At 37.4% G+C, this 144,179-nt stretch overlaps 2 protein-coding genes across 5 annotated transcripts in view; one reads left to right on the plus strand and one right to left on the minus strand.

The window, feature by feature from the left end:
• Positions 1–32,027: 32,027 nt before the first annotated feature.
• On the plus strand, positions 32,028–117,930 carry Cdk13 (cyclin dependent kinase 13). Of its 4 annotated transcripts, none has more exons than XM_051194675.1 (15): positions 32,028–33,241; positions 65,345–66,001; positions 71,165–71,335; positions 72,672–72,811; positions 75,011–75,181; positions 88,518–88,707; positions 89,423–89,479; positions 100,126–100,227; positions 100,323–100,400; positions 104,364–104,480; positions 105,385–105,516; positions 110,501–110,548; positions 112,410–112,615; positions 114,149–114,598; positions 115,025–117,930. In XM_051194675.1, the coding sequence occupies exons 1-15, from the start codon at positions 32,028–32,030 to the stop codon at positions 115,852–115,854; spliced, it is 4,563 nt and encodes a 1,520-aa protein (XP_051050632.1). In that variant the 3' UTR covers positions 115,855–117,930. The 4 variants fall into 4 exon arrangements, with proteins under 4 accessions (XP_051050632.1, XP_051050634.1, XP_051050633.1 ...); XM_051194677.1 differs by having other exon boundaries at positions 114,329–114,598; XM_051194676.1 differs by lacking the exon at positions 110,501–110,548.
• A 24,473-nt stretch (positions 117,931–142,403) lies between these two features.
• Mplkip (M-phase specific PLK1 interacting protein) overlaps positions 142,404–144,179 on the minus strand; it is a 2,097-nt gene continuing 321 nt past the window's right edge. The window contains exons 1-2 of the mRNA XM_051194680.1: positions 143,934–144,179; positions 142,404–142,836 (exon numbers count right to left, since the gene is read on the minus strand). The exon at positions 143,934–144,179 is cut by the window's right edge and continues 321 nt beyond it. Coding sequence (XP_051050637.1) covers positions 142,636–142,836; positions 143,934–144,179 — 447 coding nt within the window. The 3' untranslated portion in view covers positions 142,404–142,635. The remainder of the gene's footprint in view (positions 142,837–143,933) is intronic.

Genomic DNA, 144,179 nt, shown 5'->3' on the forward strand with positions numbered 1-144,179 from the left:
CTTGCCTGGGCAACATAATAGAGCTGGTCCTGAAGGTGTAGGTGTGGGAGAATGAGAAAGCCAGAGAAATTGCCCTGCCCGTTGCTCATCGCTGCAGAGAGTGAAGTAGCCAGAACAATGCTGGAGAGCCCATCTTCCCTTCCAAGTAGTGAAGACTAGGGAGAACTAGCGGGCTGACCAACACTGCAACTACCCAGGTCCAGAATTATGGTGATGTGTTGGTCTGCCCCAACATCCAACCCATCTGTGATCTGCTGGAGCATGGGGAAAATGGAGAAGGAGGAACAGTCCTTTGGACCCAGAGCTGCAGGATCTCCACTACACTGACAATGGGATATCCAAGAAGACTCCCAGTGAGGTCCCAGTGTCAATGATGCAGCAGAGACCAGGGGCCTCAAACTAGACTAGTGATTCTTTGTGACAAACGCCTGCATGTAAAAAATGTATGTACAAAGGGGTTTACTGCATAATTCACTGTGTCATACTGTAGCTTCCATGACGAGATTTTCCCCTTCTTCCTTTTTTCTTTCTTTTTTCCACGTTTTCTCTTAAACTTTATTTTATTTTGGGTTGAGGAGGGAGACGGGTGGGATTGGGAGGCATGATGTGAAAGACACAAGAATAATAGATATAGATAATAGATGATAGATAGGTAGATGCTGCATGTTCGTTATGGCAGTAATCAACTGCTCTCTGGTTGGATTTGAGGTCACCCCACAGGAAGGATTCCATGCCTGGTACTTAAAACCCACTCAAAAGCCAATGGTGGAAAAAGTTGTAAAACCAAGGTGGGGAAACATAATTCTGTTGTTTAGCTAAACTAACTAGCATCAAACTGAGTTCTAAAATTTTTTTTTTTCATGCTGTAATTAAACACCATGGCCAAAGCAACTTTGAAAAGAAGCAGTTTGGTTTTACAGTTCCAGAGAGGTAAGAGTCTGTCATGGCAGGAAAGCATGGCCACAAGCAACAAGCATGGCAGCTGGAGCAGGATGCTGACAGTTCACATCCTTTGCTATAAGCACAAAACTGAAAGAGCAAACTCAACTATGATAAGGGTTTAACTCTCAAAGCCTTCCTCCAGTGTTGTACTACCTCCAGCAAGCCCATACTTCCTAAGCCTTCCCTAACCATTTGGTCAGGTATTCAAATACATTAGCCTAAAGGGTTTTGGGGGGACATTCTCATTCAAACTCAACATCCATAGACACTCTCAGCCCTAATCAGAGAAACCTCTTTTTGCATCAAATGATGGTAATACAAAGACTCATTGCTGCCCACAATGCTGAGGGTAAGTGAAGGTTGAGTGCCCAACACTAAATAAGACATTTTTAACATCCTCTTCAAGTTTCAGGGGACATTATGAAAAAAAAAAAATGGTGGGAAAATTGTAATAGCTAGAAGGCAGGGAGAAGGGCTACAAAATCCCATCTTTGAGGCAGTACACAGTCATTGAGTCATTATAATTACAAAATCCCCCAAGCTTTGGAAGTTTGCACTGGATCTGCACAAGAAAGGACCCATCAACTTCCAGGCAAAGACAGAAAAGGGACTCAGGAGGTCCTTCTTTTCACTGAAGAAGTATTTCCTATAGATAGATTCTGGGAAGGGGAAGTCAACGCCTGTAGTTGTGTACCTGTATACATAGCTGTATAGACACTAGTGCCCCCATCAGGCTGCAGTGAATAGTCCCAACCCACAGTCACACAGATGGCTCTGGTTAAACTAAATGAGTTCAACACATCAGAAAAGGAACAGAGAGAAGGAGCTGAGAGAGCTGAGAGGGAAAGGACAGTGACAGTCCAATCAGAATTTATTATAAATGTATAAAATTATCAATGAACTAACCTAATAAAACATACACTGCTTTAAAAAATAATGTTTCTAAATACTATCAAAGAACTGAATATATTTATTTTTGCTTAATTAACATTCTTTCATTTATTTTACATACCAACCTTCTTTCCTCCCACTTCCTCCCAACTCCCATCTACCCTACTTCCCATCCACTCCTCCTCCATCTCCATTCATAAATGGATTGAACAACCATGAAACATCAAGTTGAGGTAGGACCAACTTCCTCCCTCTGCATCATAGCTGGACAAGGTAATCCAGCATGGGGAATAGGTACCCAAAAGCCAGCTAACACTCTAGGGACAGGTCCTGATCTCAATGCTAGAAGCCTTACACAGAGACCAATCTATACTACTGTCACATACATGCAGAGGCTCCCTAGCTCTTGGTCCAGAGTCCATGAGCTCCCAAGAGCTCAGGTCAGCTGTCTTTGTGGATTTCCCTATCATAACCTTGATCCCTCTTGCTTTAACCCTCCTCCCTTTCTTCAGGAGCACTCCCAGAGCTTGGCCCAGTGCTTGGCTCTGGATCTTTGCATCTGCTTCCATCAGTTATTAGACAAAGGCTCTGTGATGACAATTAGGGTAGTTACGAATCTGATTAGAGTAGATGATCAGTTCAGGCAGCCTCTTCATTATTGCCAAGAGTCTTAGCTGGGGTCATTCTTATGGATTACTGGGAATTTCCCTGGTGCCATGTTTCTCCCTAAGTCCAAAATAGCCTCCCCCATCAAGACTTCTTTCTTGTTACTCTCCTCCATCCTGCCCAAGCTGCTCCCTCAAGTTCCCATTCCCCCATTCCCACTACCCTTGCCCCCATTTTACCTAGGAGATCTATCTCTTCTGTTTCCCTTTCCCAGGTAAGAATTGCATCTTACACCTTTTAAAATGGCTAAGATTAAAAAACAAACAAACAAACAAAAACACAGATGTTGGAGAGGATGTGAAGTATGTGAAGTAAGGGAAATACTCCCTAACTGTTGGTGGAAGTGCAAACTTGTACAGCCACTTTGGAAATCAATATGGCAGTTTCTCAGAAAAATATGAATTAACCTACCTCAAGACCAATTTATACCAATCTTGTTCACACACCCAAATGATGCTCAATCATACCACAAGGACACTCTCTCAGCTATGTTCATAGCAGCATTATTTGTAATATCCAGAACTTGGAGACAACCTAGATGCCCCTTAACCAAAAATTGGATAAGGAAAGTGTGGTTCATTTACATAATATAGTATTATTCAGCTATAAGAAACAAACAAAAAACCAAAACAAGCCGGGTGGTGCATGCCTTTAGTTCGAGCACTCAGGAGGCAGAGGCAGGTGGTTCTCTGTGTGTTTGAGGTCAGCCTGGTCTACAGAGTGAGCTCCAGAACAGGCTCCAAAGCCACCTTGTCTTGAAAAACCAAACCAAAACAAAACAAACAAACCAACCAACCAAATAACAACAACAACAACAAAACCAATGACCTCATGAAAATTGCAGGCAAATGGATGAAACTAGAAAAAAATCATTCTGAGTGAGGTAACCCAAGCCTAGAAGAAAAAACATGGTATATACTCAGTCATAAGTGGATATTAGGAATAAAATACAGAATAACTATCTTACAATCCACAGCCTCAAAGAGGTTAAATAACAAAGAGATCCCAAAGAAGGATGCACAGATTTTCATGAAAATAAAATAAAGTAATTTTGACACACCTTTCAAAAAGTTCAATAAATATGTATTCTATACCTGCATCTAAAGTAAAATGCTGGAAAACTGTCAGTAAAAACACAGGAGAAAGTCCTGTATAAATTTAGTGACAGAGGTCTTTTAGTTTTTAAAAAATCTTCTTCTAGATTTATTTTTTATATTAGCATGAGGGTTTTGCCCGCATCTATGTATGTATGTATGTTCACCATGTGTGCCTGGTACCTGCAAAGGACAGAAGAGGACATTAGATCCCTTAAAGCATTGTTGTGAGCCATTATGTGGGTGCTAAAAAACGAAATACAATCCTCTGCAAGAACAAGTGCTCTTAAAAACAGGGACATTTCTCCAACCCACTAGGGATGTATTTTAAATATATCAAAACATGGTTCAAGAAAGAAAAGCATTGAGTTGTTACTTTGTGAAGATGTAAATTTCTGTTCTACAAAAAGTCATCAAAATATACAACTAGGAGAAACTACTTGTGAGCTGCCATGTGGGTGCTGAGAATTGAACTCAGGTCCTCTGGAAGAACAGCCAGTGCTCTTAACCTCTGAGCCATCTCTCCAGCCCTAAAACTACTTGTAAAAACATATAACCAATAAAAGTCTTATATCTGAAATATTCAAAACCTTAAAATCCATATGAAAAATCATACCACATAGTCCCAGCTACTCTGGAGGTAGAGGCAAGAACATCACTTGAGCCCAGAAGCCCAAGACTAATCTAGACAACGTAATGAGAACCCAAGTTAAAAATATCCAGTTTGGAGCTATCTCTACTAAGCTTGAAGACCTGAGTTAAGTCTCTTGAGCCCACACAGTAGAAGGAAAGAAACAACTCTCAAAAGCTGTTCTCTTACATCTCTACATGTATGTGTCCCACTGTAAAGAAATAATGAGATTAATGATTCAGCTTTCAAAATGGCAACCTGTTTTAAAAGCACTTTTGAAGGCAAAGATCTGAAAACATTTTTTAAACACCAAAGAAGATACTTTAGTTATCAAACTAATTAAATGCTCAGTGCATTCGTCATGAGGGAACTTCAAATGAAAATAATAAGATACTATTCCACATTGACTCAAATTACTAACGTTTAAAATAATAGTGATGAAGCAAACATCGATGGTAGGAATAAAAGATGGTGCAGCTTTCTGGAAGGTTCTTTTAAGTTACCAGATAGTCTAAATCGTCTCAGCACGTGATCTAGCAGTTGTGGTCCTATTTTTCCACCTGATTTGAAAATTATATGTACACAGAAACTTATATACAAATAACTGAAGTAATAATTCACAATTACCCCAAAATGAAAGCAAACAAGATGCCCTTCAAATAGTGAATAGATGAACAAAGCAGGCACATTCATAAAAAGAACTTACTCAGAAATGAAAAGAAACATATTAGGTATGATAGTAGAGGTCAGTGGTCCCAGCTACTGAAAAGGCTAAGACAGGAAGATGGAAAAAAAATAATGCCTGGGCACCTTGGTGGGGTCCTGTTTCTAAATAAGAGAATAACAAAAGAGTTTTTTTTATATAGCTCAGTGGCAGAGTGCTTGCCCAGCATATGTGAGACCCTCGGTTCAATTCTCAGTTGCTCCCCCAATACACACACACACACACACACACACACACACACACACACACACACACACACACACACACAAAGGAATTCATTATAAAGTCACATGGAGGCTGGGTGTTGGTGGCACACACCTTTAGTCCCAGCACCCGGGCAGGCAGATCTCTGTGAGTTCAAGGCCAGCCTGGTCTTCAAGAACTAGTTCCAGGACAGCCTCCAAAGCCATAGAGACACCCTGTCTTGATAAACAAAACAAAGGCCACATGGAGGAACTTTGTGTGTGTGTTAATTTGGGCTGGCGTGGCGGTGGGACCAGTGGGACCAGACGGCAAGGAAAAACCTTACTCCTAACTTATGGCGCCACAACGTGGCTAGTAAGAACTGCCACTTAAAGTTTAACAAAAGCTTAAAAATAAAGGTTTTAGAAACAAAACAACAAAGACAAGCAAGGCTTCTTGCTAACAGCATTTTGCTGGGTTGGACTCTGTTTTGCATGAGACAACCAAGATTTGCGTGGCTCTTTTAAGGGAGGTTTCCTGACTCAGCATAAGCGGCAAAAAACTGCAAGGCTTTAAAAAAAAAAAAACTCTACTAGCAACTAAATGGTGTGTACAAGAGCTGGCAATGGCAGTGACCACATCTCCAAGCAGGCAACACGCTGCTGGGTGCAGCGTAGATCAAGGCAGTGAGCACAGCTCTCAGTTCTGGCGGTAAAAGTACAAAGAAACGCATTATGAAGTTTACTTCCAATATGGTAAGACTAACCATTTAGACAAGATACTGCTCTTGTCTGGACTGTTTGACTTCATGCTGTATAAACTGAACATTCAGGACCCACAGGAAAGTGACTGCTGATACAAGATGAACAGTGTTGTCAGGGTCCTGCTTCATGGAAGAGTCTGCCAGACATTCTGCAGGACACAGAGAAAAGTGACTGACAAACTGCCAATACAAGAAGACAGTTTAAACTTTGCTGCTTTGCTGAGGAATCTGCCTGACACATTATGGCCTATAGGCTGAAGATGGAACATTATAGAATAAGGTTGGGTGCCTGACCAGGGTAGTTGTCTCTGTCATTCTAGAGTTATGTATTATCTTTTTGTGGCTTTTGAGGGAGTTGAAGACAAAGAGTTATGGTTATACTTTTCCTTAGGACTTTAGACACACAAAGTTAGGATACATGATGGAATATTTTCTTCAAATCTTGCTAAATGTTAATAGACTAAATATTGTTAACTGTGATTCTTACTTGATAAGTGTTATGTTATATATTTTGCTTTGTTAAGGTTAAAACCCTTCTTTTTATTTAGACAAAAAAGAGGAGATGATGGGAAATGTCATTCTGTAAATATGTCTCTCTTATTGGTTAATGAATAAAGCACTGATGGCCAATAGGAAATCAAGATAGGTGGGACTAGGAGACTAGGAGGATTCGAGGAAGTAGTATGGAGGAGTCAGAATGTAGAGATTGGAGAGAACAGGGGTCCGGGCCCACTCTCCGGTAAGATGAGACCACGTGGAAATACTTAGATGAATAGAAATGGGTTAATATTTAAGACAGAGCTAGCTGGTAAGAAACTAGTAACTGGCCAACAGCATTATATCTAACACAGAGTCTCTGTGTGTTATTTGGGGCAGGCATGGGTGTGGGACCAGACAGACCAGCCCGAAAACCTTACTCCTAACATACATGTATATTGCTAAGTGAAAAAGACCCGTCTGAAAGAACTAAATGCTATCTAATTGCAATCTTAAAAAAAAAAAAAAAAAAACCAAAAAACTAAAGAACAGGGTTTGACTGGAACTGGGGAATCATAAAGAGCTGATTATGAAAATAATATAATAGTGAAAACTATTATGTAATGGTAGATAATAGCAGTTTTACTCATAACTCCAACATGAAAACAACTCAAGTGTCTAATCATGGATCAATGGATAAACAAATTGCAGCCTATCTCTACCATGAGAAACTACTCAGCAAAATAATAGTAGCAACAACAAAACCCCCAATGACACAAGAAATACATAATATTCTCAAAACATTATGCCCTGAATAGCTGCTATACCCCCCCACCCCTATCTATAACCATTGCTGCCTATAAGCTGGTGCTTATCCAGCATGGTCAGAGTACCTGAAAGCTGAAGAACCACTTCCACAGTAGGAGCCTATAAAAGCCCCAAGGGCCTGGCATTCAAGACAAGTATTTTGAGATGCTGGCTATGAATTTGATAACTGCTTCATGACATGCGGCAAAGAGCAATCCTGACCCTCTGGACAGTGCTGCCAGTAGCAAGTACCTGGTCTCAATGAGTGGCACTATTGTGCTCTGACAGGATTTGATGAAACAGAACCTGCTGCAAAGCATGGGAAAGCATAGGTGACAATCTGGAGATGCTTCTGTGACATCCCACCCCTTCCATAACGTCAGTATGGAAGCAGTAAGGCCACTGTTATGGAATGCGTAAGAAAGAAGTAGAAAAGCCCTGATTGTGGCTCATGACAACAGCTTCTTTGGAATCACTATGTGTGTGGAGAATGTCTCTGAAGGCCTTCTAACCCTGACAACTGGTATTGCTGCCACTATCTATTAATTGGACAAGAACTTCAAGTGCATTAAGTGCATGTAGCTCCTGGGGATGAAAGGACCTCGTAAAGCCTGGAAGCTGTGATGTCCAGGGCAAAGCCAAATAAACACTCCAAAAGAGGTAACAAAGCAGGCTATGACTTCAAGGAACATCCCTTCCCAATCCTCTAAACTCCCTGCATCTCTCTCTTTCCCTAGTATCTGTCAGAATATGTAGGATCTTAAGCAATTGCCGCTGATAGAGACATTTTTGCTTTAGCATTTTGGTCCCTGTTCTCTTCCCTTTATAAAATCTGTCTTCAACCTCTGCCAAACAGGCCCTTAGCTCAAGCTCACAGGAGAGATGATACTTGCAGTACTTTGTGACTAAAAACCCACCTCAGAAGGGGCCAGGGTCATGATCAGTGAAGGGAACTCAGAGTCCATTTTGTCTCCAGAGCCTGTCCCGTGCTCTTGGGCACTCAGGTCACTGGGGCTGTAGTCATCCAGGGAAGATGACTTTAACCTGCATAGTAGTTATATATATATTCCTCCCTGATTCCAAAGGCACTGGCTCCAGAAGGTGGGTGTTATGAGCACTACTTTCCCGCCAGCCTGGTTCCACAGCCTCATCAGCCCAGAAATAACACGCAGAGACTCTATTAGTTATAAAGCTGTTGGCCAATGGCTAGAGCTTCTTATTGGCTAGCTCTGTCTTAAATATTAACTCATTTCTATCAATCTAAGTTTTTCTACATGTTTTTACCAGAGAGAGAGTCCGGACCTCTTATTCCTCTCACAGCCTACACCTTGACTCCTCTCTACTACAGGTGGGGATCAATCCTGATTAAATTTATATGTACATTTATTTTTGAATATATGTGTGTATTATACATGATACATAGTATATATTTGTAATATATACACATGGTATGCATTATATTTAACAATATATTATAATAATATGTATATATATATATATGTGTGTGTGTGTGTGTTTGTGTGTGTGTGTGTGTGTGTGTGTGTACATATATCCAAAAACCTTCTGGGATTTCTAGTTGTGGTTGAAATAGTTCAATGTGTAGTCAACAGAGAAAATAAGCCATTTCTCTGGCTGTATATCTTAGAATCCATTCTCTAGTAATAGAAAGTTAAAATGCTCAAATACATCATATACATGTATGAAATTGTCAAAGAATAAAAAAATAAAGAATCTGTCCTCTGCCTTGTTTTACGGAAGTCAAACGTCCCTTGGTCATTTATGAGTGTGACTCTCATTGTGCCTAATTTATGAATTGTCTTTCAGTTGTTTTTACTTATACTGGATTTGGGACTCAATTTGAAAGTATTTTTATATGAATATAATAGAGGTATAATACACAATAAAACAGATATTACATATAAGTTAAGCATAAATTGTTTTGTTTTGCTTTAAATACAGGTAATGAACCTCCCTTGAGAAAATAAGTCAGTTTCATGTTGGAAACTGTGGTGTTTGTGGCCCTCTGAAGCTCTCCTGATTCTCACTAACAGCTCTGTGGCAGGAATTCTGCAGCTACACATTGAGTGTTGTGTCTCTCCTCAGGCACTGTTCAGTCTGTATACTGAAAGCGTAAGCTCCAAGGTGAAGATGGTATTAGGGTGTTGGGCCTTTGGGAATGATCCAGTGATGCACACAAGAATGGGATACCTGCTCTTTAACAGAGACAGACTTGTCCTTTTCACCACCTCAGGCTACAACAGAAGGCTGTTTTCTGTTAACCAGGAAGTGGGTCCTCACCAGAAACATTTTCTGGTTCCGTGATATCAACTTTGACTCCAGAATTGCAAGAAATTCGTGTCTGTTACTTCTCAGTCATCTAAGCCGAGCCCCTTTGTTACAACTGCCAGAATGAATTAAGATGTTTGCTTTCCCTGATCTTTGACACTATTTACCTCCTCGTCATAATCATCTGGTTGCCACTATTCTTTTTTTTTGGTTTTTGGTATTCTTTTATTTATTTAAAAATTATTTTTTATTTTACATACCAACCCCAGTTTCCCTCTCCTCCTGCCCCCTTCCCATCCCCATCAACTCCTCAGAGGGGGTAAGGCCTTTCTTGGGGAGATCACAAGGTCTGTGGTTGACACTATTCTATGTTTGAGTATGAATGAGAATTACTCTGTTCTCTAGACTGTCTTAAACTAGTTTATCCTTCTTTTCTTTGTAATACTTCCTAAATCTAAGTCCAGAACCCCTCTAGGATTCTGTGAATCTAGTTGTAAATTTGTTGCTTGGGTGCTTATGTCTTGGTGTACATTGTTAATGTCATATCATTTCAAGGGCAGTATATTATGTATCTACTGTTATACAATAAATAATCCCAAAATTGGGAGTTAAAGCAACAATAAAAAGATGGAGGTTATTGAGAGCTGGTTTAAGATGATTACTTTCTAAGTATTTATGGTTTTACATCATGATTTCCCAGCAAGCTTTCCACTTGTAACTTGTGGGAAAAAAAAAAAACACCAACGAAAATTAGTATAATAGATATTATTATTAAATAACTGAAATCATCCTAAACCAGTTCCCAATTTGAAATTATATTTGTGTCTACTTTACTTTTAATTAACAATTAAATTATATTCAGCATTTTTATTTAGACAGGAAATTTAAGTAGTAAGTATGTGTTCCTGCTGACCTCTTCTTCCCAATGCCCCTTCTCAAATTAGTATCTTATATCAGTGTGCTATGCTTGTTAAAACTAGTGAGGCAATATCAACACATTATTATTAATCAAAGTCCATAATTTGCATGAAGATTCAGTGCTTACACTGAGCATTCTATGGGTTTTGACAAATATATGGTGGCATTTATCTGCATTACAGTGTCTTACATTGTTAAGCAAACCCTTGCACTACTTATCTACTAGTCTTCCTTCCTTCCTCTCTGATCCCCTAACAACCTCAGATCTTTTCATTGTCACCACAGTTTTACCTTGTCCAGAAAATTATATACCTGGAATCATACAGTTTGAAACATTTTCAAATAGACTTATTCCACCTAGTAATATGGACTTATGGTTTCTCCATGGCTTCTTTTGGCTTAACTCAATTCCTTTAATTCTGAATAATTTTCCTTTGAATGTATACAAGGTGGGATGCATTTACTAAAAGACATACTTAATGGTTTTAGATTTGGGCACTTATAAATAAAATCACTTAAACATCCATGCTGGCTTTTTATTTTGGTGTGCTTGTTTACTTGTATTGGTAAGGAACCCAATCTAGAGCTTTGTTCACACTGGGAAAAGCATTCCACTGTGGAGCTGGGCTTTCATTCCTTTTCCATCTCTTAGGAAAAAATAACTTTGATCTTGATTTTTGTCAGCTTGCATTCTTATTACATTGACATTAAATATTAATCGTAGCAAAGTTTCCTCAAAATTGATAGATATTTTACAATTTGTTTGTGACTTTCAAAGTCTCTTACATTTCTAAGATCAAGGTCACTTCCACAGAGGAATAGAATTTGTGCTATAATTGAGTCTGGAGCACTAAAGAAGTCTCCCACAATGCAATCAAAAGTGTCTGAAGTTCCTTTTATTTGATGTTTTAAATGTGCACTTGTAATTTCTCTCTTGACTCTTAACTGAACACTTCATTAAGTAAAACTTCCAGCATAAGAATGTCTCAATTCTGCATATTCCTTTGAGAACAGAATGAAAATTATGATCCCTTAAGGGCAACTCTACAAATGTCACATTCAATTCATGTCTTTTGCGCCATTTTGAAGTCCCTAAATATACACACTACAACAAAGCAAGCTGCTCTTTGTGAAACACATATTTTGCTTTTGCTCTAGATAGCTGGAATGGACAGCTGTACTTTATTGGCTACCAACTTTGTCCAACTCCCTCTGTTTGAGGAAATCCCCCACTGTTTTGCATCCTCCTTCCCTCTGTGGAAGCATTAAGGGCCGACTTCCGGTGCTTTACAGCTTGTACATTCAGTTATTACTGAAAAAAATCTCTGTCACAACTGAAGGTCATCCTGGGACTTGACCTATTCTGCCTCTACTTTACCCAGGTCTTCAAAACATGGCCCTTAACCCATTCTCTGACTGGTATACACTAATTGCCCCTGTCTAAATCCATCTTCTATTTTGATTCTTTCCCACCTCATAGAGGCTTCCTCCAATCTCCAATTCTGTGCACATGGTAAAACCATCCTTGCCCTTCCTATTTTTCTGTAATGGGTGAAACTTTTTTTTCAGGCCAGGACTGCTTTTCTGCTTTCTTCCTTTCATTGCCAATTCTCTAATCATTATTTAGACAGATACTATAAGATTCCTATCTTGGAGTTTCCTTCAATAGCTAATCAAGTTTCCTTCTTTCAAAATTCACCAGATTCAACTTCGAATGGTTATAAACTTGCTCAAGTTGATCTAAGTCAGTGCCCCACTCAAAACCTGTTCATCTGGGTTCAAATTTAATATTTTTACAGGGACAATCATGTTCTCCAATGACAGTATCAAAAACAGTCTACAGTTTAATCTTTCCTTTGCTGCATGTTTAAATCCTGAGAGCTTACATACTTTATCTGCAGGAGAGGAGGTTACTTCTGTCTCCCAGTCAACTTGACAGGAGCATGTACATTGGCATTCATCCTTCTATAAATCGCATTTAATCAAGACTACATATGCCTACAATTATATACCACTTTAGCCCAAACTGGAAGAACAGCATGCATATTTCATTGTTAGTAGCCCGTCATTTCACCCTCATCCAAGGTACAGGAACAGAGGGGCTTATTAACTCCTTTTTTAGTGCCCAGAGGCAATCCATAGGACTCATAAATCAAACCGACTGTCCTATCTAAGAACTTTCAGGGATGATTAAATTCACTTATGACAGTTGTACTTCAAAACTACTAGGTTTTGATTTGCTGACCACTACTGAAGGTGAATCCTATGCTATGTTAAAGAAAGAATGATTCTTTTTAGCTCAACAAATCTGTAAAACCACATTAGACCCTCCAAAGGTTCCAATGGCATCAAACATATCAGCAATTTTCAGGAGCAAGGAACAACTGCTTTCTACTATTACTCAATGTAGTTCTGAAATTCTCAGCTAAAGCAATAGGAAAAAAGAAATGAAAGAGATACAAAAGCAATTTACATATCAGATGCAATCCCAACTAAATGCCAATTCAATTCTTCACAGCAATAGAAAAATAATATTAAGATTTATGTGGCAGACCAAAAGACCTATCAGGAGAGCCAAGGCAATAATAAGTAAAAAGAAAACTAATGTGGGTAGCACCATAGTTGCTTTCAAATTATACTACAGAGCAGTAGCAATAAAAATAGTATGATGTCAGCACAAAAATAAACACACAAATCAACAGAATATAGAAGACCATGCAACCACAGCCACATAATCTTTGACAAAGATGCCACACACACATTGAAGAAAAGACAGCATCTTCAACAAATGGTAATATGAAAACTAGCTATCTTCATGTAGAATAATGGAAACTAATTCCTTATCTTTCACCCTGAACAAAACTCATTTCCAAATGGACCAGGAACCTGAACTCAAGATCGACATTCTGAACATATTAGAGGAAAAGGTAGAAAGTATCCCTTAAGGTACAGGCATGGGTCAAGGACTGGAGAAATGGTGCAGTGGTTAAGAGCACTGGTTGCCTTTCCAGAAGACCCAAATTTGATTACCAGCACTCACACAACAGCTAACAATCATTAGTAACTCTAGCTCTTAGGGGGATCTGATGCTCTCTTCCGGCCTCTGCATACAATATATGTATGTGGTGCATAGCCATACATAAAAACACCCACACACATAAAAATAAAATAAATAAATTTTTAAAAAAATAATTAGATATAAGTAAAGACTTTCTGAATAGGATTCGTATCACTCAGGAAATAATGTCAATAATCAACAAAGGGGACCTTATGAAATTAAAAAGCTCTCTACAGCAAACTGTTAACTGATAGGAGAGTAGATTGGTGCAGCCACAATGGAAATTACTCAAAAAACTAACATTAGAATTACCACCCAACCTAGCTATTCCATTACTAAGCATGTACCATATCCTACTACAGAGATACTTGCTCATCCATGTTCATTGCTGCTCTGTTCACAATAGTTAGGAAATGGGACCAGCTTAGATGCCTATTAGGTAATGAATACATAACAAAATTGTGGTACATATACTCAATGAAATTTTTTGAGAGCTTGGATAACTGTAGTTTTTATAACTATTATTCTTTCAAGAAGGAATTGTAGTCAATTGTTTAATAAAAACAACGTTTTATGAGCAATGGCTTGAATGTGGCTTACCTTCAAAGAATTATATGTTAACAATGTGTTTTCTAGTGTGGCCATGTCAAGAGCGAGTAGGGCTTTTAAAACACAAGGCCTAGTGGGAGGTCACTGGAGACATCGTTCTTAAAAGGAAATAATGCAGTTCTTCTGGGGCACTGGTTAATACTTTCAAGACTGTTATCATGAAAGAGCAAGTTTGGCTCCTCCCTCATCTTCCCAGCTTCTTACCCAAACATGTTATTTCTTCATGCAAATGTTTCAATCAGTGTGTCACACAGCAGAAGTTTAATAACAATTTACTTAATATTAGCATGCACATATAATGTTTTTGGATGAAATCTACCTCATCCCCCCCAATTCCTACCCTATTCCCCCATCACTTTCCTTTCCCACATTCATGTACCCTGTCTCTTGTTCACTGAATCTGTATGGTGCTGCAAAGAAAGATAAAATTACAAAATTTACAGGCAGTTAGTGGAACTAGAAAATATTACACTGAGATAACCCAGGCCTGAAAAGATAAATGCCACATTTTCTTTCTCATATATGACACTTTGATCCAAATTTTTAGATGTATATGTTAAATTTCGCATGTCTGTAGAGGAAGCCAGAAAAGGCCCATAGTCAGGGGCAGATGGGGTAGAGAAGAAGAGACCCAAATGCCGATAAACACATGCGATATTAGTGTAGAAAGGGAAGAAATCCTGGTGGTTAAAGGTTTGGGCAGTGTATTGGATAGTTTTATGTAAGTTGACACAAGCTCAAGACATCTGATAGAAAGGACCTTCGATTAAAAAAACACTTCCATAAGATTGGGTTGTAGGCAAGCCTATAGGGCATTTTCTTAATTAGTGACTGATGTGGAAGGGCCCAGTCTATTGTGAGTGGTGCCATCCCTGGGATGGTGGTCCTGGGTTCTATAATAAATCAGGCTGGGTAAGTAAGCCACGAGGAGCAAGCCAGTAAGCAACATGCCTCCTTGACCTCTGCATCATCTCCTATCTCTAGAACTGTTTGGGTTCTTTTCCTGATTTCCTTCATGGATTAATGTAATTGGCTCCCATAAGCTCATAGGGAATAGCACTATTAGGAGGTGTGGCTTTGTTGGAGTAGGTATGGCCTTGTTGAAGGAAATGTGACACTGTGGGGGCAGGCTTGAAGTTTCATAGGTGCTCAAGCCTTGTCCAGTGTCTCAGGACATTTCCTGTTGCCTGCAAATCAAGATGTAGGATTCTCAGTCCAGCACTATGCCACCATGATGGCAATGGGCTGAATCTCTGAGCACTATAAGTCACTCAATTAAATGTTTTCCATTTATAGGAGTTGCCATGTCATGTGTTTTTTCACAGCTATAGAAAACTTAATTAAGAAAGAAGTTGGTACCAGGGTCTGGGATATTTTTGTGATGGCACAAACCATGTTTTTGTTTAGAATAAAATGGACTTTGGGAATTTGGGTTAGGAAAGCAGTGGAATGTGTTAAGCACTCCTTAATGATCCACGCCAGTAGGATCATAGAAGATAGTAGTGCTAAGAGTTATTTGAACTGTGGATGCCTGACTCAAGAGGTTTCAGAGGAGAATATTAATATGTGACCTTGATATCACTCTTGTAATATTTTGGTGAAGAATGTTGCTGCATTTTGCACTTGTCCAAAGAGTCTGCCTGAGGCTAAAGTGAAGAATTTTGGATTAATTCTGTTGGCGGAGGATATCTCAAAATAGCCTAGTATAGACTCTGTCCTGTGGTTATTTGTGGTAACTCTAATGAAGATTTATAATGAAGTGAAACAAGCTGAGCAGGGTAAATTATGAAATGTAAAATTTAAAAAGAAAGGGAGCACCAGAAATTGGAATGGAGTGAACTCCCATGTTCAAGGAGATAAACAGATTAAGGGAGTGGTGACCTCAGGGGCAAGATCCCACCCAGCTAAATTAAAGAAAAGCTTAGAGCTGGGTGTTTTGGTACACTCCTTTAATTCCAACACTTCAGAGGTAGAGGCTGGTGGATCTCTGAGTTTGAGGCCAGCCTGGTCTACAGAGCAAGTTTCAGGTAATCCAAGTTCTGCCTATGAAGAAAACCATCAAAAACAGGAAGCTGGTAAAGCTGTAATTGAATGAAGGGGCCATGTTCCAGCCCCAGCAAGTAGCAGAACTTGGCAGCTTTGGCCATATGGTTCTGGCTTTAGAGTCAGCGACAGAAGAAAGAGTTCTAGAATATTCCTCTGTGACTAAGGAAAGCCACCAAGGTCAGGCATGTGTCAGGGGTGTTCCTGAATGGAGGCCTAGAGAGGTCATTGTGTGAAGCTTTGAAGGAGAAGCCTGGATTGCCTTTGAGACCCAAAGATATTAGAGATGACAGAGTCATGGGATACTTGATGAAGAAAGCTGCTAGCAGGGAGTGGAGCCAGTCTGGCTTCGTTAGGGTTGCTATTGCTATGAAAAGTCACCATGATCAAAGTAATTCTTATAAAGGAAAACATGCAATTGAAGTGACAGCTTTATAGTTCAGAGATTCAGTCCATTATCATCATGGTGGAGAGCACGACAGAATGCAGGCACACATGGTATTGGAGAAGTAGCCAAGAGTCCTACATCTTGAAGGCAACAGGAAATAGTCTGAGGGTCACACCGAGCAAAGTTTGAGCAAAAGAGACCTCAGAACCCACCCCCACAGTGACACACTTCCTCCAACAAGGCCATAGCTACTCCAATAAAGCCACACCTCCTAGTAATGTTACTCCTTATGAGCTTGTGGGGGTCAATTACATTCAAACTATCTCATTCCACTTCCTGGCCCCCATAAGCTTGTAATCATATCATAACACAAAATGCATTTAATCCAACTTCAAAAATTCACATAGTTTATCAGTCTTGACAATGTTTCAAAGCCCAATGTTTAAAGTCTCTCTGATATTCTTGAAATATTTGTAATCCCTTATGAAATTAAAATAAAAAAGCAGATTGCATACTTCCAACACATAATGTCACAGGATATGCATTACTATTCCAAAATGGAAGAAAAGGAACATAGTGAAGAAAAAGCAAGAGCAAAACCCAGCTGGGCAAACTCTCAACTCTCCAGATCTCCAACTCTGTTCAGCTCTGTTGACTGCAACACACTTCTTTCTCTTGGGCTGGTTCTACTCCTGGCTAACAGCTTTCTTCAGGTGGGTATCCCATGACTCTGGCATCTCTAACATCGTGGGTTCTCCAGTGTAATCCAGGGTCAACTTCAGAACTTCATGCAATGGCCCCTCTAAGCCTCCATTCAGGGGTACCCCTTGATGCATGCCTGGCTTCAGTGGCTTTCCTTAGTCTTGAGGGCAAATTCAATAACCTGTTTTTTTTTTTTTTTTTTTTCCTCTCCTTGACTCTACAGTAAGAACCATGGCCTGAAGCTGCCAAGTTGTGCTCTTTGCTGGGGCTGGAACATGGTCCCCTCATTCAGTTACAGCTCCACCAGCTTTCAGTCTTTCACTGCCTGAGCCTGGCTGTCCTGAAACTTGCTCTGTAGACCAGGCTGGCCTCAAACTCAGAGATCTGTCAGCCTCTGGCTTTGGCGTGCTGGCATTAAAAGTGTGTACCACCCCATCAAGCTCTAAGCTTTTTTTAAATTCCTTTTCACTAGTTGGAAACTTAGCTGGTTAGGATCTTGCCCTGTGGCCACCACTTCCTGTATTCTGTTTCTTAATCTGTTTAGCGCCTTAAACACAGAAATTAGTTTCAGTCCATTTCTTGTTGTTCCTTTTCTTAAGTTTTACATTATGTATGTATGAGCAGATTTATTCTGCTCAGCTTGCTCCTTTTCATGATATATCTTTATTAGACTTACCACTAATAACCACATAACAAAGTCAACACTAGGCTGTTTTGAAATTTCCTCTGCCAACAGAATTAATCCAAACTCTTCACTTTAGCCTCAGGTAGACTCTTTGGACAAGGGCAAAAGGCAGCCAATTCTTCACCAAAATATCACAAGAACATTCTTTAGGCAACATATTAACTCTTGTCTTCTGTAACCTTTTGAGCAGGACCCCCACAGTTCATCAAATCACATTCAACACCACTGTCGTACATGCTCCTACTAGTGTGGCCCATTAAGCAGCATTTAAAGCATTCAATTTCTTTTCTAATCCACAGTCCCAAGGTCCATATTTCTTTAAACAAAAACATGGTCAGGGCCATCATAGCAATACCCTAGTCCTTGATACTAACTTCTGCCTTAGGGTTTTTATTGCTGTGAAAAGACACCATGACCATGGCAAACTCTTATAAAGGAAAACATTTAATTGAGGTGGTAGCTTATAGTTCAAAGGTTCAGTTCATTATTATAGTGGGGAGCATGGCAACATGCAGGCAGGCACAGTGCTGGAAAAGTAGCTGAGATTCCTAAAATTTGCAGGCAACAGGAAATGGTCTGAGGCTTCACACTGAACAAAGCTGGAGCAAAAGAGACCTCAAAGCCCACTCCTACAGTGGCACACTTCTTCCAACAAGGCCATACTTCCTAATAATGCCATTCCTTATGAGCTTGTGGAGGCCAATTACATTAAAACTACCACACAGTGATGGGAGATGTCATTCTGTAAATATGTTTTTCTTATTGGCTAATGAATAAAGCCCTGTTGGCCAATATGAAAGCAAGATAGGCGGAACTAGGAGACAAGGAGGATTATGGGAGATGTAGTAGAGAGGAGTCAATATGTTGTAGACCATGAGAGAATAAGAGGTCTGGACTCTCTGGTAACACCATGTGGAAACATTTAGATTGATAGAAATGGGTTAATATTTAAGACAGAGCTAGCCAATAAGAAACGCTAGTAATAGGCCAATAGCTTTATATCTAAAATAGTGTCTCTGTGTGTTATTTGGGGCTGACGTGGCACTGGTCCCAGGCTGGTGGGAAAGTGCACGTAACAACACAGTCCAATAGAAAGAAGTGTGTTGCAGTCAACAAACTGAAAGGAGTTGGAGATCTGAAAAGCATTTTGATATCAGACAAGGAGATGCAGAGTTTGGTTTTTGCTCTTGCTTTGGTCCAGTGTTTCCTCATTGTTTCCCATGTTTTAGAATAGTCATGTATATCCTGTGCCATTATGTTGAAAGTATGTGATCTGCCTTTTCATTTTAATTTCATAGGGAATTACAGTTAAGAGATTGCAAGAATATCAGAAGGGACTTTAAACATTGGACTTTGGAACATTGTCGAGACTGTGATAGATTATGGGAACTTCTGAAGTTGGACTAAATACATTTTGCATTATGATATGGTTACAAGTTTATGGGGACTAGAGAGTGAAATGTAGTCTCAATGTAACTGGCCCCCATAATCTCCCAGGCAGTGGCACTATAAGGAGGTATGACCTTGTTGGACGAAGTCTATCACTGTGGGGGCAGGCTTGAGGTCTCATATATGTTCAAGCCATGCCCAGTGTCTCAGGATACTTCCTGTTGCCTGCAGATAAAAATGTAGGACTCTCAGCCCCAGCACTATGTCTGCTTGCATGTTGCCACATGCCACCATGATGATAATGGACTGAACTTCTGAACACTGTAAGCGAGCAACCCCAATTAAATGTTTTCCTTTATAAGAGTTGCTATGTCATGTGTCTCTTCACAGCAATAGAAACTCTAAGACAGATATGGAAGTGTAAGCCAAACAAACATTTTCCTCCCAAGTTGATTTGGTCATTGCAGCAAAGCAATACTAACACTAAGACAGGGTGAAGGTAGAGAATCAAGGTAAGAAAAGTGTTGGAGGGTAGAATAAGCAAAATTAAGGACATATGAAAAACCTTATGGAAACCCATAACTCTAACTTCAATACACACTTAAAAATTTTTTTATTATTTACCTATTTATTTTACATCCTGGCTACAGCCTCCCTCCCATCCTCCCCTCCCAGGCTCTCTTCCCTATTCCCCTACCCCACTCCCCAATCCCCTCCTCTTCCATCTCCATCCAGGAAAGGACAGGTCTCTGATGACTATCAATAAAACATGGCATATCAAGCTGCAGTAAGGCTAAGCACCTCCCCATGTATTAAGGCTGGACAAGGTGACCCAGTATGAGAAGTAGGGTCCCAAAAATCAGTAAAAGAGTCAGAGACATCCCCTGTCCCTGCTGTTAGGCGTCCCATAAGAGGACGAAGCTATACAATTGTAACATGTATGCAGAGTGCCTAGGTCATCTCATGCAGGCTCCCTGGCTGTTGGTTCAGTCACAGTGAGCACCAATGAGCTCAGGTTAGTTGATTGTGTGAGGTTCCAATGGTGTCCTTAACCTCTCAGGCTCTTAACACTGCTTCTACCCCTCTTCAGGAGTCATGAACTCCTCCTAATGTTTGGCTGTAGGTCTCTATATCAGCCTCCATCATTGCTAGGTGACTTCTCTCTAATAACAGTTGGACAAGCACTGATATGGTCACAGGAGTTGGCCAGTTCAAGCTACTTATCTACTATTGATAGGAGTCTAAACTGGGGTCCTCTCCATAGAATCCTGGGAGAGTCCTCTGTGTTAGCCTTTCCCCACATCCTAAAATGCCCCCAGCAGTCTCCTTCAGGACTCTCCCTGCCCATGCCTCTCAAACCGATTTTTCATGTTCTCATTCCCACCTGCCCCCAGTTCACTCACAAAATTTCTCCTATTTCTCCTTCCTAGGGAGATCTGGGTGTCCCCCATGAACTTTTCTTGTTACCTAGTCTCTCTGGGGCTGAGGATTGTAACATGGTTACACTTATTTTATAGCTAATATCCTGTTATTGGTGAATTCATATAATTTTTGTCTTTCTCGGTCTGAGTATAATTTTTTTTCTAGTTCCATCCATTTGCCTTCAAATTTCTTGATGCCATTGCTTTTAACAGCTGAGTAATACTCCATTGTGTAAGTGTACATATTTTCTTTACCCATTCCTCCCTTGAGGGGCATCTATGTTATTTCTAGGTTTTGGCTATTAAAATAAAGCTGCTATGAACATATTTGAGGAAGTATCCTTGTGGTATGATTGAGCATCCTTTGGGTGTATGCCCATGAGTAATATTACTGGGTTTTGTGGTACATTGATTCTCAGTTTTCTGAGAAACCACCACACTGACTTCCAAAGTGGCTGTACAAGTTTGTACTTCCACCAGCAATGACTCCCCCTGCTCTACATCCTCTCCATCATGAGCTGTCACTGGTGTTTTTTATCTTAGCTGTTCTGACAGGTGTAAGACGGAATCTCAGAGTAATTTTGATTTGTTTTTCCCTGCTGGCTTACAATGTTGAACATCTCCTTGAGTGTTTCTCAGCCATTTGAGATGTTTCTGTTAGGAATTCTCCATTTTTAAGTTGGGTTATTTGGTTTGTTGATGTCTAGTTTCTTGGGTTCTTTATATATTTTTGAAATCAGTTCTCTATTGGATGTGGGGCTGGTGAGGATCTTTTCCCACTTTGTAGGATTCCATTTTGTCCCATTGATAGTGTTCTTTGCCTTACAGAAGCTTTCCAGTTTTATGAGGTCCCATTTATTAATTGTCAACCATAGTGCCTTTGCTACTGGTGTTCTTCCTCTTGTGTAAATGTGTTCAATATTATTTCCCACTTTCTCTTCTATGATGTTCAGTTTATCTAGATTTATGTTGAGGTCTTTGATCCAGTTAGACTTGAGTTTTTTTGCAGGGAGATAAATATGGATCAATTTGCATTCTTCTACATGCTAATATCCAGTGAGACCAGCACTATTTGTTGAAGATACTTTCATTTTTCCATTGTATAATTTTGGCTTTTTCATTGAAAATCAGGTGTCCATAGGTGTGTGGGTTTACATCTGGGTCTTTGATTCAATTCCATTGATCCACATGTCTGTTAAGAAAAAAAAGGGGGAGGGGAGTTTTAATGGAGGTATTTTGCATGAATGGACAATGATTCTTCAAGAAGGCACTAATTATTAATTAAAAATCTCAGTAACAGTCATGGGATACCACCCTATCATTTAGTGGTTGAGGGACCTCAGAGGCTGGGAATGTGGTTGCTGGCTAATTTCATATCAGCTTGACACAAACTAGAGTCATTTGAAAGGAAGAATCCTCAATTGAGAAAATGCCTATATAAGATCTGCCTGCAGGGCATTTTTTAAATTAGTAATTGATGGGGGAGGCACAGCACACTTTGTGTGTTGCCATTCCTGGACTGGTGGCCCTAGGTTCTATAAGGAAGGAGGCTGAACAAGCCAGTAAGCAGCTCCCCTCCATGGCCTCTTCAGCACGTCTCATGCAATGTTCCTGCCCTGTTCAATGTTTTGATGCTGAACTGCTATATGAAACTGTGCGTGAAGTAAACCTTTTCAACCCTAGGTTTCTATTGGTCATGGTGTTTTGTCACAGCAATTTTAAACTTAACTAAGACAATCCAATGTACCAGGCATTTTCTTTTGGAACACCACACAGGTCGCAAGTCATGACATAGAGTCTTATCATTAGTAAAGAATGCTCAGCCTAGCTTAGGCTCATTTCTGGTTAGCTCTTTTCACTAAATTAACCTGTTTCTATTTACCTCATTTTTGCCTCATGGCGTTTTTACTTATCTTTCCTTTTTTACATCTTACTTTTACTGCTTCTAGTGTCTGTCTGTCTGACTGTTTTTTGCCCTGGCAGTGTCCCTCTTTCTCCCCTATTCTCCTCTCTTTTTTCTCTCCTCTTTCTCCCAAGCCTAGATTGTTCCTCCTATTTATTCTACCTCCAGCTCTGTGTGTTTCTCTTCTGCCTATCTACTGGCTGTTCAGTTCTTTATTAGACCAATGAAGTACCTCAGGCAGGCAAGGTGAAGCAAATGCAACATATCTTTACATAATTAAACAAATACAGCATAAACAAAAGTAACATTCTTTTATACCGTTAAAGTAATATTCTGCAACATAAACACATGCTTTATATTTGATTATATCTTTGTCTAGTTAAAATAATATCCCACAACATTCCATTAACCTGGAAACTCAGAATTACCCCTGACTATTTTGGCTTCTGATAGTTTGCTGTTTCCTATCAGGATTTCTCCTCCTCTGGAACCAAAAATCTATATTAATCAGGGTTCTCTAGAGGAACAGAAATTATAAAATACACACATACATGAGATTTATTGGGATGACTTACAGGATATGGTCTACCAATATAAAGTTCAAGAATCCAGTAGTTCAGTTCATGAGGCTGGATATCTCAGCTGGTCTTCAGTTTACACCAGAATCCCAAAGAAGAAGGCTCTAATGCTAGTGAAGGAAATTCATTCTTTACATTTTGTTCCTCTACAATACTCTAACTAATATAAATAGTGTGACATACAAGAGGGTAACTGTTTTAGTTTCCTCTCTGTTGTGAAAAATACCATAACCAAAAGCAACTCATGGGGAAGAAGGAGTTCATATCAGCTTTCAAGTTATATCCCATCACTGAGGAAAGTTGGGGCAGGAACTCAACCAGGAACTCGAAGCATAAACCATTTTGGGACACTGCTGGCTTGCTAAAAAGGCTCATGCTTAGCTAGCTCCTTTATAGCCCAGGACCTTGGGATGGTGCACACAACTCATCTTCCTCCTGCATTATTTACTAGTCAAGATAACATCCCTCCCTCCCCTAAGACATGCTCACAGGACAACCTTACTTAGGCAGTTCTTCAACTAAGCCTTCTTCTCTCAGACAACTCTAGGGTGCTGTGTTAAGATGACAATTAATAATAACCAGGACAGTAACCAACCTCCTTATATTGGATTTGGATTTGGATACTGGATTTCTAATTGGATTTGAGCTTACTCCAAGAGGGAATTCATGGCAGGTATTGTACATCTGGTTTTTGTTTTTTCTTTGTTTCTTTAAAATAAAATAAAAATGTCATGGTTAGAAAAGTCAAGGGCCTTAAGGGTGACCCTAACACTGCTGTTCTGCTAAATGATGTCAAACTATTTTTTTATTATGATTCTTTTTTATTTATTTATTTTTATTTAATTTTATATAACAAAGTCCAATTAAATGAAAACAAACATTTATACACAATATTTGGGAATTTGGGCGTCGTTCTTTCCAAACTACTTCCTGCTGGTAAGGGGCGCTGTCTTGGGGGATTCGAAGAAGATTCAGATATCCTAGCTGTAGTCTGTAGGGCTGTTTTGTCCAGCTGTTTGGAATGTAGGATCAGCTTGTACTCTGTTTCAGGCGGTCTGGTGTGATCAAACCACATTAGTCTGTAAGGAATCCACATCTTTTCATTTTCTGTGGAAACAAAAATAGAAATACTTTTCCCCAGTAACTTGTTCTTCAACTTAAATTTTGGAGTCAAAGCGTTTTTTTTTTTTTTTTTTATTATTTTACATGTCGATCCCAGTTCCCTCTCCCTCCCTCCCCTCCAGCCCTCCCTCCCTCCTTCCCTCCCTTTTGCCCTCTCTGCCCTCTCCCATGTACTCTAAACACCCTCCCCTCCCAACCCCCCACCATAATACCATATGTAGGGGAATGCCATCCAGTTGGGGTCATGTAGATCTGACAGGTCCTGTGAAGTAGGGACTAGGGCTTCTCTCCTATCTCTAGAATAAGGCAGTTATCCCTCCATGGGGGATATGTTTGCAAAGTCCTTTTGTGCACCAGGGATACATCCTGGCTCCACTGTCTGAGGTCTCTTAGACTGCTCAGACCTTCTGGCTGAGACCCATATTCAGGGGGGGTCCGAGTCAGTCCCCTGTTGGCTTCCCAGCTATCAGTCTAGTGGCCCTTAGCTCCTCCTTGTTCAGGTAAGCTGTCTCTATGTACTTCTACCGCATGGTCTTGTCCTCTCCATCTGCTTCTGGGTTCTAGTTCGGCTCAGTGTTTATGTATGGGTGTTTGCTCCTGTTTTCAACAGGCATTAGTTGAGGACTCCATGGAGAAGTTAGTTGTTGATCTCACTCTCCAGGAAGGGCATTTATGATAGCCTTTCCACGGAAGCTGAGATTGTTAGTTGGGAGCAGTCTTTTTTTTTTTTAAAGATTTATTTATCATGAATGCATTGTTCTGCCTGTACACCAGAAGAGGGCACCAGATCTCATAATAGATGGTTGGGAGTCACCATGTGATTGTTGGGAATTGAACTCAAGACTTCTGGAAGAGCAGCCAGTGCTCTTAACCTTTAAGCCATCTCTCCAGCCCCATCAAACTATTTTCTAAATATCTGTGTTGATTGCCAAAGATTAGTACAGCTCTCAACTGTGGTCAAAGCTTATTTTTGTATTGGATGGTGGTTAATAAAGAGAGCTGAGAATAACTGACTATTGAGTGCTCAGCACTAAGGGAACTATCACAGACTCACTCCACCCAAGGGTACATTATGGAAGAGGAGGCAGAAAGATGAAAGAGCCACAGAGATGGGGAAGGATGCTGTGAAGTGCTCTCTTCTGCACATGACACGATGGCTGTACTCACGAATTGGAAGCAGCTATGGTTATTTGCACACAAGTATCCATAGATTAAGATCAAGCTAGTCAATGTTCCAGTACGAATGGGGGAGGAACTTCCAAGCCTCCTCACCCCACAGCTAAGGAGCTACTCCAATTGAATTTTCTTTAGGGTTTGTGATTCGTGGTAGGTTTACATGCTCAAGTGAATGACAGTCCAACTCCCTTGCACATTTGGGCAGCACTAATTGAAATTGATCAATTAAAAGAAAGGAATAAAAGTAGGAAGTGTATGTGTTGGGGAGAAAATGGGGAAGATAGAGGGGAAAATGGATGTCTTTGATCAAAATATATTTTATACATGTGTAAAATTGTGAAAGAATAAATTAAAAATATTAAAGAACAAAAATTTTCAGTTTCACGTTGTTTATCAGCAACTCCATTTTTTAAAGCCTTTTTTGTTATTGCTAAGCAGGAGTAATAACAGTTCCTTTGTACCTTAGGTGATGATTAACAGGCTTTCCCCTCACCTTAGTATAGGGTTTTTGAGGTTCATCTAAGTTGCATTTTTTGTTTTGCAGAAATATTTACAGATTTTTTTTTGCAGAAGTATTTTTTTTTTAATGGCTGAACATTCTACTCTACGGATATGTCATACTTCATATCTGCTCATGAACTGACAGATGTTTGGGCAGTTCCCACTCTTTGTCTATACTGGATTGTGCTGCTCTAAATACCTGTGTGCATATTTTATGGACATATGTATTGTGGGTTTGTAGCCCTAGCAGGGGAATTGCTGAGACATATGGTAACTCGAGGGCTGGTGTTTTCAGAAATTACCAAACTGTTTTCCAAAGTGGCTGTACCATTTTATCTTACCAGTAGCAATATATAAAGATTACAATTTCTCTACCTCCACCACAGAGTTTGTTTATTGTCTATAGGCAACATTATTTGAAATAGTATCTTACTGTGGCTTGAAGTGAATTTTACTAGTGGGTGAAGGGGAAAGATACAGATTGGCTGAATTAACTTAGTTTCTTTTCCTCTTGCTGTGACAAAATATCTTGACAAAAGCATCTTTCATTGTGAAGAAGTCCAAGCTGCAGTAGCTTCAAGCATTGATACACAGCTCACCCACAACCAGGAAGTAGAGAACAGTGAATGCCTATGCTCTATTCACTTTCTCATTTTCTGTAGTTTAAGATCCCAGCCCAATGAATCATCCTATCCAGTTAAGATGGGTCTCCCCACATCAGTTAACCTAATCAAATAACCCTACACAGTTGCTCTGAGAAATGACCATTCAGGCCTTATCCCTCAAAGTATTCTTAATTTGTTAGGACAGTTTCCCTTTACCAGTGGAACAATAAATAACCCAGTCATCAGTGTTAGCAGCCACTTTGACAATACTTCACATATTTTATACACACATTTTATACTTCACATTTGTTATACAAATATCCCAGTAAGCCAATTTCAGGTGGAAGTGCTGAGAAGGGTTTTGTTTGCTTTACTGAAAACATTAACTTATCCATAATGGTAGTAGGTCAAGTGGTAGCAGCTGATCCTGTGGCCCCTCCTCCACAATCACCCCATCCCCTATGACAGAATCTCACTATGTAGCATATCCTGGAACTTGCAATCCTCCTACTTCAGTTCCGAATGCTGAGATTAGGTGTATTTTCCACACGGGTACAATCCATATTCTAAATGAGATTTTATTAGATGAATGCAGAATATTCTAGATCTTTGTCATAGATGGCCTATTATGACATTAAGGTGCCATGTCCACCTTTTAAAAAATGGATCCAGTGTGTGAGTTCATGAAGTTCTTGAAACTATTGTTACAGGGACATTTAAGGAAATTCTCAGGCATGTTGGCAAATGTACCACATGTATATGTTAGTAAATTTTACTTTTAAAAAGTATTCATAATGAAACATTCCACTATTGCATAATGCTCAGCTTTTCAAATATAGTTCATTGTATTTTGTGTTTCTATAGGTATTTCACTTTGTTTTTCACAATGAAACCATTGTAACTTGAAAAATCACTGCACTCTTTAAATAGTGCAGTAATACCATGTATTTAATTTGCTTAAGATTTAGTACAGTTCATAACTCTTGAACTCTTAAGAAAAGAAGCCCTAAAATAAAGAAAAACAAAACAAACAAAACAAAACAAAAACACATACACACACACACAAAAAAAAAAAAAAAAAAAAAAAGAAAGAAAGAAAGAAAGAAAGAAAGAAAGAAAAAAGAAAAAAGAAGCCCTAGAAGCCCTAGCTGGGTGGTGGTGACCTACACCTTTAATCCTAGCACTCAGGAGGCAGAGGCAGAGGCAGGTTGATCTGTGAGTTCAAGGTCAGCCTGGTCTACAAAGCTATACAGAGAAACCCTGTCTCAAAAAACAAAACAAATGAACAAAGCCCTTAGAGTCCAACTTTTCTTTAGACACTCTCACAGGTGTACCAGGGGTCTGTATCTTAGATGGCTCTAGATTTTCTTCCATTAAAAAAATATTTGCAAGAGTTATACTCCACAACTTTCACTTACATTTCATTTGCAGGAACCAATAGCTACTTTCTTCATCTGCAAGGAATGCTGGGTGGTACAGTTTTTATCTAAGCACATTTAAAATCATAACAAAATCAACAATTTTTTTAGGGCTTCTGTTTGTTTGATTTGCTTTCTTTGGTGGGGGTAGTGTCTCATACAGCCTGCTTTGGCCTCAAACGTGCCTCCACATTTCAAGTGCTCTGATTACAGGTATATACAGGCCACTATGCCCAGCCTAAATCAGGATATTGTTATTTATAATCAAACTATTATTGATATAAGAAGTTGTGATTGTTACAGTTGTTACATTGGTGAGATGTAGAAAAGGGGCCTCTGGGCATTTCTATGGGGGATTATTTTTCTAGGTCAATTGTGATGGAAAGATCTGCCTGCTGTGTGAAGGGGAGTCACCATTTCATGGCTTAGGATCCTGTAATTTAGAAAAAGGAGTAGCTAGGCAGTGGTGGCACATTCCTTTGATCTCAGCACTTTGGAGGCAGAGTCAGGCTGATCCTTGTGAGGCCAGCCTGGTCTACCAAGTGAGTTCCCGGACAGCCAGGACTGTTAAACAAAAGCAGGGATGGGGAATGAGGAGGAGGAAGTGTGTGTGTGTGTGTGGGGGAAGAGTGGTGTGGGTATATTATTTATGATTTATTAAAGCTTGTCTGAAGATTCAGTAAGCAAAGTATGCCACAAGCCATAGAAACCAGGCACACACCTTTACTTCCGGCAGCCAAAAACTAGGAGGTGGTAGTACACACCTTTAATCCTAGGACTCAGGATTAAGAGGTAGACGGATCTCTCTGAGTTCAAGGACACCCAGGGATACATGAGATCGAGTAACAGATCACATGTCTTTAATCCCAACACTAGTATCTTCACTATTCTGGAGGAGGCCTTCATTTTCCAACCGCACTGAAGTTCTTGAGCCATGCTGAGGAAAGGTTACAGTCTGAGGCTTGGTGAGAGTTCCTGGAGACAGGATCAGTCCCTTCAGCTTGAGGTAGAAGTAAGAAGCTAATGGCCAGCTGCTTTGCTTTTCTAATATTCAGCTTGAAGTTTGAACCCCAATAACAGTCTCTGGGTCCTTTTATTAATTCGTGTTACAAAAGAGATGTGAGCCAAGTTTTTATTCCTCTATGCTTCTTTACTGTGGATCTGTGGATGCAAGGTGCCTAGCCTCCTCAAGTTCCTGTGATTTCTTTGTCACAACAGACTGTACCCTAGAAATGAGAGCCAAAATAAACCCTTTCTACCATAAACTGCTTCTGCCAGTGTATTATTTATTCATTTATTTTGAGACTTGGTCTTGTTATGCAGTCTTGGCTGGTGCACATACATAAACACACATACACAACTAAAATACAATGAAAAAAAATGCTCTTTAACTGCGGAATCATCCATCTCTCCAGTGTCAAATTGCATTCTTTTATCTGACTTTTTATGCAATCCGTTTTAATATTTTGTTTGGGTAAAATATGTAAATCAGATATATTACTGAAAGGAGGGTATTTTAATAGCCTTTCGAGATTAACTGTGGATGTTCTTTAACACTACACCAAAGTGGCATGATAGTTTCCTACCTACCTACCATGCAGGTGTCCACTACCATGTTTTCTTTGTGTGGCTGGGGCGCAAACCCAGGGCTTAGTGCATACCAGACAAGCTCTCTAACAACAGAGATACCCTCTTCCCTCCACCAGGCCCAAACTTTAACAATGACCTTTCAGATAAAGAAAAATATTTTTAAAATCACAGGGGCAATAAAGACATATAACTACACAAAAAGCACACAAACAGCAAATTTTGAAAAAAAATAGTTCTAAGTGACAATTTAAAATCTTCCTATACAAGTAGCAGATATTCTTATAGAAGCATCTAATTTTAAAGATTGTTCTGGAGGTGGAATCCTATGAAAAGCATTTTCCAATCTGGTTGGGAAACTGCCTCTGGGGAACTTAAAATGCCCCATTTACCCATTTTTCAAAGTCAAAACTATTGAAACATGGATGGTAGAAGCCCTCTAAAATATCTTCCTGAAGCCTGTAGTACTATCCATTTACTACAGATCAAGCTTTCCTTGTGGGGACAAGATAGATGGCATTCTCAAGTGGAGCAGCTTATGCTAGAACTACTGTACAAACCTCATTTTACCTACTCTGTTCTTTTTATAGGGGTGGGTCATTATGTAGAGCCTCTCTTGTTAGAAACAGACATGTGCCTTCCCACCAGGCTTAAAAAAAAAAAAAAAAAAAAAAAAAAGCATGATGGGGCAGGCTGATCTCTTACTGTTCTGAAAAAGTACTCTCTGAAGCTACATGCCAGAGTGTCAGTTAAGAGTACTGTCAAGAAATTTGTTTTAGGCAACATACTTTTAAAATTTAATTTCCTGGTACCTTTGCCAGCCCCACCCCCTGGCCCCCAAGGTCCCACTGGAGATCCACTCAGGCCTGTCATTATCAGAAATAGTTCGATTTCAGATCTATTCCTTTATCTTTTAGTATGTACATTTGGTATTGTGAAGTCTGAGCTTCCATCAGTTTGTGATACACTGACCTCAACCTGATTAAATTACTGTTTAAGAATTACGAACCAGCAGATGCTCTGAACTAACAATTTTGTTAAGAAGTAACTATAAGTAACCACTGAGCAGACTGTTTAGCCTCTTTCCAACCCTACTAAAAGCCAATAAGCCATTTAGATTTTAATCTAATTACCCTGAATGCCTAGCCTCTAGCTGAAGGGCAATCCCAAAAGAGATGCATGCATGCGAAGGTATTATGTAGCTGACAGCCTCATTGGTGAAAGTACAAAGAGGGCAGTCCCTGGAATTTTCAATACTCTTTTGACATCCGACTTATTCTCCAGACTGATTTAAGGCGTTTAAAAAGGAAGCTTCAGTATTGGGGAAGCTCGAAGCTATGATCACCAAGTATATTTCTAGGTTACGACGGGTCCTTGAACTTGGGCGTACGTGAGTCTGGTCAGGCTAACGTCATCTCCGCCCTCTGCAGGGAGTCTCGTCTCGCCCCTCAGCTGTTCCACTCCCGAGGCTGGGAGACGGGTAGTTGTCAAGGCTCGCTCGGGTCCTGCCGTGACCTTTCCCTGGAGGCGACCAACTAGCACCGCGGCAGGCGCCTACAGGAGCGCCTCCAGCGACGGCACAGCGCAGCCCACGCCTCCTCTCCTTTCTTTAACCCCGCTGCTCTGTCCCACCCCTTCCGGAAGCGGAGCGGCTCCTCTACGTTACTTCCGGCGACGGCCTGGGTCCCGGCGGGAGCGAGCACGCTGCTGCGCAACGCTCACGTTCCCACCGCCCTCGACGGCACCACCACTCCCAGTCTGCGTTCCTGAACGTGACGAGCGTGCTCGACCCCGGCCTAGCGTCGGGCTTAGGGGAAAGGCCGGAGGACGAGGGGGTGGTGCGGGTGAGGCCCCGCCAGCCAGTCGCGTCGCCCTCCCGCAGGGAGAACGCGGAGTGAAGGGAGGGGCGAGCGGCGCGCGCGGGGCCCGCGTGGAGGGGCGGAGGACGGCGAGCCGCGCCCCCGCTCCGGAAACTGCGCGCAGTGCCCTCGGGGCGAGAGGCCCAGGCCCGTCCGAGCGCCGCGGGGTGTCGCCGCCGCCACAGGACGACGTGGACGCGCAGCGGCGGGCGACGGAGGCGTGCTGCGGTCGCGCCCACCGCCCTCCCGCGAGCTCGCTCGCCCCCGACGTCAGGACGATGGAGTGAAGCGCGGCCCGCGGTGGCACTTCCGCGTTGCGCCGCCGGAGCCCGAGGCCGTCGCCGCCCGGCTCGGCCGGTGTTCTGCTGCCGAGGACAGGATCCCCCCCGCGCCAGGCCCGGAGGCCGCTGCGCACACACCGCGACTGGACCCGGGGACGCGCGTCCCGACCCGGATTATCGTGGCGCGGCTCCCGGCCGGCCCTGCTGCTCGCTGCCCCCTCCGCCGCTGCCGCCGTCCCCCTTCCCGGCGGGGGACATGGCCAGGGTCTGACCCCGGAGGAGGCCGCACCCGCGCCGCACTCTGCGGCGGGCTCTAGGCGATGCCGAGCAGCTCGGACACGGCGCTGGGGGGAGGCGGGGGCCTGAGCTGGGCCGAGAAGAAGTTGGAGGAGCGCCGCAAGCGGAGGCGATTCCTGTCCCCTCAGCAGCCGCCGCTGCTGTTGCCGCTCCTGCAGCCGCAGCTCCTGCAACCGCCGCCGCCCCCGCCGCCTCTGCTCTTCCTGGCTGCCCCCGGCGCGGCCGCCGCCGCAGCCGCCGCCGCCGCGGCCTCCTCCTCTTGCTTCAGCCCGGGCCCCCCTCTGGAGGTCAAGCGGCTGGCGAGAGGCAAGAGGCGCCCGGGAGGGCGGCAGAAGCGGCGCCGCGGGCCCCGCGCCGGGCAGGAGGCGGAGAAGCGTCGGGTCTTCTCGCTGCCCCAGCCGCAGCAGGACGGCGGTGGCGGTGCCAGTAGCGGCGGGGGTGTGACCCCGCTGGTGGAGTACGAGGATGTGAGCTCCCAGTCCGAGCAGGGGCTGCTGCTGGGGGGCGCCAGCGCGGCAACGGCGGCGACGGCTGCCGGGGGAACGGGGGGCAACGGCGGGAGTCCGGCCTCCTCCTCCGGCACGCAGCGGCGCGCGGAGGGGTCGGAGCGCAGGCCGCGCCGGGACCGCCGCAGCAGCAGTGGTCGCAGTAAGGAGCGCCACCGCGAGCACCGGCGGCGGGACGGGACGCGCAGCGGCAGCGAGGCCTCCAAGGCCCGCGGCCGCCACGGACACAGCGGCGAGGAGCGGGCCGAGGCCGCCAAGAGCGGCAGTAGCAGCAGCAGCGGCGGCCGCCGCAAAAGCGCATCGGCTACGTCTAGCAGCAGTAGCAGCCGCAAGGACCGGGACCTCAAGGCCCACCGCAGCCGGACTAAGTCGTCCAAGGAGCCTCCCTCGGCCTACAAGGAGCCGCCCAAGGCCTACCGGGAGGACAAGAGCGAGCCCAAGGCCTACAGGCGGCGACAGCGGTCCTTGAGCCCGTTGGGAGGCCGGGACGACAGCCCGGTGTCCCACAGGGCATCGCAGAGCCTCCGGAGCCGCAAGTCTCCCAGCCCGGTGGGAGGTGGCAGCAGTCCTTACTCTAGGAGGCTGCCGCGCTCCCCGAGTCCCTACAGCCGGCGCCGATCGCCCAGCTACAGCCGCCACAGCTCTTACGAGCGGGGCGGCGACGTGTCCCCGAGTCCGTACAGCAGCAGCAGCTGGCGGCGCTCGCGCAGCCCTTACAGCCCAGTGCTCAGGTGAGTCCTGCTCCGTATCCCTAAGAGACCGAGAGTGGGGTTAGGCCTGTCTGTCCACTTCTACCAGAGGAGGGGTTTCTTGCTGGGAGGGGTGCTGTGCGAACCTGTGGGGGTTGGAGGGACAAAGCGACCTGCTGCAGCAGGGACGATTTCTATGAGTTTAAAGTTTTAAACTTGTTGCTTTGACTACTAGCAGGTTTCTGCAAACTGCTCTGGTCATCCAGCATTGCTAGTTTGGATAAACCCTAGGAATAGCTTAATTTGTCTTAACACTTTTGAAACCTGTTTATGGAGAAAGGGTTACGTTGTTGGTCACTTATTAATGGATTGCAGCACAGGGGACTTGTAAAGAGCAATCAGAATTAGGTGGTGATGTCAGAGTTAGATAAGGGTTGCAGGTATTTCATGTAGTTATACAGGAATGGGAAAAGCAGCTTTTGTAAAGTTTAATACTCGAAATTCGTGTAAGTAGACGTTGATAATAATAGATAATAATAGTTTGAAGAGAAGGAATTACAGTTGAGATATTTTTGTGGCGAGTAGCTTTTTACCTGTTCTTTCAAACACATGGTTTTATAAAGGAGAAAAAAATGCCTTATGTTCAGTACCCAGTTGCCAATAATATAAATGGAATAGTGGTGCAGTAACCGAGTGAATGGCTTATGAGTACATTCTCAGACCACTGTAAACCTGAGCACACTGTAAGTTAGGCCTTTTAAGTAATAGCAGTTTTTGCAGAGATAATTTAATATGGTGAAGTTGGAGTAAAGTTTTTATGTGCCTGTTAAGTCTTGTTTGTTACACAACAAGTCTTAAATTTGTATATTGGTACATGTATATTATGTAGAGTGAATTAAAAGTGGCTTTTGAGTACTTTGTAGGTTCTTATATTAATGTATCTGGCCCTTCTAAGCTTTATGACTTGGGGTATTGTAAGCTAGCTTTAGGATTGGGGTTATTTTTCTGTTTGTCTTATTTTTTGGTAATGAATGCCAAATTGATAAATACCTGTAAGGACTGTTTATGCTGGTGCTCAGTGCAGTGTATGTATCTGTGAAATTTGCAAATCTCTTTTTACTAACTAAAGTTACTTGTAGAACATCTGAGTGTCTTTAAACCATACGATCTGTATACATTTCTTCATACTATGTTCAAGTACACACAAAATGCCAGTTTTAAGAGTTTTGCAACTGACAACTCTTGCAGCAAGTTTGTCTTGTGCTTTTTATATAAAAGTTTTTACTTGTAATATTTTACCTTTGCCAAATAGTTTTTATTTTCTGCTATTCATTTTGCCAGACTGACTAGGTTAAGTTTGATAGCTTTATATACCGCTGTAAATGTGTAATGTCAGTTTGAACAGTGGGTTTGTGTTTCCAGTGAGGTCTTTTTGTTACACATTGGTATACTATAAAGTAGAGTTTGTGTGATTAGCACTCTGCATGCTTAGTAAGTATGTAAGAGCACATATTATATGCCAGTGCTAATTCAGGCACTGCAATGAAGCAATGAAGAAGACAGTTACTCTCCTCATGGAGCTAGCATGTAGAAAGACCACTCACTAGGGAGTCTTTTCATGGTGTGTTCATTCATTGACCACCTTTATTTCCAAAGGGTTGGTTTGAGAAGAAGCTTTTCAATAATACTGGTTATCATTTCTGACAGCTGGCCTTGTGGCTCATGCCTGAATTTATCAGTAGCTAGGAACACATTATGTTTGGGCAGTCTGGGTTGAACTTGAATTCAGGAATTCAAGCACTGTTTGCTAAGTTTCTTTCTTGTATGATTTGTTCAGTTTCTTCTTCTTCTTCTTCTTCTTCTTCTTCTTCTTCTTCTTCTTCTTCTTCTTCTTCTTTTTTTTCTTCTTCTGTTTGGTTTTTTGAGATAGGGTTTCTCTGTAGTGCTTTGGAGCCTGTCCTGGAACTAGATCTGTAGACCAGGCTGGCCTTGAACTCAAAGACATCTGCCTCTGTCTGCCGAGTGCTGGGACCAAAGGTGTGCACCATGAACGCCTGGCTGATCAGTTTCTTAAAAAAAAAAAAAAAAAAAAAAAAAAAAAAAAAAATGACAACTAACTAGTTTGCTAAACTGTAATACCTAAATACTTGTCTTTTTTTTTTTTTTAATTATTTCAAGGGACAAATGAAATTTTGCCGTTTAAAAGTACATCCCCACAGAAATCTAAAGTGGTTGAATTGCGAATTCTTTGAATTGTTAAAAATCTTATTGAAACAGAAATTCACATCCATGTATTTTCCAAATATAATGCTTTGGAATGTACAAAGAACATTTGTGTACTAGTTCTTTAAACCATGGAAGATAATTGTCTTCTTTCCAAGTGTTCTCTGAATCAAAAGCTTGCCCCACCCCCTTTTTTAAATGAGGTATGGTCTTAAATTAAGGTTTTTGTTGTTATTGTTGTTTGTTGGTTTGTTTGTTTTGCATTGTCTTGCTTGTCAAATGTTCTGCTTAAAATTTGGGGACCAGAATTAATGTCTAGTTTTATTTGAAAAACAAGAAAAATAGCAAATGTACATACTGGTGAGGAACATGAATTCACTTGTCTAATTTAGTGCAGACAGTTTATTTACTTCTAGGTTTAGTACTAGAGCCAGATCACTGGCTCTTTAACGAGTAGACAAGATTGTAAGCGCCACAGTGGTATCTGGCCTTCCTTGCCCACCATTGATTCCAAATACAGTGCTCAACACTGTATTTGGGTACTTATAGACACCTAATAATCATTGAATAGCTAAATGAAGTTGATTTGATTGAACATAGAAACTGTTACTGTTTCTGGATTACCTGTTTCATTTGAATAAATAACAAATATGGACCTTGTGCTATGCAGTAATAAACATCAAAATGACATTTTCCAAGCCCACATACTAATGAATTACCAGTGTAAGTTTTTAAAGGAAATGTGTCCATACTTATTGAAATCATTCTAGAGGCAACCTGTCCTTTGTCTGCATTTGTGTCTCCAGTTCTCAGCTAATGCATTTCATTTCATCAGCTTTCTTCGTTTAATTTCTGTTGATAAGCTGTTTAATGAATTTTTCTTTACTATATTTGATTGTTGAGATGAGTGGATTCTTATCATCTTCCTGATATAATAAATGTGAGATGTGTTGATAGAAAAAAAAAAGCAAGAGAGAGAGAGAGAGAGAGAGAGAGAGAGAGAGAGAGAGAGAAAGGTCCTGAGTGTAGGTACCAATACATGGCCTAACTTATTCTCACAAGCAAGTACTTGTGATAGTTCCCAATGATGGATTAGGAAATAAATACTCGTCAAATTTCAGTAATTTGCTGATAGAATAGGAAACAAATGCTTCAAAAATTTAAATGATTTGAATCAAGGTCTGTTTGGAATCAAACCCTGAACTGATTTGAAAGTCTTTAATATTGTGGTGTACTCAACCTCTGTTGATATTCATGGTACCTCTCATACTGACATGATTTGTTAAGAACAAAACACTAACCTTTTAAAGTGTATTACACTTTAAAGTGTTAGTTTTGTTTCCCTTGCTTCCCCCCTCTATTTTAAGAGATTAAAAAAAACTTAAAATATTTTCTTTTATGAGCATTTTGCTGTATATATATGTCTGTGCACCATATGCTGGCCTGATGCCTGCCGAGGTCAGATGATCAGAAGATTGTGTCAGGTCAGATGATCAGAAGATTGTGTCAGATGCTCCGGGATTGGAGTTGACTGACACTTGTGAGCTGCCATGTGGGTGCTGGGAATCGAACCTGAGCCCTCTGTAGAGACCAAAAAGTGCTTTTAATCACTGAGCTGACTCCCCCTCAAGATTTTGTTTTTGTAAAAGACGTTTTCTAGGTAGACTGTGATTTGGCCTCATAGTCAGTACTCAGGATGTTGAGACAGGAGTTGGTCAAGGTTAGCACAATCTACATTGAGACCATGTCTGAAAACACAAGAACCATAATCAGTATTTCTGATTATGCATTCAGCTTGATTATAGTTTTTGTTTTTTTGTTAATATATTTTTGTAGTGCTTGGAATGTTCCCAGGTCCTCCAGCTTGCTAAGCAAGCATTCCATCACTGTTTCCTTTCTGTCTTTTTGGTTTTAAAGAACAAGGAGGAAGTTTAAGTCTTTAAATGTTTTTGTTTGTTTGCTTTTACAATATAGATCAAATTTATTTCTTGGAGATAGTAATTGTTAGTTATTGATGACTAATTGGCTGCAGGTGGTTTTGATCTGCAGTTATTGAGGTCAAGTTAATTACCATCAGTAGGATGAACAATATATAGCTAGTTTTGTCTCCATCTGTGTAGGCTTGATTGCATCAGGGTTCAGCAGAAGGCTGAATAATACCAAGATCCTGTGAATCCAACCATTGAACTTCAGATAGAGATAATCTGGCACCTGGTTAAGGTTATTTTGTTTTCAGAACTGCTATTCAAAATAATGTGAAATTAGGATACTTTTAAGATCCTGTTACAAAATGCTTCTGGTTTGATAGAAAAGTATCAGAAATGTAAGAGAATTAGTGCAGAAACAGAAGAGAATAGAACTTTGGGTGAACTGTTCAAAGTTTCCAAAAGTTGTGGTCCTACCTTTCATTCTAAGAGTCTTCTTCTTTTCTCTCGTCTTTACCTCATATTTTCATGTGTTCTGTCCTCATTAAATTTCTTTCCTCTTAACATTAATATTTATATCTGCCTTTCCATTCTTTTTAAAATTTAATTATTATTACCACCACTACTACTATTGTTATACTACTTACTATTGCTATTTTAACTTCTTTTTTTTTCTAGACAGAATTTCTCTGTGTAACATCTCCTGGGTGTACTGGAACTTGCTTTTTAGACCAGGATGGCCTTATACTCACTGAGATATGTCTGCCTCTGCCTCCCCAGTGCTGGAATTAAAAGCAGTCACTGTTAATTTCTGTTACGAAGTGTTCTAGGCTGTGAACTATTAATGGGTTAGATTTTCCATTAGTATCCTCTTCAGTTCCTTGAAACAGGATCTCACTTAGCCCATTTTGGCCTTGAATTGGGGCAATCCTTCCTCAGTCTCTGGAACACTAGTATTAAAGAAGTCAGATACTGTAACTGTCTCCTCCCAACCCTTTCTGGTCCATGCTTCATTATTTCTTACTATGTGGTTAAATAGTGTCTTTTCTTGTAGAATTGGGTATAAACATTGTGATACATTGTGACTTAATACCTTTAATAATGCTATGACCCTCTTCTATCTTGACTTTTTTTTTCAGACACTTTTATTTTTCTGTATTTCCTATTAACTTTTCTCTGAGCTTGAAATGGTAGAAGAGACCCTGACAACCTTTTCCTCATCTTTGCCATTTATCTTACATTTAGAATTCTATCTCAGAACTTAGCATCTTGATTACTTACTCGTCTAGATGTTTATTTCTTTCTCTATGCTCCTTACAGCACTTTGTAGTTTTTTTTGTTTGTTTGTTTGTTTTTGTTTTTTCCTGTAGAGCTGTTAAAAGTTCTAATAGTCTACCTTAATTAATTGGCTGACAGCATTTGTTTGTCCCTACTAGATTGTAAATTAAAAGGACACATTTCCAAAATGTATTTGGTAGTAGTGGTTTAATTCTTTAACCCCTCCCTTTTCCTTTCACAGAATAAAGCAAACCAACTTTTATAGTTGCCACCTTGAAACTTGCTAGCCATTTTGGTTCATATATTTTGTAGGATTGGGGAAGTAATTGTGATTTATAGGAAGAGACTTTAGTGGATAAAAATATTTACTGTACAGGTCTAGAATTTGGTTCAGAAGAGAACTGATTCTGGAAAATTGTCCCCTGACCTTTATTATGCCCATGGCCTGAGTGACCACACTTAAACAATAGCAACTATATGATATAGGGGAGGCTTTAAAAAACATCTTCATGCCAGATGTGAGTGGTGGCACACACCTGTAATTCTATCTCTTGGGAGGCAGAGGCAGGTGAATCTATCTCTACATTGAAGTCAGCTAGGGCTGCATCCCCATCTCAAAAGAAAAGAAAACCTTAATTTACTGGAAAATGAATAGAATGTTTGTAAGGAGTAAGGTTTTTTTTCTCCCGCCGCCGCACCAGCCCCAAATAACACACGGAGACTCTGTATTAGATACAATTCTGTTGGCCAGTTAATTGTTATTGGCTAGCTCTGTCTTAATTATTAACCCATTTCTATGTATTTCCACGTGGTCTTATCAGGGAGAGGCGGCTGGCGGTTCTGCCTTCTCCATACTCTCCATCTTGACTCCTCCTTACTACTTCCTCTTTCCTCCTTGTCTCCTAGTCCCTCCTATCTTCCTTTCCTATTGGCCAACAGTGCTTTATTCATTAACCAGTATGAGAAACATATATACATAATGGCATCTCCCATCAAATGTTCATTCACTTTAATGTAAATAAAATAAATCCAGACCTACTGTGTATAGTTGTTTTATCTTCTACTGACCAGTATAACTCATTTTTTTTCTTGATGAATTTAAATCATTTTGGTAGAAAGTTTTTGAACAGACTATCATATTTTATTTGAAACCTTAGAATATAGTTATTTTTGAAAAAAAAATCAGTTAAAAATAAATGTTCCTTAATATTTTTATATAAGGTAGGCCCAGCCTCTTTCCCTATTTGGTATTAACCCCTCTCCCTGTGGATATCACTTTCTTTTTCTTTTCTTTTTGGGTTGTGTTGGTGGTTTTTGTTTTGGGTTGCCATTGTCTCACATAGGGAAATTTATAAGCTTTGAAGTGGATGTTGGAAGCAAAAGTACCAAGTTGAAATCATAAATATTCTTTACAGAGATGGAATTAAAACCTAAATTGTGGGAGTATCAATGCTGTAGATGTGTATTAGAGGATAAAATGTTAGTAAGGTAGGGAGTTTATATGAAAAGGGTGTTGAAAGGAAAGTTGTAATTGGGTGAGTTTCTTCCCTACTCTCTATTGCTCTGTTTTTAGTTACAGGACACTTTTGCTGGATTAAAGTGACACTTTACAATGCATCTAAGAGTAAATTATTTTACCTCTTTTGGAGTAATATTCTCTCTCTCTCTGGTTTTTCTCTGTATGGTATAATTTTCTCTTTATAAAGACAATAGAAGCTCATAGTAAAATTTTCACTTAGAACAGGAAACTATATTGAAATTGAAGTGTTCTTTGTTATATTTTTAAAGATGTGTGTATGTGTTGTGTCTGCCTGTATATATGGGTACCCATGAATGCCTGTTACCTGAGGAGCCAGAAAAGGGCATTAGACCCCCTGGAATTGAAGGTACAGATAGTTCTGTGGGTGCTGGAAACCTAACTTGATTCTTCTGTAAAAAAAGTTAGTTAGTGGTCTTAACTGAGCCATCTCTTTCAGCCCTTTTTAAGTATTCTTAAATCTGATTACCTCAAGGGTAGGCATGTGACTCATTAGTACAGCCCTTAGCTAAATATAGATACATAGATTGTTCCTTGTTGAGATTTTGATGAATATTCTTTTTGTTGTTAAATATATTTTTATTTATTTTCTCTCTCTCTCTGTGTGTGTGACTGTGTGTGTGTGTGTGTCTGTGTGTCTGTTCATGTGCTATTGTGTGCTTGTGGAGAACAGAGAACACCTTGGATGAGTTGGTTTTTCTTTTACTCTGGGGGTCCAGAGAATTGAACTCAGGTAGTCTGGTTTGATGGCAATTTCACCCTAGTGGTTGCTTTTCTTTTTTTCTTTTCAAATGGCATTGCTGTGTTCACTAGCTGTTCTAGTACTAGCTGTGTAGCATAGTCTAGGCTTCCAACCCATGGTAGTCCACCAGCTTTAGCCTCCCAAATTGCTGGGATTAATAGATATTCATTATATTTGGCTACATTTTATTTTCAATTGATAAGTAGTGATTGTGTTTTTGTAAGGCACATGTGATTGAGCTCAAATAATTTAACAATCTATTGCCTCATGCCTTTGTGTGCTTGTGTGTGTGGGTGTATGCCTCTGTCTGTCTGTCTGTCTGTCTGTCTGTCTGTCTGTCTGTCTGTCTCTATAAACACCCAGTTCTCCATCCTCCCGAGTGCTTTCTTTACTTTTTGATTCCCTGGGATTCCATACTAGTATCTCATCACCACTCCTATATGAAATCTCTTAGAAATTTTGGAATATCTACTGCAGTACTATAGCCATTATTTTGTGTAATCATTACATCTTGATTTTCTTAACTGAAATGTTGTATACTTTTGATTAATGTTTTTTCCTCTTCCTATCTGTCCTTCCCCAAACCTCTGTTAGACTATTATCCCATTGCCAACATCTATAGAAGTTCTTAAAAGCTTGATAAAATAGACCCAGACTTGATGCTTCAATTTTACATAACAGTGAAGTCATAGGGCATTTGGTTTTCTGTGCACAACTTATTTCACTTTAATCTTTTCCAGGTTAACCCACATTATTGTAGATGACAGCATTTCCTTATCTCTGTCTCTGTCTCTCTCTTTTTGTGCGTGTGTGTATAAATTTGAGAGTGTGTGCCTGTATGCATGTGGAAGTCCAAAAGAGGGAACTAGATTCCCTGGAGCTAGAGTTGGGAGCAGGATCTGGATTTGGGTCCTCAACAAGAGCAGCAAGCACTTTTAACTGCTCTGTCACATCTCCAGTTCCCCAGAGTACATCATCATCATCATTACTCCTTTAAATATGTATCTGTGTGTGGGTTGGTACAGTGTACATGTAAGCCAAAAGGTATTGGATCCCCTGGAGTTAGAATTAGAGGGCTTTGTGGGCTGCCCAATGAAGAGAAGTACATGCTCTGAACCACTGAGCCAGCTCTTTAGTCTGGATTTTCTTTTTCTTTTTTTTTTTTTTTTATAAGACTAATATTTCATTCAGTATTTGTGTACCATATTTTCTTTATCTGATCATTCGTTAATGGATGCCTGTGTTACTTGCTAAATTGGCTATTGTAAGTAATAAGCATGGGAGTATAACATTTTAGTTCACTAATTCCAGTTCTTTGGGATTTATATGGAAAAGTCAGATTACTGAATCATGAGACAATTCTATTTCTAAAGTTTTGAGGAAGGAATCATACTGTTTCCCATAATGACTTTGTTAATTTACATTAGCACCAACAATGCTTTAAAACCATTTCCTTTTCTCCAGTATCCCACCAGCCCATTTTGGTTATATATTCAGTTTTCTTATAATACTAATCTTCCCAAATGCTTATTTGCCCTTCACATCTTTGTTTCATTTTTTTTTTCATATTTTGGAATTGGATTGTTTTAAACTTCTGTACATATTTTGGATACAAATAATTTCTGTAAATGTCTTGGTCTTTGGCATTTTAACTTTTATGATTTATAGACTTGAGCTAAAAGAAAACCTTTTCTAACCCTGCAGTGAGAAAGATTTTCTTCTTGTTTCCAGTGTTCATCTTTATCATGTTATTTACACAAGCATTCGTACATTTCCTCCTTCTTTGCATATTCTTGTTAATAGATTTGTTTTTTACACATGTATGGCATATATGTATTATACACTGTATCTTAAAAATATGGAATCACATTTACTTATATATGTTTTCAAATGCTTTTCCATTACTTTGTATAGGACCAACTTTGGATGTTGGATTTCCTCCATCCAGTGTGATAGATTTCTTATAATGTAGTTTGCTGATGTGTTTTTGGAAGTCTATTTTGAAAGATATTTCTCCTGATTGGAATCCCAAGTCAGTATTCTTTCTTTATTTTGAGTTTTGAGTTGTCCACACCTGGCTTCTATAAGTTTGAGAATTTTTTCATTTTTTTTTTCTTTAGTCACTTGATTTTACACCTAGTGATTTTTTTTTTTTAATTTTTTTAAGTTAGTATCTCTTAACATCTAGCACAGTATGAGACAGTTAAGTACCTAGCAAGTGATATTAACCTGATTTAGATGAGAACACGTTCAACACCAACCACCATTTCTTTAAATGCGTTAATGTTAACAAGGTCTAAACTTATGAGAGAATTTAATCCATGTGGGCACCTTTATACCTTTATTCAAATTAGGCACAGTGTCCCCTGCTACTCTGATTGCCTTTCCTTTTTAGCTTTAAAAATAAATCTCAGGTCATGGCTCAGTGAAATATGAAGATAGTTTAAGCTCAGTAGAGTAGAACTTGTTAGAGCAGATGTGTAAAACGTTGTCCTTTTTTTTTTTTTTTTTAATGTATTTAAGGAACCTTCAAAGGAAACACATTTTTAGACTAAGTACAAAATGCTTGTTTTGTTATTTTCTAATTTTTAAAATAATACCCTTACTGTGTTTTACATTCCACACAGTTTACTCTTTATTTTTATTTCTTTGCAAGTTTTTTTGAGATAGGGTCTTACTACTCTTGCCCATGCTGATCTTGAATTCATGAACTTCAGTTTTCTGCCAGTTTTATCCTTTATCTGAAGAGAGTGGAGCACAACTCTCCCTGGCTGTGGATTTACTGTGTTAAATTGTATAGTTTCTCAGTCTTCTGCTTTCTTAAGAGTTTTACATCCATCACCATTAAATCTAGAACATTTTCATTATTCCTGGAAGAAACCCATGGTCATTAGCACTGACATCACTCTGCATTTCCCCTTTCCTGCCTGTGGCATCACTAGTCTTATGTATATAGATGTAATTTTGACTGTTCATTTATTGGAATACTGTATTAACATGGTCTTTTAGACTGGTTTTCAAGATTCATCTGTGTTGTGTAATATCAATACTTTATTCCATTTTATGTTCATACTCTATGGAGAAAACTACATTTTTCTGTTAATGAACATCATCTGGGTTGTTAACTTTTTTATGTTCCTATTAACCTTTAGTATATAAGGTTTCACTTGTGTATTTACTTTTAGATATTTAACTTAAGATTTGTTGGGCCTATATATATATCATTTTGAGGAACTACCTACCAAACTATTTTTCAAAGTAGCTGTGTCATTTTTACATTGGCAGTGAATGGGGGCTGTATTTTTTCTACATCAAACTCATAGAGTACAAAGTGTGTTTGATTATCTCCCTCTCTTGAATGGAATCAGTGTGGTTTTATTTACATTTTTTTTGAGGTATTGTGAAGTTTGACATATTTTCATATGTTCTTGGACATTTGATTATCTTTTTCTTCATTTAGAAATGTCTTAAGTTCTCTTTGTCATTTTAAAATTTGGAATTTGATTTTGATTTGTTTGAGACTGGCTCTCTCTCACTGGGTACCCCAAGCTAGACTGAGACTCAATCTTCTGCCTCGGCCTCCTGAATTTGGACTTATAAGTTTGTTCCATGATACCTGGCTTTGTTCTTTAGTCTTTTATATTTACTCACAAACATGTAACTTGTATGCTTTAATTTTTATCACTTGTTATAATAGTGCCCTTTTGTTTGATTGTCCCTTTCTCTTTAAAGAAAGGTCTTAACGTATAGCTCTCAGGCCTGCCTCAAACTTGGCAGTAGTCTTATTTCAGTGCTGAGGTTAGAAGCATGATCCAGATCCACCAGTGCCAATTTTGTTGTTTATTTTACTTAAGTATATACATTTAGTTTTTTTTTTTCTTTTGGTTTTATCTTGCTGAGCCCTTGGTTACAAAGACTTAATCCTGTATTTCCTTCTAAAAGTTTTATAGTTTTAGTAGTTTTGATTTAGCTTTTGATGTGTGATGGGTTTTATAAAGAGGTCTATTTTTGTTTTGCAACTAGCTGCCTGCTTATTTTAGGGCCATTTGCTGAAAAGACTTTTTTCCATTAAATTGTAGAATGAATTCTCTTTGATCTTAATAATAAAATCTTAGAGTCAGCTACCAGAAGGTGAAAGTTGAAGGATCAGAGAAGCAGAGAGGTCAGCCATTAGAGTTCTTACCTCTACCAGTGCTGAGACCAAAGGGGTGATCCTGTCCCCAGACTGCATCCATCTTTATGAATCCTCAGACTGACTGGCCTGCCGTATATTCCACTCTTTGTCCAGCCAAGTCCCTTCCTATCTCCACCTCCTTAGTGCTGGGATTAAAGGCATATGACTCCCAAGTACTAAGATTAAAGGTGTGAGTCACCACCCCTTGGCTCTTTTTCTCTTTAGACTGCATCACTTTTGTGTAGCCTAGGGTGGTGGCCTTGAACTATCATATCTGTCTGCCTGTCTCCTGAGTGCTAAGATGGAAGATGTGTGTGTGCCACCACCGCCTGGCCTTTCGCTAACTAGTGTGGTTAGCTCTGATCTTCAGACAACCTTTATTCATTAGATCATCAACAAAATATCACCACAATTGTCTTGACATCCTTGATGGAAATCAGCTGATTATATATGTGAGAGTTTATTTCTGAACTTTCAATCCGTTATATTTTCATATGTTCATCCCCATGCCGATACTTCCATCTTGCATATTCTAACTTAAATTTGTTTTCTTAATACTTTGCTTATTTTTGCCTCCCCCCTGAGTGGTGTTGGGCTTACTTTCCCCACAAATGGTCCCTCTTCTGCATTTGTACTTTATATATGTATGCAACTATGTAAAATGAGTGGAAAATGCAATACTTGTCCTTCCTTCCTCCGTTACCCTCTCATTCTTCCTTCTCTTTCCATTTGGCCTTTTCTCCCACATAGTCTCTCCTTTCTGCTTGCATGTCATTTTTTTTTTTAATCTAATAGAAAACATAAGTATTTGTCTTTGAGTCTGGTTTATGTTGCTTAGTGTGATTATCTCCAGGTTTATCTATTTCCCAAATATTGACATACTTTTGTGTGGCTCTTTGTATGTATGTACTTCATTTTCTTTACCCTTTATCTGTTTATGGGCACAAAGTCTGTTTGCATATTTGTTTATATTTCTACCACTTTTGCTAGATTCTCTTCCATATTTGCTGTCATATGTTGATGGTACGTACATATTTTGACTGAGATGAGATGGAATCCTAAGGTAATTTTAATTTGCTTGTATTTCACTAAGGCTGTTGAATACTTTAAAATATTTGTTGGTGTTAGGCATGGTGGTGCAGTGCATGCCCTTCATTCCAGTGCTCAGGAAGCAGAGGCAGGTGGAATCCTGTCTTTAAAAAAAAGAAAGAAAAGAAAAAGGAAAAAAGAAGATACCAAATAGAAAACCAATTAAAACCCCCTCTGAAATATTTGTTGTGTGTGTGCGCGCGCGGACGCATGTGCTAGTAAGCACTCTTAATTGCCCAGCCATCTTTTCCACCCTTGTATTTCTTTTGAGAACTGTCTCTTCGTTTGCTCACTTACTGGATTAAGTTATTTTGTGTTTAAATTTTTGAAGTCTTTTTTTTTTAAATGAATTTTAAGTAGCAGTTTCCTGTCAGATGTATATGTGGCAAAGATTTTCTTACATTCTGCCAGCTATTTTTCATTAGATTAACTGGTTCTTGTGCAGAACCTTTTTCATTTCATAAGGTCACATTTGTCAATTATTGGCATTGTCTTTCTTTAGTTTAATATCTTTAAAGTTTTCATGGTAGGGGTTCCTCCTCCTTGCTTCCCAACAAGGCCACACCTACTCCAACAAGGCCACATCTACTACAACAAGGCCACACTTACTTCAACAAGGTCACACCTCCCAATAGTACTGCTAGTCCTATGGGTCAAGCATTCAAACACACGAGTGTATGTGGGGGGGTGTTGTCTTAGTTAGGGTTTCTATTACTATGAAGAGACACCATGACTATGGCAATTCTTATAAAGGAAAACATTTATTTGGTGTGGCTTACAGTTCAGAGGACTAGTCCATTATCATCATGGCAGGACAGGGTGTTGTGCAGGTAGACATGGTGCTGGAGGAGGAGCTAAGAGTACTACACCTGGATCTGCAGGCACAGGAAGTGATTGAGACACTGGCCGTGGCTTGAGCATATATTAGACTTCAAAGCCCATCCATACAGTGACACATTTCCTCCAACATGGGCATACCTACTCCAACAAAGTCAAATCTCCTAATAGTGCCACTTTTGTATGAGCTTATGGATGCCATTTACAAACAAACAACCACAGGGCCATGCCTATTCAAACCATCACAGCTGCTGTGAACATACTTGAACAAGTGTCCGTGTAGTAGGTTGGAGCATCCTTTGGGTATGTGCTCATGAGTGGTATAGATTAGGTTTTGAGGTAGATTGATTCCCAATTTTCTGAGACACCACCACATTGATTTCCAAAGTGGCTATACAAGTTTGCATTCCTACCAGCAGTGTAAGAGTGTTCCCCTTGCTTAACATCCTCTCCAACAGCTTTTTTGTTTGTTTGCCATTCAGACAGGTGTAAGGTGGAATCTCACAATCATTTTGATTTGGATTTCCCTGATGGCTAAAGATGTGGAACATTTCAAGTGCTTCTTGGCCATTTGATATTCCTCTTTTGAGAATTCTGTTTAGATCTGCTGATATCTAATTTCATGAGTTCTTTATATATTTTGGATATTAGCTCTCTGTCAGATAATGAATTGGTGAAAAATCTTTTTTCCCATTCTATAAGCTGTCACCTTTCCCAAATGACTGTGTCCGTTGCCTTACAGAAGCTTTTCAGCTTCATGGGGTCCCATTTACTAATTTATGAATAGTGCTTGTGCTATTGCTGTTTTCTGTTCAGGAAGCTGTCTCCTTTGCCAGTGCATTCAAGGCTGTCCCCACTTTCTGTCCGTTTCCATGTTCTGGTTTTATATTGAGGTTTTTTATTCACTTGGACTTGAGTTTTGTGCTGGGTGATAGATATGGATCTATTTGCATTCTTCTACATACTGCCATCCTGTTAGACCAGTACAGTTATTTGAAGGTGCTTTCTTTTTTCCATTGTATATTTCTGGCTTCTTTACCAAAAACCAGGTGTCCATTCGGTGTGCAGATTTGTGTCCTGGTCTTCAGTTGGATTCCATTAATTGACATGTCTGTTTATATGCCAATACCATGAGCTTTTTATTACTATAACTTTGTAGTATAGCTTGAAATCAGAGGTGGTGATACCTCCAGAAGTTCTTTTATTGTACAAGGTTGATTTTAACTATTCTAGGTTTTTTGTTTTTCCATATGAAGTTGAGCATTATTACTTTTAAGATCTGTAAAGAATTGTATAGGAATTTTGATGGGGGTTTGTTAATCTGTAGATTAATATAGCTGTTTTTACTGTGTTGATCCTACTGATCCATAAGCTTGGGGAATCTTCATCTTCTGGTATATTTTCCATTTTCTTTCTTTAAAGACTTGAAGTTCTTGTCATACAGGTCTTTCACCTGCTTTGTTACAGTCACTCCCTCGCCCCCTTGTTTGCCATTTGTATGTAGGAGGACTACTGGCTTCATTTATTTATTTGAGTTAAAATTGTATCTAGACATCTTACTGAAGGTGTTATCAACTGCAGGAATTCTCTGGTAGAATTTTGGGGTCGCTTATGTGCACTATCATATCATCTGTGAATAGCAATACTTTGATTTCTTCCTTTTCATTTTTGCATTCCCTTGATTTCCTTTAGTTCTCTGTTGCTCTAGCTAGAATTTTAAGTACCACATTGAACAGATACAGAGAGAGGGGAGAGCCTTGTCCCTTCTAGTTTTGGTGGAGTTGCTTTGATTTCTCTCTAATTTGATATTTATTATTATTTAGGCATGTCTCTTGTATCCTGATCTTTCCAAGACCTTTATTATGTGGGGCTTTTTCCTTCCAGTTTGTATGATGAATTACAGTGACAAATTTTCGTAGGTTGAACCATCCCTGCATCTCGGGATGAAGCCATGGTGGATGATCTTTTTGATGTATTCTTGGATTCAGTTTGTCAGCATTTTATTAGTTTTGCATCAGTGTTTGTGAGTGAAATTGATCTGTAAATTCTCATTCTTTGTTGAGTCTTTGTGTGGTTTGGGTTTCAAGGTAGTCTCCTAAAATGAATTTGGCACTGCTCCTTCTTTTTCTATTTTGTAGAATAATTTGAATAATATTGGTACTAGCTCTTTAAAAGTTTGGTGAATTCTGTGCTAAAATCATCTGGCACTGGGCTTTTTGTGTTTTCAAGACAGGGTTTCTTTGTAGCCTTGGTTGTCCTGGAACTAACTCTGTAGACCATGATGGCCTCAAATTCACAGAGATCCACCTGCCTCTGCCTCTGGAATTCAAGGCTTGCACCACCACCACCTGGCAGATTGGAAGATTTTCAGTGACTGATTTTATTTGCTTAGGAGTTATAGGTCTAATTGTTTATCTGATCTTGATTTAACTGTGGTAAATAGTAGCTATCAAGAAAATTTACCACTTCTTTTAGATTTTCCAATTGTGTAGAGTACAGATTTTTCAAGTATAACCTAATGATTCTTTGGATTTTCTTAGTGTCTTTTGTTATGTCCTCTTGTTTTTCATACTTTATTGGACATTTTCACTTTGCCTTTTAGTTAATTTGGGTAAGGGTTTGTCTATCTTGTTGATTTTCTTACAGAAACAACTTACTCCATTGATTCTTTGTATTGTTCTTTTGTTTCTATTTTATTGATTTCATCCCCCAATTTGACTATTTCCTGCCATCTACTCCTATTTGTGTCTGCTTTTTGTTCTAGAGTTTTTAGGTGTGCTGTTAAGTAGCTAGTAAAATAGATCTCTCCAAATTCTTCATTAAGTACCTTAGTGCTATGAACTTTCATCTTAGCACTGCTTTCATTGTATCCCATGACTGTTGCCTATGTTGTGCTTTCATTTAATTGAATTGTAGGAAGTCTTTAATGTCTTAATTTGTTTCTTGACCAGTGGTAACTCAGTAGAGAGTTGTTCAGTTTCCATGACTTTGTAGGCTTTCTGTTGTTTCTGTTGTTGATCCAGTGGTCTGAGAAGATACAGGGGGTTATTTTAATTCTGCTGTATCTGTTGAGACTTGCTTTGTGATGGGGATACGGTAAATTTTGGAGAAGGTTCCATGTGGTTCCCGAGAAGAAGGTACATTCTTTTGTGCTTGGGTGAACTGTTCTGTAGATATGAGATTAGGTCCATTTAAGTCCTAATGTCTGTTAGTTCCATTATTTTTCTGTTTAGTTTTTGCATGGAGGACCTGTCGGCGAGAGTGGGATGTTAAAGTCTCCCACTATTAATGTGTGGGGTTCTATGTGTGATTTCAGCTTTAGTAATGTTTCTTTTGTAAATGTGGGTGCCCTTATATTTGGGGCATAGGTATTCAGAACTGAGACATCACCTGGTGGATTTTTCCTTTGATGAATATGAAATGCCCTTCTCTTGATTAATTTTGGTTGGAAGTATATTTTGTTAGATAGTAGTATAAGTATACCAGCTTACTTCTTAGGTCCATTTGGTTGGAAATCCTTTTCTAACCCTTTACTCTGAGGTAAAGGTTATCTTTGATATTGAGGTGTTTTTGTCACCTCAATAATTAAGCAAAATGATGGATCCTGTTTTCATATCCATTCTGTTAGCTTGTGTCTTTTTATTGGAGAATTGAGTTCATTGATATTGAGGGATATTAATGGTCAATGACTGTTAATTCCTGTTATTTAGTTATTGCTGCTGCTATTTTTAGTAGTAGTAGTAGTAGTAGTAGTAGTGGGTTTCCCTTCTTTGGGTTTTGGTGGTGTGATATTATCTATTGCCCGTGTTTTTATGGGTATAGTTAACTTGCTGGAGTTGGAGATTTTCTTTTAGTACCATCTGTAGGGCTGGGTTTGTGGATAGATACTGTTTAAATTTGAATAGGTTATAAAGTGTCTTGTTTTCTCCATATATGGTGATTGAAATTTTTCCTGATGTATAGTAGTCTGAGCTGGCATTCATGGTCTGTTAGAGTCTGAAAGACCCTTCTGGATTTTAGGGTCTCCATTGAGTTGGGTGCGATTCTGATAGGTCTGCCTTTATATGTTACTTGTTTTTTCCCCATGCACCTTTTAATATTCCCATGCAACTTTTAATATTCTTTTGTATGCTTAGTGTTTTGATCATGTGTCAAGGGGACTTTCTTTTCTGGTACATTATATTTGGTGTTCTGTGTGCTTCTTGTACCTTTATAGGTACCTTCTTTAGGTCAGGATACATTCTATTATTTTGTTGAAAATATTTCTGGGCCTTTGAGCTGGGATTCCTCTATTCCTATTATTCTTTGGTTGGTCTTTTCATAGTGTTCATAGTGTTTCAGATTTCCTGGATGTTTTATGTCAGTAATTTTTTAGACTTAACCTTTTTAAATTCTCTAAAAATTTTATTTATTTATTGACTGATTTATCCATTTTGGCTAATCTTCTCTTCAGTGCCTGAGATTCTTTCTTCTTTCTTTTGTATTCTGTTGCTTGCTTCCATAGTTTCTGTTTGCATCCCTAAGTTTTCCGTTTCTAGAATTCTCCTTTTGTTTTCTCATTGCATTTTCAGCTCTTGAAAGGTCTTGTTTCCTTCAGCTGTTTGTTTTTTTCCTTGGCTTTCTTGAAGGAGTTTATTCATTTCTTCTTTAAGGACCTCCATCATCTTCACAAAGCTTATTTTAAGATTATTTTCTTGTGCTTTAGCCATGTTGGAATATTTAGGGATTGCTGTAGTAGGATAGTTGGGCTGTGGTGGTGACATATTGCCCTGGCTGCTGTTGATTGGGTTCTTACACTGGCGTCTAGGCATCTGGGTTTGGGGTGATTACAGGTCTTGGTGCCAATTTTTGAGTTTGTCTTTGTAAATGTGTGTTTGTTCCTTGGTTTCTATTACCTCTTTGGTCTTCAGGCCTTGTGTTCCTTATTTCTGTTCCAGCAGGGTTAGGTCTTGTTGCAGGATGTTTGATCACACTGTGAACACTAATAATTCATTTTTTTTTTTTTTTTTTAAATTGGAAAAACCTGTTTCTAGTTGTGGTGTGGCTCAGCCCTAACACACATCTTTAAGAGCTTTCTGCTTGAACATTGTAAAGAGGATTAGATAAAGTCAACTGTAGGTTAAGAGATGGAGCAAGCAACCATATTACAGAAAAAACAACCAACCAACCAACCCCCCCCCCCCCAAAACAAAGAAAATAAGAGGAACAAGGAGGATGGATAGAAAGACACACAGGAAGTAGAAGGGAAGGGACATTGAGTTTGAGGAGTTTTGTTTCTAATAGGAGAAAACTTTTTGGGGATGATACTGGAAGAGGAAGCAGCTGGGTGCTTTCTCTGCCTCACTGACTAGCAGTTTAATTCTGACCCCGACGTTTAATTTTTTAATCTTTATTGGTAAAAGAGAATGATAGAGACTTAGTTTAAAAACAGTGGGAACTTCTGGCAGCTAGCTGCAATTTCATTTTTATAACTGAACAAAATTCTGTTTTGTGTTTATACCACATTTTTGTCATTCATCTATCGATAGAAACTCAAAATAGTTTTAATTTGCATTTCTCTGATGGCTAATATTATTGAGCATCCTTGAGATACAGTCTGCATTTTTCTTGAATGCTTTTCTGTTTCTTAGCCCATTTTTTGATGTTGTTCATTTATTAAGGATATTAATTTTTTCAGATGACAATCCCCCCCCATTCTGTAGGTTTCTCTTCACTCGATTAGCTGTTTCATTTCCTGTAATTTCATGTGGTCCCACTTTTCAGTTGTTGGCTTGAGTCCTATTGAGAAAGTCTGCCTGTGACTTTATTTTCAAATGTTATACCTTTCCCTCTATAACCATTTTATAGTTTCAGGCCTTTTGTTAATGTCTTTGATTCATTTGGAGTTTGTTTGTATTTATTTGCAAGGTGTGAGATAATGACCTGGTTTCATTTCTCCCTCCTATAGTCACCAACTTTCCCCAGCATTGCCTCCCTCCGTCCCTCCCTCCCTCCTTCCCTCCCTCCCTCCGGATGTCTTCTCTTCAGTGTGCAGTTTTGGCCTGTTGTCAAAAATTAGGTGGTCATACATGTGTGGACTTTCACATCCTCATTCTATACCATTTGGTTAATGTGTTTTTGGGCCAGTACCATGTTTTTGTTGCTATAGCTCTGTAATATAATTCAACATTAGGGATGAAGATAACATCAGCATTTGGCTTTTTTCAAGATTGTTTGGGCTTTCCTGTTTTTATTTGTTTTTTTCCCTCCCCTGTGTGTGTGTGTTCCCATATGAAATTTTAAGATTATTTTTCAGTTTCTGAGAAGGATAGTATTGGCGTTTGATGGGAATTGTGGTGCATCTGTATGCTGCTTTGAGAGGATGGCCATTTTTACAATATTAATCCTACCAATCCATGAGAATGGGAAATCTTTAAATCTTCTGGCCTTTTCCTCAGTTTCTTTCTTTAATGTCTTAAATCTGTTATTATATAAGTCTTACTTCATTAGATAATCTTTCCTTTTTCCTTTTTTTTTTTTTTTTTTCTTCTTCTTCTTCTTCTTCTTGAGACTGGTTCTCTCTGTTATGTAGCTCTGACAGTCCTGGAATTTGCTATGTAGGCTAGATCAGACTTTCCTCAAAGAGATCCACCTGCTTCTGCTTCCTGAGTGCTGAAATTAAAGGCATATGCCACTATGCCTAGATAGCCCTCTTTTCTCCTTTCTTTCTTCTTTCTTTCTTTCTTTCTTTCTTTCTTTCTTTCTTTCTACTATTGTGAATAGGATTGTCTTCTTACTAGGTATGTTTTGTATTCATATATAGGAAGACTACTGATTTTCTTTATATTTGGTGCAGTCTTTAGAGTTATGTATAGAATTATGCCATCTACAAACAAAGATACTGTGACTTTTCTTTCCTATTTTATCCATTTTATCTCCTTCATTTTTCTTACTGTCTAGCTAAGAATTTGAATAGTGGCAGGAATGGAGAGCTTGGATATCCTTGCCATGTTTCTGATTTTGGTGGAAATGCTTTCAGTTTTTCTTTGTTGTTTTTTTTTTTTTTGGTGTGGCCCTATGTTCTCTAGGATTTTTGTCTTGAAAAATGTTAGATTTTTGCCTTTTTCTGCATCTGATGAGATGATCATGTGGTTTCTGACTTTCAGTGTGTGTGTAGTGGATGTTTATTGGATTTAGTGGATAAATCAATTATGTTTATTGATTTATATGTGTTGACCCATCTTTGTATCTCTGAAACGAAGCTGATTTGACTGATCTTTTTCGTGTGTTCTTGAACTCAGTTTGCATGTATTTCAATGAAAAATTTTAATATTAGTCTTCATCAGAGAGATTAGTCTATCATTCTAGTTTTTGGTTGGGTCTTTGGTTTTGGTGTCAGAGTAATGCTGGCTTTATAAAACGGATTTAGAAGTATTTATCTTTTGTTTTGTGGAATAAGTTGAGAGTTCATTGAAGGTCTAATAGAATTGTGTACTGTATCCATCTGGTTCTGAGGTTATAATTGCTGTGAAGAGTCACCATGACCACATAAAGAACATTTAATTGGGGGTGGCTGACTTACAGTTTCAGAGGGTCAGTCCATTCATCATGACGGAGCATGGTGGCACACAGGCAGATTGAGGTGCTGGAGCTGAGAGACTACATATTTCATGCAATAGGAAGTCAATTGACTGTCACACTGAGGGGAACTTGAGCAAAAGAGACTTCAAAGTCCACCCACAACAAGGCCATATCCACCCCAACAAAGCCATACCTTCTTCTTTTTTTTTTTTTAAAGATTTTTTTTATTTATTTTATATAACCAAGTCCATTTAAATGAAAACAAACATTTATAGACAATATTTGGGAATTTGGGCGTCGTTCTTTCCAAACTACTTCTTGCTGGTAAGGGGCGCTGTCATGGGGGATTCGAAGAAGATTCAGAAATCCTAAAGCCATATCTTCTAATAGTGCCACTCCCTATGAAATTATGGAGGCCAGTTACATTCAAGCCACCACAGAATAGTGTTTTGTTTGTAATTTTAGTTGTGAGACTTATTTACTGCTTCTGTCTCATTGGTTGTGAGTGATGGATCTGTTACTTTCTTCATTGATCTTGTTTAGCTTTCTCAGTTTAGTAGAAAATAAGTTTTTATATTATGGCCTTATGTTTCTCTGAATTTCCTCAGATCTTGAAATGTTTCCCTTTTCATATTTGATTTTATCATTTGTGCCCTTTTTTTTGGGGGGGGTTAATTTGTCCAAAGGTTCTCAGTCTTGTTAATATTTTTTGGTTTTTCCGACCTGGCTGGTTCACCAGGCAACCTGGTGGTCCCCCGCTCCCGGGAGGTCACCATATTGATGCTGAACTTAGTGCAGACACCCGATCAGCATAGGGCACTATAGCCCAGAACTCCTGGACTCAAGCTATTCTCCTGTCTCAGCCTCCCGAGTGCTGGGATTAGGCATGTGCCACTAACACCCATGCCCAGCTTTTGCTAGTATTTTTAAAGAACCAATTCTTCATTCAATCTTTGTATTTTTTCACTTCTATTTTATTAATTTTAGTCCTATTCTCTTTTACCCGCTATTCTATTTTTGGTGTTTTTGTTCTTCCAAAGTCTTCTTTCCTTTTTGGTGGAGTAAAATTTCTAATATGTTTTATTGAAAGCATATTTCTATATGTTTGAAGTGAGTTTCTTCTTGTCCTATACATATAATTATGTAGGTGTAGGGTGAAAGAGACCAAGGAAAAACATCCTGGCTTGACCCCAGAACCAGTACTTGAAATCCCACCAATCCCTGAGGTCCCTGAGAATGAAATTTCACCAATCCATGAGCTTGCCCCAGAACCAGACCACAAAAATCCACCCTTCCCAAGCCACTCAGGAAAGCTGCCCTCCCCTCAAGAAAGCTTGCATAAGCTTTATACCTTATTCAGCTTGCTGCTGTTTCTCACCCAAGGCAACTACTCTCCTGTGTTTTTCCTTCTCAGAATATCTTGTAAGGTGTGTTATTTGAGGAGCTCAGCTGTAACGATTTTTTGTTGGAGCTAGAGCAGAGTAGAGCTAGAGCTAAGCAGAACTGCAACACTTGTAGTGAGACAGTCACTTTATCTGCTTCTGTGGCACTGACCACGCCCTTTGGGTGGTGGAGCCCAGGGGCGGAAGTAAAAATACTAAGTCTGAGGAGGAGCCAAGGAATGCTTTCTTGCTGGCTGGTTGCGGAGCGGAGAGTATCTGGTGGAACTTGCTGGTGTTTATCTCTCTAGGTTGTAAGTTATTTCTCCCTGAATAAACACCTGTTCGGCCTATTTGTTTCTCCTGGTCCTTATTAAGCCTCGATAAATACTTTCTTGGGGAAAGTTGCTACACTGTGGGTGACCTAAGCAGAGCTGTAACAACTTCACGTGGAACTCCCCCTGCTAGAGTCGTTTGGGAAAACCTTTTCCTGGAGCAAGGGTGTGTTAGTTGCTATGCTTACAGTGACTTTGTGGCTCCCGACTACCAGGATCCCTGTCTGTCAGCCCTGCAATGCTTACAGTAGGTTTAGTCATTTTGTAATGTACCAGATTCCCTGCAAGTTTCTTTTCTGAGTTTTTTAGATTTAACATTTTCTTTCATGGAGCTACTCAGTTCCTCTATTTTGTCTTCAAGACCTGCTAGTCTGTCTTCACTTGATCCCTGTACTTTGGTGAGACTTGTCTCTGAGTTTTTTGTTTTACTTCTTTACCTCTTCATTTGACTTTTATTTCAATTGAGCGTTTCTTTAGAGAGTTTGGTTTTAGAAGTTAGTTGCAGAGACTATTCCCCTTATAGAAGATGTCTGGTAATAAAGCCTGGTCCCCAGGACACCATTCTGACAAGAAAGACATCTCAACTCTACAAAAACCTTGTGCCTCCTAAACTTTACAAATACTTCCAACTAAAGATGACAAAAATTAAATTAAAAATCGTATTTTTCAAATCTTGAGCTGTTTTTATTTTTTTTTTTCAACCGTGATTTTGCAGGTCTCATTCAGTCAGGCATTTGGACATAAAATATACTCTGAGTATTTGTAATTTCTTTTGAAGTCATTGTACATTAGTCAGGTTGCTTTTCTTGGGGAATATTATGATGGGGGTTCTAATTTTGGGAGTAGTGTTTCTTGGTATGGGTATCTGCTCAAATTTATTTTCTCAATGGGCATTTGGATCTTTGCTTTCTGTTAACCCAACTTGACTGATGCTTGGTTTTTATTCCTAGAACCTCTTTGTTGATGTTTGAATAGCGTGTCAAGAGTGGTCTCAACTAGGGTTAGGTGCCAATTTTTGAGCCTGTGAGTAAACCTTTTAATCTTAGAAGATTCTTGGTGTTATATTATGCCACATCGTTCTCAGGTAGAGGAGGCCATCTGGGAAACTTTATAACTGTATGGGGATTAGGAGCATAGGGTGCTATGTTTTCAGGGCTCCTCTCCTCCCTCCTCCACCTATGTGTATGGGTGTTTGTCTATTCACTGTGTTTGTGCAGTGCCTGTAGAGGCCAGAAGAGCTGCCATGTGGGTTCTTGAAGTTGAACCAACTGAGCCATCCCTTCATCCCTTCCTCTGTGCTTTTTATTTGACATTGAGTTGTTCATTTCTAATATTCTTTCAGTTTGTTGTTTGTTTAGCAATCCTGTGTCTTTAATGAATTCCATTTTCTTATTCTTCATTCACTTAATCTGTTACTTTTGTGCTCCTTTTTAATGCATTTAGGAGATTATGCAGACCTTCTTTCATTTCTTTGAACATATTAATCATAGTTGCTTTGAATTCCTGGTCAGGAATTTGTCTGAGTTTCTTTCATTTTGGGCCTTTACTCTGAGATTGATAACTTTTGGATGGAATATTGTGTTCGTTTTTCATGTTACTTGCCTATTTTTTTCTTGGGCTTTATGCAGCAGGAGTTAGACGATTGGTTTCTTTCCTCCTCACCTTTCAGTTGGAAGTATTTATAATGGTGAGTAGAATACGGTCTGCAATAATTGTCACTATCCAGAGTACACCTTCTGTGAAAAAAGAATAATAGTTAAATATAAAACAGCCTCTCCTTAACTGCTAATTATTCTGTGGAACAGAGTGATATTGACAGTATTCTGAACAGATGAATTAGTTATAGTGCATATTAATAGAAATAGAAATGGGAGACTAGTAATTAGTATTGGGACGATAGAAATAAATTAACAGAGGAGCGTGTTCATAACAAGGGGAGCTGTAGTTGTAGGGAGTGGTAGGAAAGAGAATTTTGTTCAAAGGAATGCTATGAAGAAAGGCAGTATGCCATTTGTATATAGGGCAGTGTAGTTCTTTGAGCACAGAGACCCTACAAATCAGGGCAGACTATGTTCTTTGGGAGAGGAAAAGGCAGAAGGAAAGTAGTTGAAGGGAACAATTCAGGGCAGCAGCAGAGCAGGGTCGAGTTCCTGTGCTACAGTGACATTGGACATTAGAGAGGTAAGATAGGTATGGAGGAGGACTAAGGTTGAGTGAATACAGGTGTGATGATTGATACTGGGATGATTATTGGCTTTGTCTTGACTTTATTGCATTCCCAGTTAATGTGAGGGAACGAAGAAAGTATGGGCACACAGACACACACCTAAAACACAGAAAAGCTGGGATTTAGTGGGCTGTGCTTGCTTTAGTCAATACAGCTAACAACTCAACCTCAGAAAGTTTATTATGTATAGGGCAGAGGGTAGGGGAGGGGTTAGTCTTTGTGGGAACAGTTTCAGATTGTGGTCAGTAGGTATCTGTTATAGGTTTTTGGTTTGTTTTGTTTTAATTATTTGCTCTTTGGGGACCCTATGGAAATTTGAGTTCCACATTGGTATTCCAAAATGTAGCTGCTTTTTTCTTTTTCTTTTTTTCCTTTTGGGGGCTGTTACCTAGCTCCCAAGTAAATATATGGCAACTTGTTATATGGCAACTTGTTCTTATGAATGCCTGATCTTAGCTTGGCTTGTTTCTAGCCCACTTTTCTTAACATACATACATATATATCTGTTTATACCTCTGGGCTTTTACCTTTCTTTCCTTCTTATTCCGTAGCTGTCTGTATGCCTGGGTAGCTGGCCCCTGGTGTCCTCCTATTTCCTTTTCTCACTCTCCTAAAAAAAAAAAGGGGGGGGGCATCTTTCTGTTCAGCCCCCTCTTGCTACACTTAGTTCCTTCCTACCACTTCCTGTTAGTTGACTCAGTCCCTGACTCCAGGTTACTTTAATCAAACAAATGTAATGCCTTTGCATTGTTAACAAAAGCAGCAGAAACAAACACATCTTCACACAGTTAAAATACTATTTCACAACAGGAATCTGTAGCTACTGGGCTTTGCACTTACTTACTGACCAGAGGAAGGCCTTGTCGTCCCTCTGAGTCACCCTGGGGGAAGTGGGGAGGTCTTGCTCTTCCTTTGAGAACCAGGCATTGGGTCCTTGATGTGGCTATGCCTACATCAGCAATACAGGTCACTCAGGACTTCATCCACATATTCACACTGGGCTTCCTAACTTTCTATACTTAACTGGGACTATGAAGTCCCCTGTAGATAGGAGATTCTGTTCTCCCATCTGAGTCAGTGAGTGATTGGATTATCAGTGCCATTCTGGCTGGTGGGCAGCATCTCATAGGCAGAGTCAAAATCAGGTTACCCCTGTTAGAATTCATTAAAAGTATATTCTAGTGAAAATTTCTTTTTGAGCTCCTTATGCAAATAGGAGCTCAAAAAGAAATTTTCACTAGAATATAATACGGAAATACTAGTCCTGTACCACTTGCTCTGAGTTTTCTGAAGTAAAATACTGTGGTTTACATGCTACAATAGGGTCAAGTCCAAGCTGAGGTGTTTCAGGCAACATTTATTGGCATGGCATAGTGTGAATGCGTGCCCATTTAAAAGTTTGCATTTTGTATGCTCACAACCAAGTGAAGCTACATAATTTCACTTCCAGAAAACACCCGCCTACATTTGATTTTTGAATTAACTTCTGGTTTTTACACCTTCTGGGACCCTCTAATTTTGCAATTCACAGTTTAAAAGGCTGGGGTCTAAGCTATCATGTGTCTTAGTCCTGGCCTATTGTGGTGAAGAGACATTATGATCAAGACAATTCTTATAAAAAGAATGTGAGTGTTTGCTTACAGTTTCAGAGGTCAGTCCATTATATCATCATGATGGGGAGCATGTCAGCATCCAGGTAGACATGGTGCTGGAGAAGTAGCTCAGAGTTCTACATCCTGATCCATAGGCAGAGAGTGAGAGAGAGGGTGGGGAGAGACCTGCCATGGGCTTTTGAAACCTCAAAGCCCACTCCCAGTGACACACTTCCTCCAACAAGGCCACAGCTCTTAATCCTTTGAATCCTGTAAAATAGTGCCATTCCTTTCGAATATAAGAGCCTATGGGGGTCATTCTTATTCAGATCATCTCAGTTTGTAAGTATAAGTTAAATTTTGTGTGAGAATGAGTATGTTATGGAAGAAGAACCTTAAGAGGCAGAAGCTGCCATTATATATAGTCAGGAAAAAATAGGGAAGCTGAAATGGTAGGGGGTATTTAAAGAATATACTTAATATTGTCATCATAGACATTGAGTTTTTCTTGTTCTAGTTTTATAAAGCATGTTTGTTTTCTAGTTAATCTAGTGAGTATATGAGTTTATGGGCACAGGAGTTTGACTTACAGGAAAGATAAAATAGCAAGATACCAGCACTTGCTTTTTTAATTTACCTGTCTACTATTTAAAAAAATTATTATTGTGTGTTTGAGTCCATAGGTATGGAAAGGATATGAGAAATAGCATTTTTGAGAATCTTACAGGTTGTGCCATTTGGGGTCAACACTGTGTAAAGTAAGGTTCTAGAGATTGGGCCATCAAAAATTTACCAGAAGGGTTAATTTTAGATAGCAATGAGGTAGAATGTAGGTGGAAAGTAATATAGTTTGTGTGGGAGAAGATATGCCTGATAAATCTTGGAACTGAAGTTGTGAGCTTGAAGAAAGTTGTGAAGGTTTGTAGTAACTTCTCAGAAGAAAAGGAAAGTGAAGGACTTGAATCATGCAAAAAACAAAACAAAACCATTGAACAGTGAGGATTGGTTTGGTTATGCTATCAATTGGATAGGGTAGTTTATGTGAGAAGGTGGTAGGGTGAAATAGAAAAGTAATTTTGAGGATGAAAGAGGACAGTATGCTAGGCTACATAATGGTCCCATAAGATACCCATGTTATATTCCTTAGACTGTATATGTAAGTATGTTGTGGCAAAAGATAGGATTGGAAAGAACTACTTAGGTAGTTCTGTATGGTTACCAGGAGGTTTATAGAAAGGTGACTGTAGGATTCAGTCAGAAATGCCATGTGATGATAAAGCGAGGAAAGAAATGATGGAAGCAGAGGCCTTGAGTGATGAGTGGAAAGAGAACAGATTATCTCAAGATATTTTAGCAGGGATAGATGGTTTAATTTTTCAAAGCTCACAGGGTTTCTGTCTATAGAACTGTAAGATAATTTGTGTTGCTCTAAGTCACTATATTTGAAGTAGTTTGTTACATCAATAGTTCATAGGAACTATTCAGAGGGTGTGGCTATAAGGGAATGTAGAACCAGAATTGATAAGATGAGGCAGTTTTTGAGATAACATGTGTTTACCAGGAAATGAAATTTATAGCCTTGTTGAGCAGATTGAGTATAGTAAAATTAAAAATAAAGAATGTTAAAAGGAGGAAATGTTAAGAGGATGATGTATGTGCTTCCTGAAGCTTAATATCAGATGGTGCTGAATATAATAAAACATACACACATACATACATACACACACACACACACACACACACACACACACACTGATATAGCTAGTAGTTTGAGTCTCTAGTAGTGTAGATTAGATAAAGTAAAAGATTTTAAATGAAATACATTAAGAGTCTCCCATAATTCTGTTGTAAATAATTAGTGGAGTGCTAATAATAAATAAAATAATAACAGTGCATAATAAAGTACATAGGAACATCGTTTGTTGTTGTCTGGGGTTTTTTGTTGTTTAGTTTGAGACAGATTATGTTACCCTGGCTAGTCTGAAACTCAAACACAGAAAGATTTTTGCCTTCTTCTGCATGAGTGATGGAATTAAAAGTGTGCCTCATGCCCAGCCATTTAAAGTTTTAACTTAGGAAGGTAGTGAAGACATACTTGAGAGAGACCTTTAGGAATATACATAATTAATTTAGAACCTAAATAGCACATTTAAGAAAAAAACAAGGTACCGTGGAATGACAAGAATGTACCTGCTATTGGGGCTTGATGTGAGCTGTGGAGTGTTGGAGTAGCCATGATGGTGAAGGGGACAAAGCTGTAGCACAAATTCTAGTTGTTCTTAATATTAAAAACTCAGAGTCAGATATTGGGGTTAATGCTAAAGATCAGAGGAGCTAGGTGGCCAGCCACTAAAGAGTTCTCACCTCTGCCAGTGCTCAGACCAAAGGGGTGATCTTGTCCTCAGACTGCTTAGACTGCACTGTTCTCAGACTGTACTGCTCCTCAGACTACATCTCTCACGTGTCTCCTCTCACCTTATATTCCTCTCTCCCAGCCATATCACTCCCATCTCCATCTCCTTAGATTAAAGGCATGTCACTCCCCAAGTGCTGGGATCACCCTTGTGTGAGCTCTGTTTCTTTTCAGGCTGGATCAAGTTCCTGTAGTTCAGGGTGTCCTTGCACTCATAGAGATCCTTCTGCATCTGTCTCCTGAGTGCTGGGATTAAAGTGTGTGCCACTACTACCTGGCCCTCTGTGGCTAACTAGTGTGCTCTAGCTTTGTGCTCTGATCTCCAGGCAGACTTTATTAGATCATAAACAAAATCTCCTAGTATTTTAAATAGATGTCTTTTAAAACTTATTTGTTTGTAATTGTATATATGTATGTGTAGGGTATGTTTAGGTGAGTGTAATGCCCATTGGGATCATAAGGGGGCTTTGGACCTCCTAGAGCCAGATGTTTGACCTTGGTGCTGAACCTTTGAGTGTACTGTGTGCTCCTTTAACCATTACCACCCCAAAGCCTAATGATATCTTTTAACGTACGTAAACAAGCAATGAGCTGGGCAGTGGTGGCACATGCCTTTAATCCCAGGAGTTGTGATTTGAAGCCAGCCTGGTCTACATAGTGAGTTTCAGGACAGCCAGAACTGCACAGAGAAACCCTGTCTCAAAAAAACACAAAATCAAAACAAACAAGCAGTGACTAGTATGTGTTCACTGTAGATTCAACAGAATAGAACTATCAGAAGAGCCCGTTTTAGTTATTTACAGTGTGTGTGTGTGTGTGTGTGTGTGTGTGTGTGTGTGTGTGTGTGTGTGTACACATTGAGGTAAGAAGACAGATTGCGAAAACTGGTACTCCTTGTGAGTCATTAGGGCTTAAACTCTTGATGTTCAGATTTGGTAGCAAGTGCTTTAACACTGAACTGTCTTGTCAGTCCAAGAACAAAAATTTAAAAGGGAAAATTTGTAAGAAAGCATTTTAGTAAGATTGTTATAGTATAATTTGTTATAGGTTTGAAGATGTATTTTCTTACCCTCACAGCTATGCCTGAAGCATCAGTAAAAAACAGCAATGCTTTTGGTTATGTGTGGCAAAACTATTAGTAACAATTACCTAAACTTGAGTTTTGTTTTTTATATTAAATTTTGTTAGTTGAAAATAGTAAATGTATCATTGGAATTTGCTAGCAACTTAGCAGAGTTTGAGAGTGTATTACATGCAATTTTTATATCTGTATTAAATTGGTAACCAAAGTCATGGTCATAGGAAATACATTGTAGAAAAATTGCTTTTATAAAAGACTCTGCTATTACCTATGGTGAGATACCATCTCTCTGCTTTCTCTTGCTGTTCCTTGGTATCTATCTAATCAGGGGATACAAATGTGACTTACATTTGATTTGTTTGGAGCTCAACCATCTGAAGCAAGAAAAAAAAAAAATGAAGCCATTTCCTAATATATCATTTTCAGGTTATTTTACAATCATTTTTCTTTTCATTTAGTTAATTGTTTTCAGTCATTTCAGTGAATAATTGTAGGCTTGTGTCTATTTTAATAATTGGCATGAACAACTACTTTATATGTTAAATATTTTAAATATTAATGTTCTTATTCTGAAATAATTGTACAATTTTTATGTAAGGCATGAGACTTGTATACAGTGATAGCTCAGTGCTGAAACAAATAGGACTTATTTCCATATTTGTTTCGAAAGAATGAGGGAGAAGCAGGATATTGATTTCAATTTATCCTGAGCCTAGTAGTTTTGTTTATATCTTAGAATTATAGAATGTTTGTTAAAATGTCCTTCCACATTGTAATAACACTAGCTGTAAATAGAAATGTCCTATTCTTTTGTTTCTGCTAATTTTCACTATGGGTTCCTGGAATTTGTTGCTTCCTGTAATTTCAACAAAGTTTCTTTTAGTATGGTTTGTCTGCTTGGTAGTTACTGTGTTAACGTGTCCTATTTTAGAATCATCATTACTACCACAATCTAGTAAGAGATCTCTTTTCCTCTTTTCAGTGTGTTAAATTGTGCTAACCTGCCTCCTGTAGAGTTAAACTTTGTGAATTTAATACCTGGCATACAATTGTAACTTCTTAGTTAAGGCTCCAGACAGTGATCCAGTGATGGTTGAGATGTTTTTAAAGACATTTCTAGTATAGACTCATTTTTCGACAAAATATTTAGGGTGTGAATGTGCATATTTGCACCACCATGCATCTGCCAGAGCCTGTGGAGGTCAGAAGAGGGCGGATGTCGGGATCCCCTGGAACTGAAGTTAGGGATCTTTGTTAGTGTCCATGTGGGTGCTAGACTTTAAATCGAGGGGATTGCAGAGATGAGATAGAGGTGAATTTAGGAGTAACAAACAGGGAACTCTGAGGTATCAAAAATAGGACTCATGATGGTAAAGAGAAACAATTTGTGTCAGAAAATGTGACTGTGGGAAGGAGGTGGAAGACTTTACCAGGTGCTGCCTTTGGGTGATAATTTATTAGTGAAGTGATGGCCTGTTGCTGCCCTAATTGTTATATCTCTTATAAATTGTTTTATTTGTTTGCTTGTTTGTTTTGAATCCAGTCTTGTCTTTGGGCATTCATAGGCCAGAGAAAAGGAAGAATATTTTGGAAAAAATTATCATGTACTATTTTACTTAAGAACAACAAAATCCTTCAGAGATGCTATAATATTATTTTGAAATCAGTTACATTTGTTTCACTTCAGAGATTCAAATTAGCACTCTATAAAGTTTAATTTGGTTAATGACTAAATGTTAATTATTTTCACCAGACGGTCTGCCAAATCTCGAAGCAGAAGCCCATATTCATCTAGGCACTCAAGATCTCGTAGCAGACACAGATTGTCTAGATCCAGAAGTCGTCACTCAAGCATTTCTCCTAGCACACTAACTCTCAAGAGTAGCTTGGCAGCTGAATTGAACAAGAATAAAAAGGCACGAGCTGCAGAGGCAGCAAGAGCTGCAGAGGCAGCAAAAGCTGCAGAAGCAGCTAAGGCTGCTGAGGCAGCTGCCAAAGCTGCAAAAGCCTCAAATGCATCTACCCCTACCAAGGGGAACACAGAGACTGGTGCCAGTGCTTCACAAACAAACCATGTGAAGGATGTGAAGAAACTTAAAATTGAGCATGCACCGTCTCCTTCAAGTGGTGGAACCTTGAAAAGTGACAAAACAAAGACAAAGCCACCCCTTCAGGTAACAAAGGTAGACAATAACTTGATTGTAGATAAAGCCACCAAGAAAACAGTTGTTGGGAAGGAAAGTAAAGCTGCTGCTACAAAGGAAGAACCAGTATCTACTAAAGAGAAAACCAAGCCACTCACACCAAGTGTTGGAGCCAAGGAGAAGGAGCAACATGGGGCTTTAATGACCTCTACATTACCACCATTACCTTTGCCTCCCATGCTGCCTGAAGATAAAGATGCTGATAGGTAAGTGCAAACAAATTTGAAGCTTGTTAGTAACTGTTTAAAGAAAAATGAAGCTTTAAACTGAGAAATGATTTAACTCCTTGGCTTATTCTTCACCAAAATTAGTATAAAAGCCTTTTTTATTTTATTGTTTTTGGGAGAATGGGTAAGTAAGAAGGTTGAACTGGCCTTGCACGATATAGCCCTCGGCTAATCTGGAATTTACTGTGTAGAACAGGTAACCTCTTAGCTCAAGAGATCTGTCTGCCTCTGGCTCCTGAGTGCTTGGATTAAGGGTGTGCACTACCACACCCAGATGTAGCCTTTTCTGTCTACTGTCTCTTGCTTTTCCTCTTTCAGTGTGTCTTTGCTCCATGAATGGGTTTATATGTTTTGTGGATATGAAATTTTTTTACTATTACTGCTACTACAGACACGATTATGCTAGTAATTTCTTTCAGTGACTGATTTAATAACAAAAGTGTATAAAGAGGAGACATTCTTTTCAGAGAACTTTTAAGTGATTAAATAAAAATGTACTGTGGAAAAGAAAAATGATTAGAAGGAATTACTTGGATAGGGCAGAAGGTATTTTTATAGCCTTACTAGTTTTGTTAGAAGTGTAATACATTTTGTTAGTGGACTGTTGGTAGTCTTACATTTTCAGTTTTTCTGTGCTCTATTCCATGTGGTTATATCCAAAGATGAGAATATCCTTTAAAAAAAAAATCACAGATTAGTTATTTGTATTAAATGACCTGATAGAATTTTGTAAGCTAAATAAAGTTCTGGACATTTCAGATATCATGATTATTAACTTCAGTATAAATTAAGATTGTGGGAAATACTAGCTACCTTTGGTTAATGATGTTTTTATTATTAAAAAGTAATAATTGTTGTGCAGAGTTACAAAGTATAATAAATCCTTTGTTTGAAAAGGACTGGTGTTTAGGTTTTTGTAAGCTAAGAACTATTGTCTTTCCCTTCCTCTTTTTATAAGGGAGGAACCATTCCTCACCTCTACACTCCCTTTCACCAATTTTAATGAGCATGGTAGTTTTGTGTTTAAAGGTTTCTTTTTAGTAATCTGGTATGGGTTTTTGTGTTGTTTTTTGTGTTTAAACAGGTTATGAGTTGAGAGACCATCTTTTCTCTTCTGATAATGCTTCAGGAAACCTGAATGTGGAAGGCATCTTTATTTACTTGTTTTCCATTGAATTTTTAAAGATAATTTTAAAGAACAGTAATGGTCTGCATAATCTCAGTAGCATTTTTTAAGGAGTGCTGTCCACCTTTGCTTTCTTTAAGCATGCTTCTACCCCAGCTATTTGTCACATTTGCATCCTTAGATAAATTTGTATGTGTGATTTTGTGACTATGCTTTTGTCAATCTGTACTCTATTGTTACTTTTATGTATTCAGGCATTTAAAAGGTTAAATAATAAGATTAGCATTTATACAACCTTCTAGAGCAGCCAGTCTCAACCTTCCTAATGCTGTATCCCTTTAATACAGTTCCTCATGCTGTTGTTACCCCCAGCCATAAAATTATTTTCATTGCTACTTTATAACTGTTAATTTTGCTACTGTTATGAAACATAATGTAAATATCTGTTTTCTGATGGTCTTGGGCAACCACTGTGAAAGGGTCATTTATTCCCCAAAGGGGTTGCAGATTGAGAATGGCTAGAGTCAACAAATGCTAATATTTAATATCTATTTCTTTGTTCTTAATTTCTCTTTATTAGCAAAATGAGTGTATATACATCTATTTGAAAATAGGTGGTTGCCATAGTTTTCAGTTTACTCACAAGTACTGTTCATGTAACCTAAGACAATTACAAGTGTTACTTACCCACAAAAGTTGAAGAATCTGGATCTGCAGTCTTGTAGTGTGTCTCACCTCTGAATTTGTCTGATTATTTCTTCTCTAAACCTCCCATTTCTTATAAACTTAGAAATCAGTTGGATCTTGGTTAGATTGAGAACAAATACCGGTTTGGGCCAGAATATTTAGGAGGTAATTTTATGTACTTCTTTCGATATGAGGAACAAAATTTTAAACTGTGATGTGATAACTTGGTTAAGTGATGACCTTAAAATCTCTATGTAGAAGGTACTTATGTCTACTTCAGGATATATCCCTGTATATTGGTCAGTTTGAAGATCTGTTTTCTCTGCAACCGGTCATCTAATGGTTTACCACCCACTAATAAGATTATTACTAAACAGTTACTATAATAGGAATCGCAAATGATGACTTTTGAATTTGATCATTTTTCTTAAAGCTAGTATTAAAAAGGCAGGTCTTCCTACTCTACCCAGTCCTCTTATTTGAATGTAACTTTTTTCCTACATTATAATAAGTTACAGTCATCTGATCTGGGTTTGGTTGGTAGGTGCTCCTTTAAGGTAATTCCTTTCACGATTTCACTGAACTGGTGCCTCCTTGAGCCTTATCGGAATAGGGTCTGTCAGACTCACTTTGGTGCCTTCTCCCAGAACTGCAGTAAACTGTTTCTTCCAAAAGATAGCTTCCATTGTGTTTTTTATAAAACCTCCCTCCCTCCCTCCCTCCCTCCCTCCCTCCCTCCCTCCCTCCCTCCCTCCCTCCCTCCCTCCCTCCCTCCCTCCCTTCCTCCCTCTCTCCCTCCCACTCTCCCTCTCTTTTTTTCATTTACTATGAAGATCTTTCCATGTTAATCTGATAGGTTCTGTATTTTTATAAAATAGATACATCATATTTGTGTAATTAATACGACTTAGGTTTATAACATAGATGTCAAATTTTGTAAGACAGAATATGACAAATTATATCCATTTAAAACATTAGAGACAAGACCAGCAAATTGTGTCCTAACAAGTTTATGCCAATTTATATCCTCAACTGAATGGAATCATCTTTGTTTTTTTTCTCCATCCCCCACCTGTAAGACCGTGTTTTTCTATGTATCCCTGGGTGTTCTGGAATTCACCCTCTAGACCAGATTGGCATCTGCATGCCTTTGCCTCCTGAATCTCCAGAGTGCTGATATTTAGGTATTGAGCCAACATGGCTCTTGTGTTCTCTATCCTTCCCTCCCCCTCCTTCTCTTTCCCTCCCTCTCTTTATTTTAAAGGTGGGGGTGATATGGAATCATCAGTAACAGATTTTATCAGTTTCAGTTTTTGCAGTCTTTAAGCTCTGTTTTGTATTTACCTGATTGGTAATGAAACACTCAATGGTGTATTATTTTTGTTCACGATCTTCAGTTCTTCCCTGGGGTTATTCCTTTTCATAATTCACTGTAGGGTTTTCTCATATTAGGAGTCTTGACGTTTGTAGTATTGTTTTCCTTTGACATTTATTTTTGGGTTTGTTTGCTGAGATAGTGTCTAGCTGGCCTGGAGCTTGCTATGTATCAAAATTCCAGAGATTCACCTGCCCGTGCTTCCTGAGTGTGCCATGATTACAGACCTGTGCCACTATGCCTGACATTTATTTTCATTTTTACTTGTTATGGACATTTTCTATTTTTCTTTTCAGATTTAATATTTCCCTTTATAATCTAGGCTTATTAAAAAAAAAAAAAAAGGTTAACCCAAACAAGTTTCTCATGTGTCTTGATTTAGGCAATAGATTTTTCGTATTGGAAAAATTTTAGATTTCAGTTAGAAATTCAGATACAATTTGAAAACTATAGCTTCTTTTTGTTTTTTTTTTTTTTTGTTGTTTTTGTTTTTTTTTAAATATAGAATCAACCAAGTTTATATAATTCACTTGTAATTCTATTATGAAGGGTTAGAGTTCATGAAGGCAGAGCAAAGGCATGACTGACCGCAGGAACAGCTTGTAGATCCTCCTGCCTCTGCCTCCCAAATGCTGGAAGTGTCTTTTGCCACCCACCATTCCAGACTGATTAATGATCTAAATTGGAGGGAACTGAATGGCTCTTTAAAACCTTAAAGTCTGCCCTCAGTGACACACCACCTCCAACAATGAGTATTCTCTAATTCTGTTCCAAATAGTTTCACCAACAGGGACCAAAATATGAACCTATGGGGTTCATTATCGATCAAACGATCACAGGTATCTTAAAAAATTAGAGGGTTATGGACTGGAGAGAGTGGCTCAGTGCTGGCTGCCTTTCTAGAGGTCCTGATTCAATTCCCAGCAACTACATGGTGGTTCAGGACCATCTGTAATGAGATCTGGTGCCCTCTTGTGGCATGCAGGTGTACATATTATAAAATAAACAAATATTTTTAAAAAGTCATATATTTCAGAAAAATTAACACTAAAAAGTTTATATTGAATTAATTGGTATTGATTATGTAAATGGGCAAGAGAATAGTGGTATGTCACTTAGAATTTTTGATTTATTTAAAGAAAGGGTGTATTGTCTCCCTACCAGAATTAAATAATTACAAAATTAATGAGGTTTCTTGCAAAGTATATTAAGTTGGATTTTCTGTTTTAATTCACAGTTTTGGAAATTAGATCTATTTATTAAGTTTAAATTTTGTTGTTTTATTTGTGCTTTTGTATGTGTATTGTGTGCGGCTTTTGAATGCCATGGTCCTGGTATGCGGTTAGAGGACAACCTTGGGTGTTGGTCCTGACCTTATAGTTTGTTCTAGGCAACTTCCCTTTGATGTTTGGCCACTTCAGTGTGAACACCAGGCTAGCCAGCACGTGAACTTTCTGGGATTCCTGTCTCCTCTTCCCCTCTCATTTGAGTAACACTGGAATTGTAGACTTGTGCTGCTATGTCCAGCTTTATGTAGATCCTTGGGATTTGAACTGAGGTTTTTGTGCTTGCCTACATAGCACCATTACCCATGGAGCCATCTTCCCAGCTCTCTAGACCTTATTTTTATTAAAATAGCCTTAGATTTGGAAACATAAAAAGATATTCTAGAATTCCTATTTACCGTTCATTATTACCATTAATCAGTATCAGTACCATTAACTAAAGTCTATATTTTACAGATTTCCATTGTTTTTACTCAAATCTGTTGTCATTTTTTTCCTCTTAAAGTTTTTACTTAGTGATTGAAGAATTAGTGTGTTCTTAGCTGGACTTGCAATATGACATAGGAAATGCAACTTTTGCATACTACTTAAGTCTTAAGACCATTTAAAAAAAAAATCATATGATCACGTATTTGTGGTTTATGTGGTTCCTCCTTTCTTTTCTTTAGCTTAAGAGGCAATATTTCTGTAAAAGCTGTTAAAAAAGAAGTAGAAAAGAAACTTCGATGTCTACTTGCTGATTTGCCGTTGCCCCCCGAGTTACCAGGAGGAGATGATCTTTCTAAGAGTCCAGAGGAGAAGAAAACAGCAGCACAGTTACACAGCAAAAGAAGGCCTAAGTATGTGCTTTCTTTCTACCTGCACTTAACTTGACTGGAAGCATTATCCTGCATCATTATAAACTTAGAAAATACTAAGATTTAAACTGAAACGTGTATTTTTATTTAAACATAAATGTAAGATTGGTTGAGTTCTGTAGAAACAAATTCATGAGTGGTACCTATTTGCCATGACTAATAAAACCAAATGAAAATTTCCTACAGTTTGTATTTATTAATTTGGGGGTGTTGTATGTGTCAAAGGTATTTATAGTTAAGATAGTTCACTAACATAAAAACACTGGAATTGAGCAAAGTGGAAGACAGCATTCAGTGAGATCAAACAAAATTAGTAATGGACAGTGTTTCCTTTGCTTTTAATTACCCATATAACTGCATATATCCTTAATTTTCTAAGACACAGAAGTTTTCAAAATAGAGCTGATGTAGTTTTATGTTAAATGCCTGATAGAGTTTTTTTCCTTGAAGCTAAAGAATAAAAACACTGCTGCTTTTAAACTTTGGGGATAGATTTGATTTAATATTGTTGTTTAGGCAATACTTAATTTAAAAGTATAAGGTCATTTTCTGTTATGAGTAAAAGGCATTAATCTCTGGTTGAATCCTTTTGCTACAATTCTTGAATTTCTTTGGTAGGCCTGCTATAGTGTAAACACTACAAAATAACATTTTTTTTTTTTTTTTAGAATTTGACTGTTGTCAGTTCTAGTACTCTACCCAACTATGGAATTCCAAGTCTTGATTTTACTTGGATTAACACTTTCTATACTTGTTTGAGTGAAAAAATAATCTTCAATGCTTTTATGGTGATTTTTTTTTTTTTTATTCTTCTATGAGTTTCAATTTTTACGTAACTTAGTCATTTTATTTTGTTAATGTTTGTTGCCTTGAACTTTGAGTGTGTATACACACATACATGCCCTTCTCTCTATATGTACACGTATACACATATATTTATGGAGGAGAGAGAATCATTAAATAAAAAAAAAACATTATTTAGGCTAGGTAGAGAATCTTGATTCTTTCTAGTAAGTAATGTTGGTTTTACCCACTTATTGAAAAGCTACATTTCTAACAGCCTTTAAAGAAGCACCGTTGCTTCCTTTTTCTCTTTTATAAACTTTAATCTACAGAAGAGTCAGTGTGTAGAAATTAGAGGTTTTTAAGTGAAAATTTATAATAACTAGTAATAACTTGTTTTACATAAATGTTCACAAATATACAAGAATTGGGTGAAGTAACAGATTTAAGATTGGGTGGGATCGATTTTGAATTATTAAACAGTTCATTTAGTTTGCTTGATTGTCTATAAAAACTTCAGAACTATATTTAATAGAATATGTGGGCCTCGCTATGGTGAAATCAAAGAAAAAGATATTGACTGGGGAAAACGCTGCGTGGATAAATTTGATATCATCGGTATTATTGGAGAAGGTACTTACGGACAAGTTTACAAAGCCAGGGACAAAGACACTGGTAAGAATGTTAATTTTGGGGTGGAATGTGCTTGCTTACTTTCTGTTTTTTTCTTCTAATGTATAGTTTTAAGGATTTCCAAAGAAGTAAAGAATTTTTCCTGCTGTTGTTTAGTCTTAATTTTATTCTATATATGCACTTTCTGTATACTTATACCAATGTCAGTACATATGGGCACACAACAATCTTAAAATTGTTCCTTCAGTATTTGCCCCATGATGCATAGTGGGATTTATCTATGTGTTCCTTTTGTGGTGAGTAGTAATTAAACTCTTTGTACGTAGACAAAAGTATTATGAGTTTGCTTTTCTTCCTTTCCTTCTTTTTTTTTTTTTTTTTTTTTTTTTTTTTTTTTTTTGTTTTGAGTATGTAGTCCATGTTGCTTGTAACTTGTGACTCACCTGCCTTAACTTCTTGAGGCCTGGGGTTACAGGCATGTTCCCTCATGCTTGCCCTTAGGAGTAAGTTATTTTATATTAAGAATCAAATAATACTTTTTTTTTTTTTGAACAACTTTTTCTCCTATAGAAATTATCCTTTGGACCAGATTCAGAAGCTTAAATGTTTTTCAGAACATTAATTTTTCAGAGATTAATCAAGAATCTGTGTGTGTGTGTGTGTGTGTGTGTGTGTGTGTGTGGTGTTTTGAAAGATTCCTCCAGAGAAAAAAAAGTAGTTGTGTTAGAAGTTAAGACATTTTACTAAATAATATGTAGTAGAGCCAGCTTTGGGGGTGGTGGACAGGATTTCTTTGTGTAGCTCAGGCTGACCTCAATCTTAGAGGTCCACCCACCTGCCTCTGTCTCCCAAGAGCTGGGATTAAAGGTGTGTGCCACCATCGCCCAACAGAACTGACATTTTTAAAATGTAAGTTCCTTTTTAACATGAACAAGATTAAAATTGACAGCTGTTTGAGGCCATTTAGTATATGGAAGACCACCTTATAGTTAGAAACTAGGGAAGGTAGTTAGAACATAGGATATAACCATTGGTATCTATGATACTGTATTATCAATAAGATTAAATTATAACTTTTTAGAAGCTTTAGTGATTTAAAACACTATATTATAGGAAAAAGTCATAAAAATAAAAAGTAAATTTTAATGATTAAGAGCATAATTTGTTTTCTTAGAGAATTTGTAACATTGTTCCCTTTTTTCCTCCCGCCAAAGTAGTGGAATGAAAATTCCTTTATTATGGTGATGTTTTTCTTATGTTGATTGATGCTCAGCCCACAAAACACCCTAAACCTGTAGTGGGGTTCAAGTTGAAGATCAGAAAAGCAAAGCAGCCAAGTCACTAAATAGTTTTTAGCTCTACCAAGGCTCATCTGAAGGGGTGATCCTGTCCTCAGCATGACTGCAAGCTGAATGCTGACTGAGACCTTGAGCTCCTGGCTCTTCCTTACTTGATACTCTCTAGTGTTGGGATTAAAGGCGTACACCACTGCTGCCCAGCTTCTAAAGCTAGTTGGCTGCTGGGATTAAAGGTGTGTACCATCAATGCCTGGCCTATATGGCTATGGTTAGCTTTCCATTCTGATCATCAGGCAAACTTTATTAGATAATAAATAAAATCTTAACATAAACCTCCAAAATCTAAAAGCATTTCTTGACCTAAGCGTAACTTGTAATAACTTTGTGTTTGTATGTGTATGTGTGTCTCATTAATTGCATGATGTCTGATACAAAACACACATACTTAAATTATGTGGTTATATAGTATAATGAGGGAAAACATATTTTTGAGACAGTTTGAATTCCATTATCATGACTAGATAAATTGTTGAATATAGGCAAAAAATGTTTGTAAATTTCCTTTTCAGAGAGGTAAGGGAGAGTATGGATATATATTAATATGAATGAGTGAATGAATGAATATCCTGGATATATTGACCCTTCCCCCCCCCACAGAAAAGAATGGTAATAAACCCACTCTTCACCATCTTTTTCTGTATCAATAGAGATTATAAAACAAATCCAGACCAACCTTATCCTAACCAATTGTATAGTGTAAAATGTAGTGTAATGGCCCATAATTTCCTTGAGAGGTTAATTTCTTGAACTACAAATATTATTTGTTATGTTGGAAATTAAAATATAATTTTAAAATGTAGGAATGGAAATTATAAGAAAAGTATTTAAGAAAAATGTCATCTTTTGCTATCCAGTAACCTGATTTTATTTAACTGTCTAATAGGAGAAATGGTAGCCTTAAAAAAAGTACGCCTGGATAATGAAAAGGAGGGCTTCCCAATTACAGCAATTAGAGAAATTAAAATTCTTCGGCAACTCACCCACCAGAGTATCATCAATATGAAGGAAATTGTGACTGATAAAGAAGATGCTTTGGATTTTAAGAAGGATAAAGGTATGTATGCAAATTTCAAGATTTTGAATTCATGATATTTCCAACTTGAAGATTTTATTACTAGATAATGATCAATTGAGTATTGGGTAAATAAAAATGTTCTCAGATGTCAAGTTTTTAAAATGTAGTGGAGTTAAAGAGTTACATTAAGTCAAATGTATTTACCAGTATTACAACCAAGTACTGAATAGTAATACTTTTTTTGAGCTTGAATATGTATTTACTATTTATGCTTTTTACTGATTGAGAAAGAATATTAGAGTATATTGTGTTTTTACATTATGAATTCTGTGAATTCACAGGAAAAAATATAAAGATGTGCGGGTTATATGTGTTTATGCATGCTGATGCCAGAGGAGATACCAGGTTTCCTGCTCTGTCACTGTTTGCTTTATTCCCCTGAGAACAGGGCTTATCACTGAACCTGGAGTTCTACTAGTGGCCAGGGAGCCCTGCTGATCTTTCTGCCTCCACCTTTACATAGAGCTGGGGTTATAGATGTATGTGACCATTCTCAATTTTGGATATGTGTCCTATGGTTTTGAACATATGCCCTCATGCTTACCCTTTGAGATATCACCTCAGCCTCCCACAGGCACCCTTTGGCAGGCATGTATTGCACACTGTATTGCAAAGTGTGGAAACAGCTTTCTTGAAATTACTTTCAGAAAGTAGATATATGGTTGCTTTTAATTAAAAAAAAATACTACTAAGAAAAGCTTGACTTTTATTAAAAGTAGTTGTCTTAGGGCATATATTCAATCTAATATAAAACAGATGTAAATTAGTTTGTCTGTGTCTTTTCTTTTCGGTTGCTGTTATAAAATACTCTGTCCAGAAGTAACTGGGGCCTTGAGGGGTTTGTTTGGTTTATATTTCCAGGTCATATTCTATCACTGAGGAAAGTCCATGTAGGAACTCCTAGTAGAAATCATGGAGAGGAATGATGATTGCTGCCTTACTTGATAGCTCTTGTTTAACTAGTTATCTCATACAGTCCAGGTATTGCCACAGTAGTTTGGGCCCACCTATAGCTATCAGAAATAAAGTCAGTGCTCCACTTACATTTACATTCCCAAAGGCCATTGTGGTCAAGGCAGTTCCTTAATTGAAGGTTTTTCTCTTCCTGTTGATTCTGTGCTATATCACTTTGACAATAAAAAAACGTCAGTCATCACAGCTTACAGTTGAAAATTGTATGTAGTTTCTTAACTGGTTGTACATACACAGTCTTACTGTTCGGAGATGTACAATTTTAAATATTTGATAGATCACATGGTAATTATTTTGTATAAATTACCCTTTTCTTAAATTATTCTGTATGTCGTATAGAGATCAGAATCATCTTAACTGTTATATCTTAAAATTATGGTTGTTTGTAAAGCCCGTATTTCTTATTAACTTGACATTTGACATGCTTTCCCATCTTAACCCTACTTCTGAATGCACAATTGAAAGGAAGATACTTATTGGCTTGACTTTAGTTATAAAATGTCTCTGATTTGTGACTTAATTTATTAGTGTTGTAACCTTATTAGGAAGACATTTTTTCTCATCTCCCTCTGTTTTTTCCCCCCCATTCTTAAAAGGAGACCACTTATTAAGAACAGAATGGATCACTAATAGAAGCAATTGCTTTTTTTTTTTTTTATATATATATATTATTAGGAAGAAAGGATCTGTATTTGGTTGTGAGTCTAGCCTCTTTTAATGGCTGAGCCATCTCTCCAGCCCAAGGATCTATATTTGAAGAAGTGAAAAGTTTTAAAACTGTAGTACAACTTATTATATAGTTATTAGAGGTTTAATTTAGCTAGTGAATCAGAAGTTAATTTGTAAAAATGTACCTTTTAGGGGCTGGAGAAACCACTCATTTGGGTTGGAATCTTGCTGTGTATGTAACTTTGAGTAACAGTTTGGATAATGCTTTTCACACAGATATATTTAGACTTGAGTTCTTTGCTAAACATTCGCACAGATCTGTGAGCTTATTTGCCAGCTAGCCAAGCTATCAGAAATATGGCGTTTCAGGTTTAATGAAAGCTCTTGTCTCAAGGTCATAAGATGGAAAGTAGTGGAGGAAGACACCAATACATCCTCTGATCTCCTCATGCACACATACAGGCACATGGTGATAGAAGTTTCTGTTCTGCCCCGTCCCACAGCTGTTTAGTTCCAAATAAATACACTGAGGCCTATATTAATTAACTGTTTGGCCTATGGTTCAGGCTTATTGTCTAGCTCTCTATTAATTATTAACCCATTTTTATTAATCCATGTATCTCCATGTGGTGTTGGCTTACTGATACCCATGCTTTTTTCTTCTTCAGCAGCTGTATGGAGTCTTCTCGAGGCTCCCTTTATGTGTTCTTCCTCCCAGAATTCTTCTAGTCTGGTAGCCCTGTCTATACTTCTTGCCTGTGTATATCCTGCCTGTCCATTAGCCGAAACAGCTCTATTTATCAACCAGTAAGAGAAACATACATGTATAGCATACAGAAGGGCATCTCCCACCAGGCGCGCGCGCGCGCACACACACACACACACACACACACACACACACACACACACACACACACCATACAGAAGAGCATCTCCCATCAGGCACATGTGCACATGCACACACACTTAGCATTCAGAGTGCTATGCTTTCCTCAACATGGCTAGAGACTAACTCTCAGACTGAGTGCCTCTCTACCTTTCTCTCAAATCCAGAGTTTAAAGGCGTGAGCCCTGATTAACTCTCAGTTAGCCCAGGGTGGTCTTGGACTCAGATATCTACCTCTTAATTCTGAGTCTGAGTGATGTACCATCACTGCCTAGCTTCTATAGTTAACTAGTGTAGCTGCTTCGCTATTTTGATCTCCAGTGGCTTTAGTAAATCATAAACAGTATAGCACTGTAGGCATAAATGATTATTGGGGGGTGTATACATTTGCAGTCAATGCAAATAATATGCTTTCTAGTGAAGAGACAAGGGACTTCCCGGTTTTGCTTTTCTTCTAGACACTGTATCTAACAAATATATATGTTGCTTATTTACTTTTTTGTGATTAAGAACAAAGTATAGTATCTTCTAAAACAGATTATGTTTATGTATCTTGTACAGCCATTAAAAAGAGACAATATTCTATAGTGCTATAATTTCGATGTATCTGTTAGGGCTTTTCACATACGTATATTTAGACTGTTAAGTGCTTTGCTTAAAAAAAAACACTATAAATGTGTATTTGGGATTTTAATTAGAATTAATTGGTTAAATGATTTATCTAGCTCTTTTCATATTAATGATTAAAATCCGATCACATTGCAAAAAAGCTGATCTGAATTTTTATTTCTCATCAAAATTTGTACTTAGTTTACCGAAGTGCAGTTTATTGTTGATTTTTGTCTCTGTCCATTTACTAAGAAACTTTATCCTATTTTGAGATTATATATACTTTCATGCTTTTGCCCTTTTTATAACATTTTTTTCATGTGTTGTGTATGTGATAGGAAGCATGTGTGTTGTGTATGTGTGTTGTGGGTGCATGTCTAACATGTTTGCTCATGTAGGTAGACTCCTCAGGTTGCCAATGGTGTCTTCCATATATATTTACCTATATGTAGAGGTTCAATTTCTCACTTAAGCCCCGATTCACCCATTTGGCTTATTTAGATTGCCAGCTTGCTCTGGGGGACCCTCCCTTTTAATCCCCAAGGGCTAGGATTGTTTTACTGGCTGAGTGAACTAGTATCCTCTTTGTATTTCTTCAGATTGCTGGGTCATTTACTTCTTAGAGATTGTGCTGGTTAGTCCTCACCCCCCCCCCCCACTTTTCTTATCAGCTTGACACAATCTAGGATCTCCTATAAAGAATCTTAAGAGAGAAAATCACTCCATCAAATGACCTGTACACATGTCTGTGGGGGCATTTTCTTCATTAAATTAATGCATGAGGGCCTAGCCCACTGTGGGCAGTATTATCCTTGGTCCTGAGTTCTGTAAGAAAGCTGACTGAGCCAGGTATGGTGTCACACACATTAATTCTAGCACTTTGGAAGTAGAGGCAGGCAGATCTCTGCGTTTGAGGCCAGCATGGTCTATAAAGTGAGTTCCAGGATAGCCATAGCTATACAAGAGAAACCCTGTCTTGAAAAGCCAAAAAAGAAAAAGGAAGGAATGAAGAAAGAAAAGAATGGAAGGAAAGAACAAAGAAAGAAGAAAAAGAATGCAGACTGAGCAAGCCACGAGGAGCAAGTTAGTAAGCATTACTTTTCTGTGGTTTCTGCTCAGTTCCTGCCTTGAATTCCTTCCTTGGCTTCCCCTGGTGATGGACTGAAACTTGTAATCAAATACTCCTTCATCCCCAAGAATCTTTTGGTCACGGTCTTTATCATAGCAATAGGGAACAAACTAAGAAAGGATTTGTGTGCCATTGTTATTTTTACCCCCGTTGTTGTTTCTTATTTGCTTATTCTTAACTTTCATTTCCTCTCTTTTTTTTTTATCAGTTTTTTTTTTTGGGTGGGGGTTGGTGGCAAAGACCCCCATCTTTGGGACATTAACAAGATTCCCCCACCCCAACATACTGCATTACTTAAAATGACAGCCTTGAGATTCTGATGGTGCTGCTCCTGCCCCCTGACTGGTAGCTAGAATTGCAGCTGGACATCAGTGAGTCACCATACTCACTTATGCTAGAGGTCAGGTCAGCTTGCTTAGGCAAGCATTCTACCACTCACCCTACACCTGTTGCCTGACAAGTATGTAGAGTGTTTTGTTTGTGTTTCTTTTGTTTTTGTATTTTTTCTAATAATAGTTATAAAGAAACATTTTGATACTTAAATTGTTTTTATTTCACATTGTTCTGACATCATTGCTCTGTAGAAGACAATAGTTTCCTAGGTTTTCCTTTTTCACTGACCCCCTTCTATTGCATTTCTCACTACTGTCCTTTTTATTGTTATAGCCTTCTATACTGTTTTAATTTCTGGTATGTAGAGGACTTTTCCACTTTTTCTTTAAAAACATTATAGTTATTTTCATATATACATGGATATGAGGTTTTAAACTTACTGGTGCAGATTTGAATGGAATTATAGTGTTGGGAGAGGTGGATTTATGAAAAAAGGATTCACAGGGAAGGGCCTCATAAGACTATTCTCAGCTGAGGAGCTGCTAATGGCTGCTCTTGGAAGAGTCAGGTTTCTTCAGTGGTGTGGCCTATGGTAGGCAGTCCATGCTCCTATGGATGGCTGTGTATCCTTATGCATATGGATAATTCTAGTAACCAGTTATTTAAAAACAAAGGAGAAGGCCTGAATTTAGTATAAGGATGGGAATTGGATCTGGGAGCATGATTTGGAGGGAGGATTGAGAATGAATATAATCTAAATACCAAAGAAAGAGTAAAATACTGAGTGTATTGATCATTGACAGGAATACTAATATAATGCTATAAACAGAAGATTATCATAACCTTTAAAGAACTTTTAAGGACATGATAGGATGCACCGGACATAATGAATATATGATAAACAGTGTTGTATTATTTTCTGTAAAAGTAAAATGTGCTTTTTAACTTATAGTTCTAATTTGGACTATAGTTAAAAGATTGTTCTTTATAATATTGCTTATAATAAATAGTACAAGCAATTTATATATCTAGCAAAAGGAGTTATGAACATCATCATGGCACACGACCTCTGGGAAATGCTATAAAGCCATTAAGAACATGTCAAAGTTCAGAAAAAAAAATGTTCTATTGATAATTACAAAAGAATAGGTAAAATTCAATGTAATATTTATGTTACTGTATTCTATGACCACAAAGACATTTTGGGGATGAGGATATATTCATTATCTTTAGTGTTGCCAATCTCAGAAGTATATATCTCTGGAAACAAGTTGTCATCTCTAAATACATTCCATTTATTAGTCAGTGAACATACAGAAGCTGGTAAAGGTACCTTTTCGTTAAAAATATAAAATTTACTATTGAGAGCATTACTTCAAAAGTAATAGGTTATTTATCTTCCATAGATTTAGTTTGTAGAATTGAGTAACATGATTATTGGGAGCTAGACACCAGGATGGAGATTCTGACAGGATATGCTTTTGCAGCCTCAGAGTCCAAAAGCACTCTGGAACTAGATTATCCCCTCCCTCTTTCTTTTGTATACCTTAATATTTTTTCTTTTCTTTTTGACATTATAATCACATCATTTTTCCTTCCTCCCTTCAAACTCTTAGCTCTCTTTAAAATTCTTGGGTTTTATAATTTTGAATATATAAATGTGTGTGTATGTATGTATGTACACACACACACACACCCCTAAATACATAAGTATAACCTGCTTAGTCTGTATGTTACTTATTTGTACATCTTTTCAGACCTGAAAACATTTGGTATTGGATAACCAGTTGATGTGCTTTTCTTTGGATGTGCATTCTTTGGTTACCTGTAGTTTTGTGTAAGGTTGAGACCTCCTGGGCTTTTGCCATCCATGTTAGCATGTCTGTTGTTGTTGTGCTCAGTTCATGAGTAGGCAGTCACATTAATGAAGTTTTATGGATATAACTTCTGATATTTCTATGAGAGAGAGTCTCACAGCAAACTCACTATTCCTGTGGCTCTTAAGTCTCTCTGCCTCCTTTCCACAGTGATCCTTAGCCTTAGGTTTTTAGTTGTGTTGTAATCGTATCCTGGCAACTAGGCAAAAACTCTGTGTTTTCATTGATTGTGTTTTTTTGTAATGGTCTCCATCTCTTGTAAAAAGAAGTTTCCTTCATATGGGTGAGGACTTATTTATGGGCATAACAAATCTTTCTAATGTAGTTAGGTATTATGCTAGCTTAGGAAAATGACAGTTGTGGGTTCTCCCAGGCCCATGACTTCACTAGCCCCAGGTGGTTGGTTATGTTTCCACTAGCAACATTAATTTTCTCTTGTTGAGCAGGTCTTGGGTCTGATTAAAGAACTGTTGGTTACCAACCAGGTTGTGTATGCCATTATTGTACCCTTAGGGTTATAGTGTCGCTGGTATGTTGTGGTTTGTAGATAACATAGCTGCTTGTGAGTGTCCTAGTAGCTCTGATGACCTCAGAAGAGGGCTGCTCATGCCTGGCATTGGGAAGTTTTGTTAGGGGTCTGTGGTTCTTTTCAGTCTAGATGGGAAAATTTCATTTAAACTATATATGTGTATTTATATGCCAACTTACATGTATTATAAGTAATAGTTAATACTGTGATTCCTTATGACTTTTCAAGATATCTCCCCTCCTTCCCTCTCTCCTTATTTCCCTCCCTCCCTTCCCTTTTAATTTTTGATATAGGGTCTCATCATGTAGCTTTGGCTATCCTGGAACTCACAGAGATCAACCTGTTTCTGCCTCTTAAGCTCTTGTGTTAAAGGCCTATGCCACCATGTCTATCTTTTAATCTTTATTGTGGAGGTAGCTTCTTCTCAAGAGAAGTTGACTATCCTTTATCTGAAATGCTTGGTACCAGATGTGATTTAATTTTCAGATTTTTAAAATCTTGGAATATTTGATGGGACCAATTCAAGGTAGAATTTTCTGTGATGTGAGATACATTTTAATGTATATACTATCCTTGAGGTAATTTATATTTTCTGTGTTTCTGTTTTGATTTGAGACACATCTTAGGAGGTGAGGTAACATTTTCTACTTGTGGTGTCATGTTAGTGACCAAAGCTTTAGATTTGGGATTGCAGAATTTTAGACTTGGAGTCTTCAGTCTGTGTCTTTAAAATGACTTAATTACACTTGGGCTGAATTCAAAGAACCAACTGGGTATTATAGTTAATAAAGTTAACACCACACTATAACAGGATGATTTGGGCAGAGTGTCAGAAAACCAACTAAAGTAACTTAAAATTATATGGGAATTTCTTATCTAATATAAAATGTTCAAAGGGGAGGCAGTTTAAGCTTGGTTGATTAATGACATAAGGCTGTTTTCAGCCTGACATCCTAGGTTCAATGCTTGATTGTGCCCAAAATAAAACTAAGTTCTGCTATAACGTCTTCATTCCCTCTGAGTTTGAAGACAGGTATTCATGTTTATTGGGAAAGTCTGGTTTTCTGAAGTACAGAGTTTTCTCTTTAGGGCCTTTCTTAATACATTATAGCTCAAAGTCTGCTAATGCCGTTTTTCTCTTTTGGGGTAGTCTGTTTCTAGAACAGGTGGAAATTAGCAGCCATTTTAATAATTATTTAAAATTTAATGGAAAGTTGTTTTATTTATCAGTGTTTTATTTTAGTGTCTGTGATGGTTACTTCCTGTTTGATCTTCAGTCTCTGAGCTTGTGTAGCCTGTAAGTTCATTGTACTCTGAGAGTTTAGGCACCAAACTGTAAGGAGTTTGGTTTTTCCTCCCACTGCCGGTCTTGTCCCGCCGCTGCGCCAGCCCCAGATAACACACAGAGACTCTATTTGATACAATGCTGTTGGCTTGGTTACTTGTTTCTTATCGGCTAGCTCTGCCTTAATTAATAACCCATTTTTGCCCCACGTTGGGCGCCATCTGTAAGGAGTTTGGTTTTTCCTCCCACTGCCGGTCTTGTCCTGCCGTTGCGCCATCCCCAAATCCAAACTTTGGGTATGATTTTTGTTTATGGGAGGATCTTTGGAGCCTTCTTAATCATCTTTCTGAGTAGTTGAGATTACAGACATCACCACCATGCTCAGTCTCATAGTAAAGTTTTAAGAACTCTGAATATTTTGGAAATTGGACTTTTCTTCATCTGATATATATTCCCCTAACATGTTCAACTTAGCTTATAAAGTTCCCGATCAGATAGTTCTGTTTACTTTTGATGCTGGTGCTTATTGTGTTTCCTGAGACTGTTTTAATATGCCTTATAAATTTTCTTTTAAGTCCTAAATAATACATGATTACTGGGGTTCATAGGTCTTTAAAAGTGTAAGCTATTATCACCTGGCTTATCTGGGCTATTCAGTTATCCTACCACTATTTCCTAAGAAGACTATCCTGCTGAGTGAAATAATCTTTTTATATTGTCTCATTATCTCCCTCTCTTTTCTGTCTCTCTGTGAGATAGGTACATGGGTATATGTGGGGTGTAGGTAGGTACCCGTGTTAAGTGCATGTGGAAGCCAGAGGTCACTATCAGCTCTCTCTCTCTCTCTCTCTCTCTCTCTCTCTCGCTCTCTCGCTCTCACTATTTTGAGAAAGGATTTCTCATTATATTCAGCTAGTCTGGCTGGCCAGTGAACTATAGGGATCCATCTTCCCAACACTGGTATTACAGTCATATGCTTTATTGCCTGGGTTTACATGGGTGCTGGGGATCTGGAATCAGGTCCTCATGCTTGCCTGTCATCTGAGCTGTCAACAGTCTACAGTAAAAGTTCACCGTGTACTTGGAATCTATTTTTGGATTTCCTGAATCATACTTATTAATTACAGAAATAATTTACATTACAATTGAAATTGCATAAGTAGGATGTAGAGCTATTTATTGCTTATATATCTTTTTTCTTTCAGATGATTTTTTTGTTTTGTTTTGTTTTTTGGTATGATCTACATTGTAGGGGATTTTTTTTTTTTTTTAAACTGACTATATTTGTTGCTTTTCTTGCTGTGATAAAATACCCTGACCAAAAGGAAGTTAGGGAAAAAAGAATTTATTTTGGCTTACAGTTCATGAGGGAATTTGGCCCAACATGGCAGGAAAAGCATGCATGGCAGCCAGGAAGCAGAGTGATGACATGTCATCCAGAGGTAAGGCCAAGCTATAAACCTCAAAGCCTTCCTTTATTGTTCTTGTTCCAACAAAATTCCACCTCCCAAAGATTCCCAGTCTGGTAACTTGGTATCAGATGTTCAAGTACATGAGCCTATGGGCCATTTTATTACTTAAAGCACAATACTAATAATTTTAGAAATTGGGCTTTTGTATAATTTATAAATTAATTTGGGAAGATTGGCATTTTTATTTCTTTGTACACTCTTGTCTGTGTGCTTTACTGTCTCAAAGGAGTTTTAAAATTTTTGCACATTTAGGAATTTAAAAAAATTTAATTAGCTATTATTAATGGGTTCTATCTTATCTTATAACTAATAGCCAATTTTAATGGCTTATATGTTACACCATTTTCCTGAATTTTTACTGTTTCTATTGATTTCTCATTCAATTTTATGGTTCCTGATAGCAGAATATTGTTTGTCTTACTCCAGTTCTCACTCCTCTCATTTATTCCTACTTGACAGAAATACAACAGGAAGCTTTTTACTTCAAAATCAAATGTCATCTAGTGATCGTGTTTCAGAATGAAAGAAATGAAATTAAATCAATATTAATATTTTTTTTTGTTTGTTTTTTGAGACAGGGTTTCTCTGAGCAGCCCTGGCTGTCTGGAGATTCACTTTATAGACTAGGCTGCATTTAATCTGTAGGCCAGGCTGGCCTTGATCTCACAGAGAACCGTTTGCCTCCTGAGTGCTAGGATTAAAGGCGTGCTCTGCTGCCACCTGGCTAATTTTAATAATTTTTAATTCAGAGTTTGCTAAGTTATTTCAGTGTATAATTAATTTGGCATATATTATTATTGCTATTATTACAGGATGTGTGTGTGTGTGTGTGTGTGTGTGTGTGTGTGTGTGTGTGTTGCTCATGGAAGCCACTAAATTTATAGACAGTTGAGAGCCTCTTGATAGTGGGTTCTAGGAATTGAATTCAGGTCTTATGCAAGAACAACAAGGACTTTTAATCACTGAGCCATATCTTTAGCTCATTAGCCATTATCATTAATTATTTGCAGCTTTTCTGAGACAAAGTCCTGCTATATAAACCAGTTTGAACTTGCATTTGAATTCTTCTCTGTGTGTGGGATGCCTATATATCATACCTAGTCGTGTAGCATAGTCCAAAGAAATTGAGATATTTTACATTAACTAATAGAAATCTGGTGCATATTTTATAATTAAAAACTTGGACTAGCTACAAGTGCTGTATAGCTACATATAGGCTAATAGCTTACTCTGTGAGCTGTGAAATTAGAAATTAAACATATCTTCTAAGTATTTATTTTGTTAATACTGTATACTATTTTTGAAAGCTTTTTGTTAAAATGAAGTAGTAGTGAGATTAACTATATTTACTGTTGCTTTGGACACTAATGTTCTTTTGAATATTGGATGCTCTACTTGAACCTAATACAGAGCTGGAGATGATTTTGAACTTCTGATCTTTTTCCTACTTCCAAAGTGCTACACCACTGTGTCCACCTGATCATCTATTTTATTTCTCATCTTGTTCTGTGCGATGAGTTTCTTTTGTACTAATTTGTAAGACCCTTATATTAAGGATGCTTACCTTGTGTTACATTGCAGACAGTATTTTCCCAGCTGTCATTTCCCTCACTGGCTCTATATTATCTTCCCAAATCATCATTTAGTTGACTTTGTTAGTTATATCTTCATTAGTTTGTTTTTGATGTAATTGCTTCTCTCTGTGGGTTATGATTTTATCTAAATGGGTTTTTTCTATCATTTTTTTACTTTCTTAAAATTGAAATTGCTGTTTCCATAACTATTGGGTTAACATTTGTAATTTGTCTTCTGGTGTGTATTTTATTACACTGTTCTGTCTTTCTGTGAGGATGGACAGGGCATATTAATTTTTTTGTATGACAAAGTGTGTGTTTCAACATTGTTTGGATGATGATCTGATACAATTTCTTCAAGGTGAATTTTATAATTTTGTCAAGTTAAGTGTCTACCCCTTCTCCCTCAGGCAAAAGAATAAGACCTAAATCAGTCCTTTTATTGAAATTACTTTATAGATTTTTATGTCTTGATGTTTAATTCTTGTTACAATTTTGTTCTAGTCATTTGTATTTTTCTGTTATTGTATCATTAAAATTTTTATATCGTGAGAATGTGTAGTGTATTCATGTGTTTGAATGTGTGTGTGTGTGCATGTCTGTGTATGCAGCGATGCTTGTGCCTAGGTGTGCTCATGTGGAAGCTGGAGGAGGATGAAGAAGGGGTCCTGCTGTATTTATGTAATTATTTCCTTATAGGTTCTCTTATTTGAATCTGAAGCTTGCCATTTCAGGTAGGCCGACTAGCCATTGAGTGTTCAGAGTCAGTCTGTCTTTGTCCCCAATAGATTGTAAACCCTCACAGCCATGCCCAGCTTTTGCTGCATGGGTGCTGAAGATTTGAACTCTGGTTTTCAGGTTTGTGCAGCAAACACTCTTAGCCAATGAGCCATCTCCCCAACCCTTAACACCTCCTTTTAATGGATTGTGGTTATGTATCTGATCTTGCTTTTTGTGCACATAGGCTTTTCTCTAATCCATTGATTTCCTGTATATTCTTTTAAAATTTTAGGAAGATGGTCATCTCACCTACCAATAACTAATTATATTTTCCTTCTATATATGACTTTACATTTTTGTATATTAATATCTACACAGAATTAGTAACCATAACGATTTTTTTTCTCAAAACACCTAGCATTTTCCTATTAAATATGCCCCACCACCCAATTATTGTCTTCAGAGAGGTACAGTAATAAATGTTTATACATTATTCTTCGATTGTATTGTGTTTGAATGTTGCTTCCTCTATTTAAAGTTAGGAGCTAATTGTGAACTGTGTTTGGGCATCTTCTTTGGCATGATGTTGGTTTTCCTCTTTTCACAGTGGATGGCATAGCTTTTATTAGGTTTTCTGTTTGTTTTTCCTTTTCAACACAGAGTTTCTCTGTATAGCTGTGGCTTTCCTGGAACTCACTCTGTAAAGCTTTACTTGATTGTACTATTTCTTTATGTAGTTTTGGATTCAGTTTGTATAAGTTTTATTAAGATTTTTAAACACTGGTGATATGAGGTAAAGTTGTAATTTGTATGCTTTCACAGTCTTGTAAATAACTCCTGTGTCTGTTGAAAGTTTAATAGAAGCTATTTAAAGATGACTTTGGTCTGTTTGGGCACATCCTTATCTTAAAAGCAGTTCTCTCAACAGCTTTTTAATTTTTTTTAAACCATACAGTTTTATTCACTTTATACTGAAAAACAATTTGTCTGATATTAGTAAGAATTTAATCAGATCAAAACCTGTAAAATGTGGAAATCAGCAGAGTTGATCTGTATCATAAGGGGAAGCGGTTTCTTCAGAAGAAAACTGTTTTTGCTGTTTTCTTGAGACACTTTTTGATATTAACTATTGAGAATAAGACTTAGAAATATGTGACTAAATAGTTATTATTTTCCAGGATAATCCCCCATACCAGTATTTTATTTAAAAAAATTGAGCTTCTAGATAAAAAGCCTTTAATGTGTTGTTTTCATTCTTAGGTGCATTTTACCTGGTGTTTGAATATATGGACCATGATCTGATGGGACTACTGGAATCAGGCTTGGTTCATTTTAATGAAAACCATATAAAATCTTTTATGAGACAGCTCATGGAAGGCCTGGATTATTGTCATAAGAAGAACTTTTTGCATAGAGATATCAAATGCTCAAATATCCTTCTAAATAATAGGTATGGATATGAACTTTATATGTTTAAAGTATTAATGTAATATATAATTACCTGTAAAATTCAGTTTATTGCTTCAGATTTCTTGGGTAATGAACAACAGTCAGCTTACGCATAAATTTCAGACTTAGTTCTTGACAACTATCTACTTGATTAAGTACTCCTTTGCCTAGGTATCACTGAGGTACTTTGCTAAGTGGAGACTGAAGCAGTGCCTGAGATACCATCACACTAGTGCTGCTAAAGTAATAATTGTGTGTCGGGCCCCTTTGGGGCTTAGTTTCTAAGATTACTCATGTCACTTCATCCTGTTAGGATCTTAGGCCCTTCCTAAAATAAGGTTGTATTTGCTTCGATTAAAAATGCAGATGTTTTATTAATAGTTGGCACCCTGTTGTGGGGAAATATTAACACACAAGAGTATACATCTTCAGCTTTGATCTACAGCTGATTGAATCTAAAAGTTAAGAACCTGTATATATGGATGATTGAATGGGTGCATAACGACAAAAAGACACTTTGCTAATTGTTACCTTGTAAATTTGCTTTGTATATTTTCCACTAGTTAACCTTGACTGTAGTACATCAGTTCAGTGAAAGAATTTGAATGTATTTTTGTTTTTACTGTGTCTTAATTGAGCACTAGGAATAGACTATAAATATATATTAGCAGATGCACGGTAAACTAATGCTTTTTATTTTGTCTTATTTCTACTAGAGGACAGATAAAACTTGCAGATTTTGGACTTGCTCGTTTATATAGCTCAGAAGAAAGGTAAGAATAATTTTAGATGAATTATTGTAAGTCCGAAGTTCAGTTTCAGAAGCTATATTTAGAATTTTAATTTTAAAAATTTTGTTTTATATTTATGAGTCTTTGGCTACAAGTATGTATGTCTACCACATGCATGTCTTGTGTCCGTGGAGGTCAGAAGTACTCTGGATGCTCTGAAACTGGTGTTACAGAGGATTGTGAACTACTGTGTGGGTGCTGGGAATTGAACCTAGGTAGTCTGAAAAAACAGCAAGTACTCGTTAACCTATTTCTCCAACCCTAGTTTTTAAACACAGGCATTTATGTTTCCTGAATAATCATAAACCAAAAAAACTAGATTGACTGATTTAATTTTAATAATTTTAGATATTCAATTTTTAAATAAATTTGATTTTTAAATTGTGGATTTAAAAATTTCTATTAAAATGTATGACTTTAAATATGACTGCCATGAACTTAAACTTTTTAAAAACTAATATTTAAATTTTTAGTGAAGAATCTAAATATTAAGGTTCTTTATTGTGTATTTAGTAATTAAGGTGGGTATATGCTTTATAAATAATACATTTAAATCCTAAAACTATTTTATTATTTTAGACTTCACCTTTTTTTGTTTTACTTATATCTGCAGTAGTCTTTTTTTTTTTTTCCTTTCAACTCCCTGGAACTATTTAAACAAGCAATTATGAGGAAGTGCAGTGTATAAGATAGAGAAAGATGGAGCTTCTCTGGCTAAAGTTGGGCTGTGTATCTCACTGGCTCCCTTTGTGTCTGGTGGTAAAGAAATAGGACTCTTACTAGAATTAATAAAGACTTTCAAAATAAAATATTTGTTGAAATAATGACTTAATGTAAATAAGCTGTGGGATTGATTGCTCTTATTGGTCTTAACACCTTTGCTGCTTTTATTTTTGTATCTGTAATTATAAATTATTTGAATTAAGTCATGTTAACTTTTTAAAAAATTTTTAATTGGTGTATATAAAATTATATACAATTGTTTTGAACTATATAACATTGTAGAGCGGATAAACTAGGCAAATTATCTAATGCCTTATGTCAGCATTTTTTTTTTTTTTTGTGGAAACACTTAAAATCTCTTAGTAATTTTTGAGAAGATACTGAATTGTTACTATGTTCATGAAGTTGTTTGATAAATCTCTTGATCTTGCTCCTCCCGTATAATTGCAAAATTTTACATTTTTTGACCAATTCTCAATCTTCAGCACACAACTCTTTGCAACTACCACTCTTGTTTGTATGTTTTTGAGTTGAGCTTTTCTAGATTCTTTATGCAAGTAATATCATGTGATCTTTGCCTTCTGTGCCTGGCTTATTTAATTTAATGTCTTTCAGGTTCATCATGTTGTCACAGCGTTGAACAACACAGCATTTACTATTTATAACTTTTTTTGTTTTGTTTTGTTTTTTTGAGACAGGGTTTCTCTGTAGCTTTGGAGAGGCTGTTCTGGAGCTCACTCTGTAGACCAGACTGGCCTAGTACTCTAATAAATCTGCCTGTCTCTGCCTCCCCAGTGCTGGGATTAAAGATGTGCACCACCACTGACCAGTACTATAACTTATTTTCTGTTACATTTTTTTTCTTTTTTTTCATATACTACATTTTGGTCATATTCTTTCTATTCCCCCAAATCCCATATCTTCCCACCCCTCCCCCTCTCTCTATTTCTCAATCTCTCTCTCCCTTCTCCCCCTCTTTCTCTCTCCCTACTCACCTTCATGGTATTGTATGTGCATATATGCCATACTTCCTCAGTTTTTCTGTTGTTGGACACACTCCAGTGTGTCTCTGCTAGTATGAAGGCCTGAATGCCTGTAAGGTGTGTGTTGACAGGGTCAAGGAGTATATATAGTTTAGATTTTCAACTATTATTTTTATATTTATGTAACCTAGCCTGGTCTTGAACTCAGTGACCCAACTACTTCTACTTCCTAAGTGTTGAGATTAAAGATGTGTATCTCTATGCCTGGTTCTAAATTTTTAAATATTTTTACGTGATAGCAATGTTCCTTTTGGTAGAATATGCAAAGAATATGGTCTTAATGTTACTTCACTTGAATAGCAATTTTTTATTTTCTGATAATCTATTCTTTGGGGGTAATTTGGTTGAGAATTCTATTTTCTTAATCCTTTGATATTCATTGTAGTTACATTGTACTTGATGCAATTGGTCTGTCATACTCAAATGTAATACTCCCTTTCTTGTTATGTTTCATCCATATTGGGATACACTTAATTACTTTTTATAGCTAAAAAGTTCTTTTTGTTGAAAAATTCCCTATGCATTTGGAATACATGTTCCAGAAAAAAAAATACTGTATAGCTACATTTATATATTTATCTATATCTATGTCTTTTTAGGACAAAATTTGAAATTACCTGCTTTTCTAGAGGAAAAATTATAACAGCACATGTATTACTTGTTTGAAGAAAATAAATTGTATAGCCCTAAATTGAGAAACTTTGGTTGTAGTCTTTGCATTATCCATATCCAGTTGTAAAATTTTGTTTCTTAGGTACTCCCACTCTGTATTGCAGGCTGGCCTCAGACATACATACTTTGTAGCTTAGTTAGCCCTTGAAATACCTCCTGGTGGTACTTTTGCCACTGCCTCGTGTTGCTCTGAAATCTTGATTAAGCCAGTTAATGAGTTTCATGACTCTTAAATATGGATGACGGATTTCACATTTCCAAATTTGGGCCTGGATGAGATGGTTAAGTAATTGGGAGGACCCTGTTTTGGTTTCTGGCAGCCACATGATAACTCAGTGCCATCTGGAACTCTGGTTCCTGGGTATCTAATGCCACCTTCTGGTTCTGGTCTCCATGGGCACTGGGCACACACACAGAGTACCTGCTGATTTTATACAGGCAAAACATTCATACATATAAAATAAAAAAAAAAAAGACAAATCTTTACATCTCCAAACCCTGGGCTCAAGCCCTGTGTTTGAGGCTGTGGGTTCAGCCCACAAAACTACCAAACCCCCAAAATGCTGCAAAGATCCTACAAAGTATTAAAACAAATAACAAGCATACATACCTGTTATGTTTCTAAAAGTTGCCATTATCAAAATAAAAATTCCTTAAATAGTAACCAAAGTCTGCTGCATTTCTCTCTGATCCCATTGGGGTTGGGGGGAGGAGAGGGAGCTAACACGGAGGGGAGGGAGCTAACACATCCTCAGGCAGAATGTCTTATAAGTAATGTTGCCATCTAGTGGCTATTCTTAATATTGCCACTGTTGAGGGACTTTTAGAATGGCTCATTGTCCCTAAATCTAGAATGGCTGTCATTTTATAGATAGAAACAATGCTTCATTTCATGTGCTTTAAAACATCAAATGTGTTTTGGGAGAAGGGGACTCTGTTCTATTGTACTGCAGTTTCTGGGTAATACTGAGGACTTTTTGGGAGGTTGGAGACAAAACTCTAATTGTGACAATAAGACGAGAGAGAATACATAACAGTAAGTAATATACCTCAACAGTCTTCACAAATGGAAATCTTCGGGTTGATGACTTAATTGTAAAATCAAAATAAATCTTGCAGTTCTTTTTTTCTTCATGTACTCTCTGTTTTGATAATGTAAATGGGAAAGGCAATTAAATTTTCTGGCAGCGTCATACTGTCCCAGTCTCACTACCTCCTTGGAAATCTCACCCACATTCTCACTACAAATTTCAAGTGTTGATTTTTTTTGGGGGGGGGTGTTATCAACCATTTATATTTGCTGCACATCTCCATCTAGGTGATACCCATATCTTAAAGTAAGCTCTGTCTGTCATTCCAGGAAAAAAAAGATACTTTTCTTTAATTGCCCATTTGTTTGCGCACACACACGCGTGCACGTGTGTTTGTGTGTTAGTGTTAGTGTTACCAACCATCCATATTCTTCTAAAGAATATTCCCTGCCTTTAGACTCTTTGTTTCATGTTGTTCTCTACTCCCATTCCTAGATACTGCCATTTTCAGCCACACCCCATAGTAGCACAGTTAGTTGAACTTAACAATTCCCTAAATACCTTTGTTCTGAAATACTTTCATGAGTCTACATAAATTGTTTTTCTTTTATATGCAGTTATATTTCCTATTGTTTCATCTTCATCTGAAAACTTTTAAGCATTCAGTTCTGGTATGAATGCCTCAGGTGTCACTGTTTGCATCTTTTTTTTTTTCATGTGTTAGTGGCACATTATTATTACTATTAGTGTGTAGTGCTTTGGTACATTATTATAATTTATAAATGCATACTGCTGGGCACCAAAGAATTACAACCATGGTTATTTGTTTGGCCTATGCACTTACTAATGCTTAACACAGTACTTAATTCAGTTTGAATTGTTTCAAGAAAGGGAAAAAAGGGTAGATCTTTATATGTTGATTTCTTTTTAAGTAGGTAGCCTCACGATAATTATTTGTAGAGAAAGTCCTCTGAGAAGGCTGGTGTAAGCTCCTTTATTTTGCACAAGTCAGAATACAAGGCTTTTGTTCACAGTAGAACTAGGAAGTAAGTCTGGAGTTTTGGACAGAAACACTGTCCTTTACAGTTTTGATCATACCTTGATTTTGTGACAGTATCTTCCATGTAGAGAACACTGGGGCCTCACCAGGGTCTTTAGAGGGTACCATTAGGCTAACAACAATTTTGTAGCTGTTTTATATCAAAGAGTTTGCTGAATTTATTTGAATGAGTATTTTGTCTGCATGTATGTATGTGCACCATGTGGGTACAGTACCCAAGGTAGCTAGAAGAGTTTTGGATACCCAGGAGTTAGAGTTATAGATGGTTTTGAGTTATATGGGTGCTGAGAATTGGACCTCTAAAGTGTAGCCAGGGTTCTTAATCACTGAGCCTTCTCTAGTCTCATATTTGCTGAATTTAATAGGCTTTGGCCTCTCACCTCTCTAGTCATATATATGTTTTTGTTCTAGAAGTAGATTAAAAAACTACAGAATTTTCCTTTTCCTGAGTGTCATGTTCAATTCTGTTATTTTTAGGTAGCTTTAGAACTCCCTTGAACATCAAACTAGAATGCTAAAAAATGAAAACAAACAAAAAAAGCAACTATTTTGGTAATTTCATTAAGGTAAAGTTTTGTTTTTGTTTTTTTAAGGTATTTTTTTTCTTTTGTTACCTGACTTTCCAGATATTGCTTTCCTTATTGATAAAATAAGTGTCAGCTGCCTTTTCAAAAACTGGTAATGTAGGCCAGAGGTTAGTTTGGTAGCAAAGTCCTTGTCCAGTATGTTCAAGGTAGTGGGGTTAATTCCTAGCACTGTAAAACAAATCTAAAGTGACCTGTAGAGGAAGATATTTCATAGAAAGCACAGTTGAGAGTATTAATGCAGTTTGGCCACCTGTAAATTGCAACTTGTTGAACTCACTGTTCCAATTTAATAACAGAGTTGTATGTTTGTTTTTGATTTAATTATGGAATTTATTGCTTAGAACTTTAAGTATGGAAATAAATTAAAATTTCATATTCTCAGTCTGTCCCTTTTCTAAGTGAATAAATGCATACAACCAAATACCTATATTTTTTAAAGTGTTGCATCTTCAATAAAGTCTTAATCCAGCTTTTGGAAAAAGATAGGATTAATTCTTTTCAAACTTAATGATTATTTTTTTAATCCCTGAAGAAAAATATATGTGTTGTTGAGTGACTTTTTAATTCTTTCTATTGTGTAAGCAAGGTCTGTTATCTTTAGGATGTTGGCAGTAGGTAACCAGCCTGGAAGACCAAGTTGGAAAGGCTAATTTTTGAGGATTCTGGATTTTCATTTTTTTCCACATTGAATTATCTCTTCAGATTGCAACAGTTCTGAGTTTCTTGGAATTTAAATATTTTACTGCTAAGCACAATTTCAATCTCATTTGCTTTGAAATTTACCTTTGTAAGTACAGCAGCCTACCCATAACATGGAACATTTTCTCGATACTACTATATAAACTGTTGAGTGATATGGTTTGTGAAATTGGTCTCAGTACCCTCTTAGCTCTCCTTATGTTGAAATTTGTTTTTATGATTAAAGTCCTTCAGTTTTCATACTTTCTCAGTGTTTGCTTTTTTTTCTCACTTAATAAAATGAAAAATGGAGTATGATACCCTTTTTGGAGGAGCAGGGGTCGGGAGTAGAACCAGAACACCAATCTACTTTTTAAAAAAATGTAGTTAGGATGTTACTGTATAGCCTAGGTAGCCTTAAACTGAAAATCCTCCTGTCTCTTAGCCTACAGACTGCTGTGACTTCACTAACGTTCCACCAACTTACTTTGTTAAAGGAGTTTGTTGAAAACATTAAAGCACCATTCATTTTGCTATCATTCCCCTCTCACCCCCAAACTTGGTTTCTGTCTCCCTACTCCGGAAAATGTACATTTGCTCTGAGCCATTTCAGAACTAAAGATTGAATGTGGTTGAAGCAAGAACCTTGTTTGGATGGATAATCACTAGAAGCAATACATTTTAATGTTATGTTTTAAGACTGTGGTTTTGACTGTGTTTTGGAAAGCGAATTAGTCTTGAAAACCTGGAAGCAAGAAAAATTGATTAGAAAGCTGATATACTAAATTTTGATAAAATTATTGTGGCTAGAAGTATGCAGTGGACTATATATTAGAAAGGTAAATTATGTCATAAGGGTCTCTACTGGAGAATAGTTACAACTCTACCTGTTGTGAAAAAAATCAACGTATCTATAAGGTTTCTGCTTGTTGGATACATTTACAGTTAGGAGAGGCAAAACTGTTGTAAAAATTTAGTAATGGCTTAAAGTGTTATAATTTTGCACTAAATAATGTTAACTGATTGTTGCTTACCTTAGTGCACCATTAATATTTAATCATAGCATCAGTTCAAATGGTGACTGTTTCATCTAGTCATCCAGAAAACCTGGTTGGAAGATCTGCCATCTTTTACTCATGCTTCCAAGGCTGTGAAAAGAAGTGGCTGGTATAAGAAGTATGTCTAGAAAAGGGGGGGGGTTTCTGGTTGGGGGGGGGGCCGGGGGGGGGGGGCCCCCCGCTGGCCTGGGGGGGGGGAGGGGGGGTGGGGGGGGGGGGGGGGCGGCGGGAGAAAGAAGGGGGCCCCGGGGGGGGGGGGGGGCCGCCCCCCCCGGGGGGGGGGGGGGGGGGGGGGGGGGGAAAAGGAAAGAAAAAAAAAACAGGAGAGAAAAAAAAAAAAAAAGAATGGGGGGGGGGGGGGGGGGGGGGGGTGAAAAAACAAAAAAAAAAAAAAAAAAAAAAAAAAGAAGAGGGAGGAAGAAAAGAAAGGGGGGAGAGAAGGAGAGGGATTATAATAAAAAATAAAATAAAAAAAAAAAAAAAAAAAAATAAAAAAAAAAAAAAAGGAAAAAAGAAAAAAAAAAAAAAAAAAAAAAAAAAAAAAAAAAGAAAGAAAAAAAAAAAAAAAAAAAAAAAAAAAAATAAACAAAAAATATATAAAAAAAAAAAAAAAAAAAAAAAAGAAAAAAAAAAAAAAAAAAAAAAATAAAAAAAAAAAAAATTAAAAAAAAAAAAAAAAAAAAAAACAAAAAAAAAAAAAAAAAAAAAAAAAAAAAAAAAAAAAAAAAAAAAAAAAAAAAAAAAAAAAAAAAAAAAAAAAAAAAAAAATGAAGGGCAGGGGTATTTAAGAAGTCTGAAGTTCTATGGTAGGGTCACAGGAATGAGATCCTCAGTGTACAGGCATATTATAAGACTGAGGCAAATTTTATTTACTTATTTGCAGTGGAATATGACCTGATTTTTGTTTTTAAAACATAATGTCCTTAAAAAGATGGTAGGCAAGAATATTTAGAGGTGAGGAAACCAATGAAATAGTGGTAGTGGCTCAGACTTGGATTGTAACTGTTGAAATCAGTTTTTGTTTGTTCTGTTTTTTAAGGTTGTATTTAAGGTGAGTTTGTTGATAGTTCCTGGCTAGCTGTGATGGCATACTGCCTGTCATCTTAGCATCTAGGAGGCTAAGACAGGAAGCTTTTTATATTTGAGGCCTACCTGAGGGTTATATGGGGAGACAATGCCCATTTCCCACCTGCAAAAGCAAAGAAAGGCCCTCGTGTTGTCTTCCTGTCGCAGCTAGGTAGGTATTAGCAGAATGATCCACATTTCTTTCCTTTTTTTTTTTCTAAAAAATACTGCAAGTTATATAATGAAGAAATCACTGACGATTTTTATTATGTGTTGTTGGAGAAATTAAGCATTTAAATCTTACTTAGGTATATTCCTTTACATGAATCTTCTGGAATTTCATAGAATGATCTTGTCAAACTTTTAAGATATCGAACACTATAACCAAATCTATCCCCCTGAACACCCCTCCCCCAAGCTCTGAAATTCCTAGGTTGTTCAGAAGAAAGGCATTGAAATGTGTTAGCAAACAAGCAGAGAATATTTGACAAAAACTAACATCCTTAGAAATCCTTAGAAAACAATTAACTATATTAAATACTTTGTGATAAACTTAGAACTATATTTAGTGCAGTTTTGTGTTTTTAAATCATTTGGAAAGTTGACTGATAAAGGCAGTAAGCCAAACTTAAAGTTAAAAGTGACTGTAATAAATTGCATAGAATTTTATATATGACATGTAAACTAATCTTGTTTTGAACATTTCTTTTAAATAAAATTTTATCACCCAAATATTGTAGTTTCTCTAAATTTTCATTTTTTAAGTTCAAAAAATTAGAGATTGAAAGTAGTTTAATGTAGTTTCAGTCTTACAGCTTAGGCTTCAAGTGCATATGGACCTTTGAAACAATTTTAAAAAGCTAGTTTTCATTGTTTCCAAGTTCCTCCCAACCAGTTCATTAATGTTGAAGTGCTGTATTGAAGCCCATGTTTTCCTGGGCTTTGTGCTTGGGCTCATGTTCAAGAATGAGACTTTTGAGTGTAGAAAATATAGGGAGTTAAGACAGTGAAATCGTGTCAAATGAGTTATTGAGAGAGATTAGACCTTATGCTGGCAGGTGTTTTGCTGTGTGCATCAAATAATTAATGGTAAGTAAGAAGATTGGGAAGGAATTTCAGATTTAAAAGCAATTATGCTTAAATAAGAATGATCAAGTAGAGCAGCTAGGGTTTAAAATATTTTTTATTATATGAAGATACTTGATGCCAGAAACTAAGCGAAGAAAAGTTACCAAGGAAAGTATACTTAATTTTTATTTGTTTCCTAGGCATTTTAGCCAGATGTGGTGGTATATGCCTGTCTCCCAGCTCTTGGGGGTTAGAGGTAGGAAAGTTCCTGGAAACTTGAAGCCATCCTGGCTACAAAGCAAATCCCAGCCAGCAGGGCTAGACAGTGAGACTTTGCATGAAAGTAAAACTAAACTAAATCAAAAAACTATTTAGACTGTTTCTAGTTAATTTTCAGTTTGACATGTCAACAGAAATTTTTTTGGCTTTGGGAATATTGCAATACCTAAATTGATAACTTACAGTATTAGTCCTCAGATTATTTAGAGAAACTTGGTCAAGTGTGGCAGAACAGTTCAGATGGATCTTAGGCTTTCTGAAATTTCAGACCTATGGTTACTGAAAGTTGTTGTTGCTGGATTAAATTTCGTGCACTTTTTTATTTTCCCCAAATGAATCTGATTCAACCCCTATCAGGTGAATGAATGGGCTTAGAATACAGCCTTCCTGGGGAATTTACTATCTGTCCTTGTAGCTTTGTTATTTGGAAAATGTCTAAAAGAATAAGGTTTTTAACTCTGAAGTCTATACTTTAGCCATAGGTCCCGACTTTTAGGATCATTGTTGTCTGATATTTAGAAATACTTTGCTGTTGGATTTGTACTGTGATGATGGTTAGACTTAATATAATTTGGCTAGATGTAGATTTTTTATTTGTAGTTTTCTGATAAAGCACCATAATTGTAGCTTGTGGTTCTGTGTAGAATGGGCCACAACTGCTTTTGTAGTCAATGTCTACTTTATCTTCACAAACCAGAGTGCATCCAAATGTGTTAAATAATTTCAGAGATATGCCTAGTTAAAACTTTTGCTGGGGGCTAACTGTGGTGGTGCCTACATTAAATCCTAGCACACAGAGGTGACACAAGGATCTCTGAGTTCAAGGCCAGCCTGGTCCAGTACAGCAAGACCCTAGCTCATCAGCAGAGAAAGAGCAAACTTTTGTTAGGGACTTGGGTAGAGCACTTGCCTATCACATGAGCAGTATTGGATTCAATCCTCAGACCCAAAACAAAAGCAGTCATTTTGTTAGTTAATCTCAATTTGAAGAGATTGTTATGTTAGTCCTTTTGTTATATTAGTCCTTTGCCAGGTTTGTGAACCCATTCCTTTATGAATTATTTAAAAAGTTCTTATGGAAAGGAAAATCATTAATCAGCATTTGAGTTGACGAATGACTTCTCTTTGTCCAAATTACAGTTAATAGCGAACTACTTATTTTTATTTTCTCATAATTAGGGAATTTCTGCTTACTGTCCCTGTGTTTTATGGTTGTGTATTAAATACCCACATTTTAATTATGATTGTAGGATTGTTTTGATGATCTAAAGTAATATTTCCTAAGAGAATCTTATGCTAACTTTAAAGAGTCCTTTCTCTTTCTCTGTGTGTGTATGTGTTTTGTTTTTTTTTTTGTTTTTTAGTCGCCCATATACTAACAAGGTCATTACTTTGTGGTACCGTCCACCTGAACTGCTCTTGGGAGAAGAACGATATACACCAGCCATTGATGTATGGAGCTGTGGGTAAGATAGGCACATTGGCTTATGGTACTAAAAAGTTTTGATAGTGAATTAAAATGAGGAAATATAGATAATGACAGTCTATTTTTCTTTATTAGATGTATCCTTGGTGAACTCTTCACTAAAAAGCCTATATTTCAAGCAAATCAGGAACTCGCACAGCTAGAGCTAATAAGGTAAGCTGCTGGTGATAGTTTTGGTAATGGATAACATTACAGAGTATTGAACACATTTCAAGCTTGTCTCTTCAGGGGAACAACCTGGTTCTCTTGAAGTCTAGTGACTACTACATAAAGGACAAACTAGAGTGCAGGCCCTCTGATACTGGTTCCAGTAAAATTAAGGATCTTAAGGTGTTTTTGTTTGTTCCTTTGTTTATTCTGGTGTTTTTGTGATGAAGAGATAGACTAAATCACAGAACTTAGTCCTTCATAGGACTGAGAAGGTAGGAGATACAAATCAGAAGAAGTATATCAAACATAAAAATGACATGGGTTAAATCTTTGCTTAGGAAAAAGTCACAGCCTTTAGTGCAGTCATGTGCTGTAGCCACAGATTGTGTGGACAATAATGATCCATAGCTGAAAATTGCTATCAACTAATACTGTCATAGTTACGTTAGCATGGTAGTTCACAGATGGCTTAGTTTGAGATACTCACTCTACTGTGTTGACTATTTGTAAGCATAGTACACACCAGAGAAGAAATCCTACCTTGAAAAACTAAAAAGAAAAAGAAAAGGAAAAGGAAAAAAGAAAAAAAAAAAGGAACAAGCATAGTTCACACAATTGTCTGAGTTAGGGTTTCTGTTGCTCTGAAGAGGTACCACGACCATGGCAAGTTTTATAAAGGAAATCATTTAATTGGCCAGCTTACAGTTCAGTGGCTCAGTACATTGTCGTCATGGTGAGTTATGGCAGCATGCAGGCAGACATGGTGCTAGAGAAGTAGTGCACAATACTCATTATTGATATAAACTGCCATGCTGTTGGCTTATTTATTTATTTTATTCTTTATTGTTATTCTCATGTGTGCTTGAACTTAAAAAAAAAAGTTTATTGTAAAACAGTGTGCTATGTTAATGGCTGCAGCCTTATATACTGCCTCTTTTGATTGTACCAAGAAGCTACATCAAGTGATTGACCTTTACCAACTGGATTTGTTGAAGACACCCTCTAATGTTCTGTGATGACAGAATGACCTAGCAATACAGTTCTCAGGATATAACCCGGTTGTTAAGCAGCTCAGCAACTGTATTGTATAAGTAAAAACTACTGAAGTAAGCATTCAGGTGACAAACTGGAGCAGCAAAATAAAACCAGGGACTAACAAATACTTAATGACCTACAATACAGAAAAATGTAGAACTTTATGTATAACCCAAGATTTCATTTTGGGATTATTAGCACATACATTAATTAAATCTTTTAAGTTAGTGTGAAAAGAAGTGCAGTGAAATGAAGACTATCAAAGTCTTAAATTGCTTTAAACTGTAATGACTGATTTATTTATTATTGCTTTGTTCAAGAAAGTTAACCCAGCAATGTAGCTCAATGGTAGGATACTTGGCCAGCAGGTAGTTTCAATCTGTAATAGTATTAAGTTTAAAATAAATAAAAACATAATATACAGATATTTTCATTTTATATGTGTATTTTAGGCAGATAGTAGGTTTGCACTAGAGATAGAAGTGATGAAAAGGAATGGAAAATACTGGTAGCAGCAAAATGCAGTGAGTAGAAACACAATTTGTTTCTTAGACTAAGGTTTACACTTTCTGTTGTCTGGGTATTTTGAGACTGGGTCTCTTACTATGTAGCTGTGGCTGTTCTAGAATTCTGCTTTTGTAGCCAGGCTGTTCTTGAACTCAGAGATCTCCTTGCCTTTGCCTCCCAAGTGCTGGGATTAAAATTAAAGGCTTGTGCCACCATGTCCACTAAAGGTCCACACTTTTAAAGCTTCAGGTTTAGATTGCTGTATGGGTGCAAATTTTAAGACTACAATGGTTGGAAATAAATTTCCCAGTTCTGGGCATAGTGGCGCATGTCTTTAATCTTAACCACCAGGTTGTTTTTCCAGACTCTGGACCTCACTTTTGAGAATACTTTTTAAAAACGTTAATAATAACAAGTGGAAAGCAAACCATTATAAACTGTTAAAATGTCATAGTCTCTTTATTAAACTTGAGTAATAATCTTTGAATGTGAGAATGAATGCCTATTAGAAAATGAACACAAACACATACACCCACACACCCACTCCTGTGTCTGCTGCATTTTTAGCAATTCTCAAGCAGTGTTAACAATGCTGATGATGGCATATTTGAAGGCATTTTTGATCTCTAGTTTTAATAGGAATGCTTTGAATTTAATCTCTTGGAAAGCTGATTGATTTTGGTTTGAAAACAGAATACACATCAAAATACATTCACAACATAGACAAAATTTCCTAGGTATCTACTATTAAGAAGGCACTCACTGAGCCAGTTATGGTGGGTGGTATTTCTTGAATCAGCACTTTGGGCAGAGGCAGGTAGATCTGATCTTTTGAGTCCAGGCTGCCTGGTCTGCTTAAGCTCCAGGCCAGCCAGTGCTGAAGAGTAAATCCTCACTTGTGTGTGTGGTAAATATGTAAAGCTTCAATTTTGACCCTTTCCTATATTATTTCCAGATTAGCTTAGAAAATGCAATGGGCTAAAAACAACAACAAAAAAAAAAATTAATTAAGGCTGTCAATGGGAAATACAAGGTCTTATTGCAAAATATACATAAAACTGAGGGAAATAAATTATTACCAGTATAGAAAAATGTAAAGCTTTTACGTTTAGAATATCAAGATTCTAATGTCTTATGTGCTGCTTTAGTACTTACTTTGCAACAGTGCATATAAGAAAACAACAGTAGAACCTATTTAGCTTATGTTCATGTGAGTGTTAATAGGTAGGTGTTTCTGCCTGTAACATATTGCTCCTACTCTCTCCCACCTGGCTGTGTTTTATCCTTGGACCTATGACCAAAAGTCTTCTCCCACTTAAATTTTCTTTAGTATCAGCAGTTGAAAGTGCCCTTCATTTCTCTGTTGTATTATACTTTATATTGTTAATCTGCACCGGTGTGCCTGGGACAAAGAGAAACATAGCTGGGCAAATAATCAGAACACAGAGGATGAAACCAGTGCTAAAGAAACTAAAAGCATGTGGAATAATGTCCGTTGTGCATAGCCTTTGGGAAGAGAAGAGCTTTTTCAGTAGACTGTGATGAGGGTCCAGCCAGTTAGAATTTATTAAGAAATATATTTGGAAAAATGAAGAAGCAGTATGGAAAAAGATGCATTCTGAGAGGGGGGATGAACTTCATGTGACTGAGACTGTGCTCTTTTAGGATCCTGTCAGAGCTTATTCTCTGGGAGTCCAATATTTCTTAAGAGAAGTTTGAGGAGGTTTTGAAAATTGGTTTTTAAAAAGCAAAGGATACTAGACAGAAAATAAGGCATTGATGGACCCACATTTTTTCTTAACATGTTAAGCCTAACTGAAAGTTTTACTAATGATATACATATATTCTTGTGATTTTGTATATTGAAGCCTATTTCCCCAGTGTTGATTACCTGTATGCAAACTATTGAGGAGTTTCAAAGCAGTCAAAGAGTAAAGCAATTAAAATATATAGATACCTGTGACCAGTAGCTCTACTGAAATTGCAGAAATGAATATTGCAAGATGATTGCCTTCAGGATGCTTGCTTGCTTCTAGAGTAGCTGTTGGGTTTGGATAGGAAGTCTGTTTCTGCCATTAATACCAGGGTACCTTATATTTATTTATAAGAGAAGACGATGCCAGTACCCCCATACTAGCATGAGACATACATGAAATTTATTTCCTTAATTTGTAAGACATAGGCAATATATCCTAAACATCACCTATGTTTTAAGAGATTACTTAATAGGAAGGTCCTTTAACAGATTAAATGTATTTGTAGAAAACTTGGGGATTTTCAAATTAAATTGTGAAGACGTATTTAAACTTATAATACATTATATCAAGTTTTTTTGTATTCTTAACTTTGATTTTTTTAATAATTGTAATTGTTAATTTTTGTGTAGTTTATAATGATAAAATTCCTTTCTTTTCTATTGTTTAGCCGTATATGTGGGAGTCCTTGTCCTGCAGTGTGGCCTGATGTAATCAAACTGCCATATTTCAACACCATGAAACCAAAGAAGCAGTATCGTCGAAAGTTAAGAGAAGAATTTGTTTTGTAAGAAAGGGATGCTTAAATATCCATATTGCATTGATTATTTATTTTGAAGTCATTTTTTGAAGTTTAAGATTTTTTGTTTTACTTGGTTTTGTCTTTTGCTGGTATTTGAGGCAGTTTCAGAAGCTGGCCTTGAATTCTCTATGTAGTTGAGGATGACCTTGAACTCTTGATTTTGACTGCCTTGCCTCATAGGTGCTGAGATTATGGGTGTAACTTAGCACACAAAACTCATGGAGAGTCATTTCGTAAGAATTCTAAATGTCATGATGACCTGAGACAGATATATTGCTGCTCTCTTTCTTGGGCTTTTTCTTGTGCATTTTTCTTTGCTGCGTGTAAAGGGCCTTTTACCTCATAGTCAGTAACTGGGCCATTAGGCTTTATTTGTTTGCATGGAAAAAACGTGAGTAAGTGTGTTGTAAATTTTTTTTTTGAAACAGTATTGCGTTCAGATTTTTATTTAGGAGGCTATTCAGTTTTTAATTTATGATAGTAGACTGCTCATAGAGTAATGAGATGCTGTTTGCTAAACAGTCCAGAATTGTATAAAAATAATGGTAGTTCTTGAAAAGGAAATTTATAGTTACTTGTGTAGAATACTGCAAACATTATTTAACCAATGTTTCATTAATGCTTTAACTGATTATTAAATTAGCTTTTAAATATTCATCGCCTGCAATTACCTATTGGTTCACGGTATTCTACATATTATAATAAGAATTTATTAAAGTAATGAGGCTTTTAAAGCTGTAGGTAATCAGAGTAAGGCAGTTGTTATTTAAAATATAATTTTAAATTAATTTTCAAATTTGATACCAAATACTTTTCTTTAAAATAAGTGCTCACAGGAGCACAGCTCTGTGTGAAGACTGTTCTTGACTTTTGTGTCCTCTGGTACTAGTATCCCTGCAGCTGCGCTCGACTTATTTGATTACATGCTTGCCTTGGATCCCAGTAAGCGGTGCACTGCTGAACAGGCTCTTCAGTGTGAGTTCCTAAGAGATGTGGAACCCTCCAAAATGCCTCCACCAGAGTAAGTGACTTTCTTTTATGTTAGATTTTACTTTTGCAGAATCTGGACAGCATTGAAAACTTTGTTAATTAGTTGTCATGATCAGAAGATATTCCATGCCTAAGTTGTGTTAGGTAAAACATAGAAAAGTATATAATTTGCACATCAAAAATGCAAGTGCTTGTTTATTGTTGAGTTTACCATAGAACAGCAAAAACAGCCCTTAACATTTCTTTAGCTGGTGTAGGATAGTGTTCTGTTTCATCTCTAAGGATGAGAACCCCCCACTGTGGTGGAGTATATCCACCAGTACCTTAGCTTCTGAGAGTGGTCCTGCTTTAGCCAAAGCTTTGAGTGCTTTGCTGAGCTTAATTTTTACAACCCTCCAAGGTAGGTATTATTATTATTACCACTGCTTAACAGAGGAGGAAGCAGGCTCGATGAGGTTAAAAAACTTGCCCAAGAATACAAATATGGTAAAGGGTGGTGCCAGCTTTTAAAACTGAAGTCAGTTTAATAAGAAACAGAAGTTCTGAAAATACTCTTGTGATCTATCCTATACAATAGAAAATCCTTATCATTACCTTAAAAAAAAAAAAAAAAAAAAAAAAAAAAAAGCATGTTTGCAATGAGACAGATCATGGAGAGAAAAATGCAGTCTGGGGAATTGGCTTAGCTAGTTTTTTGAGTCTTCTTACAACTTCTGTATTTTGTGAAGGATTCGTTGGGAAGAAGGCAGTCCATTTACCTCTCCATTACAGGGTCTAAAGTTTTGTAGGTATTTCCTTGGTAATTGTTAACATGATAAGCGGCATTAAAAGCATGTCTGTCTCTAATAAAAATAATTTTGTATAATATTTATATGAATAAGCATGGGCTTTAGAGTTCAAATACTGGCTCTTCCACTTAACAGTTATATGGAGTTTATTTCCACAGGGCTTGTCATGTAAGCTTCATTAAGAGTTTATTGAGCTATATATAAATGGCCCATGGGATGGTTTGAATAACTATCTTCTGACATGCAGAAGGACTGAGTCATTCACTAGGTTTTCTGTTTGTTTCTGTTTCTGTTTTTTCTTTATTTTTATTTTTTTAAATCAGTGTTTAGTTGTATAATACAGGTTGACCTTGAACTCAAGACCCTCCTGTTGATTGATGCCTTTGAGTGCTGGGATTATATGTGTTTACCACCACACTTAGATCAGATACTGTTGAACTAAGTGTTTAGGATTTATTGTTCTTTTGCTTGTTTAGAATATATCATTAATCTCCAAGTGGCTTGATTCTAGTAACTTATCAAAGTTTTTGGATTTTTCTTTTTCTTACAACTTTTGATGTTTAGTTTTTACCACTACAGAAAAGTAGAATAGGAAAACGAGCATTCATATAGCTTCAGTAATTATTGGCATGTACACATTTGCTTTGTTACTTTATAAACTTTTTCTGAAATAGTTGAATATTAAGTTATTGCATGGATCTATAAAAACAAGAACTACATTCTGTTATAAAGCATAAACAATAATAGTGCCCTATAACTCTTTTCTTTTTACAAACATTCTATGGAATCAGAACATACATACTGTATTTACTAAGTATATCTCTTCACTTTTTTGTCACTCTTATGACACTGACTTTTCTTTCTTTTCTTTTTTTTTTTTTTTTTTTTTTTTTTGGGTAGACATATAACCCAGAGCCTCATATGCCAGGCAAGTGATGGCACTAAACTACTTCTTCAGTCCTAATAAGAGCCTAAGGGAACTGTTTGGTAAAACATCCCACAACTGGATTTGATTGTGTCTCAGTAATCAATATTAGATCAGTATTTTTCAGTACAAGAATAATACCTACAAGGTAACGTGTGTTTCCTGATAGAGTACTTCAACAGGAATATAATATGATTTTGTCCCATTATTGGTAGTACAATTCTAATAACTTAACCCACATGAAAGGATTCTAGTAAAACTGTATTAAATTCTGATTTCTTATTATCAACTAATTTATAAATTTTTGGTTCCAGCTTAAAGACATACTTATTCATTGTTTGAAAAAGCAATCACTAATGTTGAGTGAGCCTGGTGGATATGACATGTCTGCCAAGTTACTATAACTGTGTGACATGTAAGACCAGTTGTAGAAGGAGTTATTTAACAAATAAAATCCCAACCAGGACCCACATTTTCTTTTAAATTACAATAAAAGAAAGCAGATGAGTTTAAAAAAACAAAAAAAAAAAAAAAAAAAAAAAAAAAAAAAAAAAAAAAAAACACCAAACTGTATCAAGTTTATTTGGAGATGAATAACTTTAACAAGTTTAAAAATTGTAAAAGATGTAATAGTGAATTTTTAATTAACATTTTAAAGTATTGCAGTTACAGTAATCTTATAAATCTATCTGTTGGGCTCTATTTATTGAAGCCTTCCAGATTGTATGAATAGTCACTTAGAAAATGTTCCACATTTGGACGTTGTTCTAATGTACTATATACAAATATCAATATATGATATTTGGTGTTGTATTAGTAGTAAACATTTCAGTGTTTTAAAACCATAAGTGAATTTTATTAGAAATGCCGTCTATTAGAAGTGATCCAAGTTGGGCTCTGGTGGCACATGCCTTTAGTCCCAGCACTTGGGAGGCTGAAGCAGGTGGATGTCTGTGAGTTTGAGGTCAGTCTGATCTACAGAGTGAGTTCCAGGGCAGCCAGGGTTGTCTGTCTCAAAAAACAAAACAAATAAAAAAAGCTGTTTTTGTTGTTGTTGTTGTTGTTTATTTTTTAAATGAGCTCATGGGCTGGAGGGATTGCTCAGTGGTTAAGATCATTTTTTGCAGAGGACCTGGGTTTGTTTTCCAGCACCCAGATGGTTCACTACCATTGAAACTCCAGGTCCAGGGGATACAATGCCTGCCCTCTTCTGACTCTATTGGACAGCAAGTACACATATGTTGCACAGACTTATTTGCAAGTAGACACACACACATATAAAGAGAAAGGAAGGGGGAGAGGAGGAGAGGAGGAGAGGGAGAGGGAGGGGGTGGGGGATGGGGGGTGGGGGAAGAGGTCATTAGAAAAGCCTTTCCCCTGACAGCGAGGAAGTCATGTGACCTGAAAGCTTATTTAGACATTTGTCATTAATGTTTACTGGCTCTACCAGGTTTTGCTCTGTGGCTTCCTACACTTTTGGGTGTTTTGTTTTGTTATAAATTCTAATTCTTGTCAAAAAAAAAAAAGGCCCAGTAACTCAAACTTAATTTTTATCAGGATACATTGTACTGTACTTTTCTATTAAAAAGCAGTACACATGATGGGCATTCTGTGAAACAGTTAAGTGGTGCATGCACTTAGATACATCACCCAATCAGTCAGGCCAAGGTTTTAATTGCATTGATTCTGTATTTAAATAAAAGGTTATATAAACAACATGTAACACCCTCTATTTTATAATACATAAGAAAAACTATGAAGTAATTATGGGTGGTATGCCTTTGAAAAATAAGGATATATAGCTAACTTTTAAAAACAATAGTCAAATTGTTGAAACATTTTTTTTTAAGTAAATGAGTAAATGTACTAAATAGGAAATAACTTCATAAATAAATAAAAGCTCAGAGACATACATTGGGGTTCAAACTTCATGCTGAAGATCAGAGAAGCAAAGCAGCCAAGCTAGTAGACCTTACCTTTACCCAGCCAAACCGCTAATCTTATCCCCAGGAATCTTAGGAGGCAAAAGGCTCTTAATTCCTGTCTTCTCTTCCTTACATTCCTTATTCCGCCCACCATAGCCTCCTGTTTCCACCTCCCTGGTGCTGGGATTAAAGCACTGGGATCCCAAGTGCTGAGATCACCTTTGTGTGAGCTGTTTCTTTCAGGACTCGATTAATTTCATGTAGTCAGTGTAACCTTGAACTAAAAGAGATCCATCTACCTCTTAATCTTGATTCCTGGGGCTTCTATGTCTAACTAGTATGGCTGCTTTGTTATTTTGATCTCCAGTGGCTTTAATACATCATAAAGAATATATCACCACATTCCACTAATTTCTAGTAGATGCTCTTGTCAGCTTTCCTATGTCTTTATAACTTTAAAAAGTTTATATGGTAGGCAGTGATGGCATATACCTTTTAATCGAAGCCCTTGGGAGGCATAGGCAGGTAGATCTATTAAGTTTGAGGCCTGCCTTGTCTACAAAATGAGTTCCACACAGCTGGAGCTGTTAACACGGAGACCTTGTCTTGAAAAACAAAATAAAACAAAAAAGGTATATATAATTATGTAATTAAAAAGTACATTAGATGGTTGCTAGCCCATACCTTATTAACAATATAAAAACAATATGACCACCTATAATTAAATAAATAATTCATGATGTCTTGATAATACTAGAGTGATATCAGTCACAGATAAGTGCATACTGTGTGAGAGGCTTTGTCTAAGGATGTTCTTGATAGACATTAACATATTGCTTTTGTTCCCAGGAAATAGGTAATATTGTTAATCTCCTTTTAAAAGAAAAACTGAGATACATAGGTCCAGCAGTTTGCCTGACAAAATAGCAAATAAGTGGCTGAGCCAGCATTTGAACCTTCAAGGAAGCACATACTTTTGGTTATGTTGAGAACATGCCTGATTTGTTTAGAGAATCGGTGTCATTAATCTGCCATTTGAGATTATTGTAAGGTTATGTTTATATTTGGTAGAGATGAGTGTTAAGGTAATTCATAATGAATCTCTTTAAGTTGTGGGAGGGAACAAATTCTTTTCCTGGATTTCTTTGCTTTTCCACAAGAGTATTGTATTTCTTGGCTGTCACAATGGAGGAGGTGTAATGATTTTATTTACCCTAACCTATACTACTACAGTATATTTGAAATTAGCATCCCAACAGAGGCCCACATCATAAAACACAAACCCATTCCCAGAAAGGAAAGTCTTTTAGAGGGTTTTTGATGCCTTAAAGCTTCCCAGTGTCAACCTTTCCAATTGTCCCTTTGTTTGTTATCCAGGAGGTTTTTGCACGCTGAGGCAATGCACCATAGTAAGATGGCTGAGAGGTATGCCTTCGTTTTGTTTTCAGACCTCAGGTGCACAGACTTGGTTTAATCATGATTCTTGTGTCACTCATCATTGGTCCATGCATGGCTCTCTTTTATTTATTTTAGTTACTTTAATTAGTTATTTTAAATGTTAATAAGCAGCCATGAGCCTACCAAGCAAAAGCTAGAACCTTGAGAATAACCCACTTTAATCATATCATGACCCCTCCTCCTACCCACGTGTTCCCTTGCCCTCTTCTTCCTGAGGTGACCATCATTCCTGTTTCCTTATTCTTGTATATACTTTCTGTTGCCATCTGTATGTATTCATAAAAAAATTACATTTAAAAAATGTAGTTGTTTTTCATTTTATGCAAAGGTGTCATGCTGTTTTGTAATCCTGTGGAAATGACATTTTTTATTAATATTATATTGCTAAGATTCAACCATTCTGTTGCATATGCCTTTATTTTATGATATGAGAAAGTAATTATGGACGGATTTACTTGAGCATTAAGGGCATTCTTCTAGCTCAGTCTTTGAAAAGAGTATATGTGGAAATGGAATCCCTTAAATAACCTCAGGTACACTCTTGGGAAGACCTTGTGTACATCTTGAGGTACTCATCAAGTTGAGAATAGCAGGTATATACCACTAGATGGCATTGATAAAAGAATCTGGATATTCTGGGCAAGTTTATTAACCTTTCCAAGCCATAGTTTTCTCACCTTTAAGCTAGAGAAAAGTTAATAGTAAGTTTCCATGGGCTTTATAACTTGGATAAAAAGAAAACATTTGTAAATCAAATATTTGTCTTTCTTTGAGAAAAAAAGTTATTTTCTAGTGTTCAGTGTTATAGAATTATGAAAAAAATATTCTAGAATTAGGGGTAATTTTGGTAGTTAATAAGCACATGGAGCTCTGTAGATGAGCCTCTTTGTGTCTGTTTACCTATTCTTGAGACTCATCTGTAAAATCAGTTTATTTCAAAAGCAATTGGTAATAGTAGTAAATATGTGACTAAAAAGTGAAAAGATTTTACTAAGAAGTCTTGTATGAATCTTACGTTCTAGCCTTTACTCTCATTTTTTAATGTCTGGCTTCTCCAAATAGCGTGTTTCTGCATCCTTTTTCAAATCCTTTTCAGTGTAGAGTGTGTTGTTAGAACTGATTATAAAAGGTTTTATAAAGGATAGTAGCCAGATTTTAATATGTATTCTTCATAATTTGATGAAGTTATTTATTGATTATTCAGAAGAGAAAGTAGTTCATCTTTACAACAGGCCACTTGTGTGTATGAATACATAATAGCAGCTGTGACTGTATGCATTAGGCCCACAGGGAATCAAATCAGACAGAATCTCAGTGTGGAGGGAGGGAGTGGGTTATGAAGGCCACTCTTACTGAGGAGATATTGGCAATTAATGGCTGCTGTAAAAGGTAGAGTCACTCTTTTTTCAGGACTGTGGCCCCTTTAGAGTTTAGCTCTGTTCCAGCAGGTAGCCTTTTATCCATGCACATACTGATTATCACTAAGACTTAGTGAGGTTTGAGAGAGAGGAAAAGAACTTGAGGGGGGGTGTGTGGGATGTACTTAAACACATTATATGCATGATTTAAATTTTTAAACAAAAAAAAAATAGGACAAATAAATAAAAAGAAAATATTAGACTATTACTAAAGTTAAAACCCTGAAGTATGATGGAGTTTTACTAAATGTATGCATGTATGTATGTATGTATGTATGTATGTATGTATGTATGTATGTATGAAGTCTTCCAGAGTGGCTTGCCGAAGGAGAATGGTTTTAGTGGTACATGGTAACATTGGCATTTCTTGTTATGACATTTGTGATTTAGTATTCATCTGTCTTTTTCAGTCTTCCTTTGTGGCAGGATTGTCATGAATTATGGAGTAAAAAGCGAAGAAGACAGAAGCAGATGGGCATGACTGATGATCTTTCCACAATCAAAGCCCCCAGAAAGGACCTGTCTCTGGGTTTAGATGACAGCAGAACTAATACACCCCAGGGTGTGCTGCCACCTGCACAATTGAAATCTCAAAGCAACTCAAGTATAGCACCTGGTCAGTAATGTTTCTGTGACTTGTTTGGTTCACATTGCTTTATGGCCTATATTGAACATATACTGTTAAGACATATTATGGCAGAAAGGTGATCGTTGAGGCTTCTTGGTGAATTTGGCATTACTCTATATTTGTGTCAGCACAAAGGTTTCATTGCTACTTACACTACAGTGTTAGCAGTCTCAAAGTCGTGTATTTGTCAGATTTTTTTTTTCTTGTTTCCCTAGTTCACGAGTCAATATTCCTTTCATTAATACTAGTCTATGAGGCTCAGCATCCATCCTTCCTTCCTTCCTTCCTTCCTTCCTTCCATCCATCCATCCATCCATCCATCCATCCATCCATCCATCCATCCATGTTTTTCAGGATAGGGTTTCTCTGTGGGTTTGCAGTCTGTCCTGGAACTCACTCTATAGACTAGGGTGGCCTTTAACTCACAGAGATCTGCCTGCCTTTGTCTCCCAAGTGCTGAGATTAAAGGCATAAGCCACCACTACCACCTGGTTCAGTAATTTCTATGGATGCCTAAGGCATAGAAATCATAGAAGACAGCCAAAACTGCAGTAGAAGTACTTCATCCTATTGATTGATGTCTTTAAATCATCCTTACTAAGAAGCTGTATTTAAAAGATTGGAACTTGCTATTTAAAAGGATACTTTATTTCATTCATTCATTTTTAATCTATCTATTTATTTATTGGTAGGGTTTCATTGTGTAGCCCTGATTGACATGGTACTTTCTTTGTAACCAGGGTGGCCTCAGACTCACGAAGTTCCACCTGTTTCTGCCTCCCAATGGCTAGGTTAAAGATGTGTAACAGCTTTTAAAACATGAAATCTGGTTTCCCTTAAGAATCCAGGAATCTGTCAGTTCTACACTGAATATTGGACAAAGAAAATTAACTAGATATGTCTTAGTGGTAATGCAGTGTGTGTGTTTGTGTAGGCCTTTCTAATCCAAAATGTCTTAACAAAAAAATTTTTTTTAAAGTAATATGAATAAAAATAGATTTTTTTCATGGTCTATAAAATAATTTAGTTTTAATTTCTACAAAGTTAACTTCACTTTTGAGGAGCAGTATGTATGGCATAATAAAGAATTTACAGAATTAAATTTTATAATCCAGGACCTTTGGCAAATTATCCACTCTTTTAGGCTGATAATGGATACTGTCTTATAAAGTAATTTTAAGGGATAAAGACTATCAAAATGCTTAGAAAGTATCAGACACTGTAAACTGTCATCATTTTAACTCACAAGGTGGATTCCTGATAAAATCTGTGCATGTGGTCTTAATTTATTTCTCTTTTGAAATATATACTCCTAAAGATGGTTACCCAAAATAGATTGTAGTTTTAATTTATGTTCTAATTAGATTTTGAATGTCATGATGAATAGACTAAAGTGCCTTTTTCACATTGTTTCTAAACCCTCTTCCTCAAATGTAATCTTAATGTAGTATAATGAAGACATTGTGGGTATTGGGAAATCTATGAATTATGGCAGTTCTAATTAATACATTTTGTCTTTAGTAATAACAGGCCCTGGACAGCCGTTAAACCACAGTGAATTGGCAATTCTTCTAAACCTACTACAATCTAAATCAAGTGTTAATATGGCTGATTTTGTTCAAGTGTTGAACATTAAGGTAAACTCTGAGACTCAACAGCAACTAAATAAAATAAACCTTCCTGCTGGAATTTTGGCAACAGGTGAAAAACAGACAGATCCATCAACACCACAACAGGAGTCTTCAAAATCATTGGGAGGAATTCAGCCTTCACAGACCATCCAGCCTAAAGTGGAAGCTGATGCTGCCCAGGCTGCTGTGCAGAGTGCATTTGCAGTTCTCTTGACTCAGTTAATAAAGGCTCAACAGTCAAAACAGAAAGATGTCATGTTAGAAGAGAGAGAAAATGGATCGGGACATGAAGCTCCTTTACAACTCAGGCCACCGCCAGAACCTAGCACTCCAGGATCTGGTGAGTGGTTGTCTAATGGTTGTTGCTATCTATGGCGTTCACTGTTCAGTGACATTTGTCAGGTCACTGGTGACAGTATATTATTCATTATGAATACTATAGATATTTTCCTAAGGTAAATTTACAATAATACTTTGTTCTGAATACAAAAAGATGCTTGACCCAATGGATAAAATACTGAACGTGTAGTAACTTACTCCTCAAACATTAAGTATGATTATGTGAAGTACCTTTGAAAAGCTGAAGTGTATTTCTTTGGTGACCTTGCATTTAAGTGGTAGTAGGCAACATGGGCACTTGTGAGGTCTCCTTTTGCATTTAATGTTTGTCAGAGATGGAATGTCTTAGCATTCTTGGGACCACTCATTTTGAGTATTTCATTTTCCATAGTAGCTTTTGACTCTTCCTTGGTTTTGTTTCACTTAGGGCAAGATGACCTCATCCAGCACCAGGACAGGAGGATGTTGGAGCTGACACCAGAACCAGACCGGCCTCGGATTCTGCCTCCTGATCAACGACCACCTGAACCTCCTGAACCACCACCAGTCACTGATGAGGACCTGGATTATCGGACAGAAAACCAGCATGTACCCACCACAAGTTCTTCACTAACTGACCCTCATGCGGGAGTGAAGGCAGCCCTCTTACAGCTGCTTGCTCAGCATCAGCCCCAGGATGATCCCAAAAGAGAAGGTGGTATTGATTATCCCACTTCAGACTATAAGGACAACTTTGGATCTTCTTTCTCTGCCGCTCCGTATGTTAGCAGTGATGGTCTAGGAAGTAGCTCTGCTGCTGCACCGTTGGAACCACGTAGTTTCATTGGAAACTCAGATATTCAGTCTTTGGAGAACTACAGTACTGCTTCATCTCACAGTGGTGGTCCACCTCAAGCTTCTGCCTTTTCCGAGTCATTTCCCAGTTCAGTAGCTGGGTATGGAGACATTTACCTCAATGCTGGTCCCATGTTGTTTAGTGGAGACAAGGACCATAGATTTGAATATAGCCATGGTCCTATTGCAGTCCTCACAAACAGTAATGACCCTTCCACAGGGCCAGAGAGTACTCACCCCTTGCCAGCAAAGATGCACAACTATAACTATGGTGGTAACTTACAGGAAAATCCAGGTGGCCCTAGCCTCATGCATGGGCAGACCTGGACTTCTCCTGCCCAAGGACCTGGATACTCCCAAGGATACAGAGGACACATTAGTACATCAGCTGGCAGAGGTAGAGGTAGAGGATTACCATATTGAGTATCTGTTTTTCCTCAGGCACATCATTTTTATCTGGAAAGACTTTTCTAGCTGCAATTTCAGGCAGCAATCCAAGAGACTTGAATAATATTAATTCAACAACAGCTTTATTTTTATGTGGAAAAGGGTCTTGCATACAATAGTGAAAAACAAACAAAAAAAAAAACAAAACAAACAAAAAAAAACCTTTGCTTAAATTCATGCTGTTCTTAAAACTAGCTCTATTGATTGTACATCGTCACAGATTTTAGTTAACAATTTTATTTTGTATTATTGCAGTTTTAAGTGGATGCTAACATTAGGGACATAAGATCTTATGGCCCTGTTGCAGATCTTCTGAACTATGCACTCTTGTGCTTTTTTTGTAAGTTTGGACCAACTTTTATGTAACAACCAACCCCTTCCCTCACCCTTCCAGTTTTACAACAATCAGAAAGGGCACTGATTTATTTGGTATTTTCTTTTTACAAAGCTACCTTTAGTCAAAGGTCACTGTCAGTCTTTGCACCTGCTTTCAGTGTTATTGTGAAAGGTGTACTTTGTGCTCATTTCAGAAAATAAAACACAACCTTTCTCTTGATGCAACAGTTTTATAAGAAAAAATGGTCAACATTATTTTTGGTTTGTTTTTCATGTTACCATAATCCAGCAAAATTCATTCAAATGAAATAGTGGTTTTTATATGAAAACTATGGGTAGGGTGGGAGGGGTTGAGTAAGTGCCTTAACTGGTAAGCTTAAGGACTGAGGATGAAGTTAGCTGGTATACCCACTTGTCTTTAAAGGCAATCTGCATTGTGTTGAAGAGGCAGGAAGCTCTCAACTTTTAGGAGTCACCTGGCCGGTTCTGTTAGGTCCATTCCCTCTGCCTGTCATACTGTCCTTTTCTGCCTGTCTTTTGGCTGTGTTAATTTTCACTGTTACCTTCTCTTGGTAGGGGTGTAAGAAAAAAGGGAGAACTCAGTACCTTTTGTTACTTCTGGGAAGTACTTTTTTTTTTTTTTTTTTAAATCACTTAAGTGGTTGAAAATAGTAGCTGAATGAGAATTTTATAGTGCTCTTTTCTTTCTGGCTGCCATACTGACCCAGTTTCTACTTGGAGAACAGGATTTTTGAAGCAAGTATGTAATAACAGTTCACGTAATAAATGTATTAAAGTTCATAGAAGGAGGGTGGCAAACAACGTATTTTAAGTTATGTAATTATTTTTAAAAGTCAACTTAATAGAAACATAACCTAGGTTTAATTTAGTAAATCAAAAAGAAAATTCAGGAAAAAAAAAAAACCTTCCCTCTTCCTTTCAATTTTGTGAAATTTACTGTATAACTTCTGCCAGATTAGAGCAGTGCTACTAGGTTGTTTTAATATTTTTTCTTCTATTAAAATCAACCAAGAAAGAATAACTATAATGTCGTCAAGTCTCACTGTGTTTTACATTCATACACATATACACAAGATTATATTTCTGGAAAGGAACCAAAGGTAAACAACCAGCATCTCTCATCACTAGTAGACTTAGAAACTCTGGGAATATAAAGTGCCAATTGACAATTTTAACTGTTGTAGTACACTTTTAATTGGAATCCTAAATAGGAAAAATAGTTATGAAAGGCCAGTTTAACTTCCGTGCCCTTTATCTGATTTGTGACACTGCATTTAAAAACATGATTCAGGAAACAGTAAGGATATGTTAAAGAAGGTAATTTTCACTTTATGCCTTTATAAATTGAGTTTTCAGTTGACCATTTTATTTTCTGATGGTATTTTTGTTGGTATAACAAAATTAATGGAAGAAAACTATTTTCCTTTTATTTGAATATTGAGTACTAACAAAGTAGTAAAACAGTAGAGGAAGTGAAATGTTTTGAAGTTTAGCAAAATAGTATTCAAGTCTCTGAAATTTTAATATGGTGAGTCTTAGACCTTCAGACTTTACTATAAGTGACAGTACCTAAATTATTCTTATTTGTCACACGTGATACTTCTGCTGGCTATAAGCAGCTAACCTAAAATTGGAACTATTTATGTGACATGAATAGCCTGTGTTTTAAAAATTAAATATTTTATATAAAATTGACCTGTGTTTGGATAGTTTTTCTAATTAAGCATTTCAGATATGTATTCATTCATGTTGGGAAAATGGCTGGGAAGACAGGGAAATTGTTGGCTTTGAAATAGAAAATTAGAACTATCCCTTCTAATAACCTGTATTTTCTTAGACAATATAACAATACCTTATGCATGTAGAAGAAAAGGGACTGCCAGTTAAACCATAATGCAGTACTAAGAGGCCAGTCATTGCAAGATAATCCCAGGACCAGGGTGTTATATGAACAAAATGTGTCTTACAACATGATGAAATACATCAGTAAAGTGTTAATGCAGCGTTTCAAGACAGTAGTTCAGTGAGTTTGGCTTAAGAACACATGGAAAAACACTCATTATTTAGGTTATAGTCTGTATTCTTGAGTAAAATCTAAATTAATAAAATACTAAGGTGATAGAAACAAGCCAGACTGCAGATAAGAAAATGAACATAAAAACATTAACTTAAGGAAAAACAGTTTTCCTGTGAAGTTTGTATGTCTTGACTTGAATTTTCCCTGCATGGAAACATCAATGTGTCCCAAGTCTTCAATCTTTATCTGTTGAAAAATTGAAAACTTAAAGTAATTTTAGAGAGTTAATTGATTTTGGTGGTTTGTAGAGTGTGAAATAATGTGATGGTTTAACCCGTTCCACTTCTGTTGGCAAATTCATTTTCAGTGACTATCACATGCTAGTTGCTAGTCTAGTTCTTGGGGTATATTTGTAATCATGGAGGAGATTTAATTATACATCAATGAGGCTGAGTTTCTTGTTTGTTAATGTCTGGAGAAACTAGGTGTTAGAATAAATTATGCTTGAGTGAATATACAATAGAAATTTGGGTAAAATTTTATATTTAAATTTGAATGGCAAAATAAGGCTCTGTAAGGAAGTAAAGCTACAAATTCAGTGAAGGAAACAAACTTTAACTTGAATCTGGCTAGTTTACAAGTGCTGAGATTTGAGGAAAACACATATGGTGTTGGTTATATGCTTCTGAACTGAAATGGTTGGCACTTGAGTGTGAAGGTTTTGTCGAATTTGCTATGAGCTCACTCCAGGTTGGTTGTGTGAAGTGGGACTTAAATGCAGGTTTTGAATACTACATGTTTGGGATGCTGGCTTTGCTCTTTTAAGTTGAACTAGATCTGTTAATAGCCCAAAACAGAGTAATTCATCTCCACAATTCAGCCGAAGAAAAGGCTTAGAAAGAGATTATCCTGGTTTATTTTTGATAGCTAGGATTGCTATTGTGGTCCCTCTACACCCATACCACATTCAATTCTGCAGTAAATACTTACATCTTTTTTTATTTTATTACCTTTTCTTGGCAGTCTCACATAGCTCTGGCTGGCCTTGAACTCACTATGTAGTTAATTAAGACTAGCTCTGAGCTCCTGATCCCCCCTGCCTCTTTCTAGCAACCATTAGTATTACAGGTACCTGCTACCATGCCTAAGCAATACCAGCTTCATACTAGGGGAACTTAATAACCAGATAAGTATTACACTAATAAAATTTAACTAAATTATTAAGAGTAACTTAATAACTTTATAAGGAAGGGCTAGGGCTAACAGTTAGTGAATGCTTGCCTAGCAGGCACACTGCCAAGTTTTATCTTCAACACACACACACACACACACACACACACACACACACACACACACAAAACTGTAAAAACTTGGTACTGCCAGGTAGTGGTACATGTCTGTATCCTAACACTTGGGAAGCAGAAACAAGAAACTTGAGGCTAGCGTGGTCTTAATTGAGTTGGAGGCCAGCCAGAGGTACAGAAACAAAAGCCTGTTTTCTTTGACTATAGGAAAAACACAGGAAAAATAATTTAGAAAACTAGAAGTTGCTAGCAGATGCATTTCATGTTTGCAGTTACTAGAAGGCTCCTTAGTATTTTTACAGGCTACATGCATTAATTCTGAGACCAAATCATTAAAAATGTATTTCCTATTTGCATAGCAAGGTTAGTATCAGACTTACAAATAATTGACAAGTAAATCTTGTAATGTTTCTATTAACTCATTATTTTATAAGCCTGCCATTTACCAAAGAGCTTCTCCAGATGGTTTTCTTAAATTATTTATTAGTACAAGTTATTAGTAATAATAAGCTACTGCATGATCAGCTGAAATGGAAGAAACAAAATTTTCATCATAGTGAAATGACAGACTGTAGTTCTTGACTCATCAGAATTTTTTAGTTCTGGTTTCATTAAAATGAATCATTCTCAGTCCTCCACATTGGTTTATTGTACAGGTATTCTTTTGCAAGAGTTTTATAATGTCTCATAGTTAAGGCTAATGTATAAGCCATTTGTTTCTAAATGGGAAAACGAAAGATTGTATTTGGTAGTCTATAAATAAAGGCTATTCTTTAAAGCCTTTTTTTCTTTTTGTATATATTCAAAACATTGTAGAAAAGACTTGTGATTTAGTGTGCTATGTTTTCTGGGAGAGGATGGTTGTTGGACAAAGCTTAGCACCTGAGACATATTTAGTGCTTTCCACTTTCTTTCCTTTTTTTTTTTTTTTTTTTTTTTTTTTTGTGAGGTAGGGTTTCTCTGTATTGCTTTGGAGCCTGTCCTGGCACTCGCTTAGACCAGGCTGGCCTCAAACACTTTCCACTTTCACATAGTTGTCTTTGGGAGTAGAGCAGAAAGGGCTCTTTGGGATTTGTCAGGTAATAATCTTTTAAAATTGTGTTTATATATTAATGAGCTTCATTTGGTAGTTTGGCTTCTCTCAATTTTGTGAGGCAAGGATTCAGTTTTATGCCTTTTCTGGAACCTATACTTAGTTACACCAACACCTTCTGCTGACCAGTTTGTTCTACCCCTAGCTTTTTTGTTTTTTTAGGGTCTGATTGATTTGGGTATAATCCTGAGGTCTCTGTGGTATTCTATCCTGATATTTGCATCCTGTTTAAATGTGTGTTTATGTTTTGTTTTAGTGAGGATTGAATTCAGAACCCTGTACCTGTTAAGAAAGTACCACAGTTATATCATGTTGTGGTTTTTATTGTATTTTTACTTCTTGGCAAAATGCACAGCCTATATGGATAATTTGTTAGAGGCTAGATCTCCAGTATTTTACTACCTAGGGATGTAGCTCAAGCATGCCCAAAGCCTCAGGTTTGATTCCTAGCACTGGCATAAAATGCATGTGGTACTGCATTTTATCTTAAGTGTTTGTGAGGTGGAGGTAGGAAGGTCAGAAATTCAAGGTCATCCAACCACACTTGAGTTTCTGAGGACATTCTGAGCCACATGAAGGCCCTGCATTAAAAAACAAGCAAGCAGAACTTGACAGTTCTCTCCTTTTCTGTTTTCTGTTCTCGTCTCTTAGAATCATTTTACCCATGATCCATTTTAGTTGAAAATATACCATTTAGAACATAGTATTTTGTTACATTCCCCTTGTAAGGTCCACATTTTTGTTGTTCAATGTACTGTTTTTTTTCTTTTGCAGATTATAATATTTTGTTGCTTTTACAGAGACTCCTGTATTATAATTTTTAAAAAATTTTTGTTTTTAATTTCTAGCTGGGCTTGTGTGTACCTGCACATGAGTGCAGGTGCCATGGAAGCCGGCTATTGTATCCCTGAGCTGGAATTATAGGCAGCTGTCACCCTCTCAGTCATGTTCAGAGTGTTGGGAATAGAATTGGTTTATAACTACTGAGCCATCTCTCCAGCATCAGTATTGTAATACTTTAAGCTTTTGTCTTTATATAGGAAAGTTAAATCATTTAAAAATAAAAATCTGGCCATATTGCTTAGCTATTATTTTTAATAAGCTTTGAGTTGATTGACTTAACCTTTCTGATTTTATGTGTGGCTTTAACCTTTAGAATTTTGGCTTTTATGCATAAACAATTTGGTTAGGGATGGGTTACTTCATAATGTGTTCTTTTCCATTACTAAGGCATGTTTATTAGGAGCAGGTTCAATTTTTTTTAACATTGATGATGTTTATATGAGTTTTCACATTTAAGACACCACTCTGTCCTGATGATGGGCACCAGTTAATAGGATCTAATATTAAGCCATCTATTAAAAATTTTAATATTGCTGTGTACTACTATTTAAGATTCTCTACCTGTGTCCACTCAGGCAGGCATTAATCAACATGTAGTGACACACTGGCAGAAAAAGCTGTACTGCTATTTTATTTAGTATGTGTCCTGAGAACTGTTGATTAAATAAGTTAAAGATGGTTTATTTCTAACTTGGTAATCCTGGCTCTTTCCTTGAAGGCAATCCTTTTAGTTTCCCTCTTTCCATTTATATTCTCCATCTGGTTGAGGTTCTGTTTTTAATATAAATCTTGACAAAATTTTATTGTCTGAACACACATGTTTGAATGAACAGTTACTATGGAGGTGAACATAATATCTGTTTTTTAAGCATACTGCTAATTTTCTCTTTTGGGGGGATAGTAGGTCCAATATCCCTTGTTCTTTTGACATGGATTCTGTAAGTTGTGTTGTCTAGGCTGGTCTTGAACCCATGAGCTCTAGTGACCCTCACTTAGTCCCAGGTGAGCTGGGACTACTTGTCATTTTGCCTAGCATTTTGTTTTTCTAGATTTTTTTCCCCCTCGTGTTTTCTTCCCATTCTCACTATTCATATATAGTTTACTTTCTAATTTATTCCACATTTGATTTTGGTACTTTAATTTCAGTTTTTTTCTGTTTTGTTAGTTGAATAATAATTTCCTTCAAATTTTGAAAGGGGGCATTTTCAAGTTAGGAATCTGATTATTTCTTTGACTTGATCTTAGTTTAAAATTATTATATTTTTAATCTTATTATTTTCTAAAACACTGGCAAGATGCCCTGTACTTTTTTTGTCTTACATATTCATACGTATTATTCAGCACATAATTGTTCATTGTATCTATTTACATATTGACATGAATTCTAGATTCTGTTAGAATGCTACAGTGACTGGTTTTCTGCTTAGCTTGTGCTGTCTGCCAAATTGCCTTGAGACTAGGTAGGTCTATATGGGCAGGAAAGGTCTGGACTCAGTGATCTTTCTGTTTCTGCCACTCATGTGCTGGGATGTGTGCCATCATGCCTTGCCACTCCACCTTTTTGTTTGAAAATTATGATTGTTGTTTTAAAATATATCTTTATTTTTTAATTCTGTGTATCTGTGTGTGACAATATGCATGTGGATGCAAGTATCTAAAACAGTATAGGTTCCCCTGGAGCTGGAATCATGAGGTGTTGGGAACAAATCAGATGCTCTGAACTGCTGAGCTGTTTTTCTGCCCCCTTCGCTTTAATCTTTTCATTGTATTTTGGTACCTTCTATTGATTTCTAATTTAAAATTTTAACATTTTTCTATCCACATATTTTCCTTTTTGAAATGTGTTGGTGGTGGTGGTGCTGGGAGCTGAACTTGGTCTCATGAATACTGATGAAGTGTCAACACTGAAATAAGTTCCCAACCTACATCTATTTCTTGAGTGACTGACACAAGGAATTAAAAGAAAATTGCTCAAGATGATCCTATATGAAAAATAAAATGTATCCACTTTCATTTTACTTTAACCTATTCGTTCCCCATTTATTTTGTAAAATTCATGATCTTTAGAACCAATTTTAAGAGAACATTTTTGTTCTTGTAGAGCTTTAGCCATTTCCAGAACAAATTTTACAACTATATTTGGGGTGGCATATTAGACAACACCCCTTTTAGATCAAGAATGGTCATTGTTATTCATATGACCAACATTTTGTAACAAGTCTGTTATACATAACAGGGAGGGAAGGAAGATGTTTAGTGCTAGACATGACTGTAATTCATAAAGGTCAGAGTCTGAACTACAGTGCTACAGGAGACTTTAACAAGTTTTAACAAAACATGCTAAAGAATGTATAACCATGAATGCTGAAATCATTTGACTAGTAGGTGGCTCAGTGCATCACAGCAGTTTTGTCAGGATGCCTGAAAAGAGTTCTATCTCTGAAACTACATCAAAGGGGCAGGGTGCCAACATCTACATGTTGCCCTTTGACCCTGACATATGTACTGTGACATATGTGCCCATATACATGCATACAAATTAATTTGAAATAGTTTGCTCTACAGGTTTTAAACTCAATATAATTTATACTTTACTGTTCACAATGGGAAAAAAAAGTGAAGTAATTACCTACTTTAGTAGGGCAAAAAATTAAGATACTAAGGAAGAAAAATGCATTCTGACTGAACATTCTTGGGGAGCATGTAACCTTTAAAAAATGAACTTAGTTACAATTCCTGCTGCTGTGATAAAATAATCTGGCAAAAACATAAAGAAAGATTTGTTTGGGCTTACAGTTTAAGGTGCAGTTCACCATGGCCAGGAAGTCAAGGCAGCAGGTACTCAAAAAAAGTGGTCATATCTCATCCATGCTGAGAGCAATGGATGCTTGTGTCTACATCACTTTCCCACTTGTACCATTGAAGAGTCCTGTACAGGGAATGGTACCATCCAAGGGGGCAAGTCTCCCACCTCAATGAACCCAAGCAGGATACTGCCCTGTAGGCATGCCTAGAGGCCCATTCCCCAAGTGATTCTACACTTCATCAAACTAAGGAAGTTGGGAGTAATAACCACCTCATGTCATACGTGGGGAAACACTGAGAATGTATTTAATTAAGAAATAGAAGTATTCCTCAAGCAGGGTATTTACCTATCATACAGAATGTCTTTGGTCTGCATGGGACAGGGCAGTCTTACACAGTACTTAAGGAAGAGGTCTGAAAACTCAAAACTAGTTGTGCTATAATTATAGATTAATGTCATTAAATACTGGCTTTGCCATTTATTCATCTGTCTTATGCAGTTTATTTAAACTCCTTGTTAAAATTTCTTTTTCATTAGGAAAATAGATATCATAGTTTTATTTTTATTCTGGGGATTAAGTTTAAGTTATAGTTTCTGGTGTAAAGTGATTATTATATTGCTTTTGAGAAAGGAATTGGGGGGGGGTCTGGAGAGATGATTCAGAGGTTAAGAGCATTGGCTGCTCTTCCAGAGGCCCTGACTTTAATTCCTAGCAACCACATGGTGGCTCACAACCATCTTCAATGAAATCTAGTACCTTCTTTCTGGCAGAACATTGTATGCATAATATTTTTTACAAAAGGAATTGGATATAAAAGTAATCTTATTTGTTAAGTAATCTTGTTTCTTGGTATTTTTCATTAAAACATGATTTTCATTATTATATTTCATTATTGATGCTTTCTTTAGAGTATAGATTTTTGAAATAGTTAAGTTCTATTTTATTCTGAAAATGACTAATGGAGAATGTTAAAGTGAACATACCTCATGTATCCTTTGTAGTTTAAACAATACTTTTTACCTTCAACTTTTCATATTTGTTTTCCTTGTTCTCTATTAGGAGAACTAGCTAGCTATTTCTGGATTTGTCAGGAAGGAACTGTATAAATACTCCAGTCTTAGAACTTGTTTTGATAGATTGGCTCACTAGTGCTGCTTGCATTTATTTCTACCTGAGATGAGCACCTATCACAAGTTGATTTACCAGCAGAGTGCCTTGGTCCTTCCCAGTCACTCCCCTGGAATAAGTGTCACTGCTAACTTCCAATTCTAAGGTTGGTTTGCTTTGTAATATATGTGCTTTCTCAGTCCCTTGATAAGCTGGACTAACACAGGTAAAAACTTTTCATTTCAGAAGTTATCTGTGAAAATTTCAGAATCTGAAGCAAGTCTTTCTAGTGCAGCCAGAGAATGCTCTGTATGAATTATAAGAAAAAGAAAAACTTTTGTGTTCCTGTAAACTCGAACCAAAAGTCTGGCACAGCCTTGCAGGACTTTGCAAACCAATGTCTCATATGTGCATTGGAATAAAGATTACAAAAATCAAAGTTTTGAAAAAACTCCAGGTGAACTAGCTGTCTGAAGGACAGAATCTTAAGTGCTGTTGGGCTTTTCTGTGTAGTGTATCAGAACATGATGATAGTATAATACAGTCTTCATTCATGTTTCATTTTTGTGACATAACAGTTCCTTTTATCTTTCATTAGTAAGATCTGGCCTTAAGACAATGGGAAACAGTCTTGGATGAGAACCAATTATTCATAATACTTTAATTTTAAGATTGATGTTAACTTTATCTCCACAGTCATATCACTTATGTTTCCCACTTTGAGCATAATTTAGCTGTTCTTGTTTTATTTCCATTTTGTTTGTTTATCTTTTGCTTTTTTTGGGGGGGGGGAGGAAACAGTCTCTTGTAGCCCAGGCTGGCCTTGAACTCATGATGTGGTTAAGGACAACCTTGAACTTTTTATTATTTTGCTTCCACTTCTTGAGTACAAGTAGATTCAGACCAGGTTTGTTGTTCCTTTGTGTGTGTGTGTGTGTGTGTGTGTGTGTGTGTGTGTGTGTGTGTGTGTGTATTATTCAAACACTTTATCAACTGAGCGATGCTGTTTTCATCAACTAGATAATCCAACTTTTTTCAAAAACTAAGTGTGTCTACTTGGAGAGTAGTAACAACCAGAAAGGACAGAATCTGAACTGCTGTTGGACTTCTAGCCAGGCCACCTTCAATTGGATACAGCTTTCTTGTGGACCTTAAGAAACAGCCAATATATTCATTCCATCATTCATATTTTCTCTTTCACTTCCCTTAATGCTGCACTTTTATAGGAAAAGAGCTAAAAGCTTAAAATGTAAAGTAGCAATAAGGCCAAATGCAAAGATCACTCACACCTGGGATAGTGGGAGCTACATCCAACTCTCCACCTTCATTCTGGCAACTCTATATATTTGAATTTGAATATTCTGCCAACTCTACATATTTGAATTTGCTACCTCATTTTAATCAAATTCAGTATTAGGTCAGTACATCTGGATTTGCAAACACCAGAGAATGTAGCTAAACGTTGTATGTGCAAGAGAGAATTTCAGGCTTCAGATATGGCCCACTGGACATCAAGCCCACTACTTTGTAGTTATTTTGTTGCAGTTCTCTTTGTATTGTCATCTTTAGCATAGTACCAATTCTATTAGATGAACAAAGCCCTCTAGGGCAAGAATTATCCAGAAAGGAGCTATTTACATATTACCAAAGCAACTGATGCAAGCAGGGATGTTATTTCCATAACTTGAGCTGAAGGAATATTGAAAGGTTACCTTATAATAGTTACTAAAACTACCATTAAAGACTCAAAAAAAAAAAAAAAACAAAACAAAACAAAACTATGAGACATTAAAAAAAAGTAGAAACAAAAAAGTGGGTAGGCTAAAAATCACTAAAAATCCACCTGAAGAGGAAGCAAGCCTAAACATTCTAAGGGATGCTCCTTTCTACAGTTCACTGCAAAAAAACTGAACTGGAGTGAGGTGGGAATGGAGAATCAGGAAGTGGACAGTAGATCCTGATAAGCCACTCTCCATCTAACACGCTACAAGAGGAAATACAGAGGGGAGAAAAATATATGCAGGAAATTCCAAAGTGAAAAGGAATGGGCCTTCTAATTAACACATCCACAGAATGCTAAGCAACATACATGACAAAAGATATGTAATTACAACACATCAGCATTTCAGAGTTTTAAAGTATTTTTTAAAGTTTTTTTTTTTAATGTGTGTTTTGTCTGCATGAATGTTGGTCTACTGTGTATGAGCATGGTGTCCACTGAGTCCCTAAGATGGCATCGATCTCCTGAGACTGAATTAAGAGATAGTTATTAGGTGTCAATGTGAGTGCTGGGACTCCTCTGGAAGCCAGCCAGTGAGTCAGTAAGTACTCTTAACTGCTGAGCTATCTCCAGCCCCAGGATTTTACATTTATTTTAAAGTGACTTTTTTTTGTAAATGATTGCTCACAAAAATTTCAGACTCCATGTTGATACTGGATGGTAAAGATTTTTCTGTATAATCTAAGAAAATTGTTTTTTACCTTGGTGTATGCAAGTGTTTCTTGGGTATGAGGAATCAGCTCTTTTCTTGAAGTATCTGGTTCCTTGGCTTCTGCTTTGACCAAATCTTCCATGAGGATACCATGTACATTTAGTCTTCTCAAATGAGGGCAGCCTTGATTCTAGCTAGATGTTCTGAATTCTTTCATTTTTTGATCATTCTTGACTCACCAGATGATTAACTCAATACCTGCTGTAGTCACTTCCTGACTGAGTCATTCTTTTTATCCTTCCCAACACACAGGCTCACCATCATTTTCTATTTCTTTTTGTCATCATTCAATCACCTTTTATCTAGTCTTTTCAAAACTTTTTTGGGGGTTGTCTAGAGAGAGTGACTACCAGACACTGACTGCTCATCCAGGAGTTGGGTTTGATCCCACCCACACAGTGGCTCACAACCAACCATCTCTAGCTCTGGTTCCAGGGAATCCGAGGAATTCTGGCCTTCAAAGTCATCAGGCACAAACTTGATGCACAGACATACATGCAGGCTAAACACCCATATCCATAAAACAAAATATTTTTTATCTTTTTAATTTGTTTTACTTTTATGATTTTTTCTTTTATTGAAAATATTCATTTCTCACATTATATATTTTGATTATAGTTCCCCCTCCTCAGTTCCTTCCCACTCCCCACTCCCATCTGGACCCACTTCCCTCTGTCTCACTAGAAAAGAACAGGTCTCTAAAAAATATAAATAAAATATAACAAAATAAAGTATATAACAAAAGCTATCATATCAAAGTTGGAAAAAACAAGGCAAAAGAAGGAAAAGAGCCTAAGTGATGGCACAAAAATCAGAGATCCACTTGTTTGTACAGTCAGGAATCCCATAAAAACATTAAGTTGGAAACCATACTACATGTATAGAGGACCTGGTGCAAACCTGTGCAGGTCCTGTTTAACCATCAAGATAGTCTTTCAAACCTTAGCTTTACTTTGATGTATTCATTCTCAGTGTATGTCTTCTGAAATATACCTTCTTTGGCATTCCTACCTCTCATGTCTTTCATGCCCATCATATAGGCTTTACATCAACGTTAATCTCAATTTCAACATATTATTTAATCTAAATTCCCTCATAGGTTTGTAGCACAATTCCCTTTAATAGTCTTTAAATAAGCATAAGAAGCTGTGGTGTGTGTGTGTGAGAGAGAGAGAGTGTGTGTGTGTGTGTGTGTGTTTTTCTGAAAAGTATTGACTACTCTCTTGGTCCCAAGGCAGCCAACAGCAGGACAGAGATATCCCTACCCCAGATGAGTAATGATGTCAACAGAACAACTGTCCCTTCAAGCGATATGGGCTTCTTTTCCCCCATCTTGCAGACTGGAGCTAAGATAGAGCAAGGAGACCACACACCCAAACCAGACTGCTATAATTATATACATGCCTTGTTCTCTCTCTTTACTCTTTCATGTCAGTATCCAGAAGACAGATCAGGGGATCATTAGATCCCTTTATTTCATCCTCTTTCCATGTTTCCAATGAATAAGTATGCTCTTTACCAGCGCATCAGCACATGTCCTTGTACATGACATATTGGGGACCGGCTGGAATTTCTGGAAGTCAGGTTTCACCCTGAAGATACTGGAAACATTTAGACTCCATTGCTTTTTCATGATTAATGCCTTTACTTCCCCAGCACTTCTAGTTGGTTGTTACATTTTGCTTCCCTGTATCCTCCTGACCAGACTAAAACCCTGCTTAGATTCAGAACCCCCAAATGCTGTTTTCGAGCCTGCATTTATTTGATGATTGCTGGAAAGATGCTTAAAAATGCCAATTTCTCCTCATAATCACTAACCTCCTGTATCCTAAAGCTGCCCAATCACTGTGATTCAATATTTCATCAATTCTAAAACATGAACTTTTTTTTAAAATTTGTTTAATTTGTTGCAGACAGAAATAACATAACTACAATGGCTTAACAGTAGATTATTTTCTCACAGTCCTGGAAGCTGAAAGTCCATCTCAGTCAAAGGAGAGGCAAATACCAATCCAACCTGTGTATGTAAATGTTAAGGAAGCACTAGATGGGAAATCAGTCCCTGGATATTGAATTACATTAAAACCATAATAAAACTGCACAACAATTTAACAAAGAAATCCAGTATACTTTATAAGATGCAAAGATGCCAAAGAAACAGTCACCTAAAGAAAAGCAATAATAAAAATCCCATCTCAGATCTAGTCCTATGCTAAACACATAGACAAAGGGAGTTCTCGCTGATAGAACCAGACTAGCTGATCAGAAAAATCACTTTCCCATGGGGTGGTGGCACATACCTTTAATCCCAGCATCCAGAGAGGCAGAGACAGCTGGATCTCTGTGAGTTTGAGGCCAGCCTAGTCTACACAGTTAGTTCAGCCAGAGCTACACAGAGAAACCCTGTTTGGAAAAGTCAAGACCCCCCCCCCCAAAAAAAAAGAAAAAGAAAATTCACTTTTCTTTTGATATGGGCAAGCACAAGTATGCAGTTTGATCAGTGAGTATAATATGTTTTCTACTATCCTAATGGAAGATTTTTTTTTTCCTTTCAAATTTAATGATTCCTCTCTTCCTAACACTATAAGCTGATGTTGGTGGGGTTAATTAGATATATAATAATTAATAATGGGCCACGGTGAGCTGTATATTTAGACCTGAAAAGGAAAAACATATCATAGAGGTTTTTGGACTTCAGTTTCAAATTGTCTCCTTAAGGTATCTTTTTTGTACTTTTTTTTTTTTTTTTTTTTTTTGCATTCCATCCCTAAGATATCTTAATAGGCATGGTTCTTAAAAAGCTGTGTGTGCTCCGTGTTAAGTAACATTTTAGACCAGATCATGGGTCAGAAAAGGATTATAAACTTCATTATTATTTGTATGTGAGACAAGGGAAAGGGGGAGAGGAAGAGAGGAGAAAATGAGAATTATGGCCACAGCATAGATGTCATAGTCAAAGGACTTCGTATACAAAGTTTGTAGAATTGGTTCTGGGGATCAAACTCAGGTTGTCAGGCTTGTGCGACAAGCATGTTTACCCAGTGAGTCATCAATAAATCCAATAGTCTATCTATAGTTTAATGTGTTTAGAACCCTTGCATTAAACAATTAGCTCTGTGCTATCTATTCAACTTCTCTGCAAATGTTACAAAGTAGAGAGTATATATAAAAAGATACCTATGAAATGTCTTTTCATCTGTAGCACAATTCTCAGCTTTCTACTGGGAAACTACATGGCTCACTATACTTAAGTCTCTGAGATGCAGAATAGTGCAACCTTCACTTTTGTCACTATGGGGGCCACAGGACTAGGTTTGACCCACTGAGCAATATCACATTTTAACTGTTACAGATTAGGGAATGCATATGTGACACAGAGCCAGCAAGAAGCAATTCCAAGACCCTTGCAAAACTGCTAAGGAACATGGACTCTCTCCATTAGGTTTCTGAGGGAAGTTTTATCAGTCTTACTGTCTTCAGGAGGGAAGAATCTATTGGAAAACAAGAGTGATGCATGAAAACATGGCACCACCACCAAAAGAGAAATGAGTTGTCAGCATCATGTTATTAACTCCTCCACTTAGCCAGGCCCTGGTCTTACAGTGGTATTTGGTTTATAAGGAACACTAAGTTTGGTTTTCTGAACTTTACAACCTGAAGGAATTCTGACTAAGTATACAAATTTCCAGTGTGAAAATATAAATATAAAATTAACTTTAGAATTATGTAATGTGAATTTGATTGGGATTAGAAGAGCTATTCACAAGACCACATTTCTTACATTTCCCATTTATTTAGCATTTGTGAGTGCCCACACGACACAGTGCACTTGTGGAGTGCAGAGGACAACTTGCCAGAGTCAATTCTCTCCTTCTGCCACATGGGTTCTAGGGGTGGAGCTCAGCTCTGAAGGGTTGGTGGCAAGTGCTTCATCCACTGAGCCATCTTGCTGACCCACATTTCTAATTTCTTAACTGTTTAATTCATTCGGAACACAAATTTCTATAATAAAAATAACATGTTTGGAGAGATGGCTCAGTAATTAAGAGCATGAGCTGCTCTTACAGGCAGGGAACAATTTCTAGTACCCACTTGGTAGCTCACAACTCTAATTCCAATGGATCCAATGACCTCTTCTGGCTTCAGCTGGCACTGCACCATCACAATCTGGCCAGCCTTTGTCCTCATCATTCGTTTTCTTTTTGACATTATAACAGGTATATAATGGCACACTGTTGTTTTCAATGTATTTTCTCCCAGTTCATGTCTTGACTTCTCATTTCCTTTCTTATTTGGGGAGGGTTGAGACAGCTTCTATGTAGCCCTGGTTGTTCTGGAACTTGGTGTGTAGATCAGACTGGCCTCAAACTCATCCTCCAGCCTCTGCCAAGTACTAGGATTAAAGCCATGTTTTATTATCCCTCACTGTGAGCAGAATATCCATTTTTGTGAGGTTCAACTTCCAATTCTTTTATGAACCAGGCTTTGGTGTTTTATCTTAAAAGTCAACACCAATCCAAAGGTCGACCAAATTATCTTTCCTTTTCTTTTTCTTCATTAAATAGTATCACAAAATAGATTAAAAGAGAAAAACTTATTTTTGAAAACTTCATACATGTTACACAATGTCACTTGGTGACATCTATACATCCCCTACTAGCTCCATTCAGCTCCCCCAATATCTGTCATCTCACTTCTTTTAAAGAAGTTATGCACATTTATCTGGTCTTGGCCTGAGGTATGGGAGACCTACCAGACTTTCCCCACTCAAAGAAAAGTGGCTTTTCAATGTTTTGTACTATAACATTCTATGGATATAGACACATGGTTAATTAACATGTATCCTCCATTATCGTTATCTATTAATTTCACTACCTTTTCATTCCTTCAGCAGTCATCAACTGCCTTTATTCCCTCAGCTAAGGGAGAAGCACCAGAGGCCCTCCCCATACAGCAGGAATTGTAAGTGCATGGAGGGGGGGGGTTGCCTGCATGTATGTAACATGCTCGAAGTGCTGTTGGAGGCTAGCAGAGGGCTTCAGCTCCTATGTGGTTGGAGTAACACCTGGTTGTGAGCCACACTGTGGATGCTGGAATTTTAAACTCTTGATCTTGTGCTGGTACCTACACCTGTGAGTTCATTCATGCAACAGCTATGTGTGTCCAGAGGCCAGTCTTTCACAGCACTCTTTCTTCTGATATCACATGAGCTCTGACCCATCTTCCTCAGGGTTCCCTGAGCCTTGGGGGCTTGGTTGATACACATGTTCCATCTATAGCTGCTAAGTCACAACCCCTTATTCTCAGCATTTGAACAGATAATGGATCTCTACATTACCATGACTCTCTGCAGTAAGCTTTTCTGACCGAGTTTGAGAACAGCAAGAATTTGTTGAAACCAAGCAGGAGCCAGGCAAATAAGAACTTTGGGCAGGATGCTTATTAATATTCCTGATTTTCTTTTCTTTTCAAAAAGACTTGTCTCATTTCATGTATATTCCTGTGTGAGTGTATGAGCCCCTAGAGCACTGTTTCTCAATCTGTGGTTTGTAACCCCTTGGGGGTTCCAACCAACCTTTCATAGTGGTAACGTATCAGATATCCTGCATATCGATTTTTTTTTTATGATTCATAACACTAGCTAGCAGGGCAGTGGTGGCTTTTAGTTCCAGCACTTGTAGAGGCAGAAGCAGGCAGATCTCTGTGAGTTCAAGACTAGCCTGGTCTACAAAGTTAGTTCCAGGACAGCCAGGGCTACACAGTGAAACCTGGACTTGAAATAAACCAAAACCAAAAAAGACAAAAAGCCAGGGCTACACAGTGAAACCTGGACTTGAAATAAACCAAAACCAAAAAAGACAAACAGTAGCAAAATTACATTTATGAAGTAGCGAAGAAATAATTTCATGGTTGGGGGTGGCTACAACATGAGGAACTTTGTTAAAGAGTCTCAGCATTAGGAAGGTTGAAAACTGCTACGTGGTTTGCCACGCAGGTGCTGGGAATAAAATCTTCATCTTCTGCAAGACTAGTCAGTGCTCCTAACTGCTGGGCCATCTCTCCACCCCCTCATAGTCTCTGTCAGCCTCTTTTATAGGCTCATGTTCTGTTGAACTGTCTAGTCCAAGTCTTTTGTTCTTACAATTAAACTTCATCTTAAACAGGGCCAGTGAGGTGGCTGAGCAGGTAAAGATGGCTGCCTACAAGCCAGATAATCCAAGGTAGACCCCTGGAACCCACATGGAAGGAGAACCAAGTCCCATGAATTGTCTTCTGACATCTACATTTGCACCATGGCATGCATTTGCCCCCCAAATAACATTTTTTTAAAGTTTAGAACCCATTTATCCATACATAATGCAACTTACTAGAAACAGTAAAAATAAAACTGGTCTAGGTTCTTACCAAATGATGAATGGCTAAAGAAAATGAAATGGAATTCTGTCATTTGTAGCAAAATAGAGAAGCCTGGTTGGCTTTTTGTTTTTTGAGATAGGGTCTCACTATGTGGCTCTAGCTATCCTAGAACTATATAAAGCAGGCTGGCCTTAAACTTACCTTTCTCTCTCTGCCTCCCAAGTGTTCAGAATAAAGGCATGTGCCACCCCCACCCAGCCTTTTGAATAGTATTATATAATGAAATAAGCAAGGAAAACACAAATACCATGTTTTCGTTGAGATGTTGAATTTTAAGACAGCAATCATGGCTGAAAGGGATGACTAGGAGGCAAGTGGGGTGATGATGACAGGAACAGGGATACAGCTGGACAGCAAGAGTAATCATGGCTGAGAGGATGACAGGAGACAGGTGGCATAATGATGAATTGATAGATAGCTAACAGGAATAGGGATGCAGCTGGACAACAAGAGACTTCTGTGTTCTGTAAAAGCACAGTAGGGTAACTATGCTTTTAATAAATGCATGTTCAAAATAAATACTAATAAAAACAAAGAAACGATAAATGTTCTAAGTGATGGATTTGCCAGTTGCCTTCATCCAATCAGTATATACAGTATACTTCAAAATTATGTACATTTAAATTTAAGTATTAGAAAAATATTTTGCAGAGATTGAAAATATTTTATGAATAGTATTTTCAGTTATAATTTAGAAAAGTGTTAATGGCATGAGTTGTAGTAACAAGCACATCCCATAATCACTACATGTAGATTTGCTGGGGTTTACAGTAACAAGCACCTTCAAGGTTACTATATAAACCAAAATTTCGAGTTATTTTAAGTTTATATTCTCAGAAGCACATGAGGCTTTTAAAATTTTATCAACTTGATGTGATATAGTTCGTTGTAGCTTTAATTTCATATGCTTTTTAGAAATATTTTACAAATGTTTTGCCTGAATGACATGTGTATTATGTGAATGCATTGATTAAGGAGGCCAGAAGAGGGCATATGATCACCTAGAACTGGAATTATGTATAATTGTGAGCCACAATGTTGTGCTGGGAACTAAACCTGAGTCCTCTCGCTCTTAACTACTGAGACATTTCTCCAGAGTGGGGTATGTTTTGTTTTTGTTTTCTGAGACTGGGTTTCTCTGTGTAGCTTTGGAGCTTGTCCTGGAACTAGCTCTTGTAGACCAGGCTCATCTCACAGAGATCTGCCTGCCTCTGCCTTCCAAGTACTGGGATTAAAGGCATGTGCCACCACAGCCAATACTATAATTGCAAAACTGTTTGTTGGATGGAGAGTGACAGTTCAAGTTTTCCTCTCATTGGCCCACAGCTAGTTTCACCTTTTCCTTTTCACTCTTGTAGATGTGATCTTTTCTTACTTTTTCTAAGACTTCTGTGTATCTAGTTTTAAGAATGTTTTTACTTCATTTTATTTACCTATTAATCCTGTTCTTTAGCTGGAAAATAAGGTGTTTATGCCAAAATGCTCTGAAAGGTTGAGCCATCACTGAAATCCAGAGTTAAGTGGAATAAACACTATTAGTTCATTTTTGTAACTTTTCTTTTTCAGACTGGGACTTAATCCCAGGGTAGTGTTCAAATTGCTATAGTCTCTCAAGTACCAGTGTGCAGCTGGCTCTAGTAAATCTTGTTTAGGCCTTTTGATAACATTGTCTATAAATGAAATAATTGACAATTTCTATTTATTTCTTGGAAAATTTAAGATAAATTAATATAAGTTTAAAATAAATTGAATATCCCCCCCCCCCATCAAAGGTTCATATAATACAGGAATTACACATACAATAGCCTGGAAGTCTACTCTTTTGTGGAGGGAGAATTTACAATTATCAACTCAGTCTTTATTGGTATTATTTTTATAGGAATGTTCTACAGGCTGTCTTAGTTCATAGACTTGTATTTCTTCGGGAAGGGAGTGCTTTCTGTTTTGAAATTTAATAATATTTTGGTGACAAAATATATTCTGTACTTCAACCAACTCTTAAATTTGGACTGATTTTAAAACTCATTAAGAATGAATTACATAATGTGTATACTTGCAAAGGCATGTATAATTATACGTGTGTTCATTTTGTGTAAATGTCTCTTATACTCTGAGAAATTCTTTATCCCTTGACAGAGCTGTTTTTGTGGGAGATGATCTAAAATTTCCACTATGTTAAACTTTCTATTTTTAACTTAAGAAATGGAGTGTCAAGAAACCTGTGCTAGGTTCAAGCTGTGAAGCCCAGGAACTTATCTAATTCTCTTGCCTCCCATTTCCCAGGCATTGGGATTAAAGGGGTAGAACTTCATGCATGGCATTATGATGTGCTGGGAATCAAATTTAGGGATTTCTGCATTCTAGGCAAGCCGTATCAATTGACCCACATCCTCATCTTTAAAAAAGCTATTTTAGCTGGTTCCCACACCCACCCTGGCAATAGATTCCATTGTTTTAATCCTAGTATATGATCTTTTGTTAAAGCAAAATTACTTCACTTAGATTTATTTTAATAACTGAAACAACTGGGCCATGAAATTCTGGCTGGCCTGGAACACTATGTAGAACAGGCAGTCTTTGAATTTAGAGACTGGCCTGCCTGTGAGTATGCTTATGAGCTTGGGTCTCCATGCCTAGTTTATTGTTGTCATTTTAAGATTTACTCTTTTCATCCTTTCCTTTTACTTTCTTTTGGTTGAGTTTACTATATTTCCCTCCCTCCTTTCTTAGCTGATTTGAGATCACTAAAAATTTGGCCCCATATTCTTTAGAGTAATTTAAAAGTACAGATATATGGTACATGCTTTTAATCCCAGCACTTTGGAGACATACAGGCAAATCTCTGTGTCTAACTATATAGCCAATGCTGTATAGTTAGACCCTGTCTCAAATTTTTTTATCACTTTAAAAATTAATCATTTGTCTAACACTATTATTTTAAGATGTATTTACTTTACTATAGTTATTTGAACAGAATCTAGATCGCACAGAAATGTAATATTTACTACTAATTCCTTAAAATCCTTAAGCTTTTCTTTGATAGGTAGAAGACTATTATTTATTCTAAACTTTGTATTTTCCTTACTTACCCATGTAATTTTATCTCAATGTAGGAAGTATGACTCCAGGTTTTACCCTGACACCGTACCACAAACCTGCTTTTCCATACACCATGATCATGCAGGCATAAGCTACACCTGCCCACAATCCTGACACTTAGGAGGTGGAAGCATGTGGATCAGGAGGAGTTCAATATCATTCTTTGCTACATAGTATGTTCAAAGTCACTCTGGAATACACGAGATTGCCTCAAAAAGAAAGCAAAAGGTTGTATTTATTCACATTTTTAATATCTAAAACAATCTATTTCCAACAGCTTCAATAATGCGCCAAGTGATAAAACAAAAAAAATTAAAGTTAAATTTAAAAAATTATAAGCAAATATATTAATTTTGACAAAAATATTAAAGACATCAGCTTTACTACTATTTTAAGTTAAAGACATGTTTAAAAATCTTTATATGCATAAGGAAAAAGAGATGAAGGGGCTGGAAAGATGGCTCAGGGACTAAGCATGCCTAATGCTCTTGCAGATCCCCCAGTTTTGGTTCCCAGCACCCACATGGTGGTTCACAACCTTCTGAAATTTGTTGTAGGAATATAATGCCTTTTCTAACTCCCATGGACTCCTGCAAGTAAATAGTGTACATACATATACCCAAACACAAAAAAAGTTAAGTATTTTTTATATAAAAAAGTCCTTGGACTACTAATTCTAAAAGATCAAAGCTAATTTATTAAATTATTATAAATTTGTTTCTGAGACAGTCTCATAGCCTATGGTGACCTCAAACTCACTATGTTACTGAGGATGGCCTTATACTCCTAATTCTCTGTATCTGCCTACTTATGTGATATACTTCGATCATAGGCTGGGATTATAGTGTATAGGCTGAGGTGACAGACATTGACCACACCTCCGTCTTAAATTATCTAAACTTAAACCCACTCCCAATGAAGACTCAGTTGTTCAGATCTTATCTGCAATCCTTTGAGAGCCTTGCAAAGCACTGTCCATAATCTTTAAACTTAAGAGGCATTTTACTTTCAGAGTTTAAATCTCAGATTTCTTGAAGATATTTATATAGAACAGAAATTGTATAACTGATTGTTTTTTAGTGCATTAGAACAGAATAAAAACATCTGGTTCTTTGATTAAATACACTAAGTTCTAGACTATTTTTTGAGACAATTTAGTTTTATTTCTATAGTTTTTGTTTGTTTTGTTTCTTTTTTAAGACAGGGTCTTAGTATGAAGCCTTGGTTGGCCTGGAACATGCCATGTAGATCATATTGGCCTCTAACTCAGAGACCCACCTGACTCTGCACCCAGAGTTCTGAGATTAAAGGCATGTACCACCATGCTTGGCTACTCCTATTTTAATTAATTCTACTAATTGTATGTATTTTGTCAAAGCAAAATACATATTTTATCATACTGGGAACTGAGATGCATTTGCATAAATTAACAGGAAGCAATTTCACTAAGTGGCTTATAAAATGACAAGTCTTTGGCTAGGTGGTAAACACTGGATATAGAGGGAAAAGATACTAGGAAGTTCATGGTAAAAATGAAAACACTTGTGGTTTGAGTCATGCAGGAGACTAAGATGGTCTGAGAATTTAAAGATTCTAATGGGCTGGCAAAGATTACTGAAAGGTTTCAAGAGCTTGAAAGAAATTTCAGTAAATATAAAACACAACCTGCAAAATATCTGGGGGTGGAGGGAGGCTGGAGATCAAGAACATGAGGCCTTGCTATTGCCCAAGCTGGTCTTGAATCTGTAGTTCTCCTGCCTCATCCAGGGTCCTGGGACTACAGACTCATACTTATCTGACTTAAGCCACATTCCTTCAATATGAATGTATAAGAAGTACACATGGACTTTTAACTACTCTCCTTGATATCATAAAATTTTGATTTTGAGACACATCTTTTGACTCATAATGATGAGTTCAGCATGGTGGAAACATAGAACCTAATTAGCCAAAATCAACCACAGTTTTATATTACATATGAATATTCTTAGATGAGGCAAATACCATTTGCTTGTTGCCTAAAAAGGTAGCTTTTCCTTTGTGTTATTCATATTCTTAGTTTTCCTTTCATGTGATTCACCCAAAGTCTAGTTTTTAAAATAGGAGATAAAAAAAGTCATTAAACACCGCCATCTTCATTACTTGACAAAACATCTGAATTCTGAACCTTTTCATATGCAAGTGTAACCATTTGAATGAACACCATATTTTACTCATAATAAAAATTTCATCATACTCCTTTAATCAGGACAGTAAGAAATATTTGGTAAAGTTCAAAAGGACACATCCTCTTGATAGTGAAGTGGCAGAATTCTGCAAGAGTATATGAGACTTAAAATATTGTTGGGCTCATTTTTGGAAAATAAATCTTACCATTGATTTCTTCTGTAAAATATGAAAAAGATTAAATAGGAAATTATTGTGATCCCTTGATCACAGGCACTTCCTTCCTTCCTTCCTGTTTCTCAAGACAGGGTTTCTCTGTGTAGCCTTGGCTGTCCTGGAATTCTCTATATAGACCAGGCTGGCATGGAATTCAGAGATCCACCCACCTGCCCCCCCACCCCACTGCTTGTATTAAAGGTATGTGCCACCAGCACCTAGCACAGGCATCTTTTTAGGTAACTTTATTCTTCAGACTTTTGGGAATTAAGGATCTGAATTTGGATTTTCTTAAAACTATCATGTCTACCTGACTCTTGGAAAGTTATTACCCCAAAAGAATTTATACTCTTATTTGAAGACAATGCTATACTGGCTATACTTGTTTAAACCCCTGTTTCTGAAATGTCAAGATACCTATACATTTTTCTAAAAAAATTATTCACTTGTTTTTTCGAAACAGGGTTCTCACTGTGTAGCTCTGGCTGTCCTGGTCTTCACTACAGACCAACCATGCTGGCCTCAAATTTAGAGAGCCACCAGACGGGCTGGCACTAAAGGCATAGGCCACTATGCCAGCTCAAAAACTCTACTTAAAAACAGCTGGGTGTGGTGGTACACTCCTCCGATCCCAGCACTCAGAAGGCAAAGACAAACAGATCTCTCTGAGTTCAAGGCTGGCCCGATCTACACAATTAGACACAAGCCAGAATTACATAGCCAGACTCGATTTCAATACAAAAACAAAGTAAAACTCCATCAAAACCCCAATTCTGAATACGTGACTAATAGTGTATGCACTTTTGCTGAAGCCAAAGTTTTCTACTTAAAAAGCCAGAAAAGTTCAATAGACCTCTGGAAGTAGATGTTGGTAAAGAAGCTTAAAAAACAAAACAAAACAAAACAAAAAAAAAAATCAAAAATTCATTTAAAGTCCAGCAGAAACAGAAAATGTGAATTCTTTAAGTTGTATTTGAAAGCCTTCCAAATATGGTACAAACACAATATACAAAATCTTTATAACTTCCATTATTTTTTGTCAGGTCCTGGTAATTGCTGAGGCTGGCCTCAACCTTACAATCAAATCAGCCCAGCCTCTGAAGCAGCTGGGATTACAACCAATGAAATTGTGTCTGGCTCTATTTTTCATCTTTGCCAACAACATACTTTCTAAGAGACTGTTTAGTAATTGTTTTCAAATGTTATTTATTTATGAGGTTCAATAAGCATTTTACAAAATGCTTTCTTTCATTTTCATGAAACATGACACATGAAAAAACCCATGACGTTGAAAATGGATGTTTTTTTTTTCTAATAACCATAGAACATTATTGTAGTAATCCTTATACATATGGGACTACCCAGAACAATAGTTATAACCAAAATATATATTAAACATTTACATAGTACCTATTATTTTGCAGGCACTGTTCTAAAAACTCAGAATACAGGGGTAAGTAAATATAAATACTATGAATTTCCTCATTTTACATGATAAAACTGGAGCATCTTGCCAAAAACTCAGAAAAATTTCAAAGTTCCAATGGAAGTTTTATTTACATAAAATATTTTATTTTATTGCCCTTTTAAGACCTTATCAATGAATATGTATGGTTCAACTAGGTGGAATGGACATTTCATTTTTCTCCTGGAGAATTTTTCAACATTTTTCAACAGACTACACTGTTGGGACTTGATTTTAAATAACTGGGGTATATTCTCCTACACTTTATCCCCCTTCCCTTCTACTCCAGGAAGGCAAAATAAGCTAAATTTCAGAGAATTCTCCCTCAGATTAGAAATGTGTCCATGAGTCAAGGTAATTAACCCTTACTGTCTAAGTCACAGTTAACTAGCATCATATGTCTTTGCCTTGGAAGTGATTTGAGATTATTGCTAGCCATTTGTATGGATTTGATGGGTCTCCCCACTTTCTAATCACGGGGAAGTAATTACATCATCAAGATATTTAACTATCAGTGGATTAATACTTAATGATTTACATGATGGTATTATTGGGAGGTAGAAGGAAAAAGTGCCCTGGAAAGGTTTCTCTTGTCCCTAGTCCCTTCATACTTTCTGCTGCTTGGCTGCCAAGGGTGAGCAGAGTCTGCCATATATCACCTCAAGACCAAATTAATGAACTTAGCTGACCTTCCACTGAAACCTTAGAACCTATGAACCAAAATTCCTTCCATGTTTTGTCTGGCACTTTATCACAATCAAAACAGAAATCAAAACAACATCTTTTACTTCAAGAGAAAATAAATCTACAATCCTCAGAATATGGAGAATCTTGGGTAGGACACTGACTTGCACATATATGATTTATTCTTAACTTTCCTGGTTAAAGTTGTACATTATGTTGATTAATTTGAAGTTTCAATATTTAAAAAAAACTAGATAAAATGAGTGTAGAATAATTTTCTATTAATATATAGAACTGTCTATGTCTAGAACAGCATATCTATTTTACTAAAAAAATAGTTTATAAAGCATTATTTTAGCAATTTTACAAAAGTCACAATTTAACTGTGAAGACAAAAATGGTTTATTTTAAATCTCTGGAAAAAAAACCAACCCAAATGACTGTTATATTAGAAACGTTAAAATTGAAACTGTCGTCTTCTGAATGTTGTACACTCCCAGATACCTAAATACTGCACTTGATCCTATCATCTTCTCTAACATCAACAACACTTGACAAAGTTAGAGATATCCCAAGGGTCTGCTAATCACTTTCCAAAGTCATCATCTTTGGGTTCAACTCATTACACAAGTACAAGTTCTGTTCAAGATGTTCCTGACACATGAAGCTTCCAGTTGAATTTCAGAAAACTTAAGAAAAGTATCTTCCTTTTTTGCCTGTGAATGTTTGCGTATTGCTGTACTGTTGGCTTATATCCACTACAGATACTGGTTCTAGGCCAGCCCAAGGGTCTTCAAGCATTGAAGGCTTAAAATAACTTTCCACCTCATTAGACATTCTTTTTTCTCTACCACGCCCTGATCCAAATGGTGTAGATGTCCTTGGAGAACCCTTTAGGAAAAAAATCATCAGTTAAAAAAACATCTAACAGAGATAATTGGTACTTTCAACTCTAAATGAAGATTAGTGGGGATCACATTAAAAGTTGAAAATTGAAGCTCAATATATTCGGTTGCATATTTCTTGTTTTCTTTAAACCAGTTGGCCATTGTGGCCCATACCTTTAACCCCAGCACTTGGAGACAGAGGAAGACATGATCTATGTGAGTTTGAGGCCAGCCCTGGTCTATACAGCTAGGCAAACTGTCTCGAAGAACAAAAATAAGAATTACTGAAAACAACTGTACATTTTGCTTTTTTAAAAAAAATGCCTACTGTCTTGTGTTTCAGTGAGCAAATTAACTGTATTCAATTTTACTTGAAAACTACTTTTAACCTGATAGGTCTCAAATTTCTATAACTTTTATAATGCATGAAAATTAACTATACTTTTTTTTTTAACCCCATCTGTAAGAAATTCAGTTGGGTGAGTATACCCAAATTTGCAAAACACGGTAGATTCAAGTTGTTAGCCACAGAGCTACTTCCGCCCTCGTGTTTTCACTTTTTTCGAGAAAGGGAAATTCCCACATTCCCTGATTCTCGATTTTTCCTCCAGAAGAACTTGGAGTAGAAGTCAATATAGCTTGGGAAAAAAATTATAACGATAAAAAAAGAGAGACAGAGAGAAAGACAGCAAAGCCATGGGATGGACATCTGTGGGAAAGAAACCGCAGTGGACTATAGTCTAGAGAAGCCATACAATAGTAGGGAATCATTCATGTCCTCCCACTAGGAATCCAGGATTACTTACTGAAAATAACTGACCAAAAAAAAGAAAAAAAAAATCTGGGGGTGGGAGAGAAGAAATGGAGGATTAAGAAATACGGTATGCTCCTTAAGAGCTTAATTTCTGTGGACCAGAACTATAGCTCTGCCACTTATGGTAATCTTAAATAACTGATTTACGCTTCAGTTTACTTATCTGCAAAATTGGGTCAACGTAGTATGTCCCCTCACAGAGGACTAAACAATCCACGTAAAGGGAATTTTAGTATCACGCCTGCCATTACAGTAGGAGCTCGGCAAACGCTAGCTATTGTCTTTACCTGGGGGTAGGTCTGCTGCTGCCCTGGGGAGTAGCCGAACTGATGCTGGGACCCCGCGGGGGACCTGGAGTAGGAGCCTGGGCAGCCGCCCGGGGACGGAGACCCGAAGCGGGCCCCCGAGAAGCTGCCGCCGTGCCGCGGAGACTGGCTGCTCCCGTACGGCCTAGCCCGGGGCCCGCACGGCGGAGTGTGGTGCGGACTCCCGTACCCGTCCCGCGGGGAGGGCGGCCGCGGCCCCCCGCCCAG

This window comes from Phodopus roborovskii, unplaced genomic scaffold, assembly GCF_943737965.1.
Source record: "Phodopus roborovskii unplaced genomic scaffold, PHOROB, whole genome shotgun sequence".
NCBI lineage: Eukaryota > Metazoa > Chordata > Mammalia > Rodentia > Cricetidae > Phodopus > Phodopus roborovskii.

Bases quoted from the DNA above. Each gene is read 5' to 3' on its own strand.
- Cdk13 (XM_051194675.1), top strand. From the start codon at position 32,028: ATGCCGAGCAGCTCGGACACGGCGCTGGGGGGAGGCGGGGGCCTGAGC. The intron at 33,242-65,344 runs GTGAGTCCTGCT...TATTTTCACCAG, and splicing joins CCTTACAGCCCAGTGCTCAG to ACGGTCTGCCAAATCTCGAA. The intron at 100,228-100,322 runs GTAAGATAGGCA...TTTCTTTATTAG, and splicing joins ATTGATGTATGGAGCTGTGG to ATGTATCCTTGGTGAACTCT.